General features: G+C 38.7%; 4 protein-coding genes across 6 annotated transcripts in view; 2 read left to right on the top strand and 2 right to left on the bottom strand.

Annotated features, from left to right (window-relative positions):
- Positions 1-4,603, top strand: part of piezo1 (piezo type mechanosensitive ion channel component 1 (Er blood group)) — a 202,054-nt gene extending 197,451 nt beyond the window's left edge. Inside the window, 2 exon segments of the mRNA XM_067452042.1 lie at positions 2,941-3,127; positions 4,014-4,603. Of these exon segments, the coding sequence (XP_067308143.1) occupies positions 2,941-3,127; positions 4,014-4,269 (443 nt within the window). The 3' untranslated portion in view covers positions 4,270-4,603.
- Positions 4,604-7,191: 2,588 nt separating this feature from the next.
- ctu2 (cytosolic thiouridylase subunit 2 homolog (S. pombe)) lies at positions 7,192-33,097 on the bottom strand. Of its 2 annotated transcripts, XM_067451950.1 has the most exons (16): positions 33,022-33,097; positions 32,839-32,914; positions 31,338-31,412; positions 31,170-31,248; positions 29,297-29,356; positions 25,487-25,547; positions 24,557-24,666; positions 24,238-24,482; positions 22,201-22,336; positions 21,548-21,679; positions 17,288-17,379; positions 17,099-17,199; positions 9,153-9,288; positions 8,634-8,700; positions 7,866-7,924; positions 7,192-7,346 (listed from the first exon to the last, which is right to left on the bottom strand). In XM_067451950.1, the coding sequence occupies exons 2-16, from the start codon at positions 32,892-32,894 to the stop codon at positions 7,295-7,297; spliced, it is 1,461 nt and encodes a 486-aa protein (XP_067308051.1). In that variant the 5' UTR covers positions 32,895-32,914; positions 33,022-33,097; the 3' UTR covers positions 7,192-7,294. The 2 variants fall into 2 exon arrangements, with proteins under 2 accessions (XP_067308051.1, XP_067308043.1); XM_067451942.1 differs by having other exon boundaries at positions 32,839-33,093.
- A 426-nt stretch (positions 33,098-33,523) lies between these two features.
- On the top strand, positions 33,524-80,287 carry LOC137085675 (E3 ubiquitin-protein ligase RNF166). Of its 2 annotated transcripts, none has more exons than XM_067451961.1 (6): positions 33,524-33,882; positions 59,109-59,265; positions 60,583-60,695; positions 72,866-72,986; positions 75,569-75,676; positions 78,604-80,287. In XM_067451961.1, exons 1-6 carry the CDS (start codon positions 33,716-33,718, stop codon positions 78,667-78,669), a joined length of 732 nt encoding a protein of 243 aa, XP_067308062.1. In that variant the 5' UTR covers positions 33,524-33,715; the 3' UTR covers positions 78,670-80,287. The 2 variants fall into 2 exon arrangements, with proteins under 2 accessions (XP_067308062.1, XP_067308067.1); XM_067451966.1 differs by having other exon boundaries at positions 33,527-33,882; positions 72,866-72,980; positions 78,604-80,286.
- Positions 80,288-110,622: 30,335 nt separating this feature from the next.
- snai3 (snail family zinc finger 3) lies at positions 110,623-119,857 on the bottom strand. Its single transcript, XM_067448101.1, has 4 exons — positions 119,811-119,857; positions 116,872-117,230; positions 112,081-112,617; positions 110,623-110,886 (listed from the first exon to the last, which is right to left on the bottom strand). Exons 2-4 carry the CDS (start codon positions 116,948-116,950, stop codon positions 110,705-110,707), a joined length of 798 nt encoding a protein of 265 aa, XP_067304202.1. The 5' UTR covers positions 116,951-117,230; positions 119,811-119,857; the 3' UTR covers positions 110,623-110,704.
- Positions 119,858-125,000: the final 5,143 nt, after the last annotated feature.

The raw sequence follows: 125,000 nt of genomic DNA, 5'->3' as shown, positions 1-125,000 counted from the left end.
CAGTTTAAGGGTAGAGTTAGGGACAGGTGTGGTGGTGTGTGTCAGTTTAAGGGTAGAGTTAGGGTCAGGTGTGGTGGTGTGGGTCAGTTTAAGGGTAGAGTTAGGGTCAGGTGTAGTGGTGAGGGTCAGTTTAAGGGTAGAGTTAGGGTCAGGTGTAGTGGTGAGGGTCAGTTTAAGGGTAGAGTTAGGGTCAGGTGTGGTGGAGTGGGTCAGTTTAAGGGTAGAGTTAGGGTCAGGTGTGGTGGTGTGGGTCAGTTTAAGGGTAGAGTTAGGGTCAGGTGTGGTGGAGTGGGTCAGTTTAAGGGTAGAGTTAGGGTCAGGTGTGGTGGTGTGGGTCAGTTTAAGGGTAGAGTTAGGGTCAGGTGTAGTGGTGAGGGTCAGTTTAAGGGTAGAGTTAGGGTCAGGTGTAGTGGTGAGGGTCAGTTTAAGGGTAGAGTTAGGGTCAGGTGTGGTGGAGTGGGTCAGTTTAAGGGTAGAGTTAGGGTCAGGTGTGGTGGTGTGGGTCAGTTTAAGGGTAGAGTTAGGGACAGGTGTGGTGGTGTGGGTCAGTTTAAGGGTAGAGTTAGGGTCAGGTGTGGTGGTGTGGGTCAGTTTAAGGGTAGAGTTAGGGTCAGGTGTGGTGGTGTGGGTCAGTTTAAGGGTAGAGTTAGGAACAGGTGTGGTGGTGAGGGTCAGTTTAAGGGTAAAGTTAGGGTCAGGTGTGGTGGTGTGGGTCAGTTTAAGGGTAGAGTTAGGGTCAGGTGTGGTGGTGTGGATCAGTTTAAGGGTAGAGTTAGGGTCAGGTGTGGTGGTGTGGGTCAGTTTAAGGGTAGAGTTAGGGTCAGGTGTAGTGGTGTGGGTCAGTTTAAGGGTAGAGTTAGGGTCAGGTGTGGTGGTGTGGATCAGTTTAAGGGTAGAGTTAGGGTCAGGTGTGGTGGTGTGTGTCAGTTTAAGGGTAGAGTTAGGGACAGGTGTGGTGGTGTGGGTCAGTTTAAGGGTAGAGTTAGGGACAGGTGTGGTGGTGAGGGTCAGTTTAAGGGTAGAGTTAGGGTCAGGTGTGGTGGTGTGGGTCAGTTTAAGGGTAGAGTTAGGGACAGGTGTGGTGGTGTGGGTCAGTTTAAGGGTAGAGTTAGGGTCAGGTGTGGTGGTGTGGGTCAGTTTAAGGGTAGAGTTAGGGACAGGTGTAGTGGTGTGGGTCAGTTTAAGGGTAGAGTTAGGGTCAGGTGTAGTGGTGTGGGTCAGTTTAAGGGTAGAGTTAGGGTCAGGTGTGGTGGTGTGGGTCAGTTTAAGGGTAGAGTTAGGGACAGGTGTGGTGGTGTGTGTCAGTTTAAGGGTAGAGTTAGGGTCAGGTGTGGTGGTGTGGGTCAGTTTAAGGGTAGAGTTAGGGTCAGGTGTGGTGGTGTGGGTCAGTTTAAGGGTAGAGTTAGGGACAGGTGTGGTGGTGTGGGTCAGTTTAAGGGTAGAGTTAGGGTCAGGTGTGGTGGTGTGGGTCAGTTTAAGGGTAGAGTTAGGGACAGGTGTGGTGGTGTGGGTCAGTTTAAGGGTAGAGTTAGGGTCAGGTGTGGTGGTGTGGATCAGTTTAAGGGTAGAGTTAGGGTCAGGTGTGGTGGTGTGGGTCAGTTTAAGGGTAGAGTTAGGGTCAGGTGTAGTGGTGTGGGTCAGTTTAAGGGTAGAGTTAGGGTCAGGTGTAGTGGTGTGGGTCAGTTTAAGGGTAGAGTTAGGGTCAGGTGTGGTGGTGTGGGTCAGTTTAAGGGTAGAGTTAGGGACAGGTGTGGTGGTGAGGGTCAGTTTAAGGGTAGAGTTAGGGTCAGGTGTGGTGGTGTGGGTCAGTTTAAGGGTAGAGTTAGGGTCAGGTGTGGTGGTGTGGGTCAGTTTAAGGGTAGAGTTAGGGTCAGGTGTGGTGGTGTGGGTCAGTTTAAGGGTAGAGTTAGGGACAGGTGTGGTGGTGTGGGTCAGTTTAAGGGTAGAGTTAGGGTCAGGTGTGGTGGTGTGGGTCAGTTTAAGGGTAGAGTTAGGGTCAGGTGTGGTGGTGTGGGTCAGTTTAAGGGTAGAGTTAGGGTCAGGTGTGGTGGTGTGGGTCAGTTTAAGGGTAGAGTTAGGGTCAGGTGTGGTGGTGTGGGTCAGTTTAAGGGTAGAGTTAGGGACAGGTGTGGTGGTGTGGGTCAGTTTAAGGGTAGAGTTAGGGTCAGGTGTGGTGGTATGGGTCAGTTTAAGGGTAGAGTTAGGGTCAGGTGTGGTGGTGTGGGTCAGTTTAAGGGTAGAGTTAGGGACAGGTGTGGTGGTGAGGGTCAGTTTAAGGGTAGAGTTAGGGACAGGTGTGGTGGTGTGGGTCAGTTTAAGGGTAGAGTTAGGGTCAGGTGTGGTGGTGTGGGTCAGTTTAAGGGTAGAGTTAGGGTCAGGTGTGGTGGTGTGGGTCAGTTTAAGGGTAGAGTTAGGGTCAGGTGTGGTGGTGTGGGTCAGTTTAAGGGTAGAGTTAGGGACAGGTGTGGTGGTGTGGGTCAGTTTAAGGGTAGAGTTAGGGACAGGTGTGGTGGTGTGGGTCAGTTTAAGGGTAGAGTTAGGGTCAGGTGTGGTGGTGTGGGTCAGTTTAAGGGTAGAGTTAGGGTCAGGTGTGGTGGTGTGGGTCAGTTTAAGGGTAGAGTTAGGGTCAGGTGTGGTGGTGTGGGTCAGTTTAAGGGTAGAGTTAGGGTCAGGTGTGGTGGTGTGGGTCAGTTTAAGGGTAGTAAGGGAAGTGTGTGATTACAAATGTAACTACAGAAATTAATTACAGACGTAATTACATGCAGGTATTTTTAAAATGTAAGTACAATGTAAAAACATGTATGTACACAATAAGTGCATTGTATCTAATGATTAATTACAATATTAGTACATAGTAGTTAACGCTACTTAATATAAAGTGGGTCCGCTCAAACTGTTGATGAGTTTGTGAACGTAAAGATGCTGTTGTGGCTCTTTTAGGCGGTGAGGACGGGTATCAGAATGTGACCCTGTCTCTGATGAGGGAAGCCTCGGTGAACACCACCGGAGCTCAGGAGTGGTGGGACATCAGTATCGCAGACTGCCGCAGCTCCTGTGGCGTCTTACCCATGGTCATCTTTAACGACAAAGTCAGCCCTCCAAGTTTGGGCTTCCTAGCAGGATATGGGTACACAGTCACCATTCCCTTCCATGAGACTGACTGCACACTGCAAAAAATGCTCTTCTAATTTAGTATTTTTGTCTTGTTTCCAGTCCAAATATCTAAAAATGCTTAAATCAAGATGCATTTACTAGATAAGTAAAATATATTTTTCCTTGTTTTGTTGAAATTAAAATCTAAATGAAGTGAGTTTTTGCTTAAAACAGGCAAAATGATCTGCCAATGGGGTGAGAAAAATAATCTTAATTCTGTTTGGGACGGAATCAAGAAACAAGATTATTTTTCTTACCCCATTGGCAGATCATTTTGCCTGTGTTAAAGGAACTGTATGTAAGAATGTATTTCAATGAATCATAAAATGGCCGTTGATATGTCACTAGACATTCAGAAATCATGTTAATGTCATATACTCATATCACTGACAGCAGTAGTCCGGCAGGATATTGTCATTATAAAGTTGTTGTTGCAGCTCAACTGATGTTGATGATGTCATGATGTCGTGTTTTGGCCTGAAGCTCCGCCCTCCACCTATCGACCAATCACGAAGTCAGTATTTCGGGTTGCCAGATCTGCTCTAGTTACCACAGCTGCAGATCTACAAACATTCTCCTGATCCTGCAGCCAATCTGGCAACCTCGAGTCAGGGGGAGGGGGTAGTGATTGCAGGACCAGTTTTGGCCACAATCTTACATACACTTCCTTTAAGCAAAAACTCACTTCATTTTGATTTTATTTTCAACAAAACAAGAAAAAACACCATGTTATTTTACTCATATAGTAAATGCATCTTGATTTAAGAATTGTTCGATATTTAGACTAGAAACAAGACAAAATGACTGAGTAAGAAGAGCATGTTTTCCTGTATTTATACCTCTCTCTCCTCCTCCCGCAGGATTATGGGCCTGTACGTGTCGGTGGTTCTGGTCATCGGTAAGTTCGTGCGAGGCTTCTTCAGCGAGATCTCTCACTCCATCATGTTCGAAGAGCTGCCGTGTGTGGACCGCATCCTCAAAATATGCATGGACATTTTCCTGGTGCGGGAAACCGGAGAACTGGAGCTGGAGGAAGAGCTTTACTCAAAACTCATCTTCCTCTATCGCTCTCCAGAGACCATGATCAAGTGGACTAGAGAGAAGAGTCAGGACTGAGCGTGTTTTGTGGCTGATGCAGCATCGTAACGTCCTTCGGCTGGAAGCGGTCGAGCTTTGCTGCTTTGTATAAGTTGGATGAGTCGATGTCTTACGAGCAGCGAGTCTAACGGCGTTTCTCCAGCGTTACGGAGCGGCTCTGATGGACGCTGTTGGCTTCTTTGCACTCAGAGGTTGGATGACGGGGGTCAGGTTAAGCCTCCGTGTGTTATTCTGCCTGAACTGTGTTTAGTTTTTCAGCAAAGCTTGAAAAATCAGCCTTTCTCAGTGTATCTCAGTGTGACTGATTCAGTGACTGATTCAATGACTGCGACTGATTCAGTGACTGACTGATTCAATGACAGCGACTTATTCAGTGACTGACTCAATGACTGCGACTGATTCAGTGACTGACTGATTCAATGACAGCGACTTATTCAGTGACTGACCGATTCAATGACTGGGACTGATTCAATGACTGTGACTGAGTCAGTGACTGATTCAGATGTGTTCAGTGACTGCATCTGATTCAATGACTGTGACTGATTCAATGACTGTGACTGATTCAGTGACAGCGACTGATTCAGTGACTGACTGATTCAATGACTGCGACTGATTCAGTGAGTGACTGATTCAATGACAGCGACTGATTCAGTGACTGACTGATTCAGTGACAGCGACTGATTTAGTGACTGACTGATTCAATGACTGTGACTGATTCAGTGACTGACTGATTCAATGACTGCGACTGATTCAGTGACTGATTCAGACGTGTTCAGTGACTGATTTAGTAACTGCGACTGATTCAGTGACTGCGACTGATTCAGTGGCTGCGACTGATTCAGTGACTGATTCAGACGTGTTCAGTGACTGAGACTGATTCAGTAACTGCGACTGATTCAATGACAGTGAATCAGTTGCAGTGATTGAATCAGTCAGTGACTGATTCAGATGTGTTCAGTGACGATGACTGATTTAGTGACTGATTCAGATGTGTTCAGTGTCTGCAACTGATTCAATGACTGAGACTGATTCAGTAACTGTGACTGATTCAGATGTGTCAGTGACGGTGACTGATTCAGTGACTGATTCAGTTGTGTTCAGTGTCTGCAACTGATTCAGTGACTGAGACTGATTCAGTAACTGCGACTGATTCAGATGTGTTCAGTGACTGAGACTGATTCAGTAACTGCGACTGATTCAGATGTGTTCAGTGACGGTGACTGATTCAGTGACTGATTCAGATGTGTTCAGTGTCTGCAACTGATTCAGTGACTGAGACTGATTCAGTAACTGCGACTGATTCAATAACACTGAATCAGTTGCAGTGATTGAATCAGTCAGTGCCTGATTCAGACATGTTCAGTGACTGATTCAATGACTGTAACGGATTCAGTGAACATTGGTCACACAATAGCAGGACCGTCAAAGTGGAAATCCAAACACTATTAAAGTGAATATCACTAAACTACATCTGGGTCATATTTTACCGCAGAATAACAGGAAGCTATTTTTTGGGATTATTAAGATAGTTCTATAATACATTATACATATTTAAAATAAGCATAACTTGAAGGCAAACCCAACAAATACTCGCTGATAAATCAGTGTTTAAATATTCCAGAACTATCATGAAAAATGCAAATAAACTTGATCATGCAAATAGGCTTTATTTTCATTAAGCAAAAAGAAATCACAAATAATTTCTTGTAATCAGGATTCAAACACATTATAATGATCTTTGTGTTTAAACTACGCATTTATGTAAAATTAGAGTAAAAATCCATGTTCAAATTTATCATAGCACGTCATAACTAAAGTTAACACTAGTTTGTGTCCTATTTGTTTTCATAAGCATAACATCAACATCTCATTTAACCAGTATTATCACTTATAGTCCATTATGCAGATTTGTTTGATTTATTCCTAAAAATGTCTCTCTTTTCTGAGCCCTGTGTGGTTTTGAGGTGAACTATGACCCAGACGCGTCGATGGATGTGCTGCTTTTGTTCTGATACTACAGCTCAAGTGTTTACAAGGAGGAGAGCCATGTATTATTCAATACAATTTCTGATCAAACACGAATCATTTCTCCTCATAAAGAACACAACCAAACTACATTTGCTGCGTTGTGAGTGCCACAATTGAGTGCTGGAATGCTGTCTGTATGTCTGAAGCGCACGCTGTGTAATAATGAGTGTGCCAAAGTTCATCTGTAATGGAAGAATCATATCCACTGTATGTTTATGCAAAGGGACACAAGCACATTCTCTTTGCTTCCTTTTGTCTTCAGAAATCAAACGAGCCTGTAAAAATGTCTTGCCGAGTCGCTAAATTGAGAACTCGAGAATGTTGCATAATTAAAATACTGTACAAACGACTGAATTACTGAGTGTTTAAAAGGTTATATTGATTTAAAGGTGCACTATGCAACTTTTCGTCCACTGGAGGGCGCCTGTTCTGAACGGCTCGCGAGTAGCGGGACTTTTATTATGACGGGACGGGACACAGTCGCCGGGCGGCCACACTTCCGCTTTTTCCGGTCAGGTAAAGCAGCTATTGTTATCATATCAGATACATTTAAGGGGCCAAGGGCTTCGGCCATCCGTCCGCTCTCTTCCCTGAACTGAACTGAAGGTTCCAGGTTGGCTGGTGGTTATGTTGCCCGCATACCGCCTCCCATGGCCAAGACTGGTATTACGACACCTGTTGGTCCGGGGCTAGTAATGCTAATGCTAATTAAGGTTGATATCTCTGCAGCACTATAACTTGACATTTTTTTAATGACATCCTCGCCCTTATTTCTTCTCATTCTTTTAATGCGTGTAGGTCATTTTTTGGATATTTTTACACAGGGCACCTTTAAACCGGAGGCGCATATTCACATGGTCAATGCAATATGATACAAGCACACACACACACACAAAACATGCAGCTATGAAGTGTTTCAAAATGGCAACTTTATTCACGTGCAAGTGGAGACAAATTATGAAATTATATTTCATATGATATGGATTTAAATATCAGCTTTCACAGCAAACATCCGCTAGTCGTCGTCCTCCAAGAGGTACTCGCTGATTTCCCTCTTCATCAGAGATCTGCGGGAAGAAACGCCAGACATGTTTCCATTCGTTTTTATGTGCATTTTGAGACGTCACATAAAAACGGCAAGATCGGCACTCAATCGAGTCTATAATCTTTTTATTGGATAAAAGTCATACAATAAAAACAGAAAACAGTCAATGTTGCAAAGTTAATCAATTCTGGAACAACTTCAATTGCGGCTATAAAGCATCTCATTCTCAACAGAAGACAACAGTGTCACTATTCAGCTCAAGTCAGTTTTTATTTTCAAAACAGATGGATAATATTTTCTGAATTTAATTATTTGTGTGTGTGTGTGTGTGTGTGTGTGTGTGTGCTTGTTCCGCACACATGCTTCTGAAGACTTGATTATACGAGTCGTCTGAAACACTTTAATGCTGCTTTATTTTCTATTTTTGCCCCAAATCCTCATTTATTTTTAGTGTGTGAAAAAGAGCATTTTGTGTTCCGCGGAAAACTGTGAGTAAATGATGACTAGTTATTATTTTAGCTTACAGAGCAGCATTTCCCACCTTTTCTGCCTGTTCTCCGCCTCTGTTATGATGTAAGGTGGAAGTGTGTCGACTGCTCCCTGTGGGAAAGAGTAAGATCAAACATTAATTATATACACTGATTAGGCATAACATTATGACCTAATGTGTTGATCCCCCTTTACTGCAAAAACAACCCTGACTTGTCTCTGATGGACTCCACTAGACCCCTGAAGGTGTGCTGTGGTATCTGGCACCAAGATGTTAGCAGCAGAGCCTTTAAGTCTTGTAAGTTGCGAGGTGGGGCCCCATGGATCGGACTTGTTTGTTCAGCTCATCCCACAGATGCTCGATTGGATTGAGATCTGGGGAATCTGGAGGCCGAGTCGACGCCTCAAACTGGTTGTTGTGCTCCTCAAACCATTCCTGAAGCATTTGTGCTTTGTGTCAGGAGCATTATCCTGCTGGAAGAGCCACAGCCACCAGAATACCGTTTCCATCAAAGGCTGAACGTGGTCTCGGCAAAGCTTAGGTAGGTGGAGCGTGTCAAAGTAACATCCACATGGATGGAGGACCCAAGGTTTCCCAGCAGAACATTGGCCAAAGCATCACACTGCCTCTGCCGGCAAAATGTTCACTTCCTGCCTAATATATGCCACCCACTAACAGGAGCCGTGATGAAGAGATCATCAGTGTAAAATGTCCCACTATAGGGCTATTTAAATGAACATTTATATACATTTTAAAGTTCCCCAATTTGGTTTATGTGTAGAGTACACACAACATTCAGATGGCATGAGCGTTTCTCACCATGTCCTTGATGGTGAGTCCACAGCTGTAACACAACAGGGTCTTCAGGTCCGGATGCGCAGGCAACCTGAAATGCATTAAAGATGCACATCAACCACACTGCAAAAAAATGCTTTTCTTACTCAGTATTTTTGTCTTGTTTCTAGTCCAAACATCTAAAAAGTCTTAAAACAAGAAGTTTCTACTAGACAAGTAAAATTTAAAATTAGATAAATAATCTGCCAATGGGGTGAGAAAAATAATCTTAATTCAAACAGAAAACAAGATTATTTTTCTCACCCCATTGGCAGATTATTTATCTTATTTTAAGCAAAATCTCTCTTCATTTGGAGTTATTTTTCCCCCAAAACAAGACAATAAGTTTTACTTGTCTAGTTAATGTTTCTAAATGTAAGAATTTTTTGATATTTAGACTAGAAACAAGACAAAAATACTAAGTAAGAAATGCATTTTTTGCAGCGTACTGACTCATTTTACAGTAAACCTTCAGAAAGCATGAATGTGGCCGCTGTAACGCACCAGTTTGAGGAGCAGCAGCGTCCAGTCCCACAACCCTGACCCTCCGAGCAGCGCCGAGCATCATGGGAAGCGTCCTGAAGCTTAATCTGGGACAGCCGCTCCGACACCAGCGTGGCATGGAAGGCAGACGCTTTATCTGCGGAAAAAGATGACGAGCAGGTCAGGCTTGTTTTTGGAACAGCCATTTTTGTTTTGGGTTTTGAGCTCTACTTAATTTCTTTGCTTTCAAACGTTAAACCTAGCCTGGATCAGCCAAACTCAGCCCTGCTCACAACATTTGAGCTTGAGTTCGGTCTGGACTTGATCCATAGAGGAGTAATTATGCCGGAACAGAAACTGACCAATGAGATCATCAGGGCGGGCTTTAGCCGATGACGGACAGATGATCAACAGAAACTGACCAATGAGATCATCAGGGCGGGCTTTAGCCGATGACGGACAGATGATCAATAGAAACTGACCAATGAGATCATCAGGGCGGGCTTTAGCCGATGACGGACAGATGATCAACAGAAACTGACCAATGAGATCATCAGGGCGGGCTTTAGCCGATGACGGACAGATGATCAACAGAAACTGACCAATGAGATCATCAGGGCAGGCTTTAGCCGATGACGGACAGATGATCAACAGAAACTGACCAATGAGATCATCAGGGCGGGCTTTAGCCGATGACGGACAGATGATCAACAGAAACTGACCAATGAGATCATCAGGGCGGGCTTTAGTCGATGACGGACAGATGATCGACAGAAACTGACCAATGAGATCATCAGGGCGGGCTTTAGCCGATAACGGACAGATGATCAACAGAAACTGACCAATGAGATCATCAGGGCGGGCTTTAGCCGATGACGGACAGATGATCGACAGAAACTGACCAATGAGATCATCAGGGCGGGCTTTAGCCGATGACGGACAGATGATCAACAGAAACTGACCAATGAGATCATCAGGGCGGGCTTTAGCCGATGACGGACAGATGATCAACAGAAACTGACCAATGAGATCATCAGGGCGGGCTTTAGCCGATGACGGACAGATGATCAACAGAAACTGACCAATGAGATCATCAGGGCGGGCTTTAGCCGATGACGGACAGATGATCAACAGAAACTGACCAATGAGATCATCAGGGCAGGCTTTAGCCGATGACGGACAGATGATCAACAGAAACTGACCAATGAGATCATCAGGGCGGGCTTTAGCCGATGACGGACAGATGATCAACAGAAACTGACCAATGAGATCATCAGGGCGGGCTTTAGTCGATGACGGACAGATGATCGACAGAAACTGACCAATGAGATCATCAGGGCGGGCTTTAGCCGATAACGGACAGATGATCAACAGAAACTGACCAATGAGATCATCAGGGCGGGCTTTAGCCGATGACGGACAGATGATCGACAGAAACTGACCAATGAGATCATCAGGGCGGGCTTTAGCCGATGACGGACAGATGATCAACAGAAACTGACCAATGAGATCATCAGGGCGGGCTTTAGCCGATGACGGACAGATGATCAACAGAAACTGACCAATGAGATCATCAGGGTGGGCTTTAGCCGATGACGGACAGATGATCAACAGAAACTGACCAATGAGATCATCAGGGCGGGCTTTAGCCGATAACGGACAGATGATCGACAGAAACTGACCAATGAGATCATCAGGGCGGGCTTTAGCCGATGACGGACAGATGATCGACAGAAACTGACCAATGAGATCATCAGGGCGGGCTTTAGCCGATGACGGACAGATGATCAACAGAAACTGACCAATGAGATCATCAGGGCGGGCTTTAGCCGATAACGGACAGATGATCGACAGAAACTGACCAATGAGATCATCAGGGCGGGCTTTAGCCGATGACGGACAGATGATCGACAGAAACTGACCAATGAGATCATCAGGGCGGGCTTTAGCCGATGACGGACAGATGATCGACAGAAACTGACCAATGAGATCATCAGGGCGGGCTTTAGCCGATGACGGACAGATGATCAACAGAAACTGACCAATGAGATCATCAGGGCGGGCTTTAGCCGATGACGGACAGATGATCAACAGAAACTGACCAATGAGATCATCAGGGCGGGCTTTAGCCGATGACGGACAGATGATCGACAGAAACTGACCAATGAGATCATCAGGGCGGGCTTTAGCCGATGACTGACAGATGATCGACAGTAACGTAATCATCACGTCGTCAAAGGGGCTTGGATTATATTTGCTCGAATCCTAAATAGAGAGCTTGTTTGTATCTGCATCACCTTCACTATTTCTCAATAAAATGAGAAACAAACAAGAGGGCATCATAAAGTTTGACACCCCCTGGTCTAGATTATGAAATGCTATTTTTTTTAGTAATTTACAGCAAGTAGCACGTCAACAAATGACTCACACATCTCTTCAAAACTCATTTCCACCTAACTCAATTTTAAACTTTTTTTTCTATTGTAAAATAGTGTATAATGCATACTAAACTTATTTCCACAGGGCTGTAAGTACATAAATGATGTTAGATGGCAGCTTTATGAGACTAATGAGAGAATTAAATTAAACTATAGCTGCAAGCAGCACTTTACGGCCTTTAAGCACTTGTGTAAAAGGTATTATGGTTTATTTTGCAAGCATGTTAGGAAAAGATCATTTACAGCCAATCCAGGCAATTTGCCATAAGAAATATGTGGTTTTTGAAGCTTTTTGACACTTAGAGCCACACCTATGGTCCGATCTCCATAAAAGTTTGCATGCTTCTTTAGAGTCAGATGTTGCTTGTGCGCACCAATTTTCGTGAAGGTCTGACTTTTTGTTTAGTATTTATACGCTTTTGAATATATTTGACCATGGCTATTTTCTAATGCTGCGTCCCAATTCGCCTACTTATACTACGTCCTAAAAGTAAGTACTCTTTTTGTGAAGAAAAGATATATACTTCTGATTGTGTAGCAGAAGAGTCTGCAAGCTTCGGGACATACTACTTCGCCATCTTTAACGGACTCTGACGCTTAGTTACGTGCACCCCGTCACCGTTTATCTGCCCTGTCAATCATCATCAGATTCGTCACAGTTCAAATCCTCCTCATTCAGTTTAATCTCCTGCCGTATCGGAGAGAAATGTAGCCGCTCGTTGATCTGCCGTGTGTGTGTCTTTAATGCAGGGACTCCTCGTGTGTTTGCAGTTTAAATATAATGATGCATTTAAAAGTTAATGGCCAAACGTGTCATTACAAAAGTTCACAACGCTGCTGCAGGTGAAATATAATGTGGACAACACTGAATAAATATATTTTCGTCAGGTTAAATACTGATAGCTGGTCACTCAAACCCCTTTATCTAAACTTCTCTACTTAAAGTTTGTAGTTTTTTAACACTTTTTATCCGCGTTTGTAGTTCTAATCGAGTCCTCGTCTAACTCGCAATGGGTTGTGGGTAATATCAGCCGTTAGAGTGTGCGTCGACCCGTACTTCGAATTCGGACCGGGAATAGTAAACCATCCGGGAATCTTTGGAATACTCTTTTCAACATACTACGATTTGGGACGCAGGGTAAGTGACTCTGTTATAGCTGCCCAAAGGCCAAAGTTCAACATTTTTTGTGATATATTGACCAAGAGAGTCCCGAGAATTGTAGCACTGTTTTTAGCGAGATTGAGCCAAAAACTTAGGACTAGTTCGCCAAGTTTTTTTTTTTAAATAATTGCCAATATTTAAAGGTTTGATTGACACAGGCAAAGGATGAGATCTACTATATGGTATGAATGGATGTGTGTGAAAAATCATGAGCCTTTACGCACATGAAAAAAACATGAAGGCGCCTCCAGGAAGCCAATTTCTTTCAAATTTCTTACAGTCCTCTAGGGCAGTGGTTCTCAAACCTGTCCTGGGGACCCCCAACCAGTACACATTTTACATGTCTCCCTCATCAAACACACCTGATTCAAATCATCAGCTCATTAGTAGAGACTCTAAGATTTGAATTGGGTGTGTCTGATGAGGGAGACATGCAAAATGTGCAGTGGTGAGGGGTCCCCAGGACAGGTTTGAGAACCACTGCTCTAGGGTGATTCAAACAGCCCCAGTGAGTTTCGTTTCAATCGTCCTTTTTCAGTCAATCACACTTCGGTTTGAGTAGTTATAGCATTTTTAATTTTTTCCCATGATAGCGCCACCAAGTGGCCAGTTGCCACGCCCTTATTCACACGACCACAGAATGGGCTCTTGCATATGTGAAAATATCTCATTCGGTTCACAAGTTATAGCTATTTTGATAAACTTCAAACTAGGGCAGGGGCTCGATTAAAAAAATTAATCTTATTACTTAGAGGCTTTGTAATTAATTAATCGAAATTAATCGCATTTTAATTGCATATAAATATTTGACCTGAGAACAATGAGAAGTAATTTTTCACATGTATTTTAGTATCCCATTGAATAATGACTGAATACATAAGCTTAATCAACAAAATATAGTTTATTTATTTCAGTCCAGCAGACCAGCGCAATGTTTGCCGTTAAGTGTAGCAAAAGCATATTTGTGATATTTGAGTCTCGATGTGCTGCGGTGATACGCTAACTCCTTGTTGTATCGCTTGCACACAACCGTGCTCTTGTCAACGCTTCCATCCTTTCGTTTTTTAAAACAAAATGTCCCCTCCACGGGGCCGAGCAAAGCGCTCTCATCCGCTTCTTCGCTCATGTTCACTGTGGTTTGTAGTTGTCGTGACTCGTGAGCGCTAGTTGGTCCAGTATAATCGGTCCGTCGAAACTCATTCATTGAAAAACGTTCCGCGGTGCAAAAATTTAACCGCGGTGGTTAAAATTGTTATTTATTTTTTTGCGTAATAAATTAATGCGTTAAAGTCCCGGCCCTACTTCAAACATTTTGGAGGACCTTAAAAACCGTGAATCGAAATGTAAACTTTTTTTTTTTTTCTTACTGCCAATCCGACTCCAGAGAGTTTTGCTGTATGGAAGCAAATTAGAGACATACATATTTGACATTTAACAGCCACTGAATACTTAGTTTTGAAATATTTTATTTTGAAAAACATTCACCAGAATTGATTTGCTCTGAATTCACCCCTTTGAAATTATTTTACTTTGGAAACCATTTGAATTTACCTCTCAACCAGAATTTATCGAGTATTTTTCAATGCCCACAAATTCAGATACTAATATAAAATAAATTCAAGTTACAGAATTACAGATAAAATAGATTCAGGTTTATCAAATTTGATTGCTTAAATTCAGATCTCAAGTTTCAAGTTAATACTTTTCAAAGAAAACATCAGTCTAATTCGACACAAACCATAGCTGTGTTCCAAACATAATTAGCACCAACATACTTCTGTTCTGCAGAGCCCTGAGTCCGATTGTACATAAACAGCAAATATCCTCCGTGCACTGCAAAAAATGCTTTTCTTACTCAGTATTTTTGTCTTGTTTCTAGTCCAAACATCTAAAAAATCTTAAAACAAGAAGTATTTACTAGACAAGCAAAAGTGATTGTCTTGTTTTGGGATAAATAACTTAAAATTAAGAGCAAAAAAACATTATTTTGCTTACCCCACTGGCAGATTATTTATCTTATTTTAAGCAAAAACTCTTAATTTTTAGTTTTTTTTTCCCAAAACAACACAATTTTTACTTGTCTAGTAAATGTTTCTTAATGTAAGATATTTGGACTAGAAACAAGACAAAAATACTGAGTAAGAAAAGCATTTTTTGCAGTGTGCCAATCGACTTCTTGGATCACGACAGAGGTCGTCGCTCTGATAGGCGCTCCACTGTTTTTCCTACGCTGGGTATCCCAAATGTTACTGATGTGAAAATTGAACTTTAATTTTTCCATCTGAATTTGAGCAGTCGAATTAGACTGATGTTTTCTTTATTAACTTGAAATTTGAGATCTGAATTTCAAATCAAATTTGATCAACCTATATCCATTTTATCTGTAATTCTGTAAGTTGAATTAATTTTATTTTATATTAGTATCTGAATTCGTGAGCATTGAAAAATACTAGTATACTAATAATACTTAATAACGTGTAACGCAAATTAATTTTAACAGCACTAAACGTATTAACGCGAGTTGACGCAGCGCGCATTTTCTGTTTGATCCGTAGTTGGAGAAATCGAGATCAGCCATAGACGTAAAGGGATGCAGCAGCAGACATTAATAGGGAAAGAAAAGGGTTATCATTAATATTCTAAACCAAAAGAGCAGGTATTGCCTATAAGCTACCATATTATCTGTTTAATCATAGACACCAGGTCGAAAGAAAAGTCTGTTTACATCGAGCACATTCTCTGCAGTCCGAGCACGATGCGTGAATACACTAAAGCTCACTCTCGCTCATGTCTGAGGTAAATCATTCACACATCTCCACTTACAGTACACGTGTTATATTGAACTAAATGCATTACAATCGGCTAAAACGAATGCACAGGTTACTCTTCTGAACAAGAGCGCTCCCGAGTCCGTGTTCTTCACACTGTTCAAATGAATTGAGGCATAGTTCAGGGCGACAGGCAAAATACCGGCAGTTCAATAGAGAGCGTGCGTCTCTTAAAGGGGCCGCACTATATTCCTACTGGTGGAATATGGACCTCCTCCGGGTATGGTGTGTTACTGGTGCGCTCACAGGTCTGCATGACAGCTTTCACATTACCAGTTTTTCATACTTCCAGTAATACTACCTTTATTTATATTCTTAAAATGAGAGAAATCACTGCTTATTCTGAATTTTTAAGCTTAGGCTTAATAGACATGAACAAGTTCTGTGATAAACATCTCTGACCTTTGATACATATCTAGTCTCCATGCGGTTTTATTGATTATTATTGAATAAGTGTTATATGGTTTCACTAATAATAAACGTATATTTGCATAAAGCATGCATATTTGTCCATATACCCATGTTGATTAGAGTATTCAAACTTAATTTAAGATACATTTACAACAAATAAAAATCTGTGATTAAATTGCGATTAATCGAGAGTTAACTCATGACAACCGTGCGATTAATCGCGAGTTAACTCACGACAATCGTGCGATTAATCGAGAGTTAACTCATGACAACCGTGCGATTAATCGCGAGTTAACTCATGACAACCGTGCGATTAATCGAGAGGTAACTCATGACAACCGTGCGATTAATCGCGAGTTAACTCATGACAATCGTACGATTAATCGCGAGTTAACTCATGACAATAGTGCGATTAATCGTGAGTTAACTCATGGCAACCGCGCGATTAATCGCGAGTTAACTCATGGCAACCGTGCGATTAATCGCGAGTTAACTCATGACAACCGTGCGATTAATCGAGAGTTAACTCATGACAACCGTGCGATTAATCGAGAGTTAACTCATGACAACCGTGCGATTAATCGCGAGTTAACTCATGACAATGGTGCGATTAATCGCGAGTTAACTCATGACAATAGTCCGATTAATCGTGAGTTAACTCATGGCAACCGTGCGATTAATCGCGAGTTAACTCATGACAATAGTCCGATTAATCGTGAGTTAACTCATGGCAACCGTGCGATTAATCGCGAGTTAACTCATGGCAACCGTGCGATTAATCGCGAGTTAACTCATGGCAACCGTGCGATTAATCGCGAGTTAACTAATGGCAACCGTGCGATTAATCGCGATGAAAAATTTTAATTTCGTTTGACAGCCCTAAAAAATACTCATCGGAATTCTGGTTGAGAGGTAAATTCAAATGGTTTCCAAAGTAAAATTATTTCAAAGGGGTGAATTAATTCTGGTAAAAGTTTTTCAAAATAAAATATTTAAAAATTATGTATTCAGTGGCTGTTAAATTTCAGAGTCTCTTATTTGCTTCCATATTGCTGCAGTGGTTTGGTTCTGATCGATCCAAAAATGTGATACACACACACGACACGACCCGTGCCCAGTATAACCTACCCATGTCAGTGTCGAGAGCACAGAGGCACAGCAGGCATTTGGAGGCAGGCTCAGTGTCGTGACTTTGAGAGGGCTTGACTGTATGAAGCTTCTCACTCGTTCTGGAGAGGAACCATTAAGACATCAGTTAAACCCAATCATCACCAGCTGAATTAATGGTCAGAGCGGTTGTGTTCAGACCAAGATGACCTGTAGATGGTGCTAACAGTGGAGGGGAAGTCAGCCTGCAGGTTGGTGACGAAACTCTCCGTCAGTCGCTGGATGCTGGCTTTATCGTGCGTCTGAAATGAAAGTTAAACCGAAGGTGTCAAAGTCAACTCTCAAATCGTAGCCTTTGTTTGCGGAGTCTCGAATCATGATGGGAAAGACTGGAATCAGATGTATAGTTTCAGGTTTCAAGTTTACCTAGCAGCGTTAATTTTGTTGATGAATAATTTTCAGCATTAGACAATTATGTAACCGGCATTGACCGTTTCTGGGATGTTTTGGCTCCATTTTTCCGTAGTGAAAGAAAGTGGAGACCCGTCATCCATCTTTTTTACAGTCCACACTGCAATTGCTCTTCTTACTGCAATAAAATGCTTTTCTTACTTAGTATTTTTGTCTTGTTTCTAGTCAAAATTTCTAAAATTCCTTACATTAAAGCTCCAATGTGTGATATTTCCCCCATCTAGCGGTGTAAAGGTTTATGACCATCCAGTGAATATTAGTTTCTGTTCCTCTCAATTCTGATTTCGTTTTAACTCCTACGGTGGCTGATTTAGTCCAAGATTAACATGGCAATCCCCCTCTTCACATTCGACACGGTGCCATCGAGTGTTAAAACGCGAAAGGCGAAGCTTGAATTTATGGGTATGTCCCTCTTTGGCTGCTGTACTTTCAAGATGGAGGGGCAACATGGTGACCGGCATTCGAACCCCTCACCCGTATGTGTTTTCAATGGCATATTATAAACTTACGAGAATACTTTATTACTTAGAAGTAAATATACATTAATAAGCACATATTTTTGAAAAAACTCTAAGAATGTGTTTTTATCTAAGAATAAACTAAAAAAGTTACACAGTGTAGTTTTGAGAAACATTTACTAGATAAACAAAAGTAATTGTCTTGTTTTGGGGACAAAAATACTCAAAATTAAGAGAGTTTTTGCTCAAAATAAGATAAATAATCTCCCAATGGGGTGAGAAAAATAATGTTTTAATTATTTGTCTCACCCCATTGGCAGATCATCAGCCTGTTTTAATCCAAAACTCTCTTAATTTAGATTTTTTCCCCCCCAGAAAACAAGCAGATATATCTTATGTCATTTTATCTAGTAAATGCATCTTGATTTAAGAATTTTGTAATCTTTGGACTGGAAACAACATTTGTTTTACAGTCCACGCACTAACACATCCACCATAATAATTTTGAACAGACAGAAATTCAAAATTTCAAAGTCTACACTAATTTCCAGAGGTTTCTGTACAGCCCATCACTCATGTGCAATTATATGAATGTTATCAGATTTGACTTCACTATAAGCCCACATATGTCAGTGCAGGTCAAATATAAAGACACTAAAAGCTTACTGGGTGAATCTCTCTAGTGCACTTGGGTTGAATGTTAAGTAGGACAGGCCACATGGGGAACGAGGACGAGGCTTGTGGTAACGTAGACTTAAAAAACAGAAAATAACAATAATATGAACATCCTCAAATGTTTTCAGAGGAAGCAGGAGAACCAGCCCTGCCATTAAAACAAATGTCAGTCATATTTCACCCCAAAATCACATCAGATTTTGCATAAACAAGTTCAAATAGGACTCTAATCTCAAACTATTTAGTCAGTAGCTCAATATATCGATTTCTTGATTTCAGTCGATTCTCATTTTGCTGAACCGATATCATTTTAAAATCCCATGAATTGATCTTTCAGTCTGTGCAGCTTTCAGTTGATGGATGAACCGCGTGTCTCCCACGGTAAGTTTAGTTGCTTTTGATCTCAGATTTCAAATCTTTTGATTTTGGTACAAAATTCAAACAACAAATGTGATTTTGTGGCTCTTTAATGTGTGGATCACCAGTCTCCATCCCGCTCCCACAAAACAAAATCCTGTTCCATCCAAATCCTACAAAAAACTGGGGGAAAATCCCAGAAAAATGACTCCCGTTCCCTCCCAATCCGTGTTGTTTTAGTGTCAGTAACAGTAAAAAAACATCTGTACAGATCACAGCATGCCCACTTAATTGAATAAAAATCCAAAATGTAGTTGATGTTATTTTATTGAACTGTAAGCCAGCTTAAACAATGCACACATTGAATTCAATGTAAATCATCTATGAAAACACACACGCATTAAATGTCTGGCGTCTTTTTGGTTACTTCAGACTGATGCAGAAATGTAAAATAATACCTTAACATCCGTCTTCCTGTGTGTAGAAGTGTGTTCATGTAGCTGTGACAACGTGCAACATGTGTGTGTATATTTTCCACATATGATTTTATCCTTATTGTCACTACTAGAGCAAGCTCCTGATTGGTTACCGCGGTGCAAATATCCGACTAAGTTCAGATTTTTCAACTTGTGCGTCATTCGCGCCGCAGAATGTCTATTCGAGTCTTTGCATCGACTTAACATGTCAATCACTTGCGCTTTAAGGGTTAGTTCTCCCAAAAATGAAATGTCTGTCATTAACTCCTCCCCCTAATGTCGCTCCACACCCGTAACACCTCCGTTCATCTTCACACACAGTTTAAGATATTTTAGATTTAGTCCGAGAGCGTATGCAAGTGTATGCACACTATACTGTCCATGTCCAGAAAGGGAATAAAAACATCATCACAGTAGTCCATATGAGACATCAGTGGGTTAATTAATCAGCGTATTGATTCATGATTCGGATCGCGTGTCAAACTGCTGAAATCACGTGACACTGGCGATCCGAATCATGAATCGATTCACTGATTCATAACCGTTCAAATCTGAACATAAACCCAGAAGAGAAGCCAATGCTGAATAAAGTCGTAGTTTTTGTTATTTTTGGACCCAAATGTATTTTGGATGCTTCAAGAGACTCTAATTAACCCACTGATGTCTCATATGGACTACTGTGATGATGTTTTTATTCCCTTTCTGGACATGGACAGTATAGTGTGCATACACTTGCATACGCTCTCGGACTAAATATAAAATATCTTAAACTGTGTGTGAAGATGAACGGAGGTGTTACGGGTGTGGAGCGACATTAGGGAGAGGAGTTAATGACAGACATTTCATTTTTGGGAGAACTAACCCGTAACTAACCCGCTTCATTCACGTCTGGTGTGAACGCACTATTAGGGATGCACGATGTATCAGCCAACTTATCAGTATCGGCCCGATAAGAAAATTTGTGCAATATATTAAAACGATAAATAATGGAATATTTCCTTCAGCTGAGACACTTCACTGTTCACCATGATGGATCTGAATTGCTTGAAATACTGCAAACGCAAGTTTGTTTTTGTAATCAGGCAGATGTAATAATTTCGATTTATTACACGGCTCTGTGAAATACTTGATTCTGATTGGTCAATCGTGCATTCCAGCGGTATCTTATTCCCAGATAACAGCCACCAAAAATGAATAACTGACCGCTCATCCGCGTACTACGAGTTATCTTGACCGGTACTACTTTATGCTTAACGCTGTCGTCGACTGTCTGGCGCCATCTCGTGGTGGCTGTAAAAAACGAAGCCGTGGGTTACAATGGAAGACTTCACGGGTTTACTCTATAAAGTTTTAATATGGATATTTTTCTGACACAAACGCATCGACTGGAATCAGAAGGCTCTATTAACCCATCGGAGTCGTGTGGAGCACGTTATTTGACGGACAGCTGCATTTTTTATGGACTTCAAACACAACTACTGCTGGGATTAACGTTAGCCTGGACTTTTTAAATATAACTCTGATTGTATTTGTCTGACAGAAGAATGTCATAAACACCTATAATGACTTGAGGGTGAGTAAATCATAGGCTTGGTTTCATTTTTGGCTGAACTAACCCTTTCAGCATTCATTCTCAACATTTAGCAGCGATAGATAAAGGCTTAAAGCAGGTTGGAACTGTTTTTCTTCGCTGGAAGCTTTGCGTAAGAGCTAATAAAATATTTAATCTCGAGACAATATTTAGTGTCTAATTTATTTGAGACTAGTAGCCGTGTAATAAGCGGGATAATGTCCACCCAGCCGGTTGTGATCGCAGAATAAACCCCTTCAGAGTGACGCTCCGCTTCGCCTCGGGGTCCTGATCGCTCTGGAGGGGTTTATTCTGCGATAACAACCGGCTGGGTGGACATTATCCCTTACTTATCGACCGATATATCGGTTATCGGCTTCAAATATAAAGAATTATCGGTGTCAGCCAACAGTTTTATATCGGTGCATCCCTAATTATTCTGATCCTGATGACAGCCCTTTACCTTGGTATCCAGTCCTGGGATAAAAGCTGAGGGCACATGAAACATCCTGCAGTAAGCCGCGATCTCTTTGGATGAGTAATCCCTCATTGGCCGCACTATCACCACATCTCCATACCGAGGATCAGAGAAACCCTACAAAACAGCTCGGTGTTACAAGAAACATTGGGCTCACTGCAAAAAATGCTCTTCTTATTTAGTGTTTTTTTTTTTGTTTCCAGTCCAAATATCAAAATATTCTTAAATCAAGATGCATTTACTAGATCAGTAAAATGACAATATTTTTGCTTGTTTTCTGGGGAAGAATATTAAAATTAAGGCAAAATGATCTGCCAATGGGGTGAGAAAAATAATCTTATTTCTGCTTGGGACGGAAACAAGAATCAAGATTTTTAAACAGAAATAAGATTATTTTTCTCACCCCATTGGCAGATCATTTTGCCTGTTTTAAGCAAAAACTCTCTTCATTTTGATTTTATTTTTAAGAAAACAAGAAAAAATATCTTATGTTGTTTTACTTGTCTAGTAAATGTATCTTGATTTAAGAATTTTTAGATATTTAGACTAGAAACAAGACAAAATGACTGACTAAGAAGAGCATTTTTTGCAGTGCTTTTATTAGTCGTGTGTGTCCGCTCAGAGGAAACTTCACTCACCGTGTCTGAAGCCAGAGCTGCTCCGCGACCCAAAGCGATGTTACTGAGCAATCTGACAGCCAATCGAGAGCAGCTTTCGCCCATCATGACCTTCGAGAAGCCGTTCTCACGGGCCACGTGCAGAATCAGGTGCAGCCTGTCCCAACACACAGACACACACTGAACTCACGGCAAAAAATGCTTTTCTTAATTAGTATTTTTGTCTTGTTTCTAGTCAAAATATCTAAAGATTCTTACATTAAGAAACATTTACTAGACAAGTAAAAATTATTGTCTTGCTTTGGGAAGAAATAACTCAAAATGAAGAGAGTTTTTGCTTAAAATAAGATAAATAATCTGCCAATGGGGTGAGAAAAATACTGTTGTTTTCTGTTTGAATTAAGATTATTTTTCTCACCCCATTGGCAGATTATTTATCTTATTTTAAGCAAAAACTCTCTTCATTTTGAGTTCTTTCTTCCCCAAAACAAGACAATTACTTTTGCTTGTCTGGTAAATACTTAAAGGGATACTTCACTGCCTTTTCATTAAAAAGGAGAACTATAATGTATGGCGGATTAGCACTTCTGAGAGTACTTCGGCTCGGCGCAGTAAAAAGTCCCGGCCGAAACATCTTCCCTCACATCTCCCTATTGACAGAAATGAGAGAGGGAGGGGGAGATGTGAGGGAAGATGTTACGGCCGAGACTTTTTACTGCGCCGAGCCGAAGTACTCTCAGAAGTGCTAATCCGCCATACATTATAGTTCTCCTTTTTAATCCCCTTAGAAAAGCGCAAGGTTTTATTTTATGTCACTATACTTGATCGTTCAACTTTTGGTGTAACTGTATTTAAATAGGGAACACGTGGAGGTGTTTGGTACTTCTAACTTGATCTCTGTTTGGTACCATAGTGAATGAACTGGGCTTAGTGGGCTAAGCTAAATGCTTTCAGATTGTCACCGCGCGTCAGAGCGATTAAGTGCTCGTACTGAGACGAGAGAGGTGTGTATCAACTCGTTTTAGTTAAGGGAATAACATAGTTTAATATGAAAAAGCGGTGAAGTAACCCTTCAAGAATTTGTAGATGTTTGGACTAGAAACAAGACAAAAATACTAAGTAACAAAAGCATTTTTTGCAGTGCTCTTTATACAGCCGGTGAATGCTTGATTGGTTCAGAGACGACCCAACACTTCCAGACTGGTTTGGCCAAGGTCATTAAAGCGTTAGTTCACCCAAAAATGTAACTTCTGTCATTAATTCCTCCTGTGGTTGGCCAGCCGTCAGACCTCCGCTCATCTTCACACACAGATGAAGATATTAGTGTTGAAATCCGATGGCTCAGAAAGGCCTTCATTGACACCAATGTCATTTCCTCTCTCAAGACCCATAAAGGCACTAAAGACGTCGTTACAAAGCCCATCTCACTACAGCGGCTCTACAATCATTTATGAAGAGGCCAGAAGAGTTTTTGTGCGCAAAAAAACGAAATAACGACTTATAAAGAGATGGGCGATTTCAAAACAAAGCTTTCTGAAGCTTCGGAGCGTAATGAATCAGTGAATCGATTCATGAAAAACACAAGTGTTTTGAAATTGGCCCATGATTATATAAGTCGTTATTTAGTTTTTTTGGCACAAAAACTATTCTCGTCTGAAGATAAACGGAGGTCTGACGGGTGTCCAACGACATGAGGAATTAATGACAGAATTTACATTTTTGGGTGAACTTACCCTTTAAGGTTAAACGGTGACTACTCCATTTGAGTTTTCTTATTGGACTTTGATGTTCATTGTGACGTATGTTGGCTCATCAATCGGCTCACTATCCCTAATGTTTTCCCGATCACGATAAGATGAGTATGAGCACTCATGTTACAGGAACATGTTACCCCCCCAAAAAAACACAAAAACAACAACAAAAGCACTAAAAATTAATCAATGTAGGTTCTGTTAGATGTGTTTTGACTACTTTTTACATGTTGTAAAATTAAATAACGAAGAAGTTTTTAATAGGACCTCATTTATTAATGTTGGTTTGGCGGTGTTAATAACGCACCTTAAGGTCTGTAGCATGTCCTCTTTGGCCGTGAGTGTCTTCAGGGATGAGAAAAGCCGCTCTAACGCCAGATTGTGTTCAGGAGAGTAGAGCACAGAGTCCTCTACACTGAGCCGAGCCACCTCCTCTTCATTCAGCTTCTGTCTGTCTCTGATAAACTGGTCCACAGCTTGTTTATAGCTGGGATTGGACTGGTCTGGATCAGACACGCCAGGCACCAGGACAGAGGTGGGCAGACCGAAAACCTGAGAAGCGTTTGAGATGGAGCATCAGTCAGAGTCTCTCTGGAGTGATGTCCATTAAAATAAAACCAGTTTACCTGCTCCAAAGGGACTATAAAGTAAGGGAAGCCTGTCTGTGTAAAGACGCTCTTCAGCTGATCTATAGACCGCCGCCGCTCCTCTTCACTCCGCCCACAAGCGCCACCGTCTAACACACACCACACACAAATCAAAACCTTTTTAAAGGGGTGATGAATTGAGAAATCAACTTTCCTTTGAGCATTTGATATATAAAAGTTCATTGTGATATAAGAATATCCTGTAAGTTTCGGAGCTAAAATCATGCTGATTGTATTGTCTTGGTTTCGATCATGCCAAGTGTCTGTGTGTGTGTGTGTGTGTGTGTGTGGGGGGGGGGGGGGGGGGTAATGTTTTTGTGACATATGAGGACACAAATGTGTATAATGCCATGGGTATGACACAGGTATTACAGGAGAGGGTGAAATATGAGGACATTACCCATGGCCCCACTTTTCAAAAGGCTTATAAATCACACAGCAGGAGTTTGAGAAAGTAAAAATGCAGAATGTTTCCTGTGATGGGTAGGTTTAGTGTGTGTGTGTGTGTGTGTGTGTGTGTGTGTGTGATGGTTAGGTTTAGGGGTAGGGGCAGTGTAAAGGGATAGAAAATACAGTTTGTACAGTATAAAAACCATTACGCCTATGGAATGTCCCCATATGTCACAAAAACAAGTGTGTGTGTGTGTGGGGGGCGGGGGGGTTCACGCTTATATCCATTGATCGGGAGGGTCAAGTAATATAAAAAATAACATTCCAATCAATCGCGGGTGGATGAGAAATAAATCATTGTGTTTTGTTTGATAAAGTTTGAAAATCCCACAAACGTCATTAGTTCACCTCAGACAACAGTATAAAAACAAAAAAGCCAATTCATGACACCTTCAAAAAAGCAGAATAGCTTTGAGATACAGGAATAATGCCCTGTTAGTCCGGGTCAAAGAGCTTTACCATCAATGTATATGATTCCAGGCATAAATCTCAACTTTTTGGGAGCATCCCGACTCAAACCCTGAAAAATGAAAGCAGAAAGTCACATTTATTAATATAGCGCTTTATACAATAGAGCAGGGGTCTCCAACCTTTTTTCATTTGAGAGCTACTTTTTAAAAATGAAAGTCGCCAAGAGCTACTCATGATCTACAATACTTAAAACTCTTAAATAATGCATCATAATTCTCATTTTAACAACAATCCAAAATGTTTTACACCTGAAAGAGTGCAGTATAAGTTCCAGTAGTCGGTATAAACATTTTACGGTAGTCAGTACCAATTTTGGTACCACAGCAAAATGTTTTTTTTTTTTTTATATATATATTTTTAAAAAAAAGCAATTAAATTTAAAACGTTTATTATTTATGATGATAATTATTATAAGTAAATCATACATACACATTTAAAGTTTAAAAAGTAATCATTGTTTATACATAAAATATCAAGTGAAAAATAAGGAACCATCCAGGCATAATTATTATTAGTAGTAGAGACGTATTATTATTACACAGAGATACATCTACTGTATAGACTGCAACAGTAGCCAAATATATTCTGTCAATTTCTCCACGTTAAACCAAACTTTTATTATGACGGGTTGCCATGAAGACCTTTAGTGTCTGTGTTCATATGACAGCTTACTTAAATGAAATGTTAAATTCTCATGAAGTGACAGTTTATGCACCCGTGTGTCCTCATAGTGGCACACGGCAGAGACACGCGAGTGTGTGTGTGTGTGTGTGTGTGTGTGTGTGTGCCGTGTGCGCGCTCCCGTGCCCTCGCATCTGCGCCTGTTATTCACGAAGAGACTCAGAATTTGCAGGAGTAATATTTAAATAGTAATTTGCAGTTTAATATTCACAGACACTAGAATATATTCGGCTACAGTTTGGAGCCCTGCGCTTGGATTAACACGAAAGCTGCGTGTACCCAATATAGGCCTACTCGGGAGTCGGTACAACCGGTAATACAGAAATGCTGGTATCGTCATTTTTTTTAAATTTCACTACCAACATCGTACTAAAGGAGCCTACCTGTACTTGTGACAACCCTACATTTGCATGTTTACATTTACATTTGTTCATAAATAAAAAATTCTAAGTCAGTCTAAATTAGCTCACTCTGACTAGATGCAAAGATGCCTACATCTTGGCGAGCTACCTCCAATCAGGCCACGAGCTACTGGTAGCGCGCGAGCGACGTGTTGGAGACCCCTGCAATAGAGAAAGCGTCAAAGCAGCAAAAAATAACAAATACAAAAAACAAATGCAGTTCTAAATATACAAGCATCTTTTTTCAGTTCAATAACAGTGTGAATGTCGTTCATCAATTATGAAAAGTTAAATTCGCTATAAACAGCTCTACAGAAGGTAATACGGTATACCATGGTCTGTCTGAATACTTGAATCTGATTGGCTGGAAGGTGTGCATTACCCCGTTTACTGTGGTTCTGGTCAGTTTAATCACGCTGGTTTTGAAGTCATTAAACTTACACAAATTGTGAATAAAAACTGAATGCAATGATGTGGAAGTTTCAAATTGGTCCTCAATAGGGCTGGGCGATAAAACGATAACGATAATTATCACGGTATAATTTTCCTCGATAAAACGATAAGAACAGTGCGATAAATTCTCGATATAATGCTTAAGCGCTATGCGTAATGCAGACCGGGCTTCTGGGTGCTGCACACGCTGCTGTTTACAGTCAGTGGCTGACCGGCTTGGAGGATCGGAGTGAAGTGGAGAGATAAAAATGAGCGATAGTGAAGAAAACTCAGAGGACACGACCAGCTCGGCGGACACAGATATCGTTGACAAGTTAGTTCGCTCAACTTCAGTGGTTTGGAGATATTTTAGCGTAATGACTCAGCATTGCATGTATCAAAAGAGAAATAATATCATCCGATGTTTAAAATGAATAAAATAGACTAGACAGAGCTTTGGAGATCTGCAAATACTGAACTTTGCTCTCTCTCCCTCATCTCCCGACCGGCCCACTGTCGGTGAGGTGTGTGTGTGTCGGCGTCGGTGAGATGGGCGTGTGTGTGTGTGTATGTGTGTGTGTGTGTGTGTGTGTGTGAGTGAGAGAGAGCGATGCACAGTGGACCAATCCACTGTGATGCAAGAGAGGGGGGACTCAAAATGTTTCTTAACTTAAAACGCTTTTCTTTTTTGCCTGTTTGCATTTTTAGTGTTTTACTACTTACACAATTCAATTAAGTGATGATGTTATTGATATACAGTGTAGAGTAAAAAAAAATGCTTACCACAATTAATATTTGAATAGATAAATCTACCTCAGTTTTAATAAATTGTTCACCTGTTGGCAAGTGTTTATCATGTTTTGACAATAAAGGATAGTTTAAAAACCACAGTTAACCGTCTGTTTTCTACATATTTGACTCATGAGCAAAAATATGCCTTTAAATTTTAAAGAAATAAAAATGTTACATTTATCGTGTTATCTATCGATATCGACTGCTATGGAAAATTATATCTTGATAATTTTTTTGGGCCATATCGCCCAGCCCTAGTCCTCCAGCTGTTCCTTATGTGTACATTTAACTTCTCCGGACTCTTTTTGCTACCCGTCCAAACATTTTTGGAATGTGTAGCTCTCATGAAATCCAAAATAAGCCAATATTTGGCATGACATTTCAAAATGTCTCACTTTCAACATTTTATATGTTATCTATATTCTATTGTAAATAAAATGTATTTGTAAATTATCTTTTTTATTCATAATTTGTACAGTGTCCTAACTTTTTTTGGAATCGGGTTTGTAAATACATGTTTAATACTGCAAAACACGCTGCCCTTGCGGTCCAGAATAAAAGAGTGAAGGGATTTGTGGAAACTGTTGTTCCTAATTATTGTGATACAACATTTGCCTCGCATTTCAGGATAAAAAGACAAGCATGCCTTCTAATATCTTCAATTGTTGCGTATACCGAGCTGCAACCGACACATTTGTAAAGGACTTTACTTGGACCCGCTGTGTGAGCTGTCTCACCGCGTGGTTTATTTACATGTTGCTGCTGATTGGGCTGACATTTTTGACACATCCAACAAACAAGATAAAACGTATCTCAAACCCCATTGCACACCGTTTCAAGGAAACATGGCGTTCGACACGTAAACCATAGCAAAACGTTACGCACCGGTTCGAGCTTGAACATGCCCCTGCTCTTCAGAAAACCTACGGCTGATCTCACAGAAACACATTGTTTTATACAGTCTATGGACCAAAGCAAACCTGTCAAATCATCAGAGCTGGCAGAGCACTTTGATTTAGCAGCTAACAAGCTACCACGTCCCTAAATCCAACTTCACCACCTTACACAAGTAGACTGCAAAAAATGCTTTTCTTACTTAGTATTTTTGTCTTGTTTCTAGTCCAAACATCTAAAAATTCTTAAAACAAGAAGTATTTACAAGACAAGCAAAAGTAATGGTCTTGTTTTGGGAAAAATAACTCAAAATGAAGAGAGTTTTTGCTTAAAATAAGATAAATAATCTGCCAATGGGGTGAGGAAAATAATCTTAATTCAAACAGAAAACAAGATTATTTTAACCAAAAACTATTTTTGAATTATTTTTTCCCAAAAACAAGAAAATCATTCTCACTTGTCTAGTAAATGTTTCTTAATGTAAGAATTTTTAGATATTTTGACTAAAAACAAGACAAAAATACTAAGTGAAGAAAGCATTTTTGCAGTGTACGGCTTTGGTACAGTTGCAGAAAAAGAGAAAACATGGCGTGTTTACCTCTAGAACCTGCGAGAGCATCGAGCACGACGCTGCGCCGCCAGAAACAGCCAGAAGAACCTGAGGAGAGCAAACGCTGAGTCAGTGTGGATGTTGAAGGATCGGTAATGTGTTCAAATAGGCTATTTTAAAGGTTTGTGTTTCGAAGGTTCACATGCATCCAAGATCAAAAAACACTCTTTTCTCATAATATCCGCTGCACATCACTTTATTTTTCAAAGGATTTGAAGCGATTAATTTGTAGATTCAGTCTCTCTAAACCCCGCCTCTCTGAGAGCTGCTCTGCTCTGATTGGTGAGACGGCCCAGTCTGTTGTGATTGGTCGACTCTTTACAGCCCATCAGAAACCAAATGCTTAAATCTCAGAGACCAACAGCATTTTAAACACTGCAAAAAATGCTTTTCTTACTTAGTATTTTTGTCTTGTTTCTAGTCAAAATATCTAAAAAATTCTTACATTAAGAAACATTTACTAGACAAGTTCAAATTATTGTCTTGTTTTGCAGGGAAAATAACTCAAAATTAAGAGTTTTTGCTTAAAGGGTTACTTCAGCGATTAGCATATGGCTTTGTATCAGTAGAAACCCTGGAGTATATTCAAATTATTGTGCTTTCCCCCCTCATATCTCCCTGAGACGAGAGATTTATGCATTTTATTTCTGGAAAAATTCCTCCTATGATGCAAATTGATGATTTTTGCATCATAGGAGGAATGTTTGCCCAGAGGCTAAAGACTACAGCCAGCAGAGGGAGCCATTTCCGCATGTTTTGAACTCGAGCATGGGGGATGGAGATCACACTCCGCTCGCAGGGACAGCTCAGCTTGCAGACAGGATCATTTAAACGGAGCTATGCTGAGCAATGTAAGTCTTTTAACTTCTCAAATTAATTGCTATGAAAGTTAAGCTTGCAAAGGCATGAACTGAAACGCGTGCCAGACTGAACTTGCGTTGTGAATGTATGCCGCGAGTGTAGTCGCGATTACCTCAGCTCTCATCACTCCTGCAGTCAGTGCTCAGTGCTGTGATACTCGCGCGGGGACTCACTCATTATATTGAACACACACGTTCAGTTTTTAATTGTAGTGTCTTCTCTGTTCTCTAACTCAGTCACAGTAATCAAGTTGGTGGCGTTGGGAATGGCACAGGGCAGCAAAGCATTCTGGGAATTGTAGTCTTTCATCCCCATGGGACAAAAATACATTTTCTGTCTTTTCTCAGTCTAGAAGACACCAAATTCAAAAATAATTTCACATTTCTACTGCCTTGATGACCCAGTTTAAATACAGATTCATCTTCCCAGCGCTGAACTACCCCTTTAAGATAAGATAAATAATCTGCCAATGGGGTGAGAAAAATAATCTTGTTTCCTGTTTGAATTAAGATTATTTTTCTCACCCCATTGGCAGATTATTTATCTTATCTTAAGCAAAAACTCTCTTCATTTTGAGTTATTTTTCCCAAAACAAGATAATTACTTTTTCTTGTCTAGTAAATATTTCTTATTTTAAGAATTTGTTGATATTTTGACTAGGAACAAGACAAAAATACCAAGTAAGAAACGCATTTTTGGCAGTGAAGGGAAGATGTTTTTGACGGACGGTTTGTTTAATATTAAAACTGTTTTCAATCTATGAATAAAACTGATGCTTTTTTTTTTTTTGCAATGCTCTCAATCACTGTTGGTGAATGCCCTTGATATTATAACAATAATTATTAAAACTGATAAATTGATGTGATTGTATTAAACTTTTAGGCTACAAACAAGAGTTATTTTTCTAATCACACCAATCAGGTTTTTCATGACTGTGCGAACCATAATTTATCTTAGGTATCATACATATTTCTATATGATTTATCTATTAAAACGTTACCTTCTCCTGGGGAAAGATGACTCGATTCTTTCCCAGCATGGCACGAAATTTGTGTATGAAGTACTCCTTAAAGCAGGACCTACAACAACAGCACAGAAGTGTTTTTGACAAGACAGCATCACATAATGAAGTGTAATCGACAAACTGAGGAGATTAATGGCCGCCTACCGGCAAAACGCATCACTGACACGAATGATGAGCACGGCAGTCCCCTCCTTACACTTCACACACTTCCTGTTAAGCCTGTAAAACATCACAATTAAAAGAGTGTGAAATTTGTCAATGAGAATAAGAAAAAAAAAAGTCCCTTGTATTCAATAATTGTATCCCTTAAGACTCATCTTTAATCAGCAAAATTATTTTTAAGGTTTTTATTCATGCCTTAAAATAGCTTGAATGTAACTTTACCCTTGCACTTCATACACTCATTAATATGCAAATGAGCCCCGCCTCCACTCACTCAACTTTACTGAGGTAAACGCTGCACAACGGCGCTCTTTACACCGCAGAACACACAACAGTATTTAATATGATTATCCTTTAGCTTGACTATGCTATTAAACAGCTAATAATGTGTTACTAATGTTACACAAACCATGTTTCCTCTCGCCATCTCAGTTATCATCCTTATAGAACATCAGTGGAGTTCATCATAACATTGTAATGTACATCATATACATAATTCACGCGTTATATTGCTAAACGGACTCGATTTTGCATATCATCAGAAAAATATAGCAGGAAAACCTGCTTCTCTCGAGACTCCCCATCTTCAGAAAACAGTTAATGATATGCTAAAGAATCGGAAATAGCCTTTTCATACAAAGCCCCCAAGCTATGGAATGAGCTTCCTCTGCCCGGTCATTTTAAAAAGTTGACACATTTGTTTAAGACTGTTTTTCTTTAATCATTTGTTGCATTTCTATAGTTGTTTTTATTGTTTATTTGTATTTTATTTATTTTTGTATTATTATTATTGTTATTTTACTGCAGCGCTTTGGGTTTAAGAAAAGCACATTATAAATAAAATGTATTATTAATATGATTTTTTTTAAAGCCCACCCACACGTTGGCCTGATTGGTTACAAGGTTGCTTGTGACGTCAGAAACACCAGCGATTTATTTTGTTTACTGCAGTTTTAAAGGAAAGAAAAACTTAATAATGCTGCTGACTAATACATTTGCACATGATTTGTTTTAAAGCCTATTAAAACACCACATAGACATATAAACAAAACAACATTAAAACATTGATTTTAGAAGTAACTTTTAGGCGCTCTAGCGGTTAATAAACAAAACTTCGAGGGTCTCGCGGAAGAACATTTTAGACGGATCTACTTCTCTCTGTTTATGTCGACGAGTCACGCAGGTACTGTGCTCCTCCGCATCGGTTGAGCAGCCTAAAGTAGTCAGAATATAAACACTTATTTATACGTGTACCTTTTATAGGTTTACCTTAATGATTAATGATAAGAAACACAGTTAGGAAGATGGATTCACGATGTGCTCGCTCATTATATCAATTATTAACAATACAAAGTTACAGTGTATACTTTAAATATGGAAGTGATTTAGTATCAAGCAAATAAATCAAGTACATGCACATTATGATTACACACACACACACACACACACACACACACACACACACACACACAGTTAAACTCACGGTATCTTCTCCTGTTTACACTCCAGACCATTATAATCCTCTTCAACTTGGCACATGACGGCTTAAAATTCACAAACTAAAAGAAACAAAACACCCAATGTCACGCCAAATACACGATGCTCTTCAGTCCGTTGGAACTGACCAATTATCTCAAAACGTATCACACATATTGCTTGTTTTCACCTTTTACAGTCTATGGTTTTCACGTGTGTGTGTGTGTGTGTGTTGAGAATATCCTGACCCATTTTGATGACGTACAGTGGCCACGCCCATATATTTGCGTGTTATTTACGCTGTTTGTATGTTTAATTGTATCATTTAGCATTGATGTTGTATTATTATTATTTTAATGAGTAATCCGTATTTGTTTTGTGTAAATGCCGTTAAATACCACACACATAGCCTACAACCCATGTTTTATTATTTTAATATAGAAAGGAAGCATTGTGAGGACATTCTGTATTATGTAAACATTTAGTATGTCAACGTTTTCGGTTATAAATAAATATTATTTATTGTACTATATTTGTCTTATTTATTACATTCGAAGCGTTTATATTGACGCCATCTATCTCCGCTGCGTGGAATTGTTTTCGAACGCGATGCCTGGGAAATGAAGTTTTATCAAACCGCCGCTCTGCGCAAAGTGCGCTAAAAGAACTACAACTCCCATCATTTTGCTCGTCTAATCCGCTCCGTTAAAGCTACCATGTAATGTTTACTTCTTTGGAACAACGGCGTGTCCTCCTTGGTTGACAGTGTTGGAGATTGCAGATGCGGTATCTAATGTCGTATAAATCACGATATATTCGTTAAAAACACGGAATCCTATTTGCATCGGCAGTGTTAGTGGCTCGTCCTGCTGTCCGCGCTCGTGATGGCGATGTTCCGCAGTTTTGTGTCGGCTGCTCAGATCAGGCAGCATCAGCAGCAAAATGGAGCCGCAGCAGCCGCACCTGGAGAGAGTCTAGAGAGCCAGTTTTCCTGCCCCATCTGTCTGGAGGTCTACCACAAACCTGTCAGCATCGCCAGCTGCGCCCATACGTGAGTACACTGGCATTTTAACGTGTAATGTCGACTTCAAAATCACGTTCCTTTGTCAGTCCTCGGCAATGAAAGTGATGCTCGACATTGGCGTCTTTTCATTTGTTTACGCATTTCGTCACCTCACAATTTTCGAAGCCATTGTGACAAAATATGAAAACATCATATATGCGTCAGTTGTGGTTTTAGGGTTTCACTTCCCACCTGCGCGAAAGAACAAAGCGATTTTTCATAGCGATGTCTGTTTTGGTTCATTTAAAAAGAATCATTCGAACTGAGTCGTAACGACCGAATCTGTCTGGTAACCGAGTGTATCAATTGATCTTACCTTTCGATGTGTGTGGGTGTGTGTGTGCAGTTATGTTTCTGTAATTATAATTACATATTGTATTACGTGACATAAATACAAACACTACTAACCCCATCGCTCCCCAAGCTTGAATGATGAAATTGATCACTGAATCGGTTCCTAAGACGATTCATTGAATCGAACGTTCAAAATAACGCAAATTTCTCCCATAGCGGTTACAATAAAGTCTTGGTTAAACCGTTATAAGCCACGAACCAAATTGTTGCCCCCCCCCCCCCACCACCACCACCACCAAAGACACACTTAACGGTTTTAGTGAGGGAAAGAACTACAATTAACGGTTTTAGTGAGGGAAAGAACTATAATTCCGAGGCTGTGAATCATTGCGAAAAGCGTGATTAGTGAATACATATAAAAAATACTCATTTAAAAGGGTTGATTATATAGTCTATACAAGCATAAATTCCGTTATTTGGGCTTTTAGAGTTTCACTTCCCACCTATGCAAGAGAACAAAGCGATATTTCATAGCGATGTCTGTTTTGGTTCATTTAAAAGAATCATTCGAACCGAATCGCAACGACCGAATCTGTCTGGGACCGAGTGTTAAGATCTTACCTTTTGGTGTGTGTGCGCGCTATGTTTGTGCGTTATGTTTCTGTAATTCTAATTGCATATTGTATTACGTGACATAAATACAAACGCTACTATTTAGTATGATCTCTTTCATTTTGTCACAATTCACATTTTCACAGATTCAGCAAAGGGGTCACATACTTTTTCTTACCATTTTATATATATATATATATATTTTAAAAATATCCTGGCACTTCCAAGCTTTATAACGGCAGCTCAAAATGAAGCCCATAAAAGTGCATCTATCATTATATCCGTCATAAAATGGCATCTGTCCATCATAAAAGTGCATCTATCATTATAAGAGTACTGTACATCGGTCCATCATAAAAGTGCATCTGTCCATCATAAAAGTGCATCTATCCATCAAAACCCAGCATGAAGCTGAAATATGTTGTCCTGGCTTCCCTGTCCATTTTTCAGAAAATCATCCTTGGGTGCTGAATCTTGGAGCAGATCTAATCCTTCACAGTCAGTCTGTGGTGAGCTCTGTGGGCAGGGCTCAGCTAGAAGTGTGTCCGTGAGCAATTGTAGTTGTGGCGGTGTGGTCTCATCATTGTCCTTGTGGGATGTGTATGCCACATGTCCATTCAGCTGCTGAAAAGAAGTCCTGTGGTCGTCCATCATAAAAGTGCATCTGTCCATCATAAAAGTGCATCTATCCATCTTAAAAGTGCATCTATCCATCATAAAAGTGCATCTATCCATCTTAAAAGTGCATCTATCCATCTTAAAAGTGCATCTATCCATCATAAAAGTGCATCTATCCATCATAAAAGTGCATCTATCCATCATAAAAGTGCATCTATCCATCATAAAAGTGCATCTATCCATCATAAAAGAGCATCCGTCCATCATAAAAGTGCATCTGTCCATCATAAAAGTGCATCTGTCCATCATAAAAGTGCATCTGTCCATCATAAAAGTGCATCCGTCCATCATAAAAGTGCATCCGTCCATCATAAAAGAGCATCTGTCCATCATAAAAGTGCATCTGCCATCATAAAAATGCATCTATCCATCATAAAAGTGCATCTATCCATCATAAAAGTGCATCTGTCCATCATAAAAGTGCATCTGTCCATCATAAAAGTGCATCTGTCCATCATAAAAGTGCATCTGTCCATCATAAAAGTGCATCTATCCATCATAAAAGTGCATCTGTCCATCTTAAAAGTGCATCTGTCCATCATAAAAGTGCATCTGTCCATCATAAAAGTGCATCCGTCCATCATAAAAATGCATCCGTCCATCTTAAAAGTGCATCTGTCCATCTTAAAAGTGCATCTATCCATCATAAAAGTGCATCTGTCCATCATAAAAGTGCATCTGTCCATCATAAAAGTGCATCAGTCCATCATAAAAGTGCATCTGTCCATCATAATAGTGCATCTGTCCATCATAAAAGTGCATCCGTCCATCATAAAAGTGCATCCGTCCATCATAAAAGTGCATCCGTCCATCATAAAAGTGCATCTGTCCATCATAAAAGTGCATCTGTCCATCATAAAAGTGCATCTGTCCATCATAAAAGTGCATCCGTCCATCATAAAAATGCATCCGTCCATCTTAAAAGTGCATCTGTCCATCTTAAAAGTGCATCTATCCATCATAAAAGTGCATCCGTCCATCATAAAAATGCATCCGTCCATCTTAAAAGTGCATCCGTCCATCATAAAAGTGCATCCGTCCATCATAAAAATGCATCCGTCCATCTTAAAAGTGCATCCGTCCATCATAAAAGTGCATCTATCCATCATAAAAGTGCATCTGTCCATCTTAAAAGTGCATCTGTCCATCATAAAAGTGCATCTGTCCATCATAAAAGTGCATCCGTCCATCATAAAAATGCATCCGTCCATCTTAAAAGTGCATCTGTCCATCTTAAAAGTGCATCTATCCATCATAAAAGTGCATCCGTCCATCATAAAAGTGCATCCGTCCATCATAAAAGTGCATCCGTCCATCATAAAAGTGCATCCGTCCATCATAAAAGTGCATCTGTCCATCATAAAAGTGCATCTGTCCATCATAAAAGTGCATCCGTCCATCATAAAAGTGCATCCGTCCATCATAAAAGTGCATCCGTCCATCATAAAAGTGCATCTGTCCATCATAAAAGTGCATCTGTCCATCATAAAAGTGCATCTGTCCATCATAAAAGAGCATCTGTCCATCTTAAAAGTGCATCTGTCCATCATAAAAGTGCATCTGTCCATCATAAAAGTGCATCTATCCATCATAAAAGTGCATCTGTCCATCTTAAAAGTGCATCTGTCCATCTTAAAAGTGCATCTGTCCGTCATAAAAGTGCATCTGTCCGTCATAAAAGTGCATCTGTCCGTCATAAAAGTGCATCTATCCATCATAAAAGTGCATCTGTCCATCTTAAAAGTGCATCTGTCCATCTTAAAAGTGCATCTATCCATCATAAAAGTGCATCTATCCATCATAAAAGTGCATCTGTCCATCTTAAAAGTGGATCCATCCATCATAAAAGTGCATCCGTCCATCATAAAAGTGCATCCGTCCATCATAAAAGTGCATCCGTCCATCATAAAAGTGCATCCATCCATCATAAAAGTGCATCCATCCATCATAAAAGTGCATCCATCCATCATAAAAGTGCATCCATCCATCATATCCATCATAAAAGTGCATCTGTCCATCATAAAAGTGCATCTGTCCATCTTAAAAGTGCATCTGTCCATCATAAAAGTGGATCCATCCATCATAAAAGTGCATCCGTCCATCATAAAAGTGCATCTGTCCATCATAAAAGTGGATCCATCCATCATAAAAGTGCATCCGTCCATCATAAAAGTGCATCCGTCCATCATAAAAGTGCATCCGTCCATCATAAAAGTGCATCCGTCCATCATAAAAGTGCATCCATCCATCATAAAAGTGCATCCATCCATCATAAAAGTGCATCCATCCATCATAAAAGTGCATCCATCCATCATATCCATCATAAAAGTGCATCTGTCCATCATAAAAGTGCATCTATCCATCATAAAAGTGCATCTGTCCATCATAAAAGTGCATCTATCCATCATAAAAGTGCATCTGTCCATCATAAAAGTGCATATATCCATCATAAAAGTGCATCTGTCCATCATAAAAGTGCATCTATCCATCATAAAAGTGCATCTGTCCATCATAAAAGTGCATCTATCCATCATAAAAGTGCAACTATCCATCATAAAAGTGCATCTATCCATCATAAAAGGGCATCTATCCATCATAAAAGTGCATCTATCCATCATAAAAGGGCATCTATCCATCATAAAAGTGCATCTATCCATCATAAAAGTGCATCTATCCATCATAAAAGTGCATCTATCCATCATAAAAGTGCATCTGTCCATCATAAAAGTGCATCTGTCCATCATAAAAGGGCATCTATCCATCATAAAAGTGCATCTATCCATCATAAAAGTGCATCTATCCATCATAAAAGTGCATCTATCCATCATAAAAGTGCATATATCCATCATAAAAGTGCATCTGTCCATCATAAAAGTGCATCTATCCATCATAAAAGTGCATATATCCATCATAAAAGTGCATCTGTCCATCATAAAAGTGCATATATCCATCATAAAAGTGCATCTGTCCATCATAAAAGTGCATCTATCCATCATAAAAGTGCATCTATCCATCATAAAAGTGCATCTGTCCATCATAAAAGTGCATCTGTCCATCATAAAAGTGCATATATCCATCATAAAAGTGCATATATCCATCATAAAAGTGCATCTGTCCATCATAAAAGTGCATATATCCATCATAAAAGTGCATATATCCATCATAAAAGTGCATTTATCCATCATAAAAGTGCATATATCCATCATAAAAGTGCATCTGTCCATCATAAAAGTGCATCTGTCCATCATAAAAGTGCATATATCCATCATAAAAGTGCATCTGTCCATCATAAAAGTGCATATATCCATCATAAAAGTGCATATATCCATCATAAAAGTGCATATATCCATCATAAAAGTGCATATATCCATCATAAAAGTGCATCTGTCCATCATAAAAGTGCATATATCCATTATCCATCAGCTCCATGCGGCTCCAGGGGTTAATAAAGGTCTTCTGAAGTGAAGCCATGTGTTTGTGTGAGAATAATATCCATATTTAACACGTCATAAAGTAAAATAGCTTCCTCCAGACCACCTTTTGTATTCAACTTACACTAAAAGTGTAGCACCTCTCACTGTTCAAACCTCCTACGATACTTCCGGTGTCATCGTCGCAGTTGATTAGAAAGCCAGTTACGCTTTTAACGTCTACAAGTTTAATACCGAAGGCGGTCCGCCGGATTCTAGATGTTTTACTTTACAATGTGTTAAATTTGGATATTGGGCTGAAGGTCTTCATTAACCCCCTGAACTGTGTGGAGCATTTTTATAATGAATGGATGCACTTTTTGGTCTTTACATTTTGGGGTGCCATTATAACGCTTAGAAGAGCCAGGATATGTTTTAATAATATCATAATCTCACCGGTATATTTGTGGCAATAGACATTGTATGGGTCAAAATTATCCATTTTTCTTTTATGCCAAAAATCATTAGGATAGTAAGATCATGTTCTAGGAAGATATTTTGTAAATATCCTTTTGTAAATATATTAAAAATGTATTAGTAGTAATATGCATTGCTAAGGACTTCATTTGGACAACTTTAAAGGAGATTTTCTCAATATTTAGGATTTTTTTTCCCACCCTTAGATTCCAGATTTTCAAATAGTGTCCTATCCTGACAAACCAAACATCAATGGAGAGATGAGTCGGCTTTCAGATGATGTCTAAATCTCAGTTAATAGTTACTAATTATTTATTTATTAGTTAGTTACTAATATACACTCTTAAAGTATGATTATAAAGCAGTGTTTCCCAACCTTTTTCAGTCATGGCACCCTTCGAAAATGTAAAAAGATTTGTGGCACCCCCTCGCATACGTTACGCTAGGGCTGTAACGGTACAGATTGCCCACGGGTCAGTTTGTATCACGGTTTTAGGTTCACGGTTTCAGTACGGTTAGGTATTTGCTATGTTCAGGGAATAAAAGGACTAATAAATCAATTAAATAAGAACAAATAACTTGAATACAAGCAGCAGCACAAATACATACTACTGAGCAAAGATACTAATAAAATAATCAATGCTTTTCAGGTTTTTCAGGTAGGTCTAACATTAGGTAGAGAAATTGAATAAATAATCAAATGTAAAATAACTTTAAATTAAAGGAACTGTTTGTATGAAATGTATTTCAATTAATCATAAAATGGCCGCTGATATGTCACTAGACATTAATAAATTATGTTAATTTCAAAAACTCATATCACTGACAACAGTAGTCCGGCAGGATATTGTCATTATAAAGTTGTTGTTGATGTTGATGATGTCATGTTGTGTTTTGGCCTGAAGCTCCGCCCTCCACCTATCGACCAATCACGAGTCAGTAGTGTTTCGGGTTGCCAGATCTGCTCTAGTTACCACAGCTGCAGATCTACAAACGTTCTGCTGATCCTGCAGCCAATCTGGCAACCTCGAGTCGGGGGGGGGTAGTGATTGCAGGACCAGTTTTGGCCACAAACTTACATACACTTCCTTTAAAGATCAATTCTTATTAAACTTATAAAAGCTATTCAATCAAGATCAGTGAGTGATGTCCTTATCTTTTGTTTGACATTAAACAGAGCAAATGTTACTGCCCCTTTAAGACCTAATAAAGAAAAAATGACGGATTATACGGCAGCACTCGCATGCACTGAACAGTTTATAAAGAGAGACCGTTTTGCCTGTTTTTCTTTTATTATCGCTGTTGTAGTGTATCACTGAGGAGCCAGCACGTGTATCCATCTACAGAAACATACATAAAGCATTATTTTCAAGTTACAACTGTTGGAAACTCAGAGGTGAAGACCAGGAGAACTTGGGTATATCTTTCGGGCAGGCGTTCCTCTTTATTGAGATACACACGTGCCGTCTGTGGCTGTACCAATCAGACGAATAGATGCAAATGTAATCACTGACAATGTTGCTTATAGATCAGGAAGTGCATAAAGACAAAAGACTGATTAACTTGATCTCCTTAGAATGTAGTCAACCAGAACCTCCAAACTGTAAAGCATTATGTACATAAAAAACTGTGTGTATACTATTACATTGGATCCTTGATATAACAATTTATAAATTTGTAATCCCACACAACCCATATTATAGATTCCTCATCAGATGTGAGATGAACCGCGGTGCAAGTGCGTGCCGGCCCCTTTTACCTACGTCAGACGGCAACCCATAGAGTATGATAAAGTATACACTCTTAAAGGTACTGATATTTACCTTTTAAGGTATTAATATGTACCATTTATGGGTGAGTAAGGTACAAAGATGTACCTTTTCACTTTTGTACCTTAGTCACAGCACTGTGCCTTTTTTTTCTGAGAGTGTGGGATGAGCTGAGGGAGAGTAAATGATGGGGTTATTTTAATATTTGGGTGAACTATCCCTTTAAGAGGCCTAGTCATGTATGCGTTGTGTCTGACATGTTTTGGTGTAGGTCCGTGTAGAGCATTGGTAATCGCTGAAACGCCCCGTGACGGGTTTGCCCTTTTACTGCCCTTTCAGAAAAAATGAATTTTTGATGAGGGAAACTCTGTAACCTTCACACTGCTGCTGTAAACCTAAGGGATCCTTCTTTTTTTCCCTTGGTAGTTGATGTTTAACATTAACTCTTTCCCCGCCAGCGTTTAAAAAAAAAGTTGCCAGCCACCGCCAGGGTTTTTGACAATTTTCACCAAAATTTAATAGCCAATAGAATATTTTGTTAAATGAATATCTGAGCATGCAATATATCAAAATAAAGAGCTGACCCTCTTCTTTTAAACAAAAAAATCGTTTTATTCTAGCTTCATGCATTCCTTTTTTATCAACACTTGAATATGGGTAGGTTTCATAAAAAAAAAGCAACATTTTGAACAAAAAGCTGAGAAAATCAAATTTTTGTGAAAGACTGTTTCCAGATCAGATTCAGAGATGATCAAACACAGATGGAGGAGATCGAGTCCATCAACACTCCTAATGCTTACACAGTCCTGTAGCTCATCCTGGGTCCACATCTCATTCAGTAACATTAGGCAGTTTTGATTCATATGCTGTTTAATGAGGATGATCAGGTTATTTTTAATATGCATATGATTACATGCGATCGCTCGTTTCACTGCGTCTTCCTCACGTGTGTTTTGATCAGGAGATTCAGTACTCATTCAGAAGATGCGCAATAGCGCCCCCTAGCGCCCGACAGTGAAAACACGGAAACCCGGAAAATTCCGTTATTGGCCTGGAAGCGTTTTCTCACAAATAATGAAAATTTCCGTGTTTGGCGGGGAAAGAGATAATGTGCGTTTTGCTGAGTATCGTATTTGATATGGAGGCTCAAACTGAGCAAAAATATGTAGCGCGGACAAAAACTGCTTGTAATGCAAGTCAATAGCCACGTTTCCATTACCCTTCAAATTGCGCAAATTGAAAATACGCCCAATGGAAACGCGGCAATTCCGCAAAAACTCCCATATATCACAAAAAAGTTTTTACGCTCTCATGAGGTGGTTTTTCAGGCAATTCGAAAAAGGACATTTTTGCAAAACTGCAATGGAAATGTTTTTTTTCGCATTTACAGGTCACCTGTTGCGGTGATGCATTGCTTCAACATAGGGCCTATATATTATATTTTCCACTCAATTGTGTCGTAATAACAAGATAATGTAGTTAAAAGGACATATTTTCTCCTAATAAGGACTACAGGCTATACTGTAATTAAGACATATATTTAAGAAATATATTAAAACAGAAAGAGCAGTTTCTGCCTTACTCAAAGGCCGAGGAAACAGGCCAGCTACGCACGTCAGTCCATTCCAGACGATCTTAGTTTGCTTCTTATCTAATAAAAAGGCAATTAATTGATGAAACCGATCAAAATAAAAATACAATTTATACAAAACTAAATATTTTTTTAAGAAAGAGTTTCTAGAAAATAATAGGCTACTCGAAGTGATCAAAATTATGTGACTCCCCAGGTCTCAAACATATTGCGATTCATGACCTATCGCGAGAGGAAAATATGTTTTAGTCGCATAAATTCAGCTATGGAAACGCTGTCATTTCGCAATAGTTTTTTATCGACATTTAAGAAATATCGCAAAAGGTTTTCGCAAATCCGTAATGGAAACGCAGCTAATGAGATCATTTACATTTATGATATTTTCCATAATCTTCAGCAGAGAACTGAATTGACCGTTCACAAAGCCCCACTCCTAGGGCTGGGCGATAAAATATGATATGTCAACGATATGTATCGCGATAGACACATAATCGATATCAATAAAAAATGCATTCGATAAAACGTGTGATAATTTTTTTTTCTTCGTCTGAAGAAACCAGAGATTGTGAAGCAAGTTTTGGTTGCACGAAGAAAGGCACTCACTCTCTGGTAGTCTAGCAGCATAGGGCGTGACATGCTAACAGCCAATCATTTAACAGTATCATGTTTGGTTGTACCGTATCGTTGTTTCGTGTTGAATTCTTCCGTAACAGAACTGGCGTGCAGTGATAAGTGGAAAATGAGTGCCGCAGCGAGCGAGGAAACTGTTGATAAATCAGGAAAACAAGTCAGCTCGCCAGTATGGCAGTTTTTTAGATTTTATAAGTCTGACCGTAGTCAGACCGATGTTGTCTGCAAATTATGCAAGACCGTTGTCCCGACCAAGACTGATGATTATATTCAGAGGAAGGTTAAGTTTAAAATAAAAATATTTAAATGTGATATATTTTTCTCCTGGTCCTTATTTTAAACAGGTCATAAAAAATATCAATAATTATTGATATCGACTGATATGATACACTTCGATTGTGATACAGTTTTCAGCCATATCGCCCAGCCCTACCCGCCACCTTTAGTTACTGTTGCTATGTCCGACAAGCCTTGGTGCTCTCACGCCATAGACAGTAAAAGAAATGGACGGAGCGATCCCATTGCCTTCTACGGCGTTAAGTGATGTCAGTATAGGAGCACTCACTTCCTGATGGCGGAGTGAACCGCGCCGGCTCAGACTGAGCTTGAGGACGTAGATGTGACCTGAGCCTCCTGTCTGACAGCTGTAGGTCTTCTAGTAGTTGTGGAAAGTGAAATCTGAATCACGTTGTTTAAATATTTTCTCCCGTTGCTTTTGGCTCACTATGGGCTTCTCCCCATTCTTCCCCCTTGACTTTATCAGACTTTATGTCTCCACGTCCCCCGACTGTCTCATAGTCAGCTAACGATGCTTCTGAGCGTCTCCTCAGGTCTATACGGTAATTTCTCAACTGTGCGACAGAGTCGCGTTGGTTATGACGCAATCGTTAGCCTATTTTTACAAAAACAGCTTCTACGGGGCGATAGTGTAAGATACAAGGTAACGGAGCCTTTTATGCATTGTCGAGTTTCTTTAGAAATAAACACTGGACAAATGGAGTCTTTAAACGTCTCAGATGTAAAGTTATTCACTGTCAAAGTGACTCAAAAATGAATGGGAGTCAATGGGATGCTAACAGCAGGTGATGGCTTGGTTAGCGATGGCCGCCCCTAGGGGTGGAACGCTTTCCGAGCGCTAGATTACCCCCTTGTCTCACGCCACACACACATTCTCACACAGGGAAACATCGCGGAGCGAAGAGAAAGCTGTGACAAAGCACGTCAGAAAATAATCAGTACATTATAACCGGTTATGGTCTATTACTGAACAGAGATTGAATCGTCTTCGCCTGCATCGAAGAACCGATTAATTTCGACACCCCTATTAATTACTTTGAGTGACAGGTGGGTTTCCGTTTGTCTGCTGTCTGTTAGTCATCACGTCACCTCAGCTCCGCCCACGTCCCGCTAGGCCGGTCACAATAACACATTTGGCTGGACGATAAACTGGGCAAGAAATTATTGCGATAAACGATATTGTCGTTCTGAAACCATTTTCATCTACATGGCATAATCATGCAGCTACACCTTTTCAAAGATCAAAATACCTCTAAAAGACTATTTAACACTGAAAACGGAAAACATTTTAAATATCCACAATAAATGGACAAAACAATAAAAGCAATGGACTCTCAGTCTGTTAACAAACTATGCACTTGAATAAATACCATAAACAATAAATAAAATGGATGAAAATTGCAACGGTTGATTGTGTTTTAGGAGGATATTAGGGGTGGCACGGTTCACAAAACCCGCGGTTCGGCTCGGATCACGGTTTTAGGGCCACGGTTTTCAGTTCTATATGGTGGTTGTTTTTTTTTATCGTTAACACTCTAGAAATGTACTTCAGCATCATATAGCTTAATTATCCACAAATCAGGATACAGACTTAAAAAATGTTTATATCATTTAATCATGCACAAACTGAGTTTGACTTAACCCTCTCTGAGGAAAGCTAGGTGAGATTTTGATACAGCAAGAGAGAAGACATTGATGACATGCTTTTCATTTATTTGGCAAAAAAAGGAGAACGTGTATTGCAATCTCTATAGGAACTTACATGTGCTTTTTTTAGCACAAAGATTGAACTGAAGAATTAACTTGCATTTATTAAACTGCCAACTTCAGTGTAGCTTTAAGCCTCGTTTATACTCGATGCGTCCACACAAGCACGGCAAAAATGACGTCAACGCGGAGTGTGCGAATAATTTTGCTTGCCGTTGTGCGCGTCAAATTTTTTTTCAGGTCTATGTCCCGCCTCTTTGCCCATTTTCGGTTATCTGCGAGTGACGCACTGCCAATATGATGGCCGGCTCCGCCCACTTTAGACTTCAAAAATGCTCTTCAGAAGCCTACGGGTGACGCCACGGACACTACATCCATTGTTTTACACAGTCTATGCTCTAAACCTACTCTACTCAAGCAGGGTTTTTCCTGCTTTGAAATTTTTTTGCCGGCCGCTAAAACAAATTTTTGTCCCGCCTAACCCTTATTTGATGAATTATTGTGATTTATAAATTGATGTAGATTACTAATGCACGTGACAGGGCGCACGTTAACCATCTGAGCTCTCCCTCGCACATATCAATCAAAATCAACTGACACAATGGTAAAAGGTCGGAAGACTGACTCCATGTTCTGTGTGGCGCGTTCGCACAATATTTTCCCTGAATTACTGCTGGATGTGAATTGTGCTCAAAAAACGCACTTCTTTTGACAGACCCAGCACACCCAGCTGACATAAACCATACTTTCAAATAAACGGAAAAATATCCTTATAAAGTGTTTTCTGTGTTTCAAATCTTTGCCGTTGTTTTAACGGTCTGGGTTCACATATAACGCGACCCATTTTGTCCGATTTGCGAACTAATGACTCATTTGAACCGATTAATTTGATGAACTGATCTGTCTAACACTGAACTCACGAATCAGTGTGTAATCATTTACTCACAACACCTCTGAAATGAGAACACAAGTGTGCTTACCCCACTAAACAAGAGGAGTTAGTAAGAATTAGTTTTAATAATCCACAGTATTTTCACGTATTTATTTTGAGCATTTATATTGATAATGTGTAGTAAACTACTAATAGTTTTATTAAATTGTATATGGTAAAGAATTGGACTATTTGTTATTAAATTTTTAATAAATTTTTTTAATAATTGTTGCCAAAATAATTCATCGGTAAACCATGCAAACTGTGTAAAAACGAGGAACTAAAGAAACAAACATCAAGACATCATACATAATGAGATATCAAAATTAGATGAGGTCAGCATCCAGTTCAGCAAAATGAAAAAAATAGCATTTATTTTACATTTATTGTCAGTATTTGGCTCACAGATCACGCGGGTAGAGTTGGTGTAGACAGTAGACTCTTACTGTTGGTGTGTGTGTGTGTGCGTGCGTGCGTGCGTGCGTGCGTGCGTGTGTGTGTGTGTGCGTGTGTGTGTGTGTGTGGATGACCATAGCCCCTTTCTAACTGCACGTCGGACCCGCAATATTCCCGGAACATTGCCGGGTCGCCTTCTGTGTGAAAGCACCACGTCCCGGGATTGATTACCGAACTGAACCCGGGTCGGGGCTCTAGTAACATTGCGGTATTCGACCCGGGACGAGCGCTGTGTGAACAAAAGCCAAAACTAATGCCGCAGCGTGTGCGTAGTTATCGTGCGACTCCTAGAGCTTGTTTTTTCAATAACACAGCCCTGCAGTGCCAGAAGAGCTCGTCTGTGTTTTAAACGCAGAGAGTGTTCGTATACAAAAAAAAACTAAAATTAAACAAGCAGAAATGAGCGCAAACTGGACACAAGTCGAGACCACGGAGCTCCTTACTATCCGCGCTGAAGCTGAGATCGCTCGCCGTTATACGTCACATCCGGATGTCACGTGTCAACTCGACCCGGGACCGTTACGGGTTGTGTGTGAAAGCGCACATATTACGGTATTTCGCTGGCAGTGTGAATGGACCAAATCTAGCGGCCCGGGAACAAATGCCGGGTCGCATTATCCGTGTGTTTGCCGGAATCGCAGTGTGAAAGGGGCTCATGTCTGGTCAGCCACCACCGAAGGCCATTTCTGGCCCAGGAAAAACCCTGTCAAGAGTTTGTTTAACTGGCTTCATGCAACAGGAGAGAGATGAAAATGACCCCAAAAGACCATGTCAGAAAGTGCCAAATATAAGGTTAAAGATTTGAACTCCTGACCATAAGACGACAGTGAAGCTTGAATTGGCAAACTAGTTTTAATATTTGGTAGTCTGAGCTCTGGTGAGTTTTACGCAACTAAATTGGAAGTTGAAGCCCCTGCTTTCGCCTGGAGACGAAAAGAGCCACGTTTGTCTGCATACTCATTTTCTAATGTATCTACCTGCCGAATACAGATTAGATGGTTTTATAAGTGACTAAAATAACCGTCCTAATCCTTATCACCACCGTATGCTCCTGCCAGAGATGCCGGTGAGATTGCAGCTCATTGATTAAACTGGAGCTGATCGCCCTCATAAATAATGTGGGCTGGTTTCTGATGCTGTTTTCTTTGGTTTTGCACAGAACTACCCACACTCATATATCACATTCATGAAATGTTTCTCATCTCAAGAGTAGGAGGCATATGCCTAAAGATTGATCCGTTTTCAAGCCTTTCTTGTTTCCCCTTTCATGCTGCTTTCTTTTATTTAATTCAGAAATTATTAGTTTTGGTTTAGTTCCTGAGGACGTCTGCATTTTTTTTAGTGAACTATTGTTGGTGCATTTGCGTCCCAAGTTATATCTACAGTATATATTTATTATCTGCCTTTCAGATCTGCGTTCTGAGCCAGAGAGAGCCGTCTTCATGTGTATATATATGAAATACATTATTTTTCATCCACACAGTATCGTTATTTCTGTCTTACAATCATTGATATTATCACAGAAACACGGATAAAATATAATAGTTCAGATATAAACACTGATGTCTACTGTAGCGATCATAATAGAGCAAATCTCCTTTTGAAAGTAACTTGACGCTTCAAATTAAGATTATCATTACATTGTAACACCAGTAGGTGGAGACAAGTGACTGTTAAAAAATAAATGAGTAATTGAATCATTCATTCAAGAGATTTGTTCAGAAAACGCTGATTCATTCAGTAATGAAACAAGAAAAGTCTATATGAGTGAGTCATTGAATCATTCACTCGAGATTCATTCAAAAACACTCCCTGCGTCCCAATTCGCACACTATCCATCCTAAATAGTATTCGAAAATAGAATTAGTATGTCCCAAATCATAGTATGTTGAAAAGAGTATTCCAAAGATTCCCGGATGGTTTACTATTTCCGGTCAGAATTCACAGTATGGATCGATGCACACTCTAACGGCTGATATTACCCACAACCCATTGCGAGTTGGACGAGGATTCGATTAGAACTACAAACGCGGATAAAAAGCGTTAAAAAACTACAAACATGGCGGATGTGCGAGTCAGACGGTTAAGCAGAGAAGTGTAGATAAAGGGGTTTGAGTGACCCTATCAATATTTAACCTGACAAAAATATATTTATTCAGTGTTGTCCACATTATATTTCACCTGCAGCAGCGTTGAGCACTTTTGTAATGACACGTTTGGCCATTAACTATTAAATGCATCATTATATTTAAACTGCAAACACACGAGGAGAGTCTCTGCATTAAAGACACACACACGGCAGATCAACGAGCGGCTACATTTCTCTCCGATACGGCAGGAGATTAAACTGAATGTGGAGGATTTGAACTGTGACAAATCTGACGATGAATCTGACAGGGCAGATAAACGGTGATGGGATGCACGTAACTAAGCGACAGAGTCCGTTAAAGATGGCGAAGTAGTCCCGAAGCTTGCAGACTCTTCTGCTACACACTCAAAAGTATACTTTTTCTTCACAAAAAGAGTACATACTTTTAGGACGTAGTATAAGTAGGCGAATTGGGACGCAGCAACTGATTAATTCATTAATGAAACAAGTTAAGTCTTTATGAGTGAGTCATTGAATCATTCACTCGAGATTCATTCACAAACACTGATTAATTCATTAATGAAACAAGTTAAGTCTTTATGAGTGAGTCATTGAATCATTCACTGACCCGATTTTAAAAAAATTATTAATTTAGATTGATTAAACATTTGAAATTGACCTTTTGTCAGATCCTCTTGCAAATTGCATGTTATTTTTAGTTGTCTGTTCAGAATCGGGATCTCTATTTGAAACAAAAAAAAGGTGGTTCAATGAATCTAGAATCGTGCAGCTATAGTTATTATGCAGCGACACCCAAGTAAGTGATTAAATGTTGATTTCCTTGAGAAGTGTAAACAAGATATTAAGATATCTTTAATACTTATTGAGTTACAGGCATTCAAACCTGAGACAAAAACAACAACACAAGGACTGCCCTTTTCCCATTTTGAGCGGTCACCGTTTGCATATAAAGCAACGAAAATAGATAAAGTCAACAGATTATATTAACAGACCTGCCGATCTCCATGTAAAAATAAAATAATGATGCTGCCATCTTTCTAAAGTCATTTTTACACCACTGTAATTTGGCTAAAATGGTCATTTTGACCCTCCTACAAAACACTAATCACTCAGTTAATATACATTTGTGACATTTCATATGTTGGCTTTCATCACTATATAGGTTTGTTTTTCTACAGAAAATATCTTTCTTACAGAAAAATTTGAGCCAGGGAATTGTCCGAAATATTGTTGAAATGACACGGAACGACCCATTAGTAAATGCTGCTCAATATCTGAAAGCACTGCGAGTTTGAGTCGCTTATAATGTGCATTTTTTAAGAAGCAACACGCGTCAAACATCTTTCCAAACATGAGAATTTATGAACCTTGTCCAGCAAAAGACAACATTTAGTAACATGTTTTTATTTACTTCATAATGACGGTTGAGCATCCTTCTGTGAGATAATGTGGCTTCTTACACAAAATAAGTCACAACATATTATTTCATAGTAGTGTTGTCACGATACCAAAATTATGACTTCGATACGATACCAGACTAAAATATCGATACTAAATCGATACCACAGTAAAAAAAAAAAAAATTTTAAATGCTTAATATGACAACAGAACTTGTTATTATTCATTGTTTTGTTTTTGTTTTTACAAAAAATTCCTGTGGCCAGCATGTTCCTTAGGGTTGGGCATCGTTTTGATTTGAACAATTATTGATCAATTACTATTAAAATTATCTCACAAATTTTTGCTATCTCAATGTATTTTTTACAATGGGGTAATTGTGTTGCAATAGCTTACACACAGCACAAGAAAGCTTGATTTCGGATGGTAAATTGGATTAAAAAAGACGAGTAAACAGTAATAAAATAAGAACAAATAAACAGATTACAAACAATAGCACAAATAAATACAATAGAATAGAAGATACAAATGAAATAGACTGCTTTATTTTTTCAGGTAGGTCTAACATTCAGATAAGAAGCTGAATAAAAAACTGCATAGTAATTACATTTAAAACAACATTGGATAATGTTCTTTGTAAAAAATTCAATAGCGTACAGATGAAACTATTAAAGTTACACAAGTTGATCAGTCAAGAGCAGTTGATCGTTTGTCTTTTTGTAGTTTGAATAGCAAATGACTGCGGTCCCTTTAAGACTAACGGACGCATGGATCCTGCACTGTTCCTGTTACTCATTCTTCATTTCTTCCTGAACTGTTTGCGACTGTGTTTACGTTAATACTCTTCCAGATGTGCACTGACAATTCTTTGAGTGTATTTGACCAATAATAAGCTTGTATCATGTCAGAGGCGGCTTTATTACGGCTATGTATGTGCGCTTCAGATGTGAGCACGAAATCTGCGGGGATTAGTAGAATAAATTTATGTGCAATCCCGCGCGAAATTCAGACCGATCACTCACTAACACTAACACACTGTCATGAGGAAAGAGTCCAGCTGAACGCGCGCTCGCCGTGCTCAGAGGTTAACCCGGCTGAGTGAGAATATGCCGGTGTGTGTCAGCTCGCTTTCGGTCAGAGAAGGAGAGCACAGCTGGTATCGATACAGTAAAAACTGAGAATCGTATCGTTTCAGATATTCCAGTATCGATATATATCGAAATATCGATATTTTGGACAACACTATTTCATAGTATTAAACAGTGATAAAGGCAATGGTGATGAGCATTGAAGTATAAATATGCTTTATCATCATGAAAATACCAGAGAAGAACTCAGATAAACCATATATTGTTGCAGTCGTGTGTTTATTGGCAGGGCTCAATGCAAAATTATTTTTTCTACTTGCTCAGTCGTAGGGCTGGGCGATAAAACGATAACGATAATTATCACGATATAATTTTCCTCGATAAAACGATAACAACAGTTCCATAAATTCTCGATATAATGCTTAAGCGCTATGCGTAATGCTGCCAATGCGAATTGCAGACCGGGGCTTCTGGGCGCTGCACGCGATGCTGTTTACAGTCAGTGGCTGACCGGCTTGGAGGATCGGAGTGAAGTAGAGTGAGAAAAATGAGCGATAGTGAAGAAAACTCAGAGGACACGAATATCGTTAGTTCGCTCAACTTCAGTGGTTTGGAGATATTTTGGCGATCCCATCCGACTTAAAACAGCGGCGTACATGGACTGCTTATCAATATCATTCTCCACACGGAATTTAATTATTAAATTATCCTGCTTCTTCGAAGTTCTTCATATAACATTGAGCCCAACACAGCGGTAAATCTACATTAACTACATTCACACGCCGGCTTATTACCTTCTTAGTTGTGGTGAGGGACTTACAACAAGCTAACGCTAACTGTACCCAACTATAATCACTAAAACATCAGACTTGTACACGATCGATATCATAATTGTCTTTGATGGTTTATTAATAACTCGGCATCTCCTGTATCAAAAGAGAAATAATGTCATCCGATGTTTAAAATGAATAAAATAGACTAGACAGCCCTTACTGGAGACCTTTTTTTTGCCCGTTTGCGTTTTTAGTGGTTTACTACTTACACAATAAGTAATGATATTGTTGATATACAGTGTAGAGTACAGAAATGCTGACCACAATTAAGATTTTAATAAATAAATCTACCTCAGTTTTAATAAATTGTTCACCTGTTGGCAAGTGTTTGTCATGTTTTGACAATAAAGGATAGTTTAAAACCACAGTTAGCTGTCTGTTTTCTACATATTTCACTCAGGAGCAAAAATATGCCTTTAAACTTTAAAGAAATAAAGATTTTACATTTATCGCCTGATATGGAAAATTATATCGTGATAATTTTTTTGGGCCATATCGCCCAGCCCTACTCAGTCGGGCCAGTGGGTCAAATTTTTACTTGCCCTGACAAAATTTGTACTGGCCTCATCAAAAAAAAGAAGAAGTAATAAATGAAAAAAATAGGCCTAGTTGTTGTTGTTTTTGATCCATGTAACCTTAATAAATAAGGTTGACTCCAGAAAGCCTTTTTAAATTATTTTTTTTTTAAAATATTGTTACAGTCTGTAATGAAATAAGAACAAATATTAGAATTACGAGCAACAGAACAAATGCAAATGATAGTTATTTTCAGGTTTTTCATGTAGGTGTAAACTAGATTTTCAGGTAGGCTACAGAAATGGTAATCAAATGTAAGATATCATTGCATAGTATTCACTGTATAAATATAGATTAACCCTTATTAAAGGTATTCAGTCAAGAGCAGTGAGTGAAAAAATTTTTCTTTTCTTTTTTCTGTCTTTTGTCATCTCGTCTTTTATGAGAACCATAGACTGTATAAAAGGAGAAAATGCTTCCCTGCCATTGGCAAATATTTTCTGTATTTCTCTGTTTTCACTGTTATACGGTAGGGGGCGCTATGACATCTGAACGAGTACAGAATCTCCTGATCAACATCAAAACACAGGCGAAGAAGAAACAGAAACGCGCTATATCATATAAGGAGATGCATATGAAAAAATAAAGCGATCATCAGCAATAAACAGCATCTAAACAAAACGGTTGTTATTGAATGAAATGTCGCGCCAGGACTGGAGCTTTGAGGTGTTGATGAACTCGACCTGTTACTCCATCTGTGTTTTGATCATCGTTCTGAATCACATCTGGATAACGTTAGTCTTCTTCAAAAAACATGATTTTTCTCAGCTTTTTATATTAAACGTACCACATTCAAGTGTTGATTAAAAAACAATGCATGACGCTAGAGTAAAGCAGAAGGTCTGTTCTTTCTTTAGATATATTTGCATATTATGATATTCTGTGGGCCATAACACTTGAAAATGACAAACGCTGGCGGTGACTGGCATATTTCATGTTCACATTCATTTAAAAGACATAACCGACAATGTTTAGGATGATACTCGACAAGATCGGCATTTTGACAATTTTGAGTGAATATTTGCCCGCTGAGAGACGCATGGCGTGTGCGCTTAAGCTATAGTGTTGTGGCGAGAACCAAACTGAGAGACACTTTCTCGTCTATGAGCGCTTGAATATTTAAATATGCAAAGCTTACAAATGCACAAATGATCAACTTCAGTGAAGATGCAGCACAAGCCCGACTGTCTTTAACGCTGGCTACGGGCCATCCGGCAGTCCTTATGGTCGAGCGCTGATTGGTCATCTTTAATCAATCAAAGAGTTTCAGTTACGGGTATGATGATGATATCGTCTCTTTCATTTACTTCCTGCTATGGGTTAAAGAAAGCTTGTCAGATTATTGTCTGTTAGGTCAGACCATCCAATTTCCTGCTCGAGCCCTGTCTGGAACATCCTCATGTCATTCTCTGGATGTTTACAAAGATATGGAAATAGCTTACTTTTCCTGAGGGAGGAAGGCCAGCCGTCGTGCTCTGCTTTAGGCAGGGAGATCCAGGGATTGTAGGGAACTAGGCCTAAGCAGCCTGAAGCCCAGATCGCCACCAGCCCCTGCTTTCCTTTGCTCTCATTGTGTCTGCGATGCCCAACAGCAGCTCAATGGAGCAGGACCGAGTCAGCAGTGCTAGAAACCAGGTCAACGCTCTCTCTCTCTCTGTCAAATATTCTCCTTTTTTATCATAAATTATGGCCAGCTAATATGCAATTTTTCAGTGGCGTAGGATAGTACTGATATCTAAAGAGCCGAGTTGCAAGTGGCCAATTATTTTGACGTTGGCCAGAAATGTTTCAAATGACATGAACATTTGAGAATTATTTTTTTTAAGTGTTAACATTTTTTTTTTGATACACGTAACAGAATAATTGTAAAATATATATATACCTAATTTGATGATATTATAATTACATTTATTTTTAAAAATAAATATTTAAAAAAAAAAGTGCTGTCTTGCAAAATAACACAATATAAAATGAATATGCTCCATTAAATAATTGTAAAATATGACATTTGTACTAAGGCATTATGTAAAATATTTAATATTTATGTTCTCAAAATATTTAGTATTTTGTCTCACACAGTATAAATGGGTCTTTTTTTACGTGGGTCTTATATTTCAGATCTAATCCGTGTTTAATGTTGGCCAAACAACATTTATTTCAAATGTCCACTTACTTAATCTTTAATATTTGGCCACTTCTTTGTGATGAAAATGCTGCAGCCACTGGAATTTCCTAAACATTTGATATGGACATAAAACATGCAAACTCCAAACAAGGGGTTAAACTTTATTTTGAAATCATGATGAACAACAGGTTTCATGTGAAGCAGTATTTAGTGTGAACAGAGCCACTCTGAGACGCTTGAAGAAACGTGTAACCTGCACACGCATGTAAATATAATTTAAGTATTTAACTGGCGTCATTGTGAAAAGGGTCTATTGTGACTAGATGCACCGAATCCAGGATTCGGGTTCGGTATTCGGCCGAATATCGGGCTTTTTGACTGGGTTCGGTTTCTGCTGAACCTTAGAATTTTTTTCCACCGAACCGAACCCGCTTGCACTACGCGATACTGGTCGAACATGATGCCGCGGTTGATTATGGCAACGTGTTTACTAGGTGGACCGTTCGAATGCAGTCGGCTGTGAGAGTGAAAATGGAACTTGTGAACAGAAAATGTGTTGTTTGGCAGTACTTTCAGTCACAAGAAGGCAATTCAAGTCGAGCTATATGTTCAATTTGCAATGCCGATTTGTCTCGTGGTGGCAAGAACCCTAAAGAATAGCCGCTGGATGTCCGGTTCGCGAACGAATCGTTCTTTTTAACTGGATCTTTTTAGTGATCTGGTCGAACTAGTTCACCAAATCCAACTGAATCATTCTAAACGGTTCGCGTCTCAAATCAGCGCCGATCCCACAAGTTACTAAAGTTCCTCACTTTCTGACATGAGTGACAGTCCCTCAGACTAGAAATAAACTCATATCTTGAAGTATATGTTGTAACTCCAACAGTTCACTGAACTGAGACATGTTTTGCTGTGAGAACCGGTGAGCTGAGATACTGCATGCGTGATAGCGTCGTCTTGAACAGAACTGGTTCTATCGGAAAACTGATGCTGATAATATATGAGCACGGGTGAACCAAGGATTTGTGTAAGTTTGTTATGTCTATGTAAGTTTATTTAATCTGTGTGAAACATCAGTGTTTGCACGACAGTGGCTGTATTGAGTGCTTTTGCAAAACATGAATTAAAAAACGTATCCAAGATGATGATGATGACAATAATAATTATTACTATACTAAGTTTTGATTACAAATACTTTATATGAATGTGTTTGAATGTATTTTCATCCGCCGGGATGATAGAAATGACGTCATTACGTAAGGACGTAAAAGAAGCGGTGATCCGTTTTTTTAACCGGTTCATTGAAACTAACTGTCCGAGAGAACCGTTTCGCGGAACTTCCCATCCGAGAGAATAAGAGTTGTGCATGAAGGAATTTACAGACAGCAATACGGCACAGTCATCCTGGCATAATGGTGACTTTTTTTAAAATTAAAATTAAATTAAAAATACACTGATGTGGACGTTGTTTATGTCATTAATGTGTTTACTGTGATAATGGACTGAGGATGGGAGTTGGATTCGGTTTCGGATTCGGCAGAATCTTAACCAGTGGATTCGGTTTTCGACCGAACCTCAAAAATCTGGATTCGGTGCATCCCTAATTGTGACTTGACTATTGTGCAGGAATCTTATTGGATCAGTTATCCATATACAGAAGCCACTTGATGTGCACAAATGTGCAAGTTAACAGCAAGTGTGAATGCAGCCTAAAATCTATTGATCACTTAAACTACAGGATAATATACACAAACCTAAATCTAAAAAAGTTGGGACTGTACAAATTGTGAATAAAAACAGAATGTAATGATGTGGAAGTTTCAAATTTCAATATTTTATTCAGAATAAAACATAGATGACATATCAAATGTTTAAATTTTTTACATTTCATGGCATCACATCTCAAAAAAGTTGGGTCAAGGCCATGTTTACCCCTGTGTGGCATCCTCTCTCCTTTTTATATCAGTCTGCAAACGTCTGGGGACTGAGGAGACGAGCTGCTCAAGTTCAGGAATGGGAATGTTGTCCCATTCTTGTCTAACACAGGCTTCTAGTTGCTCAACTGTCTTAGGTCTTCTTTATCGCATCTTCCTCTTTATGATGCGCCAAATGTTTTCTAATGGTGAAAGATCTGGACTGCAGGCTGGCTATTTCAGTACCTGGATCCTTCTTCTACGGAGCCATGATGTTGTAATTGATCCAGTATATGGTCTGGCTTTGTCATTTTGGAAAATGCGAGGTCTTCCCTGAAAGAGACGACGTCTGGATGGGAGTAGATGTTGTTCTAGAACTTGGATATACCTTTCAGCATTGATGGTGTCTTTCCAGATGTGTAAGCTGCCCATGCCACACACACTCATGAACCCCAGACCATCAGAGATGCAGGCTTCTGAACTGCCAATAGCTCGGCAGGTGATAAACCAGTCTGTGATTGGTTCCCGCAATAGTGTAACGGAAGCAGTAGAAATGAATGTACAGGTTCCCAGACTGAGTTTCAGGGCGAAATCAAATCGCCGGCAGATCAGGCTGGGTTTACCCAGTCTAGAGGGTTGCATTTAATTGCCTTTTTTTAGTTGGTTTGGAAGCCCTAGTTTAAAAAAAAATGGGCAAAACCGGAAATTACAACATGACTCGGCATGACTCTTTGAATTTGTAGGAATCTTGCAAACGCAATGCCACACTTGGCGACTGACCTTTACTTCCTGTTCCCCCGCGAGTCAGTCAGTGCCGCATTCAAGTGTAGACAGTGATGGAGTGGCTCTTGATTGGCCCTGGCCCGGATTTAATATTGCTGTTAAATGCGGTGCAAGTCTGGCGGAAAAAGCTTGGAGTGATTCATTGCTTTTACAGTCCCATAAACTCTTGCCTCATCCGTCAGAATGTGACAGGGCTGCCATCGCGAGCTCACTGGCCATTTTCTGCTGAGTCACACCAGCTTGAAAGGTAGTCTGATACATCAGCATTTGTTCAGCTATTCACAGGCCCGTCGCCTGCCAGCCAGCTTTCAATGGTTCAGAGTTGGTGTTTTCCTCTGAGGCTTATGCGGTTAGTAAACATTTAGCGGACGCTTTTATCCAGTGCCACTTATAGTACACTTATTACAGGAAGAAGTCCTTTGGGAGAAACCTGAAGGCAAGTGCCTTGCACAAGGGCGCAATGGTGATAATTCATGATTTGCTTTTTGCTCGGATTAAATCAGTACCAGAAAGGCTGGTATCCATATGTTCTATGATCAAAGAAAAAGCATAAATGATTACAACTAATCATGCAAGCATCAATACATTTCACTAGCAGTTCTAAGATCAACATGAAACCTTTGCAATACATTTAACTTCAGTAATCGGAGATTGTAAAGACACATTTAATTGTCTTAATTCACAGTGAGACCAGGATGTTAAGGAACATGTAATAACAAACCTATAGCTGCAAACATTACTGGGTTTCAAGGGCTTTAAAGTGCATATGTACAAAGACATTACATGTTATTTGACAAGATGGTAACCACTGTTGTTGTAATGCCACCTATCGTCCAATCTCCATAAAAGTTTGCATGCATGTTTAGAATCATATGTTCATATATAAGGTTTTGATTAGAAATGGTTTATGGGTAACCTTGGCCACACACTTAATTTAAATGGCCATGCTATAGCCATCCAAACACTAAAACTGTTTTGAGAATTACTGATCTAGGTTTCTTTTCTTTTTTATCTAACTGGCATTGTTGAGGTTGATTGAAAATCATTGGACTAGTACACAAGCATTAATATTTTTTTTTTCATTTCTTCTTTTTTCATTTACTTGCACATAAAATATGAGAACACTACAATTTTTTTAATGTGACTTAAGGTTAAGACCATACACACGTGTACCAAGTTTGGTGAAAATATCTCCTTCCATTCAAGAGTTACAGCCATTTTAAATAAAGGTGGCCACACCCACTTCAACATTTTGACATACCCAAGGAGATAATGAAAATCGGAGATATACAATTTGTTTGTCTTGTGCCAAGGATTCCAATGATATGAATGATTTTAAACATTTCTATCACTGTAGCGCCCCCTATTGGCCGATCGAGGTGACGCCATGCCATTGTGTCCCCAAATTGAGAACTACCATTTCACTAAGTTTCATTTGTCTATGCCTTATGGTTTTGTTTAGAGAGAGCTTTATTTAAAGTATGTCAACCATCTATGACATGCCGAATACATATGTTTCTGTCTGTGTGTTCTCAGTTTCTGTGGGGACTGTCTACAGCCTTGTCTGCAGGTCACATCGCCTCTCTGTCCACTCTGCCGCATGCCTTTCGATCCAAAGAAAGTGGACAAATCCTCCAGCGTGGAGAAACAGCTCTCTTCATATAAGGCACCGTGCCGAGGGTGCAGCAAAAAGGTTAGTCCAGACAAATGTGGATTTAAAAGGATAAAAACTGTGTGTAGTACCACAAGGCATGTTCCTCTGAACAGTGCAGATGTCATTATGTAAGGCATTCACACTGAAAAATGCTTCAGGGACACTATAGCATGAGATTTCTGTCTCTCCCACGGGTGCCTTTCAGAACCGCAGTGACAATTTAATGGTAAATAAGAATTAAAGCAGAACTAAAAAAAACTACATGAAAGCCCAAAGTATACTTCAGCCGCCCGCCCACGATGGTCCGCACACTCTCCCTGTGATGTTATTTTTGGGTCTGAGGAGGATAATGCTGGTGAAAGTTGAGACTGAAGAGTGCACTAAGTGTAAATACGCAGTTGTGATGAGAAGAATGCCAAACAGTGTTGGTAAGTCTTTGGTTTTCCTGCAGAATTGAGCTGCTTTTACACTGTTGTTTTTTTAAGGAACCCCCCTGGAACACACTTGGGCTAGTTTTGGCTGTGATTGGGCAGGTTTCGAATAGCAATTGAACTGGTTTTGTTACACAAACCTGGCAACCCTGGCGCCAAAAGAATGATTTAAAGGGATGGTTCATCTAAAAATGAGCCTGTGATGTTTATCTGCTGACCCCCAGGGCATCACAGGTGTGTTTGTTTCTTCAGGAGAACACCAATGAAGATTTTTAACTCAACCGTTGCTCGTATAATGCGTGTCAATGGGGTGTATTTCTATGAGAGTAAAAAACACACAGACATACGAATCCATATTAAACCCTGAGGCTCGTGGAGACACACTGATGTCTTCAGACACGAAACGATCGCTGTCTGCCAGAAACACAACAGTATTTGGGTTATTTTTTACCTCATATCAGACGAATCTCATCTAGTGTTCCCAGCGCCATTACTTCCGTCGAGTAAGGTCAAAATACCGGCGCAATCGTAGATAGATTTACATAGATGCTTCATTTCATGACTCAATTCAATGGATTCATGATTCCGATTGCGTGTCAAACTGCTGAAAACACGTGACTTTGGCGATCTGAATCATGAGTTGATTCACTGATTCATAACGGTTTCGAAGCATTGTTTTGAAATCGCCCATCGCTATACAAGTCGTCATTTCGTTTTTTTCCGCACAAAAACTATTCTTGTGTCTTCATAACATGATTGTAAACAAAAGTTATAAGTTAAGATAAACAAAGGTCTTACGGGTGTCCAATGACATTAGGGTGAGGAACTAATTACTGAATTTTCATTTTTGGGTGAACTAACCCTTTAAGTGTTATTTCTATTCAGTTGCTTACTTTTCTCTATCATGTCCCTTTGAATATCTCAGGTCACCCTGGTCAAAATGCGGTCGCATATTTCATCTTGCACAAAGGTTCAGGAACAGATGGCCAACTGCCCGAAGTTCATGCCGGTGGTCCCGACCTCACAGCCCATTCCCAGGTAAGCGTCGCTCCAGGGGTCGTTTCAGGTTAGCTTTGTGATTGGATCAGGTTCCTCAGGTGATTCTACAGCACAAGCATGTGTTATATATGACATTAATGTAACTTTAAAAAGGTATTGCATTGTCTTTTTACTGTTCCCGTAATCATGGAAAGTATTTTTAGGGGCCGAAAACCAAAGGTGTGTAGCCACCTATTGTATTTGTTGGCGTTCCTATTAGTAAGTCTATGGCAGCCAATAGACCTGCATGGTAAAAAGTTGTGAAATTTGGCACACTGATAGAGGACAATCTGAACTGTCACCATAACAAATTTCGAGTCTCTAACACCAAATTTCTAGTGCCACTACTTGTCAAAAGTTTGACTTGCGTTTGTGCTAATAACTTTTGAACCATAAGGGCTAGAATTTGTTTTATTTAATCTGATTCAGTGGCTCAAGACGATTCGATTGCACCCTATGACGTCATTTTCCATCAAAAAAAATCATGCTGAATCATATGACACCCAATTTTCCTATATCAGCCATTTTGGACATCAGCCATTTTGAATTTTGTCAAAAAATGCTATCTTTTAGGAACGCATTGGCGTATCATTACGAAACTCTGTACGTGTCTCCGGCACCATGCCCTGACAGCACTCAAAGTTTCGGGGCAGCGCCACCTTGTGGTCAAAAGTTGAACTTTTTGATTATATTTGCCTGTTGTAATGAACTGGTCTTATTAGATTCATTGGGTCATGCAGAGAACATAGATACCAATTTTGACATATTTGGCCAAACTTCCACTCCGCCATTTTGATTTGATTTCAGAACCTACTTTTTCGAATTCCTACTAGACCGTATTTTCACCTAAATCTAGTAATATCATCTTCAGACCTTGCAGAAAAAAAGTTATGGTTTTCGTGTCGATAGACGAAACTCTTTGTATAACAAAGTTGAGGCATGATGCCAAAATGATTCAGAGGCTGTCTCTACAATCCTTTGGCAAATTGATACCAAACATTGCACGTGTCATTTTTACCTCACTCTGACCACAAAACATCAGTTTGGTCACAGCGCCACCTATTGGTCAAAGGTGATTAACCATTAAATTTCATTACAATTGACTTAATATGCTTTTATCGCTCATTGTTGCAGTTGGTCTGATGCTACCAGCCATGCAGACTTGTCGTGCCTTCTTTGTACTTAGCCTATTAATGGCTGCTTGTTTTTGTTTGCTTTTTTTCATTATCAATAGCCAGTAGCTATTTAATAATAATAATAATAATAATAATAATATATTTTATTTGTAAAGCCCTTTTCATAGTTAAAAACAATCCCAAAGTGCTACACATAAAACAAATATTTCTTATCCTATTTACACTGCAACAAATGCTTTTCTTACTCAGTATTTTTGTCTTGTTTCTAGTCAAAATATTGAAAAATTCTTACATTAAAAAACATTTACTAGATAAGTACAAACTATTTTGTTGTTTTGAGAAAAAAGAATTTAAAATTAAGAGAGTTTTTGCTTAAAATAAGCGAAATAATCTGCCAATGGGTTAAGCAAAATAATCTTGTTTTCCGTTTGAATTAAGATTATTTTGCTTACCCCATTGGCAGATTATTTATCTTATTTTAAGCAAAATCTCTCTTAATTTTGAGTTATTTTTTCCCCAAAACATGACCATCAATTTTGCCTGTCTAGTAAATACTTCTTGTGTTAAGAATTTTTAGATGTTTGGACTAGAAACAAGATATCCGTGCACTATTCTGACATTTTTAAGAATAAATAGTCGCAACTTTATGTACATCCTCGTTTGCAATTGATTGATTGTTTAACAATTGGTTTTCGTGTTACAACAGCATTCTACATTAAGCACAACCAATCCCACAATTCCCTCTCAGGAAAATGCTGCCTTATGACTCATGCGTCTCTGAACCTCTCAATACTCTTTGGGACAACAGTCAGAACGCAGAGCTTTAAAATATGGATCCAGGCCGTGTTTCATTCTTTAGAGATACTCATAGACCCACACATTGGTTGTGTAGGTATACTTAGATCTAGAGATGTCAAACTGATGTCTGAGATTTGAAGTAGACAGACTGAAAGTCCGATTGGATGACTCCAGGTTGAGTTACTTGTGTGCATCTCTGTCGTTCTTTGAAGCACAGGAGGAGCGGGAGGAGGATAGGAATTAATTAGCTCTTCAAAGCGGAGCTTCTTGATGTATTCCAACTGTGTCTGTATTGCATCACGGCTGTTTATCGTACTCCTCTGTGGCAACATCACGCAAATATTGTAGAACTATGTCAGCGATGCAGACCTTCATGCCAACCTACTTTAGTAAACACAGTGGCCAGCTGACATCTAAAGTTTGATATTCTTCATCTTCTGTGCCGTGGTCAGTTCAAAGCAGTGACCGAAATCATCTTTTCCAATGCGTTTAAATAGATTTTTACCTTCTTTTTTTTAAACCAATTTTAATGTATGCATAATCTTTTGTGTCATTCTTATATTTAATCAATACACTTAATTAAAATGAATAATGTAAGCAGCCATTATCTGGTCAAGCACGATAAGTCATGACAACATGGCTCTACATCACACTAACTGCAACAATGAGCAATTAAAGACATATTGAGATGATTTTACTGCAAAATAGCTGAAAAATAACAAGTACAGTCACTGATAATATGATTTAATGGTTTATCACCTTTGACCAATAGGTGGCGCTGTTAAGAAACTGATGTGTTGTGGTCAGAGTGAGGTGACACAAGCCAAGTTTGGCGTCAATATCCCAAAGCTTTGCAAAGATACAGCCTCGAGTGATTTTGGCATCGTCCCTCAACAATAAAAGTTTTGATCTATCGACACGAAATCCATTACATTTTCTAGGCGTGGTCTGAAGATGATACGATTCAATTTTGGTGGAAATTGGACAAATGTTGTAGTTGGAGTTTTAAAAAAGCGTACAGGAAGTCTGAGCAACTATGGCAAAATTGTTATGTTCTCGGCATGACCCAATGAATCCATTAAAATTTCATTCAAATAGGCTAATTTAGTCAAAAGTTATTAGCATTTTTGCAGATTTCATTATGATTTTTGAACACAAGTTGGCACTGCCCTACTGTCAGGGCATAGTGCCGAAGATGCATAACGAGTTTCGTAATATGCTAATGCTTTCATAAAATATAGCATTTTATGACAAAGTTATAAATGGTCAGCACCCAAAATGGCTGATATTGGGTATCATTCGACTCATTGATAATCGCATTATCATTACTATCATTACTTTTGTATAACTTAAAAGTAAAAATGTCAATTTTTCATATCTCCTGACCGCTAGGGGGCACTATGCTGAAACTGTGCAGGTAGCCTCGGGTCATTGCTGTCATAACACCAAGTTTGGAATAAGATTTGCTAAAGCGTTGCAGAGATATAGCCTTGTGTCCATTTTGGCGTGCTCTTCGTCAAATTCGTTCTTGCTTTATTTGCGAATGGTTTAACAAATCAACTCAACTTCCTTAAGTTTTTGTCGACATGGTCTGAAGATGATGTGGCTTAATTTTTCCTATGACAAGTTCAGAAAGTTTTTTCGAAAAATGGCAAAATTTGTGCAACTTTGGACAGTTGATGGCGCTAGAGCAATTGAGTTGGAGACTTTGCTTGATTTGACAAATTATTTACAAAAGATATACTTTAAATGTGAAATTAACCGCCAGTAGTTCCAGCAAGTCACCGTGGATAAGTGAGTCATTGAGTTTCAACCGATTAATTCAAATGTCTGATTCATTCAGTGATGAAGCATTTGACCGTCTTAATGAGTAAGCCATTGAATCAATCACTCAAACGATTTATTCAAATGGATGATTCATTCAGGAACAAAGCATTTGACTGTCTTAATAAGTGAGTGATTCAATCAGTCACTCAAACGATTCATTCATTCAGGAATGAAGCATTCGACCGTCTTAATGAGTGAGTCATTGAATCCATCATTCAACTGATTAATTTGAACGGCTGATTCATTCAGGGACTAAGCATTTGCCCGTCTTAATGTGTAAGTCATTGAATCAATCACTCAAACGATTTATTCAAACTGCTGATTCATTCAGGAACAAAGCATTTGACTGTCTTAATGAGTAAGTCATTAAATCAATCACTCAAACGATTCATTCAAATGGCTGATTCATTCAGGAACGAAGCAGTTGACCGTCTTAATGAGGGAGTCATTGATCATTCACTCAACCGATTCATTCAAATGGCTGATTCATTCAGGAACGAAGCAGTTGCCCGTCTTAATGAGGGAGTCATTGATCATTCACTCAACCGATTCATTCAAATGGATGATTCATTCAGGAACAAAGCATTTGACTGTCTTAATAAGTGAGTGATTCAATCAGTCACTCAAACGATTCATTCATTCAGGAATGAAGCATTCGACCGTCTTAATGAGTGAGTCATTGAATCCATCATTCAACTGATTAATTTGAACGGCTGATTCATTCAGGGACTAAGCATTTGCCCGTCTTAATGAGTAAGTCATTGAATCAATCACTCAAACGATTTATTCAAACTGCTGATTCATTCAGGAACAAAGCATTTGACTGTCTTAATGAGTAAGTCATTAAATCAATCACTCAAACGATTCATTCAAATGGCTGATTCATTCAGGAACGAAGCAGTTGACCGTCTTAATGAGGGAGTCATTGATCATTCACTCAACCGATTCATTGAAATGGCTGATTCATTCAGGAACATCAGGTTTGTCGCCCCTGTCATCGACAAATCCCAGACGAGGTATCCTCCCCTGGGCATGGGGCGGGGATCTCATAGCATGGAGCTTTTTGGCCGTGTTTGGCTTTTAGGATACATTTGACCGTCTTAATGAGTGAGTCTTTGAATGAGTCACTCAGATGATTCATTCATTCAGGAACAAAGCATTTGATTGTCTTAATGAGGGAGTCATTGAATCATTCATTTAGCCGATTTATTCAAACAGCTGATTCATTCAGGAACGAAGCAGTTGACCTTCTTAATGAGTAACTCGTTGATTCAGTCACTCAAACGATTTATTCGTTCAGGAACAAAGCATTTGACCATCTTAATGAATGAGTCATTGATCATTCACTCAACAGATTCATTCAAACGGCTGATTCATTCAGGAACATCAGGTTTGTCGCCCCTGTCATCGACAAATCCCAGACGAGGTATCCTCCCCTGGGCATGGGGCGGGGATCTCTCATAGCATGGAGCTTTTTGGCCGTGTTTGGCTTTTAGGATGCATTTGACCGTCTTAATGAGTGAGTCTTTGAATGAGTCACTCAAATGATTCATTCATTCAGAAACTAAGTATTTGATTGTCTTAATGAGGGAGTCATTGAGTCCTTCATTCAACCGATTTATTCAAACAGTTGATTCATTCAGGAACGAAGCAGTTGACCGTCTTAATGAGTAAGTCATTGATCATTCAAACGGCTGATTCATTCAGGAACGTCAGGTTTGTCGCCCCTGTCATCGACAAATCCCAGATGAGGTATCCTCCCCTGGGCATGAAGCGGGGATCTCTCATAGCATGGAGCTTTTTTGGTTTGTGTTTGGCTTTTAGGAAGCATTTGACCGTCTTAATGAGGGAGTCATTGAATCCTTCATTCAGCTGATTTATTCAAACAGCTGATTCATTCAGGAACGAAGCAGTTGACCGTCTTAATGAGTAAGTAATTGATTAAGTCTCTCAAATGATTCATTTATTCAGGAACAAAGCATTTGACCATCTTAATGAGTGAGTCATTGAATCAGTCACTCAAACGATTCATTTAAACGGCTGATTCATTCATGGACGAAGCATTTGACCGTCTTAATGAGTCATTGACTCCTTCAATAAACCGATTCATTCAAACGCCTTATTCATTAAGGGATGAAGTTTTTGACCGTTTTAATGTGTCATTGAATCATTCACTCAACTGATTAATTCAAACGACTGATTCATTCAGCAACAAAGCATTTGACCATCTTTATGAGTGAGTCATTGAATTGAATCAAATGCTTAGGTTCGGACAGTAGTAGATTTAATATTTTCCAGAATTTCCTGTCTCTATTTGACAGGAGGTTGGAAGGGAGAGGTTAAAAATATGTGACATTAGTGGAAATTGAAGCTGCAGCAAGTTATTTATATTTGCTTCTTTCAACCTTGAGACACCATTTTTATTTTTTTCACTAGCAGGATTGAGGGACCTTGTATGTTTCCTTCAAAAACTGACCAGGTGAAGGCATTGATTCAGATAAGTGCCTGATAAAGTGACACTAAGACTTTGGGCACAGCTGTAGTTCATTCATCCTTGATGTTACCGCATGACTCTGGTCATGGCGACTGATGGAGACCTTAAGACCCTCTCTGCTCGTCTGCCCAAACCTCATCTATTAATCCAGTTATGCTGAAGTCTCTTCCATGCTGTTTGCCGATGAGGCTTTGCAAGTAAAATATGAATCGGCTCCCACTGAGCAAGCAAAAACCCAGACTGCATGGCAGAATTTAAAGTGCCCTTATATGCTTTTTTAAAGGTTCCTAATGTTGTTTTGGCATCTCCTTCAACAGGTTTACATGCATACGAGGTCAAAAAACACATTTTCTCATAATATCCATTGCACATCACCTAATTTCTCAAAAGAGACTGTTTGTTCAAAGACTCAGTATTTCTAAACCCCGCCTCTCTGAGAGCTGAGCTGTGTAGCATAGTAGACCAATCACAACAGACTGGGCAGTCTGACCAATCAGAGCAGAGTAGACCAATCACAACAGACTGGGCCGTCTGACCAATCAGAGCAGAGTTGCGGAAAGGAGGGACTCCATCGAGTCGTTTGCGAATCATTGAACTCTGTGATGATGTGTATTATGAGAAAATTAAAGTGTTTTTTGACATTTGATGTAGGGCTGGGTGATATCTAAAAAAAATATATCTCGATATTGTCAACATTTTTACCATATTCGAGATATATATGTATATGCATGTGTTTGCAATTGCTTTTAAATTATTATTATTTTTTGCCCCCATTATAAACAATGAAAACTATTTAGATAGCACCAAATTATAAACAAAATGTTTACGTTTACTGAACAACCTGTTCAGTAAACGGAATGACTAAAATCTTAAATCATGATACGAGTAATTGAATACTTTTTAAATGTACATTTATAATTACAAAATGGATTTTTAATTTTATCTGTTAATTTAAAAAATAAGCAAAATATGCAAATTACAAACAATATGACAAAAGTAGTGCTTTATTTTCAGCTAGGTCTATTTAACTAATAAATCAAATATATTTTTTTAAAAACTGCTCAGTCTTCGCTCTATAAATTAACTAGATAGGCCACACTGATTCTTAATAAATATATTAAAGTTGTTTAGCCAAGCATAGGGTTGTTTTCTAGTTTTCATTGTTTTTTGATTAACATTAAATCACACAGAAGATGTGGTCCGGCCCTTTAAGAGCTGCATAGACCAACTTCATTGTAACACACGATTTCTCACTCAACTCTGTGTATGTTCACTAAAGTAGGCGTCCCAATTCGCCTACTTATACTACGTCCTAAAAGTATGTACTCTTTTTGTGAAGCAGAAAAGTATGCAAGCTTCGGGACTACTTCGCCATCTTTAACGGACTCTGTCGCTTAGTTACGAGCATCCCGTCACCGTTTATCTGCCCTGTCAATCATCGTCAGATTCGTCACAGTTCAAATCCTCCTCATTCAGTTTAATCTCCTGCCGTATCGGAGAGAAATGTAGCCGCTCGTTGATCTGCCGTGTGTGTGTCTTTAATGCAGAGACTCTCCTCGTGTGTTTGCAGTTTAAATATAATGACGCATTTAAAAGTTAATGGCCAAACGTGTCATTACAAAAGTTCTCAACGCTGCTGCAGGTGAAATATAATGTGGACAACACTGAATAAATATATTTTCGTTAGGTTAAATACTGATAGCTGGTCACTCAAACCCCTTTATCTAAACTTCTCTACTTAACCGTCGAACTCGCACATCCGTCATGTTTGTAGTTTTTTTAACACTTTTTATCCGTGTTTGTAGTTCTAATCGAGTCCTCGTCTAACTCGCAATGGGTTGTGGGTAATATCAGCCATTAGTGTGTGCATCGATCCATACTTCGAATTCGGACCGGGAATAGTAAACCATCCCGGTATGTTTGGAATACTCTTTTCAACATACTACGATTTGGGACGTACTAATTCTATTTTCGAATACTATTTAGGATGGATAGTGTGAGAATTGGGACGCTGTGTTTACCTGAATGCTTGACAGGACGTGCATTTTTACATTGGTTTGACCATTCAAGCCCAGTAATCCATGAAAGAACTGAATCATGATCATATGTTGTCTGCAAGGTGCGTGTGTGTGTGTGTGCGTGCGTGTGTGTGCTTCAGGTCAGAGTCCGGCTCAAGCTCATCCTACGCCGCGCTATTATTTCTCTCATGCACTGTATCTTTATTTGTCATGCGCTGCGCGTATATATTTAACTCTTCTGCTTCCAGTGTTTAGTGAACGGTTAAAGCACACCGCTGCGTTATCTGGTAACGTTCTTTGGGAAAGTATGCATGTTGAATTTGAAATATTCGATATTCACGATATTTCCAAATTTGACATCGTCGTCAAAATTATTGCGATATTATCGCTAATATTCGATTCATCACCCAGCCCTACTTTGATGCATGTAAACCTGTTGTTGGAGATGCCAAAACTAAATCGGGAGCCTTTAAAATAGCATAAGGAGGCACTTTAAATAAAAGTAACATGCCTCAGAGAGCTATTGGGAACACGAGCTTCTTGGCTCCTTTCTAGTAGACTGTAGTGTTATAGATCCTCTGGTTGCACATTTGAATTATTCATGTAAGCACTCATGAATGCGAGGGCATTAGCAGGCCGTTGGCAATCATAGGCAATTCATATGTGAGATGAGAACATGGCTTTGACTATTCAATTTTACTTAACATTATTTTATTTATACCTTATATTGACGAGACCTTTTTGGTTTACTTTTTGTGCACTTAAAGGAGTAGCTCACTTCAAAATGAAAATGTCCTGATAGTTTCCTCACCCCATCTCATCCAAGATATTCATGACTTTCTTTCTTCAGTGGAAAAGAAATGACGTTTTTTGAGGAAAACATTCCAGGATTTTTCTCCTCGTAATGGACTTCAATGGGAACCAATGGCTGAAGGTCAATGAGGAAGAGCTTCAGAGACTCTGATGATCCCAGAGGAATAGAGTCTGATCCAGACAAACCATTACACATTTACAACACAAATACACATTTATATACTTTTAAACCTCAAATGCTCGAAATCGGTGTTGTTCTTCTTCACGGCGTATGACATCATCTCTGTGGAAAGGTCACATGACGTAGCTGGAAGTGCCGGAAAACTCCATCTCATGTTCTCACACTATAAAATCATCCGTCGTCGTTGTTTTACCTTTATTTGTGTAAAGGCCGTTTGATTTCGTCTTTGCACGTCCGTTTTAACCAAGCGGCTCCTCCCGCGATCTCTCCTGAAGCCGATACTGTAGTAATGTAAGCTGCAATTCCTCAACTAGCCACTAGAGCGGCTCCAGAAGGAGCAGAATCTCATTGAGCCTCATGTTAAAATGCCCAACTTTACAGCAGAAAAAAACATGTTTACAGCCTGGGACAAATTGTGGTTTTGGCTTATAAAGCTAATTTTGACCTTCATGACAAATGTGAGGGGGTGAATTTTGTTATAACTCATTCGTTTACGTTATATAAAGCCTTAGAGTTCTGCATAATTAAGGGTGTGGTTACTTTGAGTGACAGGTGGATAGCCATTTATAGCCCTCTATAGTCATTGCGTCACATAAGCTCCGCCCACATCCCGCTTCTTTGCCCATTTTCTGGTATCCGGGAGTGACTCGCGATGATGCGCTCGCAAGATGGCGACGGCTCGTCTCTACTTTAAGCTTCAGAACGGCTTATCGGAGTCCTATGGGTGACGTCGCGGACACTAGGGCATTTTTTTTACAGTCTTTGGTTTTAACACTGAGTCGGCACTTCCACATACGTCATGTGACCTGAAGAAGAACAACACAGAAGTTGAGCATTTGAGGTTTAAAAGTATATAAATTAGGGGTGTGCACGAATATTCGAATAGTCGAATATTCGATCTGTAATTAACATTCGAAAACTAAAAATACTATTCGAATTTTATTTTGTTAATTGGCTGGCAGTAAATGCAGTTGTAGCAGATATCAAGTGGTACCCTCAGGACAGAAGGACAGCCAAACATGGATGAGATGAAGGACGTGCATTTATTTACTTTAAAGAAAAACTAGGTTGGAGCAAAATTAGTAAACACACACACACTGGAAGGCCTACTGTTTCACTCCGCACTTCCCCCGCTGCATTCAGTCAGACTGAGCGCGAACGCTTAAAGGGGAAGCGGATAACGCATCCTAAGGTGCGCCACTAATTAAGGCCCCACCTACAACAATTGGTAGGAACTCCCGACTGGAACCATTGAAAATTAAACATAAATAACAATGAAAGGGTAACATTAAGTTGTGATGAAGTTAAAACATTTACAAAAATATTTATTTCAACACAAATAAGTTAAGGTAAAATAAAATAATAAAAGTAGGATGACATAAAATAAAAAGTCACAAGCAACTGGCTACACAGTGCATCCATGAGAAATCCCTCTAAATCTCGCAGTTATATCTCAATCCACTGGGTGGCGTTGTGGAGCAGGTTAATAATTTAAGTGCATTTGATCACAATGTCGTCGTCTGCCTCGCAATGTTTGGAATTAACGTTACTTCGATGAAAATTGAAAATGCTGTTTGCACTATGATGAAAATGCACAAAATGGAGTTACTTTTGATGAAATCAATTACTGAAACTGAGTTATAATGATATCACCACCACAAACGAGAATCACATGAAATCCAAACACCAGTGGAATGAGCGATCACTGCTCAGGAGTGCAGGTAAGCTCATCTGTAGCTAAGTTACCCCGAGTGAGAGTGAGATAACTTATGATAGCAAAATGATCTCGAAATGCTTCCTTTAAAGTTCTTTGAGGGTTTATGAACAGAAAATACAAAGTTCTTCACTCAGACTTCACTTAACCGATATCTTTGTCTCCGCAACGCCTGTCAGTGGCGCATTTTCTCACCCGAGAATAATATCATAATCCAATAATATTATAGTTTATCCCTACATGAAAATGTGAAACAATACAAAGTAAACACATCAGCCATATCAAACACACGCACACACAGGTCGGTAGACTATAGCCTATTGACGTTTGTGTGTGTGTGTGTGTGTGTGTGTGTGTATACGTCACGCTAACTGACGCGCTCTGCGCTCGTGCTCCTTGAGCTTATAATGCTTTTGTTCTTTAGGCATTTTTTTACACACTGTTTAATGTTTTAAAAACCTTAAGATATAACGTAAGCGTGTTGTGTACATTGCCTAATCATAAGCTTGTTCAGAAATGGTGACGACATGTTTAGAGAAAAAAAGAAAGAAACATCTCTCATTTTCTCAAAATACCTAATTTAAATAAACGAATATTCGAATATTCGATTTTTATGAGCCCAAATATTCGAATACAATATTTTGGGAAAATGCCCATCCCTAATATAAATGTGTATTTGTGTTGTAAATGTGTGATGGTTTGTCTGGATCAGACTCTATTCCTCTGGGATCATCAGAGTCTCTGAAGCTCTTCCTCATTGATCTGGACCTTCAGCCGTTGGTTCCCATTGAAGTCCATTACGAGGAGAAAAATCCTGGAATGTTTTCCTCAAAAAACGTCATTTCTTTTCCACTGAAGAAAGAAAGTCATGAATATCTGGGATGAGATGGGGGTGAGGAAATTTTAATTTTGAAGATACCGTAACTAATCCTTCAACTGAGACTTGAAGCTTTTTGTGTCGACCGTTAAGATGTTCAGTTCGATTTTAGAAAATAATCATGTGACTGCTCTTCTCACAAATCAACTGTTTCTTGTTTTTCACTGCCGTGTCTCTTAGGTGTTGAGGACTAGTGAGCCAACTTTCAGTATGAGTGAAATACTTAAGTACTGTTAAAATCTTCTACTCAAGTGCTATTGGTACTTTGGTTTCCAGGTACTCTTTACACCTGTTGTTTTTCTCCATCAACAGCAATATTCCAAACCGCTCTACATTTGTGTGCCCGTACTGTGGCGCTCGAAACCTGGACCAACAGGAACTAGTGAAGCACTGCATGGAGAACCATCGCAATGACCCCAACAAAGTGGTGAGTGTACGTTACCTTAGAGTTTTTTGGCCAGTCGTATCTGTCTCAGAGAGGGCATGATGTGCAGTAATGCAGTGCTTCTCAACCACTGGGTCACAACCCAAAAGTGAATAGGCAAAGAAACAACAACAAAAAGGTAATTAGGTAGACTTTTATTTTGAAAGATGTGCGCGAAAGCGTATACTGTGTATTCAATGACAATCATCTATGTAAAGTAGGACTTAATAAAGAAATTAGCTTGGTTCAAATTCATAAAAATTTAAAAAATTCTGTCATTAATTACTTACCCTCAATGTGGTTGGCCAGCCGTCAGACCTCCGTTCATCTTCACACACAAATGAAGATATTAGTGTTGAAATCCGATGGCTCAGAAAGGCCTTCATTGACACCAATGTCATTTCCTCTCTCAAGACCCATAAAGGCACTAATCCCTATTCATGATTTGGATCGGCAAAGTCACGTGTTCCAACAGTTTGACACACGATCTGAATCATGAATCGATTCACTGATTCATAACGGTTCCAAGCTTTGTTTTTGAAATCGGCCCATCACTATATAAGTCGTTATTTAGTTTTTTTTTGCGCATCAAAAACTATTCTGGCCTCTTCATAAATGATTGTAGAGCCGCTGTAGTGAGATGGGCTTTGTAACGACGTCTTTAGTGCCTTTATGGGTCTTGAGAGAGGAAATGACATTGGTGTCAATGAAGGCCTTTCTGAGCCATCGGATTTCAACACTAATATCTTCATCTGTGTGTGAAGATGAACGGAGGTCTGACGGCTGTCCAACCACAGGAGGAATTAATGACAATTTATATTTTTGGGTGAACTAACCCTTTAATGACCTTGGCCAAACCAGTCGAAAACCAGTGCGGTAATTAGAGCTGCACAATTAATCGTTAAAATATGGCGATCTCGATTCAAACACCCACACAATATCATGAAGTCTTTGAGTGAGTCATTGAATCATTCACTCAAGAGATTCGTTCAAAGACACTGATTCATCCAGTAATGAAACAAGTGAAGTCTTTATGAGTGAGTCATTGAATCGTTCGCTCAAGAGATTCGTTCAGAAACACTGATTCATCCAGTAATGAACCAAGTGAAGTATTTATGGGTGAGTCATTGAATCATTTACTCAAGATTCGTTCAGAAAAACGGATTCATCCAGTAATAAAACAAGTGAAGTCTTTATGAGTCATTGAATCATTCACTCAACTTTTTTTTTATTCATTCCGATTAATTAAACATTTTAAATCGACTGCAGGCTCCTCAACAATATACGTTGTTTGTTTAGTTGTCTGACTCAATTATGACTCAGCTGTAACCTTTTGTCATAGTTTCAAATTATCACAACATTTTAGTCATTTAATCATGACTTTGTATGTCAATTTTCAAATTAGCAACAGACAAAAATCCAGGTTATTTGTAACTTTCTCTCTGCCCTAGTTTGAATATGCAAAAACACAAATGAGTATTGAGAGCTGTGACATAATAAATTGACAATAATGTAAAATGTGTACCTTTGAATGCAATGTTAGTCGCTTTGGATAAAAGCGTCTGCCAAATGCATAAATGTAGATGTAAATAAATGATTACTGAATTCAACTTTTAAGAATAATAAATCAATTTATATTTTCCTCACACAAAGTTATTTAATGGCTTTAAAAGACTAAATTTTGGGTGATTTTTACATGTTACATGTTATTTAGTTTAGTTGTCTACTCAGAATCGTGGGAGAATCTTGTATTGGGAATTAAAGCGATTAACCTAAAATAAAAATGCTTTCCTTTACTCGACTGAAACCCACATGATATTCATGCTTCCCTTCAACACAAAAGTAGATGTTTATCAGAATGTTCAAGCTGCTTTTATGCCATTCTTTTTGGCCTGTTTTCCCAGACAGTATTAGACCTTAGTTCTGTTAAGAAAAAAAAAAACATTACTGGTGTGCATCTTGAGACAAAACAATGGCACACTGCAAAAATGCTCTTCTTACTCAGTCATTTTGTCTTGTTTCTAGTCTAAATATCTAACAATTCTTAAATCAAGATGCATTTACTATATAAGTAAAACAACATGATATGTTTTCTTGTTTTGTTGAAAATAAAATCTAAATGAAGTGAGTTTTTGCTTAAAACAGGCAAAATGATCTGCCAATGGGGTGAGAAAAATAATCTTATTTCTGACTGAAATCTTGTTTCTTGTTTCCGTCCCAAACAGAAATAAGATTATTTTTCTCACCCCATTGGCAGATCATTTTGCCTGTTTTAAGCAAAAACTCACTTATTTTTGATATTTTTCCCCAGAAAACAAGAAAAAAATATCTTATGTCATTTTACTTATCTAGCAAATGCATCTTTATTTAAGAATATTTAGATATTTGGACTGGAAAGAAGAAAAAATACTAAATAAGAAGCGCATTTTTTGCAGTGCACTGACATACTTAAAGATCAAGTTAGGATTCAGTTGAAACCGCTCAAACATGCAGTTTAGTCTGGGACTATCTTAAACCTGGTCTGTGGAACCGGGGGTCAGTGTTTTAAGTCCAGATTTGAACATTCGCTCTTATGTGCTGCTGTTTTGTAGGTATGTCCGGTATGTTCAGCGATGCCTTGGGGCGACCCCAGCTATAAGAGCTCCAACTTCCTGCAGCATCTTCTCCACCGGCACAAATTCTCCTATGACACATTTGTGGTGAGGAGGCGTATACTTAAGATTTATATTCATTTTGTGCTGTAACGCTCTGTTGTAAGCTGCCCTGTTTTCTCCTGCCTACATCACCCGCCTTCTGAGGCAAGGAGCAGAAACAGAACCTCGTACAAAACCTCACAAATAAAACTTCCTCAAAGCATATTTTCTTCATGCAAAACATGAACATGTTTAACGAGATTCACCCAAGAAGAGTGACTTTATTGTGCCCAAGTGAATCTCGTGAAAAATTCATCCCAAATTGAAAAAGAATATATGTTTTGCGTACGTAAAATGAGGAATATTTGTATGACCATTTACATATAAGTACTGTTCTGCATCTGGACATTATTTTTTACATTTTTTTAAGTAATCCCCACTATCCTCAAAGGTGATGTATATAAAGTACTTTAGTTATTTTGCTTTATTTCCAGATTTAATTATAGGCTCATACTAGAGCATGTACGCACATGCACACACTTCATGTCTTTTTAAATCTCTTGACAAACTAAAAGACATAAATGACATTTGTATTTATTCGAAATAAAAGATCTAGATTGTACTGAATGTCATTTTGCTCAATATAAGTAATTATTAAGTCCACATGTCATGCAAACAAGCAGCTATGCTTCTAACCACAGGTTAGATTGCGAGATTGCGATGTTCCAAGTTCCTCCACACCAAACTCCTCATCCATGTCTTTATGGAGCGACGCTTTGTGCACTGGAGCGCAGTCATGCTGGGACAGGAAGGGGCCGTCCCCAAATCGTTCCCACAAAGTCGGGAGCATGAAATTGTCCAAAATGTATTGGTATGCTGAAGCATAGAGCTCCTTTCACTGGAACTAATGCCTGGTTCAGACTACAAGATATTTTTGTCGACGATAGTTACTGTGGCAGATCACATGATTTCTACTCCTAAAATCTTGTCGTGCCCTGGACTAGAAACATGTCAGACTACACGTTGCTACTCGACCAATCATCGCTTGTTGTCACGACGTGCGTGATGTCATCGACTTTCAGAAACAAGAGCGTAAACAAACGAAGTTCGAAGCAGCGTGTTTTGGCTGTTTTATATTTAGAAAAGCGCAAAAATAAAAAGAAAACCCGACAAAGGACATGTTCCTGGCTTGCTGGAAGAGGACATTATGGGCTGTCAATCCTCCAAAGAGAACTTGAGGTAAAATATTGTTCTTTTTATATTAAATATTTAGTTATTAGCCAGTAGTAAAAGCTTGCCACCACAACGTATTTGTAAAACATCTTTTAAGCGTACATTCCAGTAACGTTACTCACCGGGTTCCTGAAGGGCTTCCGCTATCGTTCGCCAGCATTTTTCTTATTTGGTTGTGGTAGTCCGTCGATGACACACCGTACAGGGAGGAGTACTGCTGCCACAACTCCACGAACCTGTCCTCCATTTTATAATTCCACCTAAAGTGAGCCGCTCCGTCATCTCTCATGCGTTTCGCCGTGTTTGAAAGCTGTGTACGAAAACTGTCTGTGCTCCGGTTGGTCAACGTCACACGTGACAGAACCCGTCGTGAAGGACCGCACAAAAAATGAAACATGCTAGTCTTTCTGTCATGACATCGTGAACTATCGCAGACGCGGATTCGGTTGTCGTATACTATGACACTATCCGAGATGAAACGATCGATTCTTGCGTCCCGACGTCCATTATCGTTTACGAATCCCTACGACACCTTACGTCAAACAGATCGTGCCAAATTCGGGCTAATATCGTGTAGTCTGAACCAGGCATAAAGGGTCAAGCCCAACCCCTGAAAAATATATTTAGGAATTTTTGAATATTTAGTAGTGAGGACATTTCAGGAATGGACTTATTGCACAGGTGTCAGCCTATCACGGCCCCACGCTTGAGTTCACTGAGCTCCTGAGAGCGACCCATTCTTACACTAATGTGTGTCGAAGCGTCTGCAGGCCTAGAGCTGGAGTTATACACCTGTGGCCATGAAGAGACTGAACACCTGAACTCTGAGGAGCACCCAATAGAATACTTTTGGCAATATTGTGTATCTTACATTGGGTGTCAAAAAATGATATTACGTGATATTTCATGACTTTTGATGTCCTTATAGCTCCATATAGAGCAGATGAGCTGTTCTCTGTTTCTCTTCAGTATGAATTTAGATAAACATGTAGACTTATAAAAAAAATAGAATTTGAGCATTTCTTAGGTTTTTCTGTGCACTGATGTACTCCATTCATTCCTAAAGGGGTCGAATTGACCCGCAAGGAAAGGAATTATTACTTTTCAACCATAAAACAAGGACAAGTTTTTTGTGTGTATTTGTGGTTTAAGTCCGACAAAAGTCTTGTGGTCTTGGACCACTCTGGTGCACACTCAATTTAAAAAAAATAAATAATAAATGAGTTTCGGGTCAAATTGATCCGCGAGGGAAGGAATTATTTTGTTTTTTTACATTTCAACCACAAAACTCCTCGAATGCAGTCTTTGTGTCCGTGTGTGTATTCGTGGTTTAAGTCCAACAAAAATTCGGAGGTCTTGGATAACTCTGATAAACACTCAATTAAAAATATATATATATATATAATAAATGAGTTTCGGGTCAAATTGACCCGCAAGGGAGGAATTATTACTTATTTTTTACATTTCAACCACAAAACTGCTCAAATACAGTAAAAAAAAAATTGTGTGTGTGTGTATTCATGGTTTAAGCTCGACAAAAATCCTGAGGTCTAGGATAACTAATTAAGTTATTTATCAATTTGACTTTCGGGTCAAATTGACCCGAGGCGCTGTTTATACATCTTTTCATGTGTTCTGTTGTATTTTTTCTTCCATTATTTTTGTTTTGTTTCTTATTAACTGACTTTGAATGAAACGAGGCTAAACAATTCAGAAGACTAAACTAGTTTCTAAAACTTTCTCTGTTGATTTGAACGCAGGACTACAGTATTGATGAGGAGGCAGCACTGCAGGCAGCACTGACCCTCTCACTGTCCGAGAACTGAGAGTCTGACGTCATATCCTGTTCCACGTGAAGGATCCTCTGGCCCGTCTTGTTCTAGGCTAAATATTTTCAGTGTTTTGTCTGTATTTCCTCTCACTCTACCTCTCTTCTGGTCTGTGTTTCTGAGCTGCGCTCCAGCTTAATCATGAAGTAGCTCTAGCCGCTTGTTCCATCGTAACCATCAAACCACCAACCAACAGAACACTGATGTATGCAAAAAGGAATAGATAAATATCACCATGCTTGTTCTTGCTGTTCTTCCTGTTGTTTTCTATCCAAACGTGACCCCAGCAGTGAAATTGAGTACGGAGGGATCTGAATTATTAAACGCCACGCTGAAAAGCGAACTATGTTGGGGTTTGCTGTCCTCGTGATGAACTCTCATCTTTAGGCAATACCAATAGAGAGAATGAGAGCCTAATCTTCATCATCCTCATCACTCATCATGTATGGAATGCCGAATACCATCCGCCCTTTTTTTTAATCAAGAGTTGATGTGAATACTTGCACTCGTCACTGTTTTCTACATGTCTGGATTCTAGTATCGTTGTTCTTTTATAGTTCAATATCCGAATATTGACCGACAGGACTGCATACTCTGCTCTTATCTTGCTACAGTAATATTTTCTAAGAAGCATCGGATAAGATAAAAAATTTATATTTTTGGAAAAAAGCTTCAGTTTTAAATGGTGCACTAATAACCAGACGGCGAGCTTCTAGAGAAACGTTTTATCTGTTGATGTATCCATTGGTACTGTTCATCTGCATCCCTCACTAGTGCTGACATTGGGAATCGCGGAGTAAAAGGGAAGCGTTCTTTCTCTCTTTAGCACTTCACGTAAATGCATCGGAAGCTTTTTTTGGATTTGTCTTATCTGAGAATTATGGGAAATGTAATGTATTTAATGATCACCAAATGGACAACGATTGGATAATTAGCTTGATATCTTTGCTGGTAGATGCTGTACACCCATTCGAAAGTTTTGCAGTTTACAATCAAAACCAGTTTGCTGTAATTGTTAACTAAATACGATTCCGATGTGACTTGAAGGCAGTATTGATATAGAGAAACTCGGGAACGTCTCATTGACTGTACAAAAAGATGGACACAGTGTGTCACTTTCACTGTAGAAAAACAAAGCCAAAATATCCGCCAAATGGTCATTTGCCGATTACGCCAGAGATCCCGCCCACACTCCCGCTCCCGCAGACTCATTCGCCAGCACAGCTGTCAATCGTGATGCCACACCCCCTTTTTATAAATAAAAATAAATAACTCATTGGACAAACTCAGTTTAATTAGGGGAGGTTTTTCATCCAATAAATGTGTAGCCCCAAATCAATTTCAAAATACAAGAGACTGGCATAGATCACTGAGCTGTGGCTAATCACTCCAAAATTAAAGAAACATTACAGAAACTCCTCTAAATGTCCAACAAATTTCCCTTTACAGAAAAACGCAACACTTTAATTCCTAAATTTACCTTGCAAAGCATGCTGGGAACTACAGAATGCTTTTCTTACTTAGTATTTTTGTCTTGTTTTCTAGTCAAAATATCTACAAATTCTTACATTAAGAAACATTTATTAGACAAGTAAAAATTGTCTTGTTTTTGAAAATTAATTCAAAATTAAGAGTTTTGTCTTAAAATAAGCAAAATAATCTGCCAGTGGGGTGAGTAAAATAATCTTGTTTTCTGTTTGAATTAAGATTATTTTTCTCACCCCATTGGCAGATTATTTATCTTATTTTAAGCAAAAACTCTCTTCATTTTGAGTTATTTTTTCATAAAACAAGACAATTACTTTTGCTTGTCTAGTAAATACTTCTTGTTTTAAGAATTTTAAGATGTTTGGACTAGAAACAAGACAAAAATACTGAGTTAGGCAAGCAGTTTTTGCAGTAAATTGAGCTGGTGTCGAATCATTTGCATTCATGTACGTGCGTAGAGTATGTTACAGGCCTTTAAGGATGTGTTCCAAGCTTCAGTTTGGTGGGTTTATTCGATGCTGGTGCATCATTTCCCAATTTATATAGCTTTGATAACTACCAGATCCAGTGTTTTTGATATATTTAGCGCCAATTATGGCGGAAGAGTTGAAGACCATTAGGGCTGGTTGGAAACCTTTTGTTTTTGAATTGAGCAACTTTTATTAGAATAAGATGATGTGCTTCAACTTGTGATTCTTTTCTGTGTTGATAAACGGTGTGTTTAATCTGTCGCAAGAGTCATTGTGATTATCTCCATTTTGTGAACCACTATTTTGCAAGGTTATGCGTGTCGCAATCATTGTCTAATCTGAAACTCGATGACCAGGAATTAAATCGGCAGTGTTGGGGCTAACGCATAACAAGTAACGCGAGTTATGTAATCAGATTACTTTTCTAAGTAATGAGTAGAGGAATTCATTACTTGTCAATTTAGAGCAAAATGTTGGGGGTGACGTATAACAGTAACAAGTTATGTAATCAGATTACTTTTATACAATTTTGCTCTAAATTGACAAGTAATGCATTCTTTTACTCATTGTAAAGGAAGGCATTACTTGTCAATTTAGAGTAAAATTTTGGGGTGATGTATGGCTAGTAACACGAGTTACGTAATCCATAATACTTTTACAACTAATGAGTAAAGTAATGCATTAACATGTCAATTTAGAGCAAAGTTTTGGGGTTATGTACGGTAAGTAACGTGAGTTACGTAATCCAGATTACTTTTCCCAGTAATGAGTAAAGGAATGCATTTACAATATTCACAAGGAACTTAAAACAACACCATAAAACCAGTCTGTTAAAAGCATAGTCCTTAACACCTTACCCTAAAACAGTCCAACCATTACAAGATCATTTGGGACAAATAATGCAAAAGTAACATAGTGCATCACTTTACATAAAGAGTAACTGTTACTTTTTATGTAAAGTAACCCCAACATTTTGCTCCCTAAGAAGTAACTGTTACTTTTTATGTAAAGTAACCCCCAACATTTTGCTCCCTGAAAAGTAACTTTTACTTTTTATTTAAAGTAACCCCCAACATTTTGCTCCCTAGAAAGTAACTGTTACTTTTTATGTAAAGTAACCCTTAACATTTTGCTCCCTAGAAAGTAACTGTTACTTTTTTTATAAAGTAACCCCCAACATTTTCCTCCCTAAAAATGATCTGTTACTTTTTATGTAAAGTAACCCCCAAAATGTTGCTCCCTGAAATGTAACCGTTACTTTTTATATAAAGTAACCCCAACATTTTGCTCCCTAGAAAGTGACTGTTACTTTTTTTATAAAGTAACCCCCAACATTTTCCTCCCTAAAAATGATCTGTTACTTTTTATGTAAAGTAACCCCCAACATTTTGCTCCCTAGAAAGTAACTGTGACTTTTTATGTAAAGTAACCCCCAACATTTTGCTCCCTAGAAAGTAACAGTTACTTTTTATGTAAAGTAACCCCCAACATTTTGCTCCCTAGAAAGTAACTGTTACTTTTTTTATAAAGTAACCCCCAACATTTTGCTCCATAGAAAGTAACTGTTACTTTTTTTATAAAGTAACCCCCAACATTTTCCTCCCTAAAAATGATCTGTTACTTTTTATGTAAAGTAACCCCCAACATTTTGCTCCCTAAAAAGTAACTGTTACTTTTTATGTAAAGTAACCCCCAAAATGTTGCTCCCTGAAATGTAACCGTTACTTTTTATATAAAGTAACCCCAACATTTTGCTCCCTAAGAAGTAACTGTTACTTTTTATGTAAAGTAACCCCCAAAATTTTGCTCCCTGAAAAGTAACTTTTACTTTTTATATAAAGTAACCCCCAACATTTTGCTCCCTAGAAAGTAACTGTGACTTTTTATGTAAAGTAACCCCCAACATTTTGCTCCCTAGAAAGTAACAGTTACTTTTTATGTAAAGTAACCCCCAACATTTTGCTCCCTAGAAAGTAACAGTTACTTTTTATGTAAAGTAACCCCCAACATTTTGCTCCCTAGAAAGTAACTGTTACTTTTTTATAAAGTAACCCCCAACATTTTGCTCCCTAGAAAGTAACTGTTACTTTTTTTATAAAGTAACCCCCAACATTTTGCTCCCTAGAAAGTAACTGTTACTTTTTATGTAAAGTAACCCCCAACATTTTGCTCCCTAGAAAGTAACTGTTACTTTTTTTATAAAGTAACCCCCAACATTTTCCTCCCTAAAAATGATCTGTTACTTTTTATGTAAAGTAACCCCCAAAATTTTGCTCCCTGAAAAGTAACTTTTACTTTTTATATAAAGTAACCCCCAACATTTTGCTCCCTAGAAAGTAACTGTGACTTTTTATGTAAAGTAACCCCCAACATTTTGCTCCCTAGAAAGTAACAGTTACTTTTTATGTAAAGTAACCCCCAACATTTTGCTCCCTAGAAAGTAACAGTTACTTTTTATGTAAAGTAACCCCCAACATTTTGCTCCCTAGAAAGTAACTGTTACTTTTTTATAAAGTAACCCCCAACATTTTGCTCCCTAGAAAGTAACTGTTACTTTTTTTATAAAGTAACCCCCAACATTTTGCTCCCTAGAAAGTAACTGTTACTTTTTATGTAAAGTAACCCCCAACATTTTGCTCCCTAGAAAGTAACTGTTACTTTTTTTATAAAGTAACCCCCAACATTTTCCTCCCTAAAAATGATCTGTTACTTTTTATGTAAAGTAACCCCCAACATTTTGTTTCCTAAAAAGTAACTCCCAACATTTTGCACCCTAAAAAGTAACTGTTACTTTTTTATGTAAATTAACCCCCAAAATTTTCATCCCTAAAAAGAAATTCAGCTACTTTTTAAGGGACTAACCCAATATTGTAATGCCTTTTTTTAAAGTAACTTTCCCCAACACTGTACATCGGTTTGATTTCTGTAATGGTCTACAGAATGAAAGTGACTCAACATGACTTGGAAAAAAAAAGGAACATGTGAACATTCGTTTGCGTCCAAAAATGTCCTGCTGTTGGTTTCTAATCATTTAGAACGTTTAATGTGTAATCACTTAGAGTGATCATTCCTGTATGGTTTTCTTAAAAGCCTTCGTAGAGTTTGTATTGATTTCTTGAAGAATAACGGCGTGTCCTAATGGCATGACAAAATGTACCTTGAGTTTTTTTCCTAAAAGCTTTGAGTTGTTGCCTCATTGTTACGGTAATTCCATTAGAGTGTGAATTATCGTCAAAATTGCTTTTGTGTTTTACACTTCCATACACATTTCTTCGCTGGACACTTGTCACGTCTCATTAGGACACAGTGTTAGTGTCATTTGTCTGTTGATGTACATTTGTACGGAATACGGGGGCCGTTTATAATTGTGTAAGGCCTTCTGGGTAATGTTGGAATGTCCTTGTTGGTATTTATTATTAAGAGGCCCGTTTAGAGGCTTATACATTCATAGTATAAGTGATGATGACTTTATTCTTTTGTTTTTCGCTTAGATTGTATATAAAATGGCAAGACTGCCACGTTTTTTTGGTGGCATATACGTTGAAATCCGAATTAAGGTGCGATCACCTTTTCTGCTAGGAAGCATGTTAAATACATTGCACTTTAATTAACTCAAATGTCTTTTGATGATCGAGTAGGAATTTTGTTCCAGTTATTTAGTAATTTACTGCCAAAATGTATTTTACAAGAGGCAGATGGATCTGTCATGTCATTGTTGTGTGGAAAAGGCTGGTCAAGTTCGACAAAACATTTTCAGAAAGGCTGTCACTCTTCAGTAACTAATTGATAATATTGTATTGTATAAAAAAGTCCTGGCTTAAGGAAAAGCAGAAGAATTGCCTCCGGAAAATGTTTATTGTATGTGATGGCAATGTGATTTGGCTTTTAAATGGTGTCGGTATTTAATGGTCTTGTTCTGGAAGAAAGATATTGCGGAGTAGAAAGTAGAAAAAGACAAAGGTTCCCAGTATCCCAATGTTTTTACTGTTCGTTTTTTTTAAGTGTCTAAATATATTGCTCAAACAATATTCATGTGCACAGCTGTAGCATAGTACTTTTTTTTCTTTCTTTCTTTTTTTTAAGTGAAACTTTTGATATTGTACAACACAGCTCTCCAGTTCGGATACCTTTGAGAATGACCTTAAAATGTATATTTTTCACTCTTTTTGTAATGTAACATCAATGCATACTGTCACAGATAAACTTCTGCATTTCTTGTGTTGGCTGACGGATCTCCAGCAGAGCAGTGTAAATGATGGATGGCTCGTGGTCTGTCTATTATAAAGGAGAAACCAATCCCTCTTGAGGACTCAACGGAGTACAGCAAGCTTTGGAATATGTTGAAACCGTAAACGCCGGATGCTTGTAAAAGGAAACATGCCAGACTCTCGGACATGTTATGGAAAAGCACTGCTTGGCTAGGGATCATTGACCAGGAAACGCTCCTGAAAGCCTGTTTTGTGCTGCCACAGGCAGAGGGCGCCACAGCCTCTCAGGTGCCTCCAGTGTTTGTGTGTTAGCTTATTCATGGCTATGAATAATAACGAGATAACAGTAATAACAATGCTGATGTAAATGATGGTGTGCATTTTTGAAGCTGTAATACTGACTGAGGTTTAATAAGATACTTACACAGTGTATTTGTAGCAGTTTTCCCCTTAATAAAAACACAGATGCACCCATCTTTAATTGTCTTGTTCTTTGGTGTTAACACTGTTTTTGCACAAACTATTTGGAGGGGATGAAAGAGGTCCTAGATTTATAAAATCAAATGGGGGAGAATTCTCATTTATAAAAAAACAAGACTTGGGGTATGTTCACACCACAACAATGTATTTTGATATATTGTAAACCAATATATTGGTTGATTAAATACATTTAAAGTATAATTTTTATATAATTTTGGCCGACCTGATAAGATAAAAAAATGGACATATATCTGCAGACACCGATAACATTACAAAGGGACATATATCGGCAGACAATGATAACAATAAAAATTGACATATATACAGGTCCTTCTAAAAAAAAATAGCATATTGTGATAAAGTTCATTATTTTCCATAATGTAATGATAAAAATGAAACTTTCATATATTTTAGATTCATTGCACACCAACTGAAATATTTCAGGTCTTTTATTGTTTTAATACTGATGATTTTGGCATACAGCTCATGAAAACCCCAAATTCCCATCTCAAAAAATTAGCATATCATGAAAAGGTTCTCTAAACAAGCTTTTAACCTAATCATCTGAATCAACTAATGAACTCTAAATTACGGTCTCAAAAAAAGTAGCATATTTCATCCGACCAATAAAAGAAAAGTGTTTTTAATACAAAAAAAGCCAACCTTCAAATAATGATGTTCAGTTCTGCACTCAGTACTTGGTGGGGAATCCTTTAGCAGAAATGACTGCTTCAGTGCGGCGTGGCATGGAGGCGATCAGCCGGTGGCACTGCTGAGGTGTTCTGGAGGCCCAGGATGCTTCGATAGCGGCCTTAAGCTCATCCAGAGTGTTGGGTCTCGCGTCTCTCAACTTTCTCTTCACAATATCCTACAGATTCTCTACGGGGTTCAGGTCAGGAGAGTTGGCAGGCCAATTGAGCACAGTAATACCATGGTCAGTAAACCATTTACCAGTGGTTTTGGCACTGTGAGCAGGTGCCAGGTCGTGCTGAAGAACCAAATCTTCATCTCCATAAAGCTTTTCAGCAGATGGAAGCATGAAGTGCTCCAGAATCTCCTGATAGCGAGCTGCATTGACCCTGCCCTTGATAAAACACAGTGGACCAACACCAGCAGCTGACATGGCACCCCAGACCATCACTGACTGTGGGGACTTGACACTGGACTTCAGGCATTTGGGCATTTCCTTCTCCCCAGTCTTCCTCCAGACTCTGGCACCTTGATTTCCCAATGACATGCAAAATTTGCTTTCATCCGAAAAAAGTACTTTGGCCCACTGAGCACCAGTCCAGTGCGGCTTCTCTGTAGCCCAAAAGTGTCTTGACCTGGGGAATGCGGCACCTGTAGCCCATTTCCTGCTCACGCCTGTGCACGGCGGCTCTGGATGTTTCTACTCCAGACTCAGTCCACTGCTTCCGCAGGTCCCCCAAGGTCTGGAATTGGTCCTTCTCCACAATCTTCCTCAGGGTCCGCTCACCTCTTCTCGTTGTGCAGCGTTTTTTGCCACACTTTTTCCTTCCCACAGACTTCCCACTGAGGTGCCTTGATACAGCACTCTGGGAACAGCCTATTCGTTCAGAAATGTCTTTCTGTGTCTTCCCCTCTCGCTTGAGGGTGTCAATGATGGCCTTCTGGACAGCAGTCAGGTCGGCAGTCTTACCCATGATTGCGGTTTTGAGTAATGAACGAGGCTGGGAGTTTTTAAAAGCCTCAGGAATCTTTTGTAGGTGTTTAGAGTTAATTAGTTGATTCAGATGATTAGGTTAATAGCTCGTTTAGAAAACCTTTTCATGATATGCTCATTTTTTGAGACCGTAATTTGGGGTTTTCATGAGCTGTATGCCAAAATCATCAGTATTAAAACAATAAAAGACCTGAAATATTTCAGTTGGTGTGCAATGAATCTAACATATATGAAAGTTAAATTTGTATCATTACATTATGGAAAATAATGAACTTTATCACAATATGCTAATTTTTTGAGAAGGACCTGTATATCGGCAGACCTGATAACATAAAAATTGACATTTATCAGCCGACAACGATAATATTAAAAATGGAAATATATCGGCAGACCTGATAACATTAAAAATTAACATATTAATAATAATATTAATAAATGTATTATTATTTTATATATAATTTATTATTTTAAGTATTATGTTTAATTCATAAATTTGGTTAATTGGTAATACTTTGCAATATATTAAAAAACAACTTTTTTACTTACATATATAACATTTTTATTATCAATTTTATTTTTAATTTAGTAATACTGCAATAAAATAATAAACTATATAGACATAAAAAACAAAAAAAATATTTAAAAAAAATTAAAAAAATTAAAGCTATTAATACAAACGAATAGTATACAATACAGCATTAATTGTAACATTTACTTTAAAAATTTAATATCAAAAGTTGCGTCTGTTAGCATGAACAACTGCACAACAAGAATAATAATCAATTATGTTTTTATTATTTAACATTAGCAGACATCACCCTTTGTCCGCTCATGTAAACAAACTCAGTGTAATGTGTTTCTTTGTAAAGCGTGTGTGAGCTGTGTGTGTGTGTGTGTTCACAGGAGAAAGTGCACAGACATACGTGAGACGACTGGATCTGAGAGGTCAAAGGTCACGGCGTGAAATGCAAACACAGTAATCAACCTGCAGTGAAAGGCCTGTGTAAGCGGCTCCTAAATGTGAGCGCGGTGCACCTGTTCTGGGACAGATATAACCGAGCAGAAGAGCTCAGAACAAGTGCAGCACATTACTGCCAGCGGCCTGATATTTATACACACACAACACTCAGTGTGGAAAATATTCTGTAAATCTCAGCGGCTGCGCTGTGTAAATGTCTCCCTGCATCTGTTTGATTGGCTAAATATAGACCAGCTTTGGGTAAAATTAGTTCAGGAAATGTAATAGTGTGCCACGATTATAAAAAAAGAGCTCCTTGTGTTTATGCCAAAAGAGTTTATAGTGTTCTCATGACAGAAATATCAAATGAAGCATGTTTGCATTTCACTGATACTGACCTTGGATGCATGTAAACTTATGGTAGACCTCCCAAACTAAATTAGGAAACTTTAAAGGGGCGGTGAAATGCTGTCTCATGCATACTGAGCTTTCCACTGTTAAAGACTTGGATTCCCATCCTAAACATAGACAAAGTTTCAAAAACTAATGTTGGAAGTTTGATGGAGTATTTCTGTGTCAAAAATACTCCTTCCGGTTTCTCACAAGTTTGGGAGAGTTTTTTTCGAGTATGGGTCGGCTTTACGTTAATAGAGCGGAAGGTCCTTGTATGGGCCGTACGGGCTCTTCTCCCGGTAGGGTGTGTGTGCGTGACTAGAGCGAGAGAGGAAATGCACGCCCATAAACACTCTCAGCTGCGGATCCAGTCGTCCGTGAACACTTATGTGGCGCCGTGCTTCTCTTTATTCCTATGGGTGACGTCGAGCGACTTCAACGCTTCAGCACAGCATTCTGGGAAGGCAGCGCTGCATTTGAACCGATTTGAACGCAGAAATGACGGGAAGCTTCACAACATCGCTTCAGTCGGAAGTAGGACTTCACCAAATCATACCAAAGAAGTGTGTTTCTGACGGAGCGGTCGCAGCGATAAAGGTTCGGTCCTGCTTTGGAAGCAGCCGGTGAGTTAAACTGCATCAAATGTCTGTGCTGTCGGCTATCGTCGCGTGAGGAAACATCAGTAAACGACACGATCGCGTGCTTCGTCAGTCCAATGCGCTAACGGACTCCATTGCTGTTCTCTGTATAACGTTACACTAGTCTGACGTGCAAAACCGTTTAGCTTGCTACTGCTAAGGTTTAGTCGCATACAATAGTCCATAAACCGAATCATGTCCTCATAAACTGCGAGTAAACACACACAAATGTTGACAGGCCACTAAATACAGTCCATACCACAGAGATGGACGTCCTGCTGCTGCTGCTTCTCCTGTTCAGTTTATTTCAGCCTCCGGATCTGATTCTGGATCATTATCTGTATTAGCTGAGATCGATAGCCATGGTTTATTTAGGGTAGCGTTTTCTTCTCCACGCTTGAGGACGTCACCGCTTTGCGTATTCGTCATTCTTTAGCTCCGCCCACTCGATACGCCTCCAGGCGCTCGGTTTTTTCCGGAAAGACTCGGTACAGCCCATATTTCTTTTATAAATATAATAAAACTAAAGACTTTTCAGAGATATGAAGGATGCAATACTACTCTATAGGTACTCAAGACTGACATGAGATTGACTGAAACTGAGTGTTTCACACCCTCTTTAAAATAATAGCGTAATAATGGCAGCTTTTTGTACAGGTTTCGACAGATCCGTCCGTGCTTTTATACCACGACCCGAAATTATATTTACACAAAGTCTCGGACACAGTTACTGGTGCTGAGCATCTGATGACGACTCGTATTGATCATTTATCCAATGCTGTAATTGCGGAGTCCGTCGTGCCATATTTAGAATGTGTTTCTTCAAACAAAATATACACTGATCAGGCATAACATTATGACCTAATATTGTGTTGGTCCCCCTGACCCGTCGAGACATGGACTCCGCTTGACCCCTGAAGGTGTGCTGTAGTATCTGGCACCAAGATAATAGCAGCAGATCCTTGTTGCGAGGTGGGGCCTCCATGGATCAGACTTGTTTGTTCAGCACATCCATAGAGTTGATGTTCTCAAAGTTTTGATACCAAGTAACACCCTAACGACCAACATTAAAATACAGTAGCGTAGTAGACCTAATTACAGATCTGCCTAATAAAAATATTTATTGTTGTAAATACACAGATTAAACATTAACACCGCACTGCCCACATGCTGGTAAATAAAAAACGTAGATAATGATTAAATTAAAATGTGTTGTACCTAAAAGTTCAATGAAACTATACTATACTTTAAAAAAAAACTTTAGTCAAATAAAGATTAAACTAAAATGTATTGTGTTTTAACATTAATTTATATTTAATTTAGTGACTCCTCTGCATACCGCTAGAGGGAGCCTGAGAACTACACTTTGAGAACAAATCCCATAGTGCATCCTGGGGCCATGTGTTCCCCAGGTAAGCCACACACACACACACACCCGGCCATCCACGTGATGTAAAAGAACACGTGATTCCTCAGACCAGGCCACCTTCTTCCATTGCTCCGTGGTCCAGTTCTGATGCTCACTTGCCACTGTTGGTGCTTTCGGCGGGGTCAGAGGTCACCCTGACTGGTCCATACGCAACACACTGAGCTGCTCTGTGTATTCTGACAGCTTTCTATCAGAACCAGCATTAACTTCTGGAGCAGTTTGAGCTCCAGTAGCTCGTCTGTTTGATCGGACCACACGGGCCAGCCTTCGCTCCCCACGTGCATCAATGAGCCTTGGCCGCCCATGACCCTGTGGCCGGTTCTCCACTGGTCCTTCCTTGGAGCACTTTTGATAGATACTGACCACTGCAGACCGGGAACAGCCCACATGTTATGTTAGCCTGTTGTGTTTTATGGATTACTGGGGGGTATTCCAGAAAGCAAGATTTACTTACTGTCACATACAAACTCCCGATTGATTTACCCAAACCTTCTTTACTCAAGGAATGCTGGTTCCAAAATGTATGTTCCTGGTTAACACACAACACATTACTTACGCATCCCCAAAGTTACCTCCGTTTTTGGAACCGAAAGTTGAGGTTATCAGCTTAGTTATTCTTAAACATACCCGGGTCTGTCAAATAACCTGCTTTCTGGAAAAAAGGTAGGTTACATTTTATTTCAATAGTCCACTTTTGACCTTTTGTGTTATTATTTCTCAATTATGTTTAATACAGCGTCTCTTCAGTTAAAACCAAAAATGCATACGGTCCACTCAAGTGGACATCTGAAAAGCTCTGAAAAATATGTGTAATAAATTCAAATTGTTTTTCCTGCCATGAGAGCAAAAAATCCCGAATGAGGTTGTCATAATGCATGCATGGAAGGGTTCATTAACTTAATATGTATCTTAATATGTAGGCTTTTAAAATGACTTTTGAGAATGCTGGATTGAGAATAAATCAGTAATCAGGAGCAGGATCTGGTGTCATGCGCAGCTGCAGGCAGAGGGCGCTGTGGCTCTGAACCGGCTGGGATTTTCAGTCTTTTTTTTAGTCAAACACAAGCAAAGGCTTCCTGTGCCATCAGAGGCTTCCCCCTGAAATACTGACTGAAGAAGACGTTTTTAAACTCTATAAATCCCCTACATTTGTATTTATTTGCACACATTTATTCATTCCATATCTGTAATGTATACATATCAGTTGTGTATTTTGAGATTTTATGCTATTTATCATTTTCACAACAGTGAACAATTGTTATTATAGACACTCTAAAAAATGTTGGGTTGAAAATGGACAAACCCAGCAATTGGGTTAAATGTTTGCTTAAAACAACACAATTGCTAGGTTTGTCCATTTCAACCCATCTTTGTTGTTTTTAACCCAACATTTTTTAGAGTGTATACAGTTTGGGATCTGTAATATTCTGCTCACCAAGGCTGCATTTATTTTTATTAAAAATACAGTAAAAACTGTTAAAAACATGAAATATGACTCCAGTGTAAATCAGCTGTTTTCTAGTACACTCAAAAAATGATATGTTGGATTTACTTAACGTTTTTTAATTAACATAACAGAACATTAAACATTAAAAAGTCTCTCCATTTTCTCATCTTGTTAGAAACGCATAAAATAGCACTTTATAAACATTTACTCCCCGAATTCAGACCCTTTGCAAAGCATGATGGAAAGTGAAAGTCCTCCTTGTTGGGGTTACTTTAAAACATGTTATCTGAAAATAAAAACATCAAGTTACACTCTAAAAATTGCTGGGTTGTTTTAACCCAATGTTGGGTCAAATATGGACTAGCAATATGGTTGTTTAACCCAGCTATTGGGTTGTTTTAATCCTGCAGTTGGGTTAAATATTTGCTTAAGACAACCCAATCGCTGGGTTAAAACAACCCAATTGTTGGGTTAGTCCATATTTGACCCAACATTGGGTTGTTTTTCCCCCCAGAATTTTTTAGAGTGTATGTGAAAGAGTCACGGTTTCAAGTCAAAATAACAAAACACGATCGCATTTGAACCATAAACCTGATGTAAAGGTGTTAAATCAAGATGAATTGCTTAAAGTAAGTGAACAGCATCATAAAATCATTTTTTGAGTGTAAAGTGTGATTTATTCCTGTGATCCAAGCTGAGTTTATCATCATTACTCCAGTCTGATATCATCATTACTCCAGTCAGATGATCCTTCACTAATCACTCTCATATGAGGATTTATGATCAACACACATTTATGATTAATATCAATAGTTGTGTCCAAAAATTCAAGATTCTTCGAATAGAATATTATTTCTCTGAAATAGAAAGCTTTTGTACACTCTAAAAAATGCTGGGTCGTTTTAACCCAATGTTGGGTCAAATATGGACTAACCCAGCAATTGGGTTGTTTTAATCCCACGGTTGGGTTAAATATTTGCTTAAGACAACCCAATCGCTGGGTTAAAACAACCCAACTGCTGGGTTAGTCCATATTTGACCCAACATTGGGTTGTTTTTACTCAGAAATTTTTAGAGTGAAACATTATACACATTTTTACTGTCACCTGTAACTTTTGACAAACTTAATGTACTCTTGATGAATACAAATATAAATTTTGTTAATTTGTATTCATCAAGAGTACATTAAATTGGTCAAAATTGACAGGTGACAGTAAAAATGTGTACAATGTTACAAAAGCTTTCTACAAAGGTTTCATGCAAGATCTCACCTCGTGGGTCTCAATGATCCTAAGAAAGGTGAGAAATCAGCCCAGAACTACACGGGAGAAGCTGACCAATGACCTGAAAAGAGCTGGGACCACGGTTTCCAAGGTTACTGTTCCTAATACACTAAGACGTCATGGTTTGAAATTATGCATGGCACGGAAGGGTCCCCTGCTTAAACCAGCACACATCCAGGCCCGTCTTAAGTTTGCCAATGACCATTTGGATGATCCAGATGATACCATGGTGGTAGCATCATGCTGTGGGGGTGTTTTTCTGCACATGGGACAGTGCGACTGCACTGTATTAAGGAGAAGATGACCGGGGCCATGTATTGTGAGATTTTGGGGAACAACCTCAGTTAGAGCATTGAAGATGGGTCGAGGCTGGGTCTTTCATCATGACAATGACCCGAAGCACAGCCAGGATAACCAAGGAGTGGCTCTGTAAGAAGCATATCAAGGTTCTGGTGTGGCCTAGCCAGTCTCCAGACCTAAACCCAATAGAGAATCTTTGGAGGGGCTCAAACTCTGTGTTTCTCAGCGACAGGCCAGAAACCTGACGGGTCTAGAGAAGATCTGTGTCGAGGAGTGGGCCAACATCCCTCCTGCAGTGCAAACCTGGTAAAAACTACAGGAAACGTTTGACCTCTTACCTCAAACAAAGGCTACTGTACCAAATATTAACATTGATATATATATATATATATATATATATATATATATATATATATATATATATATATATATATATATATATATATATAATTATTATAATTATTATTATTATTATTATTATTATTATTATATTTTTTTTTTGTGAAGTGAAGTGAAGTGAGACTGAAGACTGGAGTAATGATGATAAATTCAGCTTTGATCACAGGAATAAATTAAACTTTAAAGTATATTCTTATAGAAAACAACTGATTTACACTGGAGCAATATTTCACAATTTTAACAGTTTTTACTGTATTTTTAATTAAAGAAATGCAGCCTTGGGGAGCAGAAGAGACTTATTTTAAAAGCATTAAAATCTTACAGATCCCAAGCTTTTGAACGGATGTTTCAAACTTACAATAAGCATAGTTTGTTTTCATGATCAGACAGGAATAATAATCCATTCACTCAACAAAAGAGTACAAAATGAATACATGTCTTTCTTTGCATGAGTGAGGACAATGCATTGCAAATTTCCTCCTTGCAATAAAAATCACAGATGCACACATCTTTACTGACGCTTCTTCACTGTAAAAAAAATCCCTGTAAAATTTACATAAAAAAACAGCAGCTGAGGTTGCCAGAACTTTACCGTAAAAAATACAGTAGCAACATTTTAGGTTTTACAGATTTGAGATAAATTTACAGTAAATAGCCGTATTTTGTAAACTGAACCTAAACCTATTGAAATACTGATATCTGTGATGCACCTTTGATCATGGGCGTCGGAAGCAAATAAAAAGAGTGTGGGTCAGTAGCGGATAAGGCAAAATATGATAGGCGGGGAAATAGTTTTGCGGGGGGTCTGGAGGTTCTCCCCCAGAAAAAAAATGATTTCATAGATGTGATTTCCTGCATTATGGTGCGTTTTAGGCCACATCCCTTTCTTATACCAAAAAAGACCTCAAACCAGTCAATACCAATAGTCTAATAAAAAGGCTATATTCATTTAACTGCCATAGAAATCAACAGTTTCACAGATAATGAACAAGTTGCATGTTTTTTATGCTCCGTGTCCAGATAGAAAAAGTGCCGTTTACTAAACGATTGATTGGGCCAGACAAAATGACAGAAATCCTTGAAATTAATCATCGTGGGTATAGAGTAGGGGTAAGACACATGGCACTAAGTTTTGACGCAAATCGAGATCAGAGGTTCGAATCCGCCTTTTGCCACACTCGCTCTACTCCCTTTCCCCATCACATATCAGATCGGAAAGGTATTTATTTTCAATAAAAAAAAATTGAAAATATTAGAAAAGGGGAAATAAAGCGTTTAACATGTGTTTCTTAATAAGTTTCTCGGTTAAGGGGTAGTCAAAGTAAGCAGACATGTACTGAATTAGAGACGATAAAAGTGAGTGGGTCCAATATCATTGGTCTTAAAAAGTGGGTGGGTCTTGTCCCACACACACACAATGGTTCCGACGCCCATGCCTTTGATACACACTGACAACCACCAATCACTGTAAAAAAAAAAAATCCCCGTAACATTTACGGTAAAAAACCCAGCAGTTGTGTTTGCCATAACTTTAGTGTAAAAAATACAGTAGCAACATTTTAGGTTTTACGGGACAGAACTTAGTTCACTGTCTATTTCACAGTTCAAAACTGTATAATTTAAAGGTTTATATTGTTATAATTACGTGTACACTGTAACAGTTTACATTCAATTTACGGTAAAATATTTTTTTAATAATGTTAAATTACACTGCAAAAAAAAAAAAAAAAAAAAATGCTTTTCTTATTTAGTATTTTTGTCTTGTTTCTAGTCCAAACATCTAACAATTCTTAAAACAAGAAGTATTTACTAGACAAGCAAAAGTGATTGTCTTGTTTTGGGGAAAATAACTCAAAATGAAGAGAGATTTTGCTTAAAATAAAATAAATAATCTGCCAATGGGGTGAGAAAAATAATCTTGTTTTAAAATGATTTTGCTTACCCAAGCAAATTTAGCTTATTATTGTATTTTTTATTTTGCTTTCCCAAAACAAGACAATTACTTTTGCTTGTCTAGTAAATACTTTTTACTATTTTTAGATGTTTTGACTAGAAACAAGACAAAAAGCAAGAAAAGCATTTTTTGCAGTGTAAAGTTCATAACTGATTAGAAAAAAACTAAGAAGAAACGATTATTTTAACGATTGTGAAGTGCCACGCAGGGAATTCTGTCCCTGTCACTATCCTCACCGACCCGTTTGTCTGAACATCTGGAGGAGCAGTGAGGAACACATGGCTCAGGGGTTCATCACTTAATTACCAGATCTGAATAGACGACAATCTTCTTTTCTCTGGAGAGTGGGGGAACCCCGACACGAACAACCAAGAATCTTCTATACAATTGCTGGTTGCCGGGGCAATGCCTGGTTTTGGAGGACGGTCTGGGAATCCAGGGAGACGCTAGGCTTTTAGGAAACATGTCGGCTCACCCAAACCTGACCAACACCTGCCGAAAGCCTGCCAGACGTCCACAATTGCAGGTGGAAAGCGGCTCTGCGTTCCTATAAATCACTGCCGCCGACATCTTTACTGCCATTCCCGCCGGACTCTTGCGACTCTGTGGACTCGCATTGTTTTTAGAGCAGTTTGAGTCTGTGAATGCGTGAGCTTCAAGAGCAGGTGCTGTAATGTTCAGCAGCTCATTAAAGACACCGAGCCCAAGCCCTTAAGCGTCTCCATCAGCCTTTCTGTTCGGAGAGTTTAAGGGCCGACCTGCTTTGACCCCACACGTCTGCACAATATGGATGCTCAGTGGAGTTTTCTTCTCACTAAGGCCGAGTCTTTGTGCTCAAACATCTCCTTCAAGATGACCCATTTGTGTCTTAAATGTGCAAATGGCCATTTTGAGTTTTAAAGACAACACGTGCTGTAAGAAACAGCTGTGACAACAACTTAAAATCAATTTTTCGGTTTAGTAATGGGCGATATAAACGATAGAGATTTTAATTATATTGCGATAATGCATGTTGATGACGGAATCTAACCGTGAAATTTAGAGCCACAAGCTGCAGAGCTGGACAGTATCAGCTCATTTACTCCAGTCCTGTACTTAAGTTCACTGTTTGAGTCTCTGTGCTTTACTGGAGTATTATTTTTTCTGTAATCTTCTGACTTTAACTTCACTCCATCTGAGAGACAAATATCGTCCTCTTTACTCCACTACATTTCTATCAAGGTCCTCGAAGTGGAAAGTCGTTTCTGTCGCAGCTCTGAAAGTCAGTGATGATTTTTTTCTTCTTTTAAAGGTGTTTGGGTTTTTGCAGAAAGCCTTTCAGGAATCACTCTTGTAGAGTCTCGTGAAGTTCAATGATTTCACAGCATTTATTAAACACTGATTTATAGTTTAGAGCAAAATGGAAGAAAACGGATGTCCAAATGCTCATTTAGTGGAGTATTCACATAAACAAAGTTGATTCTGTCTTCAGTGAAGGTGAACAGTGTGAGAATATCAGATGTGTATCAGTGTATCGAGTAAATATAATCCAAGCCCCTTTGATGACGTGCATGATTACGTTACTGTTGATCATCTGTCCATCATCGGTTAAAGCCCGCCTTGATGATCTCATTGGTCAGTTTCTGTTGATCATCTGTCCGTCATCGGCTAAAGCCCGCCCTGATGATCTCATTGGTCAGTTTCTGTTGATCATCTGTCCGTCATCGACTAAAGCCCGCCCTGATGATCTCATTGGTCAGTTTCTGTTGATCATCTGTCCGTCATCGGCTAAAGCCCGCCCTGATGATCTCATTGGTCAGTTTCTGTCGATCATCTGTCCGTCATCAGCTAAAGCCCGCCCTGATGATCTCATTGGTCAGTTTCTGTCGATCATCTGTCCGTCATCGGCTAAAGCCCGCCCTGATGATCTCATTGGTCAGTTTCTGTCGATCATCTGTCCGTCATCGGCTAAAGCCCGCCCTGATGATCTCATTGGTCAGTTTCTGTTGATCATCTGTCCGTCATCGGCTAAAGCCCGCCCTGATGATCTCATTGGTCAGTTTCTGTTGATCATCTGTCCGTCATCAGCTAAAGCCCGCCCTGATGATCTCATTGGTCAGTTTCTGTCGATCATCTGTCCGTCATCGGCTAAAGCCCGCCCTGATGATCTCATTGGTCAGTTTCTGTCGATCATCTGTCCGTCATCGGCTAAAGCCCGCCCTGATGATCTCATTGGTCAGTTTCTGTTGATCATCTGTCCGTCATCGGCTAAAGCCCGCCCTGATGATCTCATTGGTCAGTTTCTGTTGATCATCTGTCCGTCATCAGCTAAAGCCCGCCCTGATGATCTCATTGGTCAGTTTCTGTTGATCATCTGTCCGTCATCGGCTAAAGCCCGCCCTGATGATCTCATTGGTCCGAACAGTTTCTGTTCGATAATTACTCCTCTATTGAGCGAGGTCAGACCGAACTACCCGACCTAAACATTTTGTGGGTGGGGCTAAATTCGGCTGGCATCCAGGCTAGGTCAGCAGATAAACATCCCATTTTCATTTTTGGGTGAACTATTCCTTTAAGGCATCCGATGTGCAGATGCGCGGGCATGCGCACACACCACACACACACACACACACACACATGCTTGCTGTGTTCAATCACTGGTTCAAAGACACATTCAATCGCTGGCGATTATGTTTTGAATCAGTATCACTAATGCTTCATTATTTTAGTGAATGTAAGTGTACGAAGCAGACTTTGTAACTGAAATACTGAAAATAACCTGAACATTAGCAACAACAGTGAAATAAGAGCCCTTGGTTTATCTGTCAATCAGATGGACATAAAAGAATAGTTCGTTATTATGGCAACTGTGGGCTCCCGTCAGTCATTAAATATGGCCTAAACATAGTTCTTTGGAAAATACCCAATATAGTTTAAAAATCACAGATAAACACAGGTATATTATCGCAGTCGAGTGTTTATTGTCTTCATGTTTCATCAGAAACCTCTCTATCTCTGCATGTTATTCAGCCGTAGCCATATCTGATGTCCATATAAGGGACTTCCTGGAATGCCATACGCTTTAATACTTCTATTGCATATCATTAATCCTTCTATTAAAATGATCTTTGAGCTGCATCTCATTTCGAAGGCTGCATCCTCCAGAGGTCGCGTTTGAAAGCTGAATACGTCATCAAGTATGTCTTATTTAAGAAAAGTAACAATAATAAAATAAACTGTTATTGCTTGTGAGGTGTAAAATACTGTGATTTCTTTCTTTGTTCGCAATTTAAGGGTTACTTTTCTGAAACGAGAAATTAAATGCCTTCGAATGAGACGCATCCAGAATCTCTCACTTGTGGACTTTTTTAATTAGTTACTTGAGTCATATTACTTCTACTTATTACACGGCTCTGTGAAATACTTGATTCTGATTGGTCAATCACGCATTACAGCGGTATGTTATTCCCAGATAACAGCCGCTCATCCGGGTACTGCGAGTTATCTTGACCGGTTCTACTTCTGTGCTTAACGCTGGCGCCATCTTGTGGCTTAAACAGCCGTGGGTTACAATGGAAGACTTCAAGGCGGGTTTCCTTTATAAAGTTTTAAATATGGATATTTTTCTGACACAAACGCATCGATTGGAATCAGAAGGCTCTATTAACCCATCGGAGCCGTGTGGAGCACGTTATTTGACGGACAGCTGCATTTAATGGACTTCAAACACAACTACTGCTGGGATTAACGTTAGCCTGGACTTTTTAAATATAACTCTGATTGTATTCGTCTGACAGAAGAATGTCATAAACACCTATAATGACTTGAGGGTGAGTAAATCATAGGCTTGGTTTCATTTTTGGGTGAACTAACCCTTTCAGCATTCATTCTCAACATTTAGCAGCAATAGATAAAGGCTTAAAGCAGTCTGGAACTGTTTTTCTTCGCGGAAGCTTTGCGTAAGAGCTAATAAAATATTTAATCTCAAGACAATATTTAGTGTCTAATTTATTTGAGACTAGTAGCCGTGTAATAAGCGGGATAATGTCCACCCAGCCGGTTGTTATCACAGAATAAACCCCTTCAGAGTGACGCTCCGCTTCGCCTCGGGGTCCTGATCACTCTGAGGGGTTTATTCTGCGATAACAACCGGCTGGGTGGACATTATCCCTTACTTGTACTCAAGTAAATAATTTTATTAATTTTAATTAATGACATTGACAACATGTCATCTGAGCAGATCTGAAACATAGACATAATATACGTAGACGCCCCATAGACCTACGCTGCCTATTGGAGCGGACGTATCAGCGCGGCGCCATCTTGGATGGGTCCCCAATGCGCCGCCCCCGCATTTATTTCTACTGAGGAAGATGTATTCTCAACTACAATGATCATAACTCCCCGAGTTTTTACCGGAGTTTCACACAGTTTGGTTTGTTACAAACTGCAGAGACTTAGTTATGATACAGGACGCTGTCACACATTGAACAATTCTGCTTTCATGTAGAAAGACTTTGTATTACGAGCTTTAACTAAGACATATGGTAGACTATGACATATTGATAAATGTATTAATGAAATGAATTTTATATTTTAATAAAGAAACCAGTTTGATTTTTCACTTAGATTTATTTCTCTCTCTCTCTCTCTCTCTCTCTCTCTCTCTCTCTCTCTCTCTCTCACACACACACACACACACACACACACACACACACACACACACACACACACACACACACACACACACACACACACACACACACACACACACACACACACACACACACACACACACACACACACACACACACACACACACACCTTCTGTAACACATACAAGTTCCCATATATACTGTACCAGCTCAGAATTATTATTTTTGTAAAGGCCTAAAGTAAACGTTATAACTCCAGGTCATTCCAGCATCTTACATTACCCTGTCAGGCTTGCAACTGGGACTGCGGAGCTAAAATCCTTTAAGAAGAACTGTTTTGCGCAGCTTCTTGCGTATGCTTGCGCTCTGTAACTCCAGGGTAGTTAATTTTGCGATGTGTTGCAGCTTTACTTTGTGAAATAGGCCTACAGACATCACAAATGACACAAGCATGAAATGATAATGATGTATAAATTGTAAAATAACCTAAATTATTGTTCAATCTTAGTTGTGAAATGTAATCCCATGCGATCTGGTATCGATATTGCGTTATTGCAACCGTAAACTGCATAAAATACGGGCATAATTGCTCGCTCTCCACTGACTCTGAATGCTAGCGTTGAGTGGAGAGACCAAACCAATATGGCGGCGACGCTGGATCACGCTCCAGCACATCATGGGGCGTCTACGTATGTGATGTCTATGATCTGAAATGTGTCTGACAGAAGACTCAACAGCGTTCAAGCACGTGTTTTCAGAATTAAAGTCTTACATCAGGCAAATATGTCAAATTATGTTTTGTTGTTGTTGTTACACCAGATATGGCGTCAAGCTGAATTTGAAAAACTCCCGTCAGGCAGACGATATAGGGTACACATAGCAAAAATAAATATTTTTAAGAAATCCTTCACACCATCGGCCATTAGTTTATTAAATAAATGACTTATGAAATTAAGGGTTCTTATTTTAGTAATATTCATAGTTATCCTATTTATGCTCTTAGTGTAATAAGTTTATATATTTATTGTGTTTATGTGTTTGTAATGTATGGAGCATGTCATTTTTTGTATTCTAACCACTTAAACTCCGTGGATCTGTACACTGGTCTAGAATGACATCGTCACGTATATACTTTCAATTTTAAATGTCTGAGGAGGAGCTCTGATGTCTTATTTGGTACCTTTTGAAAGCTTAGAGTCTCTACTATACCACATTTCAGATCCGTAATATGGCCATCAAAAGGGGAAAAGAATGACCTAAGGAAAAAATAATGAGACAACATAGAATACTTAAGGAAATAATTTCTATTTTTGAAAAGATTGAGCAATCACAAGCTGATTTCAAAATTTTAATTAAATTACAATCTGAGTTGGACAATATCTCTGAAAATTTGGCACGGGGAGCTTTTATTCGTTCCAGGCGAAAATAGATAGAAGATTTTGAAAAGAATACGAAACGTTAAGTGGAACCAAAATTAACATAATGAAAAGAGATGCTATTTTTTATTATGACAAAAAAGATATAGAAAAGAGTCATGCTTTTTTATTAAATCTTATAATATTACTTGGTAAGTTCTACATACACAAATGTAAATGTCTGAAAGAATTCCTAATATCTCCCATTTTAAGGCTAAGATTATTTTGAAACTTGTGGACTCTCAATCCGCAAAGACAAAGCAACCAGAACTATGGACATTTACAAACAATTTAACTCCTCATCTTTAACTTGAGTACACACGTATACCCTTCTCTTTTTGTTTTTTATTATTTTTAGTTCTTGTTATGTTATGTTTTTTATTATTATTATGGTTTCACGATCTTATGGAAATGTTCAAAGAATTATATTATGTAAAACATTTGTAAAAAAATAAAAAAATAAAAAAATAGAGTCTCTGCTTTCTGGAGATATGCATCACTTTGGCATTTGTTTTACACACAGTAATGTATTTACACTAAATTACTCTGGTGTCATTTCCGCCTGGATTTGGCCGACCCAAATTGAAAAGCTTCCCATACACACATACAGTGGTCTAGGTTCAAAATTTTGGTGTCATTTTACAGGAAACCCTTTAAAGTTACATAAAACACTGCTAAAAGTGATAAACATGTAAGTATATGTTGTCTAAGCTGTTATAACCCCCCCAAAAATGTGGCGCAAAAAGTGTGTAACTCAGGCCCTGTGTGCTCTAGGACCCTGCAGACAGTTTGGCCTTTTCCAAACATATATAATTCATTTAATGACACTGGAATATTGCATTTATATCACTGTATATGGTGAGGGGAGAGACATATAAATCTGGCATCAACATGACACAGACAAACTTTTTTCCACTGTTTAGTGGAAGCAGCCCAAAGTGTCTGCAGGGTCCTAGAGCACACAGGGCCTGAGTTACACACTTTCAAAAATTAATTTATTAAAAAATTCCAAACGCGCCTATGGGTTTTTTTTTTTTGGGGGGGGGGGGGGGGGGGGTTACAGCTTAGACAACATATACTTACATGTTTATCACTTTTAGCAGTGTTTTATGTAACTTTAAATGGTTTCCTGTAAAATGACACCAACAATTTGAACCTAGACCACTGTATGTGTGTATGGGAGGCTTTTCAATCTGGGTCGGCCAAATCCAGGCGGAAATCCCAAAAATGGTCCTGGAGTTTAAGCGGCTAATTATGTTTTGTTGTACATTTACATTTACGCATTTGGCAGACGCTTTTATCCAAAGCGACTTACATTGCATTCAAGGTACACATTTTACATTTTGTCAATTCTTGCTTTCCCTGGGAATCGAACCCATGACCTTGGCATTGCTAGCGCCACGCTCCACGGGAAAGCTTTTGGTTTTTTGTGGTCTTAAATGTTTCTTGTGAGACTAAAGATGATTTTCCAATGTATGGACAGTAATGATTTCTATTTCTATTATTTCTATTTACTTTGACTACACACTCCTCTAGTTGTGAGAAACTGGGCAAGAGCACGTGTGAGATTTATGGCGTCGAGCTGAAGCACTTGATATGCAGCTTGAGAGCGGTGCCACAACTTGACCTCCGAGGTTAAAGGGCACGGAGTGAAACGCACATACAGTGATCAATCTTAGGTTCAGGTTTAGGTTTATTTAAGGTTTGACAAGGCAGGATATTGCAGCACAAATCCCTGAAGTGTGTCAAACATCACACATGCTCAGAAACAACATAAAACAAGCTAAAAATTCCAATAATATTATCATTAACTTCTGAGAGATAGTACAGCACAAATACAAAAAAAAAAGCACAACTGGACTTCATACAATCAAACCTGTGGAGGAAAACAAGCCTGGATTGCGGGTGGAAAATAGGGTGGAGTTGCTGACTAAATGTGAGCGTGCTGCACCTGTTCTTATTTTCCACAACAAGTGGACAGATATAACCGAGCAGAAGAGCACAGGGAAACAAGTGCAACACATTACTGTCAGCGGCGTGATATTTATACACACCCAACACTCAGTGTGGAAAATATTCTGTAAATCTCAGCGGCTGCTCGAGAGCGCCTGTAAAAATATCTCCCTCGAGCTGGATAGCATCCGCTTAATAGGCTAAATATAGGCCGACTCTGTCTTAAAGATGGCTAAAAGTAGCAGATGCAATTGGAATTGTGTGCCACTTGCAGTTGCATGCTTACTATAAACAGAATTTGGTATTTTTACAACTCAAAAGTGTTCAATGACATCCCAGAAATGTTTTATCTCTTGCAGCCCATGCTAAGCCCATGATCATGCTTCGGAGATTCGCTCGGAGAGATTTGGCTCGCATAGAAAACAACCAAACTTATCTACAAGATGGATGGAACGAGATTATAAAGCAACTCTTTTATTCAATGTCAACCATCGTCTGACATTATTTAACAGGTGGCTTCTATTCAGTACAATTCAATGATTTTGTCCCGATTGTTAATTTATATTAAAATGCGATTCATAAATAAGCACACACGCACGACTAAGATACTATCGAATATTCAATCAAGCACGCAGGAGATCGCCGGAACAGCTAACCACATCATAAAGTAAACGAGAACTGACAAAAGCACCTGAAAAACAGGCGTAGAAGAGAGGAAACCAAACTAAACAGAGCAGGGAAACAGGAACAAAAGGCAACGGAACAGAGTTACGAAATAAAAGACAACATGACAGAGCAGAACCGTAACAACAAAGGACTTGAATACACATCTATGACAAGCATGGGTTTAATTCATTTATTAAATAAAAGCATATATTCATACATTTTTATAGCATACTGTAGGCTACAGTCAAACATGTCAGGGTGATACATCCCACCTGTCAGGAAGGAAAAGCCTCATTAACTATTTCATTCTTTACCAGTCAAAAGTTGGGAATAACAAATTATATAAAAAAGAAAGATATGTATAAAATGAAATACAATAAAAGTATTTATTTCTATTTAAAATATATTTATCGAAATATTCACTTCACCAGTCAAAAGTAACATATATACATACACATCGATCAGGCATAACATAATGACCCCTGAAGTGAATAACACTGATGATCTCTTCATCACGGCTCCTGTTAGTGGGTGGGATATATTAGGCAGCAAGTGGACATTTTGTCCTCAGAGTTGATGTGTGTGAAGCAGGAGAAATGGGCAAGCGTAAGGATTTGAGCGAGTTTGGCCAGATTGTGACGGCTAGACGACTGTGTCAGAGCATCTCCAAAACTGCAGCTCTTGTGGGCTGTTCCCGGTCTGCAGTGGTCAGTATCTATCAAAAGTGCTCCAAGGAAGGACCAGTGGAGAACCGGCCACAGGGTCATGGGCGGCCAAGGCTCATTGATGACCGTGGGGAGCGAAGGCTGGCCCGTGGGGTCCGATCAAACAGACGAGCTACTGGAGCTCAAACTGCTCCAGAAGTTAATGCTGGTTCTGATAGAAAGCTGTCAGAATACACAGAGCAGCTCAGTTTGTGGATGTTACTTTGACACGCTCCACCTACCTAAGCATTGCTGAGACCATGTTCAGCCTTTGATGGAAACGGTATTCTGGTGGCTGTGGCTCTTCCAGCAGGATAATGCTCCTGACACAAAGCACAAATGCTTCAGGAATGGTTTGAGGAGCACAACAACCAGTTTGAGGCGTCGACTCGGCCTTCAGATTCCCCAGATCTCAATCCAATCGAGCATCTGTGGGATGAGCTGAACAAACAAGTCCGATCCATGGAGGCCCCACCTCACAACTTACAGGACTTAAAGGATCTGCTGCTAACATCTTGGTGCCAGATACCACAGCACACCTTCAGGGGTCTAGAGGAGTCCATGCCTCGACGGGTCAGGGGGATCAAAACAACATTAGGTCATAATGTTATCCCTGATCGATGTATATATATATATATTTCTTTTTTCTTTTTTTATAAGTCTCTTATGCTTACCAAGTCTCTATAAATAAACAAAAGAGACTCCTTTAAAAAAAAGATTGCTATATAAAGAATGATATAATCATCCAAAACAAAATCAGAAGCACAAACAGTTTCAACACGATAATAATCATAATTTTTTCTTGAGCAGTAAACCAGCAGATTAGAGGAGAGACACTATAACCTCACACTGAGACAAACTCCCAAACATTTTCAGAGCTTGGTTACAATAAAAGACTAACAAACAAGATATTTTCATCGCTCAATGACCTCTTACATTTGATTTCTCAACTCATGACCGCTTCAAAGTAAACCTTCACCCCTGTATCTCCAGCTCAGCCCGAGCGCTGTGATTGACAGAAGAAGGAGTGTAAGATATGGAGACCCGGTGATAAACGGAGAGCGCTGACTCATTACGGCCGGTGGAAACTCTCCGGATTCCAGAGGCGAGCGAGAACGGAGGCCGTCCTGCTTGGCCTATTCTTCAGCTGGTCAGAAATAGAGCCTCCTGATCTATTTTGGGCCGCCTGAAGCAGCGTAGGGCCGGGCCCATGCCTCCCTCGCCCCAACTACAGCATATTTTTAGCCTTTTGTGGAGTCACAGTGGATATAGTTAGGAGCTCCGGCGTCAGCTGACGGGGACGTCATGGAGCATAGTGACAGCGGGTCAAGATCACGTCTTTGGTTCATCTCGGCCACAGATTCACATTCAGCCTCGCGTTTGCAGACAGTGGGATTGGTGGACTGCGGCTAAAGAATGAGACGGATGTAAATTTAGTGCTGGAGGTGAAGGTTTGGTCCTGCCGGCTCCAGTCAGGATAAACAATCAGATTCCAGTCTGTGTGTGTGTTGTCATGACTATGGTAGAGACGTGCAGACGGAGCCTTAATATCCCTTAAAGGGTTAGTTCACCCAAAAATGTAAATTCTGTCATTAATTCCTCCTGTGGTTGGCCAGCCGTCAGACCTCCGCTCATCTTCACACACAGATGAAGATATTAGTGTTGAAATCCGATGGCTCAGAAAGGCCTTCATTGACACCAATGTCATTTCCTCTCTCAAGACCCATAAAGGCACTAAAGACGTCGTTACAAAGATTCATTAACAGTTCGAAGCATTGTTTAGAATTCGCCCCATCACACTACATAAATCATTATTTTGTTTTTGTTTTCCGCACAAAAACTATTCTGGCCTCTTCATAAATGATAGTAGAGTCGCTGTAGTGAGATGGGCTTTGTAACGACGTCTTTAGTGCCTTTATGGCCTCCTAAAAATCCCCATATCCTGATTGGCTTAATCACTCTGTCTCCTCTCCACCAATCAGCTGGTGTGTGGTGAGCGTTCTGGCGCAATATGGCTGCCGTCGCATCATCCAGGTGGATGCTGCACATTGGTGGTGGTTGAGGAGATTCCCCCTTCTATGTAAAGCGCTTTGAGTGTCTTGAAAAAAGCGCTATATAAATCGAACGCATTATAAGATGAGCGGAGGTCTGACGGCTGGCCAACCACAGGACGAATTAATGACAGAGTTTACATTTTTGGGTGAACTAACCCTTTAAGTAAAGTTTACTAAAAAGTCTTAGTAAGAACAACTGTTGGATTTCACAGTGAATTTTGAAATCCATGCATTCATCCCTGGAGCCTGTGGAGGCCAGGCCTAAAGGGGACGCGACTCTTTGGGAAAATGACCGTGGCTCTGTGCACTCCAGCATTGGCACCGGAAGAGGACTGGACCTCACAGGAACGTGTCAATGAACCGAAGTATGCTCAATACCTAGATAAGGAATACCCATAATGCACTGTGAGAGTTGCGCAAATTAATGAATTTGACTGACCGGAAGATGGCGCCTGACGGTAGAAGATGGCAGAAGATGAATCATCCGTCCATTTTCCAAACCGTGTAATATCATACAGAAATAAAGTCATTTTAAATGGATTATTAATTAGGTTTATACAAATGCTAGTTCAAGATAAATATTTCCATTGTTACTGGAACTGCCAGTTTGATTGAAGTTATGTAAACTATGCAAAAGGCCCTATGAAATCTGTGAAATTTTTTACCCAAATCCCGTTTTTTTCCTCGTTACATTTTTTTTGGGACTCCATTTTAAATGGTTAAATAAAATTTTAATAATCAAAAAGAATGTCCGTTTAATTTAAATCATACAATTTAACTACAATTTATTAAAAGTTTAATAAAAATGTACATGTTTCTAGACTGCAATGCTTTAATTACATTTTAATAATCAAAAAGTCTAATTATTTGAATGAATAAAAACATATCTTTTTTTTTTAAAGTCTATGATTTTTTTCCCTCCAGAAATTCTGTTGTGTATTTCAATTTATCTAGCAATCAAATGATTGCATAAAACATGAATATAATTTAATTTATCTTTCAATTACACAACAGAGCTTTACTGTTAAAATTAAAACAGGGATGAAACATTGGGATTATTCCTTAAAAAATTACATTTTTATAATAATATATTGGTAGTAGTAGTATTATATTGAGATGTGGCTAAATTCTACTGTATAAAAAGAAATTTATTTTTCAGTAATAATTTCTACTTTTATTTTGACGGGTTGCTGTGAAAAGTTTAGTTTAATATTCACATAATACTATCACGATATGATTTAAGTGTACTGACCTGCTTTTTATTTATTCATCAAAAACTTTACAAATTCTGTGAAATTCGCCATTATAATTTCCGTTTTTACTCACTCGTTTTCAATCACTTCCTCAAGTGCACTATATTAGTGAGCAATGTAGGGAATAGTGAATGAGGGAATAGGTGGTGATTTCAGACACAGGTCCAGGATGCCATTACGGCCCACAGATGACCTCCATCCACCTGACAGTAAACAGATATAATCACAAGGATTTTTTCCATACATAATTACAAATGTAGTAGTAGGTTTTATTTAGCCTCGAAGAATGTTCCTCTCCTCGGCTGCCCTCAATATAGATATATTAATTCATTCTGAGTAAAGATTGTACATAATGGCGTCAAAGGTTCAACAATCACACACTCGGTCGAGCCTGTTGGGTTATTTATTCCATGGTTTTGTCATCCACTTTTTTCGTTAGGAGCATGAGAGGACGGCTTTAAACGGAGAGGATATAAATTCCTAACTTGCAATGTTTTTTGGCTGATGGTTTTTGGCCGTAGGGCTATTAGTGAGTCTATTTGCAGAAGAAAAACAAAGAAATATGGTCAAATTTGTTCATAAACGCAAGTTATTAAATATGAAACTTTTATAAAGCACTTTTATTTAACTGCATACGCTGTATAACTGTTGAGTTGTCATTCTTTCCTGCATTTTTTCTCACTCACACACTGAATTGCTGTTACCCATGCCAATATTTTTTTGTTAGTTAACTACTTTAAAAAAACAAAACAAATGTTCACCTTTTAAGTATTAATCTTCCCTGTGTTGTTCTGTGTGACTTTAATTTCCAAACTATTTGGGGTTAATTTTAACTCAACAATATATACATTTTTAAACAATAGTTGAGTTAAAATAATCCAGTAAAATAGACTGCTAATGAACTCCGCCCTATTAGCATAGACCCCACCCACGACTGCTGAGGGACTCCGCCCTATTAGCATAGACCCCACCCACAGCTGCTGAGGGACTCCGCCCTATTAGCATAGACCCCACCCACAGCTGCTGAGGGATTCCGCTATATTAGCATAGACCCCACCCACAGCTGCTAATGAACTCTGCCCTATTAGCATAGACCCCACCCACAGCTGCTGAGGGACTCCGCCCTATTAGCATAGACCCCGCCCACAGCTGCAGAGGGACTCTGCCCTATTAGCATAGACCCCACCCACAGCTGCTGAGGGACTCTGCCCTATTAGCATAGACCCCGCCCACAGCTGCTGAGGGACTCTGCCCTATTAGCATAGACCTCGCCCACAGCTGCTGAGGGACTCTGCCATATTGGCATAGACCCCACCCACAGCTGCTGAGGGACTCCGCCCTATTAGCATAGACCCCGCCCACAGCTGCTGAGGGACTCTGCCCTATTAGCATAGACCCCACCCACAGCTGCTGAGGGACTCTGCCCTATTAGCATAGACCCCGCCCACAGCTGCTGAGGGACTCTGCCCTATTAGCATAGACCCCGCCCACAGCTGCTGAGGGACTCTGCCCTATTGCATAGACCCCGCCCACAGCTGCTGAGGGACTCTGCCCTATTGCATAGACCCCGCCCACAACTTCTGACGGCTTTAAAACGCATCAGAACATAAACTAGTGATGATTAAGAAGAACTGGAATATCCCGTGAGAGTGATAGAGATGATCATCAAAACCAAACAGATGTTTTAGTTTTTGGCAGAATTTCCAAGGCAGAAGCTGTACAGACTCCGCCCTCTTCTGAACAGGGGCGGAGCAGCAGCTCATTTACATTTAAAGATACATGCACAAAAACAGCAGGTTTTCCCTTCCACTCAAAAATGAGCATTTACAACATGATCTGTGGGGTATTTTGGGCTGGAACTTCACACACACATTCAGAGGACTGAGACTTATTACTTCTGGTAAAAAGGGGCATTATAGGTCCCCTTTTTAGTGTAGCGAGGCCCTATAGAAGCACATGGCAGTTCTTTTAAACCTGTTGATACTAAACAGGACACATATTATATTATTATAAAAATATAATTTTATTGTTGGCTTAGAAATTTCTCCATTACAAAAACCATAACCTGAAAAACCATTAGAACAACTAAAAAGTTAGCAAGGCCACACACACACACACACACACACACACACATGGCGTATTGTGGTTTATAGATTGCATTGGGTTTATCAGTCAGTCTAGCACATTCTGGCGATGTGTGACGCTCGATCTGACAAACTCTATCAGGACATGGGGCAGCAGCCGGCCTCCTCGTGCTTGGTCAGGAGAGATATCCTGGAGAAGGTTTTGAAGCAGCTTCTGCACTGGTATTTCTTGATCTCGGAGTGTGTTTGGAGATGCGCTCGCAGGTTTGAGCGGTCAGCGAACGCACGGCTGCAGTGAGGACAGGAGAACGGCTTCTCACCTGAAATCAGTCAAACGTGTCAATATTAGGTCATTTTACATCAATGCATCATTTTCATACTTCTGTTAGAACTTAGAAGTTCACCTAAAATGAAATACTTCTGTATTAAATACACTTAAAGCCTTTCTAATGCATTATAAATGGTATTCATAATAAGGGTTTTACTGCAAAACAATACATTTATAGTTTGTAACATACATTATAGGACAGAAGTTTGGACACATTATTATTGTAATGTTTTTGAAAGAAGTTTCTTCTGCTCATCAAGCCTGCATTTATTTAATCAAAAATACAGAAAAAAAATATATACTGTGATGTATTATTACAGTTTAAGATATTTGTTTTTTAATTTATTTTACTTTAAATGCTGATTTATTCCTGTGATCAGAGCTGAATGTTCAGGATGGTTCCTCCAGTCGTCAGTGATCATGATCCTTCAGAAATCATTCTCAGATGAGGATTCATTACGAGTGTTGGACACAGTTCTGCTGACGGATATATTTGAGGAATTAAAGGGTCAAAAGAACTGCATTTATTCAAAATCAAAACATATTTTCAAATAATATAAATCTCCTTTACTATCAATTTTTTATCAATTTAACACATCCTTGCAGAATAAAATTATTGATTTATTTCAAAAAAGAAAAAAATGACTGACCCCAAATTACTTATTAAGCGACGAGAATAGTTTTTGTGCGCAAAAAAATTAAATAACAACTTATATAGTGATGGGCCGATTTCAAAACAAAGCTTCAAACCGTTATGAATCAGTGAATCGACTCATGATTCGGATCGCGTGTCAAACTGCTGAAATCACGTGACTGTTTAGAAATCGGCCATCACTATATAAGTCGTCATTTCGTTTTTTTGCACACAAAAACTCTTCTGGCCTCTTCATTAATGATTGTAGAGCCGCTGTGGTGAGATGGGCTTTGTAACGACGTCTTTAGTGCCTTTATGGGTCTTGAGAGAGGAAATGACATTGGTGTCAATGAAGGCCTTTCTGAGCCATCGGATTTCAACACTAATATCTTCATCTGTGTGTGAAGATGAACGGAGGTCTGACGGCTGGCCAACCACAGGAGGAATTAATGACATAAGTTACATTTTTGGGTGAACAAACCCTTTAAGTAAAGTTTACTAAAAAGTCTTAGTAAGAACAACTGTTGGATTTCACAGTGCACACAAGCGTACCTGTGTGTGTGCGGATGTGTCCCTGAAGCAGCCAGGGCCTGGAAAAGGCCTTTCCACACAGCTTACACACACATGGCAGTGTGTGTGTGCGGATGTGCATCTTCAGCGCGCCCAGACTCACATACTCCTTTTCGCAGTACTTGCAGCTGAAGCACTTTTGGCTCGGCCACGGACAGTGAAGCCTCGGCTCAGCCAGGCTGGAGAAGCTCAGGTAAGCTTTCCGGCAGTCCATGCATTCATCCCTGGAGCCCGCGGAGGCCAGGCCTAAAGGGGACGCGTCTCTTTGGGAAAATGACCGTGGCTCTGTGCACTCCAGCATTGGCACCGGAAGAGGACTGGACCTCACAGGAACAGGGAAAGTGAGACCAAGAACTGGGCCGTCCGTCTGGTGTTGTGGAGGAGCAAACATCCCTGAATTGATGGGGTTCAACCGCAGACTGGAGCTCAACGAGATCCCAAAACGTCCCGTGGGACGCAGAGTCTCATGAGGATGCAGCACTTTGAGTTTGGAGCTTGAAGATTCGATATGAATCACCTCTGTGGAGATATATAATGCACATGATCAGGGGCCTGTACCATGATGGACGTTTAACAAACTCAGGGTTACAAGATTAGTTTCGACTTGACAACACCAAACCAATCTATTCAAGCTTTGTTGGTCCCATGAGGCTGATCATTAGCTTTCTCTGTCAACCCAGGCTTTGATCCTGAGTTCTGAATTTTAGCTGTGACATCAGCAGAGAACAGCCAATCACACTGTTTATCAGTGATGTGACATCAGATTGGTAATAGTTGAAAATGTAGGTGTTCCCAACTGAGCATGCCAAAAGCCAAATGCAACGCAGCTGGAAGAATACGAAAATGGAGATTTTTCGCAATTCGTGGAAAGATAGCATGATCGCATACAGAAAGGCCATAAAACTGCTGGATCTGCTTATTTCTCAACTCTCTTAGAAGAAAACAAACACAACCCTAGGTATTTATTCGATACAGTGGCTAAATTAACAAAAAATACAGCTTCAACATCTGACGTTTGTAAACAGCACAGCAGTAATGACTTTATGAACTTCTTTACTAGTAAGATTGATAATATTAGGAATAAAATTATAACCATGCAGCCGTCTACTACAGTATCACTTCAGAGAGAATATTGTAGTGTCACTGAGGAAAATTACACTTATTTACTCCTTTAGGACACACGCACGCACGCACGCACGCACGCACGCACGCACAAACGCACACACACACACACACACACACACACACACACACACACACACACACACACACACACACACACACACACACAGCTATAGGAGGAGAAAAATTGGCTAAACTTGTTAAATCATCAAAATCAACAACATGTATGCTTGACCCTATACCGGCTAGGCTATTAAAAGATATGCTTCAAGAGGTCATAGATCCTCTGCTTAATATCATTAATTCCTCCTTGACATTAGGATATGTACCAAAAACTTTTAAGTTGGATATAATTAAACCACTTATTAAAAAAAACGCAACTTGATCTTAAAGCTACACTGTGTAACTTTTTTAGTTTATTCTTAGCTAAAATCACTTAGTTCTTTCAAAAATATATGTGCTTATTAATGTTTATTTACTTCTTTCAAGTAACAAAGTATTCTCATAAGTTTATAATATGCCATTGAAAACACATACGGGTGAGGGGTTCGAATGCCGGTCGCCATGTTGCTCCTCCATCTTGAAAGTACAGTAGCCAAAGAGGGACATACCCGTAAATTCAAGCTTTGCCTTTCGCATTTTAACACTCGATGGCACCGTGTCGAATGTGAAGAGGAGGATTGCCATGTTAATCTTGGACTAAATCAGCCACCGTAGGAGTTAAAACGAAATCAGAATTGAGAGGAACAGAAACTAATATTCACTGTATGGTCATAAACCTTTACACCACTAGATGGGGAAAAATCACACAGTGGAGCTTTAAAGAATTAGTCAATTACAGGCCAATCTCGAATCTACCGTTTCTATCAAAAATACTAGAAAAGGCAGTGTCTTCACAATTATGCTCCTTTTTAGAAAGAAATGGTATCTGTGAGGATTTCCAGTCAGGATTTAGACCGTATCATAGTACTGAGACTGCTCTAATTAGAGTTACAAATGATTTGCTCTTATCATCTGATCGTGGTTGTATCTCTCTATTAGTGTTACTCGATCTTAGCGCTGCATTCGATACCATCGATCACAATATTCTTCTGAATAGAATCGAAAATTATGTTGGCGTTAGTGGAATTGCATTGGCATGGTTTAAATCGTACTTATCTGACCATTATCAGTTTGTAGCAGTAAATGAAGAGATGTCACACCGAACAATAAAACCCAAAGATTATTTTATGCGGACTCAATTGAAATCCCAAGCCTGCAATGATCAAACGTGCCTTTAAACATGATTGAACATGCTTTCTTTTAACACAAGGCTTCTGGTGTCATCTGCTTTTTACGTATCATGAAGTCGTTGGTTTGACGCACAAATGGTTTTACATTTGCTGTATTTTATTACTCTTCTCATTAATGGACAGGAGGTCTCACACACTCTTCTTAAAGGTCTTACATCCGCATTGCAACATAAGGTGGATATTTATCAATACAATAAATGTAACTTTTATATGAAAACATATGAGCCGAGGAAAATTGACATCACCCTCATTTTTTTTGTTTTATTTGTGATAACACAATAAAAAGTGGACCATATTTGTGCAGGAAATTATGATCACATGCAAAAACAAGGGAGAACTGATAAAATATTAATAACTGAATATGTTTTAGTCAATGTAAGCTTATTTTTGCACGGTAAAATAAAAGCTGTAGCTGCTTTTTTGTCAAATACTTATGTGAAATAAATACCTTAACCAAGTTTAGTGTTCTGTTCTTCCCTCATATATTTGTGAATTTGATCTAGTGGTAATGCATTAACTAAATAATAACTTAAGATTTTTTATTTATTTAAATCTTTGTTCCCATTAGTTAATAAAAATACAACTGTTGATTTTAGTTTGTAATAGCTCAGGTCTTTTAAATAATATTAACAGATACAACTTTTGATTGTAATAACGTATTAGTAAATATTGTAATGAAGAATAGTTAAGATTATCAAATGCTTTGGAAGTTCATACACAGATATACATCATCTATGAAAGAGAACGAATGTATGGGAACAAAATAATACTACTGAAATAAAATAACTGTCTAAGTTTATATAGTTGAGCCTATTATCTATCAATGTGTTTCTCAAGCAGCCAATAAGGAGAGAACTCTAATGGTTAATAATGTCTAGTCCACTGTTTCTGATCAGAGATACCGCTGGAGGATAATCTGGAGATTAGAGCAGCTCATGAACTCCTCAAACTCTCTATTGAGAGAGATCTACACCTGCTGAACTCTCACATCTTCATCCTCTCCTCATCACCGGATCATAAAGACTATATCATAAACACTATATATCTCACGCATGCAGTTTGTATGACATGCTATCACCTGAAGGACTACTTTTAAAAAGTCTCAGCTATAAGGAAATATTCATTTTAAGGGTTTGCACTACAGTCACAATTAAGATTAGAACATTTGCAATATTATTAACACTTCTTGTACTAATTTGCACCTTTAGATTTTTATTAAAATTATAATAATTCACAATTAACATTTTATCCCCATTCATTTATAACCTACATACCTTTTAATTTTACTTTAATTTTTAATACATGCACATCGCAATGATATAATATAGGCTGGCTAAATAATAATAACTTAACTATGAAACAAACAAACAGTTATATTACAAACGAGACACTATATAGATATATCTTTTAATTTAACCCCCTAAGTGTTAATTATATTAATATTTATATCAAAATAATTTTATATATGAAATATCGAAATTATATAATATAGGCTGGCTAAATAATAATAACGTAACTATGAAACAAACAAACAGTTATATTACAAACGAGACACTATATAGATATAGCTTTTAATTTAACCCCCTAAGTGTTAATTATATTAATATTTATATCAAAATAATTTTATATATGAAATATCGAAATTATATAATATAGGCTGGCTAAATAATAATAACTTAACTATGAAACAAACAAACAGTTATATTACAAACGAGACACTATATAGATATAGCTTTTAATTTAACCCCCTAAGTGTTAATTATATTAATATTTATATCAAAATAATTTTATATATGAAATATCGAAATTATATAATATAGGCTGGCTAAATAATAATAACTTAACTATGAAACAAACAAACAGTTATATTACAAACGAGACACTATATAGCTTTTAATTTAACCCCCTAAAGTTAATCGTATTCATATTTATATCGAAAATTTTGAATATATGCACATATCTAAATGATATAATATAGGCCTGGTAAATAATAATAACTCAAGTATGAAACAAACAAACAAACAAACAAACAAACAAACAAACAAACAAACAAACAAACAGTTATATTACCAACGAGACATATAGGTTTTAATTTAACCCCCTAAAGTTAATTATATTCATATTTATATCGAACAATTTTAATATATGCACATATCGAAATGATATAATATAGGCTGGCTAAATAATAATAACTCAACTAACAAACACACACTTCAATCAGAGACATAGGTTATATAGATTTAAATTTAACCCCCAACAAGTTAATTATATATTTGTATCGAGCAAATATCTAAATGATATAATATAGGCTGGCTAAATGATAATAATAAAAGCATTGTGATCGTTCTCTCTAACTGACCGTGTGTCTGTGACTCCAGCTCTCCATAGTCCGGCTTCCTGTTCGTGAGGTGCTTCTTCACCAAGAAAGATCTTGGCATCGTTTAAAGGAAACTATTCCTGAAAAAGGGCGAGCTTTGAGCGGGAGATGGTGTGTGTTGAGGAGTGTGTGATGTGTTTAGAAGTGTGTGATGTTTGGAGAGAAGAGAGAGGCAGGTGCAGCTCCAGCTGGACCGACATCTCGCTCAGCCAATCAGAAGGGAAGGACAAGTGGAGGTGGGCGTGGCCATGTGTGTCCCAACATTCCGCGGCAAACAGGTGTTATTCACCCTCGCGCCCGAGACTCGAGGCTCTTCAGACTGGGAAAAAGACTGGAAAAGTCTAGAGAACAACCATGAACATTTTAAATAAATTGATACGATTGAAATAAATAAATAAGTTATTATTAAATTAACATATGACAAAAATGTAAATGTAAAAAAAAATCCAATGTAAATAAGTAAATCAATTATTTTGCTTTATTATACATTTCGTTTCCTACTTATTCATTTGCTTAGAAAAATAAGTAAAAAATAAATAAATACATTTGATTGAATAAATAATTTAATGTTAAATTACCATTTGATAAAAAAATAAAAATAAATAAAAAATAAATCTATGAATATGCCTAGTAAAATTGTAAAAAATGTGAATATAACAAAATAATATTATTAAAATGAGTAAATAAATTATCTTAAGCGTGCAAACATTTGAGAAATAACTATATATATATAAAATATATAAAATAAATGAATAAAATGTGATCAATATAATTGATTACAAGTGTTGATTGAAATGAACAAATAAATAATTGAATGTTAAATTAGCATATGAGATACAAATGAGATTAAAATAAATATATGTGGAAAAGCCTAGAATAAAACTATAAAAATGTGAATATAATAAAAATAAAAATAATATTAAAATAAGAAATAAATTAGATTATATAAACCAAATAAATTTGATGTAATATTAATTTATTACTTTATTTATTTTTTATACATTTGTTTGATTGTTTTTCTTTTATTTCTCTAGACTTTTAAGTAAACAAATTAGATTAAATAGATACAAAATTTAATAACCATATGATACAAATTTACAAACAAATTTAAATAAATAAATTAGATGAAAAACAAATTAATAGAAAAAACCTAAATTTAAATAAACCAATAAATCATTAAATGTTAAATTACCATATGAAAAAAAGGATAACATTAAAATAGATTTGATTAAAATAAAAATAAAAAATGTGGAAAAGCCTAGAGTAAAACTGTAAAAATGTGATATTAAAATAAGTAAATAAATTAGATTAAATAAACGTGCACACATTTGAGAATTATATGATGATTAAAATAAATAAGTGATTAAATATTAAAATAACATATTAAAATGTAAATACATTAGGTTAAAATAAATTAATGAATAAAAAATGTGATTAATATAAATGAGTAAAAAATTGTTTAAATAAACAAATAAATGATGCATTTAATAAAGTAACTTAATAGAAGCAGTGTCCAGATGTGTTGAGTAAATGCAGAATATGTGTGTGTGTGTGTGTGTGGAAAAAGCACTTTTACTAATGAAATTTATTTTATTTTTAAACATAACAATAGTGTGTGTGGAAGAGGTAATTGGGAAATATATTAAACAATAAAATGTTGTGTTTTCATGTAATTTTACAAAATAAATAGATTCATTTAATTTATTGAGTTCATATTTAATTAATTAATTATTTAAACTGGTACATTTAAATTGTTGTTTTTTTGAATTCTTTATTTATTTAATAACTTCATTTTGAGTAATTTTGTCCTCCATATTGTGGATCAGTGGCGTCTTAACGTTTGGAAACTTTCACCAAATTATTATATTCTTTTCATAAGGGAGGCCAGATAATGTTGTACAATATTGTATTAACTTCAGTAACTCTGTCTCTCTTGATATTGGCCTAATAATTATGAATTAATAACGCAACACCCTGTACAAAACACTGTTCTTTTAACCTATCCCACTGATGAATGGGTTTGTGCATTAATATTTTTCTGTGGTAAACTAATTTAATTTTAATAAAAATGATTACGCTTCCCAATCCGTGTCCAGACGCGACGCGACGCGACACCGCAACACGCGATAAAACGCATCTTATATCATGTATAAGAAAGGGTTTCCATGTTAACTAATTGCACTATCCCAAATGTTTCTAAGAATAATTAAATCCAGATAAATACGCGATTTTAACCAGGACACGTTCATCATTCAGTCTGTCAATCTGTTTACAGGAGAAATGTATAATTATCAAAACAAATAATACCAGATCTAACCCTTGATTTATAATAATGGACTATTTTAATTCACAAATGCTTATGGTGTCTTAAGTAGACACTATGACTCAAATACAGTGAAATAGGCTATTATACATGAATATATAAAGTAGCTTAATAGGTCATTATTTCTATACTTTGGTTATAGCCTACATGGTATATGTTTCCATTACTTTTTGGGAACATATTTTGATATTAGCAATTTGCATATTGGTCATTATATGTCCAGCAACCAGAGGTTAATAAGGGGTTAAAAAACAGGAACATGTGGACCAAAAACACAGATGATATTTTAAGTGCTTTGAGACATTCAATTTAAATCTGCAACTGTATTCGATGTCGCCATCTAGTGTGTCCTTAGTGTATTCACATGGGCTCAAGTGGGATTTTTCTCTCTTTTTAGGTTTTAATTAATAAATAATCATTAAAATACAGCTTGTTAAAGGGTAATAATGTACTCCCAATTAATAAAATACCAACATAATTTACTCATCCTCATATTGTTTTGTACTGATTTTTTCATGCATGATGTGAGGCAATAATCACGGTCTTCACATTCATTATATGGAAATAAAAGAACTGATGAAGAAAAAATGTCACTAACATTCTCCTTTCGTTGCTCCCTGTAGAAAGATTTTGTATGAGTGTGCAAAACACTTGACACATCTCCACCAACACAACTGCAACAAGAACAAACTTAAACACACAAAATATAACATTGTAATTTCATATTTACAGTTTTGACCAAGTTGGTGGTCTCAACAAGGCATTATTGTTTCACACTCAAAAAATAGAGTTAGCTAATAGACTTTAGTTCATAAGAATATTTTAGTTAAACCAATAAATAATTAAGTGCTGATCCACACGCCTTACCAGTGGGTGGCGGTAATGTGCCTAACTTTAAATGCCAACTACCATAAAAGTCCTTGAGAACATTTAAACACAAATTAACTTTTAACCCAGAGATTTTCCTTGACTCTCTTTTTAATTTTATTCCAGAATGCAAAACTTGCTTCTCAAAAATGAATAAAATGTAGTCCTGCCCTATAAATATTTTTTCAATAAGCAGTTTCAGTTACACTTTAATTATGCTTAATGTACACTTGGTATGTATTGTCAATCTTCACCTGCTCTGTTGGTGTGTGATTCATGTATGCTTGTGCAGCAGCATGCCTTGTGTGGTCACAGCAGCATGTTGTGATTTTATTAGCATTGGCAAAACAGCTTTGCACAGCAGCAGAAGCAGCTATGATCAACAGCACCAATAACAACATTACCAGCAATAATGCCACCAGCAGCAGAAGCCATAATCACAATCAGCAGCAGAATTATAATAATCAGCAGCAGCAGCAGTAATAACAGCGGCAGCAGCAGCAGCAGAAGCAATCATCATCATCATCAGTAATAACAGCAGAAGCAGCAGCAGCAATAATCATCATCAGCAGCAGTAATAACAAAATCGGCATCAGCAGAAGCAATAATCATCATCAGCAGCAGTAATAACAGCAGCAGCTGAAGCAATAATCATCATCAGCAGCAGTAATAACAGCAGCAGCTGAAGCAATAATCATCATCATCAGGAGTAATAACAGCAGCAGCAGAATCAAAAATCATCATCAGCAGCAGTAATAACAGCAGCAGCAGAAGCAATAATCATCATCAGCAGCAGTAATAACACCAGCAGCAGCAGAATCAATAATCATCATCAGCAGCAGTAATAACAGCAGCTGCAGCAGACGCAATAATCATCATTGTAGTTCGGTTCTTGGGTAAAGGAAGAAGCCGGGGTCGGCGTTACTGGGACTCGTAGCTTTTATTGCTCTTTCACGTTCCAACAAAATACGTGCTCGAGGGCACATTAACTCATTAACTTCACACACACAGTTTCAACACTCTGTACTGCTATCTCTCTCCAGGCAGGCTGCACTCCGAGTCCCAGTCCAAACTCTCTCTCCTTCGTCTCTCTCTGTCGTGGCTTTTACGCCGTCTCTCCACGCCAACTACTGCAATCAGAGACAGGTGTTATTCATTTGCACTTGACCCACTTACGCCCCGCTCGGCTCCGCCTTCCCTCTCCCTCTGCCGATCCCGCAAAACCACGCCTCCCCTGCCACAATCATCAGCAGCAGTAATAAACAACAGCAACAGCAGAATCAATAATCATCAGCAGCAGCAGAATCAATAATCTTCAGCAGCAGCAGTAATAACAGCAGAAGCAGAAGCAATAATCACCATCAGCAGGAATAACACCACCAGCAGCAGCAGAATTTAATAATCATCATCAGCAGCAGTAGTAACAGCAGAAGCAGAAGCAGAAGCAATAATCATCATCAGCAGCAGTAATAATCATAATCAGCAGCAGTAATAACAACAACAGCAGCAGAATCAATAATAATCATCAGCAGCAGTAATAACAGCAGCAGCAGAATCAATAATTATCATCAGCAGCAGTAATAACGTAGCAGCAGAAGCAGCAGAAGCAATAATAATCATCATCAGCAGTAATAACAGCAGCAGAAGCAATAATAATCATTAGCAGCAGTAATAACAGCAGAAGCAGCAGAAGCAATAATCATCATCAGCAGCAGTAATAACAACAGCAACAGCAGAATCAATAATCATCATCAGCAGCAGCAGAATCAAAAATCTTCAGCAGCAGCAGTAGTAATAACAGCAGCAGCAGAAGCAATAATCATCATCAGCAGGAGTAATAACACCAGCAGCAGCTGAATCAATAATCATCATCAGCAGCAGCAGTAACAGCAGCAGCAGAAGCAATAATCATCATCAGCAGCTGAAGCAATAATCACCATCCGCAGCAGTAATAACTAGGGATGCACGATATTGGATTTTTGCCGATATCCGATATGCCGATATTTTTCAGCTCATTTTGGCCGATGCCGATACCGAGGCCTATATATTTTTATTTTTTCCCTTTGTTTGGAAACAACACCATTTTGAGCAAAAACTATTTTTTTTTCATTCTGGTTTCAGATTTCTGAGGTATCCTTACTAAAAGGATTCTTGTTGAAGATAAATAAATGTTAATAAAGTTCTTTTTATGATAAGAGTATATTAAAAGCTCTGAAAATAACAATAATAAAGTCAGTAATTTTTCACCCCAGATGCAGCTGTAACCTAAATATTGTATTTTTGGATTTAACGTTTGTGCACATGAAGTGGGGGTGGCATGACATCCATTGATGCTGTCTTTTAATTCTACAATTATTGTAGAGCTCCTTGGATTATTTTTCATCATCCATTTCGTAAAATTTTATTACAGATTGATACACTGTATATAAAAGTATTTAATTTACAAGTGTCATGCTTGTGATTTATGACATCATTACTGATTTGTATATTCAGAACAAGAAGTAACTTAAATTTATTTGTGTATTCTACTTTTCATTGTATTACTGTAACAACAGCGCCCCCACTACATGTATAAATATATAGCGGTCTAGCTGGAGGGCACTAGGACCTGGAGGAACTTCTGCTGCTGTGGAGGCTGCCGCACGCGCTAGAGAGTGGGGAGACGCGATTGGGCATGTTTTGGGCTAGTTTTGTTGTGAAAACGTGGCAAATCTGCTGCTGACGGTCACGTCCTTCTGTACGTGCATTCAGAAATTCAAGGCAGCATTTAAAAACAGTCAATATAAATCACTGTACATGCAATGTATTTTCTTGTTTTCACTTGAAGAATGACCGCAGTGCTGACATGGCCTTATCACTGTAGCACTCCTTGCACACGTGAGTTATTGCAGGCGCATATTAACACGTTATCATATCGGCAAGGCATATCGGCATAACGTTTTCATATCGACCGATGCTGATTTTTATATTTTAAGCGTTTATCGGCCGATTCTGATGTCGTGCCTATAATATCGTGCATCCCTAGTAATAACAGCAGCAGCAGCAGAATCAAAAATCATCATCATCAGCAGTAATAACAGCAGCAGCAGAAGCAATAATCATCATCAGCAGCAGTAAAAACAACAGCAACAGCAGAATCAATAATCCTCATCAGCAGCAGAATCAATAATCTTCAGCAGCAGCAGTAATAACAGCAGCAGCAGAAGCAATAATTATCATCAGCAGGAGTAATAACACCACCAGCAGCAGCAGAATCAACAATCATCATCAGCAGCAGTAGTAACAGCAGAAGCAGAAGCAATAATCATCATCAGCAGCAGTAATAATCATAATCAGCAGCAGTAATAACAACAACAGCAGCAGAATCAATAATAATCATCAGCAGCAGTAATAACAGCAGCAGCATAATCAATAATTATCAGCAGCAGCAGTAATAACGTAGCAGCAGAATCAGCAGAAGCAATAATAATCATCATCAGCAGTAATAACATAGCAGCAGAAGCAATAATCATCATCATCAGCAGTATTAACAGCAGCATAAGCAATAATCATCCTCAGCAGCAGTAATAACAGCAGAAGCAGCAGAAGCAATAATCATCATCAGCAGCAGTAATAACAACAGCAACAGCAGAATCAATAATCATCATCAGCAGCAGCAGCATAATCAAAAATCTTCAGCAGCAGCAGCAGTAATAACAGCAGCAGCAGAAGCAATAATCATCATCAGCAGGAGTAATAACACCAGCAGCAGCAGAATCAATAATCATCATCAGCAGCATTAGTAACAGCAGCAGCAGAAGCAATAATCATCATAAGCAGCAGAAGCAATAATCACCATCCGCAGCAGTAATAACAGCAGCAGCACAATCAATAATCATCATCAGAAGGAGTAATAGCAGCAGCAGAAGCAATAATCATTATCATCAGCAGCAGCAGTAATAACAGCAGCAGAGGAAGCAATTATCACCATCAGCAGCAGTAATAACAGCAGCAGCAGAATCAATAATCATAATCAGCAGGAGTAATAACAGCAGCAGCAGAAGCAATAATCATCACCAGCAGCAGTAATAACAGCAGCAGAAGCAATAATCACCATCAACAGCAGTAATAACAGCAGCAGCAGAATCAATAATCATAATCAGCAGCAGTAATAACAGCAGCAGAAGTAATAATAATAATCAGCAGCAGCAGTAATAACAGCAGCAGCAGTAGAATCAATAACCATCATCAGCTGCAGTAATAACAGTAGCAGCAGTAGAAGCAATAATCACCATCAGCAGCAGTAATAACAAAAGCTGCTGCAGAATCAAAAATCATCATCATCAGCAGCAGTAATAACAGCAGAAGCAGCAGAAGCAATAATCATCATCAGCAGCAGCAGTAATAACAGTATTAGAAGCAATAATCCTCATCAGCAGCAGTAATAACAGCAGAAGAAGCAGAAGCAATAATCATTATAAGCAGCAGTAATAACAGCAGCAGCAGAATCGTAATAACCATAATCAGTAGCAGCAGTAATAACAGCAGAAGCAATAATCATCATCATCGCCAGCAATCATCATCATCATCATCATCATCATCATCATCATCATCATCATCATCATCATCATCATCATCAGCAGCAGCAGCAGCATCATCAGCAATAACAGCAGCAATAATAGCAGCAGTAATAATCATCATCAGCAGCAGCAGCAATCATCATCATCATCATCATCATCAGCAATAATCATCATCATCAATAGCAGCAAAAATCATCCCCATCATCAGCAGCATTAATCATCATCATCATCATCATCATCATCATCATCATCAGCAGCAGCAGCAGCAGCAGCAGCAGCAGCAATTATCATCAGCAGCAGTAGAATCAATAATCATCATCAGCTGTAGTATTAACAGCAGCAGAAGCAATAATCATCATCAG

This window comes from Pseudorasbora parva, chromosome 1 (genome assembly GCF_024679245.1).
Source record: "Pseudorasbora parva isolate DD20220531a chromosome 1, ASM2467924v1, whole genome shotgun sequence".
Classification (NCBI taxonomy): domain Eukaryota; kingdom Metazoa; phylum Chordata; class Actinopteri; order Cypriniformes; family Gobionidae; genus Pseudorasbora; species Pseudorasbora parva.
Note: the sequence above shows the minus strand (reverse complement) of the source record. Positions and strands in the feature narration are given on the sequence as shown.

Excerpts from the sequence above, each read along its gene's own strand:
- ctu2 (XM_067451950.1), bottom strand. The coding sequence starts at position 32,894 with ATGTGCCAAGTTGAAGAGGATTATAATGGTCTGGAGTGTAAACAGGAG. Across the intron at positions 31,249-31,337 it reads GTCAGTGATGCGTTTTGCCG|GTCCTGCTTTAAGGAGTACT; the intron begins GTAGGCGGCCAT and ends CTGTTGTTGTAG. Across the intron at positions 7,925-8,633 it reads GACTCACCATCAAGGACATG|GGAGCAGTCGACACACTTCC; the intron begins GTGAGAAACGCT and ends TCTTTCCCACAG.
- snai3 (XM_067448101.1), bottom strand. The coding sequence starts at position 116,950 with ATGCCAAGATCTTTCTTGGTGAAGAAGCACCTCACGAACAGGAAGCCG. Across the intron at positions 112,618-116,871 it reads GCTGGAGTCACAGACACACG|AGGTGATTCATATCGAATCT; the intron begins GTCAGTTAGAGA and ends ATATCTCCACAG. Across the intron at positions 110,887-112,080 it reads ACACATCCGCACACACACAG|GTGAGAAGCCGTTCTCCTGT; the intron begins GTACGCTTGTGT and ends GACTGATTTCAG.
- LOC137085675 (XM_067451961.1), top strand. The coding sequence starts at position 33,716 with ATGGCGATGTTCCGCAGTTTTGTGTCGGCTGCTCAGATCAGGCAGCAT. Across the intron at positions 33,883-59,108 it reads ATCGCCAGCTGCGCCCATAC|TTTCTGTGGGGACTGTCTAC; the intron begins GTGAGTACACTG and ends GTGTGTTCTCAG. Across the intron at positions 60,696-72,865 it reads ACCTCACAGCCCATTCCCAG|CAATATTCCAAACCGCTCTA; the intron begins GTAAGCGTCGCT and ends CTCCATCAACAG.